At 30.4% G+C, this 144,179-nt stretch overlaps 4 protein-coding genes across 7 annotated transcripts; all 4 read right to left on the bottom strand.

Moving 5' to 3' along the window:
• Nucleotides 1-1,683: 1,683 nt before the first annotated feature.
• LOC123303010 lies at nt 1,684-14,762 on the bottom strand. Its single transcript, XM_044886104.1, has 5 exons — nt 14,367-14,762; nt 11,772-12,212; nt 5,280-5,693; nt 2,960-3,152; nt 1,684-2,277 (listed from the first exon to the last, which is right to left on the bottom strand). Exons 1-5 carry the CDS (start codon nt 14,760-14,762, stop codon nt 1,904-1,906), a joined length of 1,818 nt encoding a protein of 605 aa, XP_044742039.1. The 3' UTR covers nt 1,684-1,903.
• Nucleotides 14,763-32,897: 18,135 nt separating this feature from the next.
• On the bottom strand, nt 32,898-40,314 carry LOC123302707 (RING finger protein 11-like). Its single transcript, XM_044885753.1, has 3 exons — nt 40,112-40,314; nt 37,160-37,360; nt 32,898-34,922 (listed from the first exon to the last, which is right to left on the bottom strand). Exons 1-3 carry the CDS (start codon nt 40,217-40,219, stop codon nt 34,788-34,790), a joined length of 444 nt encoding a protein of 147 aa, XP_044741688.1. The 5' UTR covers nt 40,220-40,314; the 3' UTR covers nt 32,898-34,787.
• A 4,273-nt stretch (nt 40,315-44,587) lies between these two features.
• On the bottom strand, nt 44,588-70,707 carry LOC123302702 (L-lactate dehydrogenase-like). Of its 4 annotated transcripts, XM_044885745.1 has the most exons (8): nt 70,703-70,707; nt 54,890-54,901; nt 52,332-52,462; nt 50,660-50,780; nt 49,383-49,730; nt 48,134-48,375; nt 46,996-47,146; nt 44,588-44,772 (listed from the first exon to the last, which is right to left on the bottom strand). In XM_044885745.1, exons 3-8 carry the CDS (start codon nt 52,452-52,454, stop codon nt 44,747-44,749), a joined length of 1,011 nt encoding a protein of 336 aa, XP_044741680.1. In that variant the 5' UTR covers nt 52,455-52,462; nt 54,890-54,901; nt 70,703-70,707; the 3' UTR covers nt 44,588-44,746. The 4 variants fall into 4 exon arrangements, with proteins under 4 accessions (XP_044741680.1, XP_044741679.1, XP_044741681.1 ...); XM_044885744.1 differs by lacking the exons at nt 54,890-54,901; nt 70,703-70,707 and adding an exon at nt 62,615-62,720; XM_044885746.1 differs by lacking the exons at nt 54,890-54,901; nt 70,703-70,707 and adding an exon at nt 52,957-52,968.
• Nucleotides 70,141-79,164, bottom strand: LOC123302695 (polypeptide N-acetylgalactosaminyltransferase 1-like). The gene is made up of 9 exons (XM_044885735.1): nt 78,940-79,164; nt 77,960-78,159; nt 76,940-77,109; nt 76,660-76,864; nt 75,257-75,625; nt 73,905-74,028; nt 72,463-72,711; nt 72,050-72,196; nt 70,141-71,495 (listed from the first exon to the last, which is right to left on the bottom strand). The coding sequence occupies exons 1-9, from the start codon at nt 79,147-79,149 to the stop codon at nt 71,355-71,357; spliced, it is 1,815 nt and encodes a 604-aa protein (XP_044741670.1). The 5' UTR covers nt 79,150-79,164; the 3' UTR covers nt 70,141-71,354.
• Between the last annotated feature and the right edge of the window lie 65,015 nt (nt 79,165-144,179).

The following is a 144,179-nucleotide window of genomic DNA, read 5'->3' as shown; positions in this document are numbered from 1 at the left end:
ATTTCAAAATAATACGATTCCTTAACTAAGAAGACCATCACATACAAAACAGGCGCAACTAAATGTATCCATAATTAATAATTAATGTTAATTTTGTTCAATATATAATTTGTTTATCATATCTGTTATAAAATTGCCTATAAAAAAAAAATCATTTATATAATATTTCTCTAGCCAGTTGTTAGCCACGGGTACCGCACTGCGGAATTCCAAACGGGTCGAACTAGTATATATTATTAATATTTAATTATGATATCATTCAAGAACGCGTTATATATAATCTAAGGAATTTATTTCCAGTAAGCTACAGAGGTAGAAACCAGATGATAATATTAAAAATTATTTAAACATTTTTTCTAATGTACGCTTGAGACTGCGCTGTATCTATTATAAAGTTTTTTTGGAAACTCAAGTTTGCCGCTTTTTTATAAACCCTCGACTTTCGGAGTTATTGAACAAGGACACTCATAAGACTTCACATATTTTTGCATAACTTTAATTAATTACATCTCGCGAATCATGCGATAAAAAAAAACGAGTAATATCGGATATTTTCGGATTTGTTTTCTATAGATGCATTCAAGTTTAATCTTACGAATAAATGAATAAAAATGTGGGGTCAAGTTTAAAAGATTTGGGTACCAAACTACCTGAATTCTTATGTTAATGAACCAACCAACTTTATATCGATATAGAATCTACTCATTATATTTCAAAATTATTTTTTACTTTTTAGTTCGGATTGTTATTAAAGCATGTGCTTTTTAATTTTTTTAAATTATAATTTATTTTGATAATTGTATTTTGGTGAAATTCTGTACCGGTGAGTGTATTTTAAGGATCACAGTTAATTCAAAAAACTTAGATCCACGATATTAAGTATTACGAATGCTTAAAATTTGACTTACTGGTTCAAATATTTTGCAAATCAGTGTACAGGATACATGCATACTCAGATTCGTGCTAGCCTTTTTCGGAGCTAAGGAATCGCATTATATAAAAAACTTAAAAATAAATAAAAATTGTGTTTAATGCTTAAAATCAAATCCAGTAGAGGATTTCAGCGGTTGGCGAAGGGACAATTGTTCTCTAGGCTCATTTTAGTCACGGAAATGAAACACCAAAAACAGTCAAAGTCAAGAAAAAATTGAACAGTAAGACAGATTTGAATGCGGTTTTCTGCATTCGATTAGTTAGAGCGTCACGGGGGTTTTTGAGGTCGCTGAACACGAATATCGCAATAACAGAATTGGTCTCCGAGGTACCTGATATCCAGGGTAATCGGTATCTCCGTCTTCTCTTGGAGTTTTCGGGAAATTTGTTCTATAATCGGTCCAAACTCGTTACACGGGGGTTTTTGGGGTCGCTGAATATTGTGACAAAATCGGTTTCCGTCGCAAAAAAACCCCGAGTAATGAGTTTGGACTTATTATAACGAATTTCCCGAAAACTCCAAGAGACTACAGGGATATCTTTACCCTGTTTTTAGCGTTTGGAATCGTTTTCATCACTATTAACCGAATTATGAATTTAGTATATTTACGATCAATTTAAAATGCATATTATTTTTGCAAATTGCATATTTTTAATTTCTTATAAATTTCCTGACGCTACAACCAATCGAATGCAGAAACCGCATTCAAATTCGTCTTACTGTTCAAATTTTCGAACTTGAGTGCTTCGTTTCCGCGACTATCTAGTGGTTTCTTTTTTTTCTACCGTGAGGTAAAATAAAAGGTCAGTCGCCAAAAAATCGGGTTGGGCCGCTGCTATTCAACACATCAGTTTGTCACTCAATTTTTCTATAAAAGTCAATTTTCACTCGAAAAACCGTGAGCGTTATTACTCGAAGTATTGCTTGAGCTTTTTTTCTTAAATCTGCCATCTGATCAATTAATCGATTTTATAATCGTTTTAATCGTTTTTTAGATTTTTTCGAACCAATTATACAATCGTTAACTTTAATACGTGGTGGACTATCCGACGGTGATACTTCACGTGAATTATCTATTGAGTAACGTGATGACTGTTGTTCGATACTATCACTTGTGTTTGATTTAATACTATTGGCGAAAATTAATGTACGTCGTACTTTATTATTATCTTTTCGATAATTTGGAATGTTTGTAGCGGGAATATTCGAGAAAATTGATGAATTCGAGATATCGGATAATGTAGACATTGAGGATGCTTCGTTTTTAAATGAAATTTGTTGTTGATTTGGATATGCTTTGCTACATGGTGGAGGTACAATTGGCGCACGTAACTTTTCCAAATCTATAAAATATAATTCATCTTTAATTATTGCTTTTCAATTAATATTTTCAGAAATTTATCTTGAAAATGAAAACAAACAATTAGAAATAAACTGAGTTAATTGTTGAAATACAATGTATAGACAGTGAGTACGTATTCAAACACACTTTAGAGTTCAAAGTGTGGGCCTCGATAAAACAACTCAAATATAGGATGGTTTCTAACAAAGCCTGTCGTGGCTGCACATCTCCCCCCCCCCCCCTTTTTAGTTGATCTTTACCATTTTATGTTTTTTGCATTATGGGTGTATTCCGTAATATTAACCAGCATACTGGTCAGTGCATATGACGTCATAAGCCGACGCCATACTGGTGAATAATTCCGAAATATACTGGCCAGTGCGTGTATATGTATATTCTTAAATACAATTAATTCTTATTGTATTCGTCAATTACGATTAAGTCTTTTTCAGACGTTCTTATTCCTTCTTAATGAACAATAAATAAATTTTTCTTGTACAAACACCCGGTGAAAACATGTACGCTGTCATGTCCGTTTTACCAGTACAATATGGCGTCGATTTCTGACGTCATGAGCACTGGGCAGTATACTGGTGAATATTACAGAACACACTCTATATGTATTGTTAAAATAAAAAAGGATGAATAATAAAAATTTAAATTGAATTGAATTGCTTGCTTACCTAAGTTTTCATCATTTTTCATATGATATTTATAAAATTGAACTGAATGGCACATTGGATTAAAACATTGATCACAGTAGATAAATAAACAGCCTTTTCGAGTACATCGAACCACATTATTTAGTACAATGGCCGGATTTGAACAGTTTATACAACGCTGTAACGTTTCATTTGGTAGTAAATTTTGTGATAACTGAAATATTCAAAACAAAATTAAATTTTTGTTTCTCTGGAACATTATTTAAGGTAGTATAACATTGGCGAGGTTCAACTACTTATTATACTATGTATATATGAAATATACATAGTATATTAAGTTTAGTCCCAAGTTTGTAACGCTTAAAAATATTGATGCTATGAACAAAATTTTGGTACAGGTTTTCATAAAATCACCTAATTAGTCCATTTCTGGTTGTCTGTCTGTCTGTCTGTCTGTCCGCCTGTAATCACGATTACTCAAAAACGAAAAGAGATATCAATCTGAAATTTTTATAGCGTGCTTAGGACGTAAAAAGGGAGGTCAAATTCGTAAATGAGCAACATAGGTCAATTGGGTCTTGGGTCCGTGGGACCCATCTTCTAAACCGTTAGAGATAGAAAATATTCCTTATCAAAAAATAAACAACTTTTGTTTGAAACATTTTTTTGTAAACGTCACTGTTTACTCACGAGGGCATACATTAGATGCAAATTTTATAGTATGTATTAATATGGGATTATCAGTTATTTATGTTTGACATGTATAGGTATATTTGTAAGGTGATAGAGTAATCAACACTGTCTATACATGGTTTTTGAACAATTAACTCAATTGTTTGATTTACTACTTTTTTTAATTTATTCAAAAAATTATAGATCCCTTAGTTAACCAAGAAAAAACAGATATTTTTCTGATCGTTTTGATGATTTACTCGAAATTTGCAATTTTAATCCTTGGAAACAGTTTTTTGGTGAATTTTTCACAAGGTCACTAGTTGAAGTTACGTGAAAGTTTTCATTTCACTATCTTTAATAGTTTTGGAGAAAATTAACACCAAAATTTTTTCCTAATTTTCGTCCTCACAGGTAAACAGTGATATTTAAGAAAGAATGTTCCAGACAAAAGTTGTAGTAAAATTCTTTATGAGGAATACCTTTTACATTTAAACTTTTATTCTATCTCTAAAGGTTTACAAGATGGATCATTTTTCATTTGATTGCATGAGCAAAAAGTTTCCATTTTAAAATTGGCATATCTCTGTCAACTTCAAAGCTAGAAAAGCAAAAATAACAAAATGCGCACATTTTAATCAGCTTGAACTTTTATTTAAACTTTTTTATTTATTTGATGCATAGTTTTTTTTTTAATTTGTAAAAAACTGATTAAAACCTCCAACTTGACCCCCCCCCCTCGGTCGAGTGGTCGATTTTTTGGTTCAAAGTTTTTACAAAATTATAAACAACTGTGAATACATTTCACAGATGCAACACTTTTTTCCTTTTAGATATCTAGTTTCATTGTACTATTTCTTCTGATCCAATTCCGATTGGTTAACAGATCAGTGTTCATACCATTACCATATGAACAGGTCAATCAACCCTGTTGGAAAAAATATTTGAAGAATGAATAAGTCTTAAAAACTCTGAAAAAGTCTTAGAAACTCTGAATTTCCAAACGTTTTTGGACTGTTTAATTCAGAGTTATTCAGACTTAATCAGTTCAGAGTTATTCACAGTTAGTAAGACTTTTTCAGAGTTTTTAAGACTTATTAAGACTCATTCTTTCTTCAACTATTATTTCCACCAGGGTAATATAGGTAACTACACCGATTTGTTAACCAACCAATCAAAATTGATATCAGAAGAAAGATAATTTGATTACGAAAATAATGGTATAGGTTTGCCTGAAAAAACCGTTCATGGAAATATTGATTAAAATTTATTTAGTTAAAAATAGCCATAAACACTTTTGGATTGAAAAACTTTGATAGGCGTCTTTATAAATCAATAAAATTTCATAAAAATATGTCTCATCTGGTTATCAGATGGGTGAAGATCGACCTTATACCCAGGGGCGTAGCTACCGCCGTATGAGCCTTATCAAAGACTTTATTGCAAAGTGAAATCAAGAGTAAAATTATGATCCTATTGTAAAATAACTTATTTTAAAATCGAAGGGGGTCCAAAGCTTCATTTGGGCTCCCCAACTAATTTTATACAGGGCCCCTCCAATGCGAGCTAATCCACTGCTTATACCGTCTCTTTTAGACTAAATTTACCCATACTATTCTCATTTAATGCGAGGTATAAAAATTGAAAACAATCATTTAAAATGAATTACCTTAAAATATTTCAACCATTTACGTTTATTTGGACTAACTTCTGGAGTACTTTGCGATGATTTACGTGGTAATAATTGATTCAATTCCAACAATGGTATTTCCTTTAAACTTTTCTCAACACTATGTTGTAATAATGGCGCATGTTTATTTAGCTTTGACAAATCGTTTGGTGTTGATGTCTTAAAATTATTATTATTTAATATTTTCACATTTTCCTTATAAATTTTCACATTATACAAATAATTTAATCGTATTTGATTTAAAGAATCGGTTTTACGTATTAGTTGACTCGAACATTTACACACACAATCTAATGCAGATAAATCGATTGGATCCACATAACTTAGAATTTTCTTGCAAAGATGTGAATTTGATGATTTTACGATAAATAATTGAAAGAAATCCGTACGATTCTGGTATAAATTATGTGATACTGGAGTCCCGATACGTGATAATGTCAAATTTTCAAAATATGTATGAAAATCTTTTGAATTTTCTTTTGAGGTTGTATTTGTACTGAAAAATCCACTATCACAAGGTGTATTCATTTTCTTTTTGATAATTAAATTTGTTGATAAAATTTAACATACATTTTTTTTTCAATTTTAAAGATTATAACCAATAATTTAATTTTGAAGTTTGCTTAGCAAAAATTGATTGATCAATATGCATAACCTTGAAAATGATTTAAGAAAAAAATGCAAATAGTAGAGTAAAATTACGCCTTGTGTATGGATTAAAAGTTCGGGCACCGAAACTTTGGGGTTTTTATTTTAGCATCAAAATAAGTATTTTTTCAAAATTTTTTACTTTCCCGGAGTGGTGCAACATGTTTAATTATTTCCATAAAGTGTTAAATTTTCCGTTTTTCGCAAAAATATGGATCAAGGAGTCATTTTACGGGCAAGCCATTTATTATAAAATCGAAAGATAATAAAAAATGCTACAATTTAAAAGAAAATTTAACCTCGTAGGACAAAATGGCATAAAATTTAAACAATTCACTAAATTGGAAATTTTGTCCGAACTATTTAACGGATTTCGCTAAAATTTTAACCGAAAGTTGTAAGTAATAAAATCTACTATTGGTATTAGTTTCATTAAAATCAATCAAATATTTTTCAAGTTACAACCAAATGAACTGTTTTACCATATGTATGTATTCATATGTATATAACTGGAGGGGATGGAACGAAACCCCCCAAAAAAATATGAGGAGTAGTTCTTAACATTGACTACAAACCTACCAAATTTGGATATGCACCGATGTCTCCTTTTGCGAATATAAAATAATAATGATAAAATTTCTGAAAAAAATTTCATTTTTCACGCAATTTTGTTGGTTAAACATGTCGCACCACTCCGGGAAAGTACAAAATTTCAAATAATACTTATTTTGATGCGAAAATAAAAACCCCAAAGTTTCGCTGCCCGAACTTTTAATCCATATAACAGCCTTTTTTTGCTTAGTTTTACTCCAGTAAAATTAAGTAGGGCAAATAGGGGAGATTTACAAAAATACACAGACATTAGAATACTATGGAGTGTAGAGTAAAAGGAGCACTCTCTCATATAGGGCTTCACTTTCAAAAGTGTCCATGATAAGCTGTTAGATTATAGTTCCAAAACCAACTAAAAAGGCGCTGATGACCACTGATGATTCGATGTAAGTTTCTCTATCCTACTCTAATAACTTGTTTAGTAGTCTATCCTACTCTTATTACTTTGAGCACATGTTTTAAAATGTACATTTATTTATTCTTATTTAATGCTTTACGACGGACACTTTTTATATACAGAGATGGTTCTCCTTTTACTCTACACTCCATATGGAATACTTACAATTTTAAAAAAAATTACTGAACTACCGAAAAAAATAAACTGAAAAGTATGAAATAAAAAAACTTGAGAAGTAAAGCTCAGACGTTTTTTCATTTTCGGTTTTTGAACGTATCAAATATTTATAAAAGTGTAAAATGCGAGCTATAAAAGGCACTTCCTTAACATTAAATAGGCTTTAAAAATCGTGAAAGCATATTATTTTTAGACAAATGTATATTTATAAAATATACATCAAGGTAAATTTAATTTAGTCCTAAGTTTGTAACGCTTAGAAACAGGGCCGGATTAACAAGTAGGCAGAATAGGCAGTTGCCTGGGGCCCCCGATTTTAGGGGGCCCCCAAAAAATGAAAAAGCCTTCTAAAATTTTCTTACAAACATAAAATTCTAGAGAGTGAAAGGAAATATAATCAGAACTGAAAATAAATTTTACTCAAATAAATAAAACTCAATTGGCCGCATTCAAAAGGCGACGACCGACGAACTAGACAAAGTTCCTAAAAAGGACATTTCCGACTACTTTGACACAACTTATAGTCATTTGTATAAGATTCTAATGGAAGATCAATTAGCCGATGTATTTCTTAACACAGAAATAGCTCTTCGGATTTTTTTAACATTAATGATCACAAATTGTTCTGCCGAACGATCCTTCTCGCAATTAAAAAAAAAATCGAAGCTGCTGAAAGAGCTACAACGCGGCAAGATCGATTCGAGATGTTAGGTATACTTTGCATTGAGCCAGATTAAGTTTGTATTTTTTAATCGAAAAAAGAAGGGAACGGACGTGAAAAAAGGGCCCCCAAGTTGATGGTTGCCTAGGGCCCCGTTGAGGATTAATCCGGCCCTGCTTAGAAATATTGATAATACGAACAAAATTTTGGTATAGGTGTTCGTAAAATCATTTAATTAACACTAATTTTGTTTTCAATCACTGAACATCGCTTTCTCTCTATATTCTATACTTGTAATTAGTTTGGTTTGTTTCGATTGTTAAAATATTATATCTTACAATATTTAATTTGTTTGTTTGTTTCGCTTTCACGCAAAAACTAATGAATGGATTTGAATGAAACTTAACAATAATATACCTCATACGTCAGAATAACACATGAGCTATAATTTATAAAGACATATTAAAAATAAAAATTAAAAAGATTTAAATTAAACTTCTCTATCCTTCTCTAATAACTTTGTTTAGTTATCTATCTATATACATGGTATTTCAACAGTTAACTCAGTTAATTGCTTGTTTTCACTTGGTTATATATATATATATATATATATATATATATATATATATATATATATATATATATATATATATATATATATATATCTATGTTGTGACCAAGAACCGTAAGTATTATAATGTGCTTTTTAGAAGTAGATACTGGAAACTATGTCTCTTTGCGTGACTAAATGGGTTCTTTTTCTTCTGTAAGGGATTATATGTGTCATCATTCAGTACAAAATTATCAATTTGAACTATTATATTGACAGAATAGCGATAAAAAAAGGAAATCGAAACTAATCACGAGTAACAAAAGCAAACAGTGGAACATTTTTGTTTTGATTGACATTCTACCAGGCCCGTGTGCAGGAATGGTCCAATGAAGGGGATCAAACTTTTGTTCGCCATTGATGTCATACAGTCAATAAAACAAGAAATTATTTTTTCGAGTAAGAGAACATTTAATTAAGTCAAATATTCGGTCACTGGTTTTCAAGTTAATTCGAGGTACAGAAAAAAAAACTTTTCCAAAACTCGGTGGGCATCAACTTCTACATCGCGATGTATATTGATCGAGGACTTAACCGTTTAGCTGATCTTCAAACATTGCCGATCTAGTGCTTCGAGTGAATTTTTGGCCACATTTTCGCTAAAGTTGAATTACGTCAGCCTAGATCATACGGAAATCATCGTACAAAATTTAATATTCTAGTTCAAAAAGTCGAGCAAGAGTTTTCATCAAAATTTTTCATTTTATTTAGAAAGAGACAAGCAAAATTTGATAAAATATTGCTATGATTCGAAATTCGATCTCTAGTCTTCAACTGAATCAGTCTGTATATTCAAGCGTTGAGTCTGGTTTAGTTTTCTTTAAATCAAAATGTGTTTCGAAGCATCAGCTAGTTCGATAGCCTCGCCAAGATCTAGAATTTCTGTTTGAAGTACTCGACTCAAAGACAAAGTCAAAGAATGTATCGAGCTCAAAATATGCATGGATATCTGATTCGTCAGTGGAAATGCGGCTTATAAATGGGTGCATTCACAGGACTATGGGTGCATCTGTTAGTTCAAAATTTATGTGGACAGATTCTTAATGGGAGGGGGTTTGACACCCAATACTCCTCCCTTGCGCACAGGCATCGTATAACCTCACCCTATTATTAATGCGGCTCTGTGCTGAAAGAAGGATAGGACTATAAATATTTTTTACTGTTATATTAATTAAACCATGGAAATTAATTTTAATCATAACTAAATTTTAACATAAAATGTTTCATAAATATTATTTTCAAATTTAACAGGCCTTTTTAGGTCTGTAATTATTTTCTGTAAAAAATTCGATTATTCAAGTGATACTAGAAAATTGAACTTCTATGGACTGTCATCCTTGATAAAAAAATCCAATTCATGAATCGCAAATTTCCAATTCAACCAATCGACATGAATAGCATTCAATTGGGAAAAATTTTCAATTCATTCCAACTGAAACCAATTCAAAATTTCAAACGGAAATTTAACTGAAATGAATCGGATTAATTTAAAAAAAATTTCCAATTCATTTCAATTGAACTCCGATTCAATCCGATAGAACTTATAATAACTTTTTTATTGGTCTCAATTCATGAATGGGATCGAATTGGAAATTTTATATTGGGTTGAATAGGAATTAATTGGAAATTTGACTTTTTTACCATGGAAATTAATTTTAATCATAACTAAATTTTAACATAAAATGTTTCATAAATATTATTTTCAAATTTAACGGGCCTTTATAGGCATGTAATTATTCTCTGTAAAAAAATCGATTATTCAAGTGATACTAGAGAAATTGAACTGAAATTTTTTCTACGTATAAATCAATAAAACTTCATGAATTATAATAAATTTCGATTTTTGGCCCAATTTCCTAGATCAGTTTTTTGTATTTTTAAAATAGGTATTTTCGACTTCCAAGTAGTCATCATCCGTAAGAATTAGCTAGTGATTACTCTTATTATGAATGTTACTCTTTGTTAATTTGGTGGCGGATTGCACAATGATATTTTCGTGTACCTACAATTTATACTGTTCACAGTATCTGTCAAATTGTAGTATCAGTGGCGCTAGCCAATCAACTTCCATCAGTTGATGGAAGAAATTTCCTAGCGCCACTAATACTATAATTTGACAGATACTGTGAACTGTATAAATTGTAGACATACGAAAGTATCATTGTGCAGTCCGCCACCAAATTAGCCATGAAGGTTATAAAGAAGGAGAACGATCGCTACTTGCTAAAGCATTAGCGCATCTGTCCCTGAAAATTTTTAGAATTTATAGTTCATTTTCAGCCACCAGCCGCGCTGTCGTCGGTAAGTAGTATATTAGCGCACAACAGCCCGCATTTAATGAGACAACTTAGCGATCCCAGCGCCTCACTTATTTTGTCCATATTTTAGGGACAATATTTTCTATTGCGATCGTTCTCCTTCTTTATAATCTTCATGAAATTAGCAAAGAGTAACATTCATAATAAGAGTAATCACTAGCTAATTCTTACTGATGATGACTACTTGGAAGTCGAAAATACCTATTTTAAAAATACAAAAAACTGATCTAGGAAATTGGGCCAAAAATCGAAATTTATTTCGATATATCCTAGAGTTCTCATTTATAATCTTCGATAATATTTATATTCATGAATTATGTAAATGGTTAATTACAACCCTGGTGGAAAAAATATTTGAAGAAAGAATAAGAAATTCTGAAAAAGTCTTAGGAACTTTGAATTTCTCAACGTTTTCGGACTAATCTAATTAGGAGTTATTCAGAGTTCTTAATACTTTTTTAAAGTTTCTAAGACTTTTTTAGAGTTTCCTAAGACTTATTCTTTTTTCAAATATTTTTTCCACCAGGGAAATATTACATGAGAATTATTTATTTTTACCATGGGTTAGTTTATGTCTCTTCATCATAGTAAGTTGTCTAAACTTTCTATCACAAATATCACAGACGAAGGGTTTGTCTCCAGTATGAATTCTTTGATGTTGAACTAAGAGGTGCTTTTCTTCACTATGAATTCGTTGGTGTGCAGTTAAACTTGACTTATGCTGAAAAGCTTTATTACAAAAACCACATAAAAACGGCTTTTCTTGTTGACGACAACGATGACTTTTTAAAGAGCTTTGATGAATGTATGTTTTATGGCATATATCACATGAAAATGGACCTCCTCTGGCATGATATCGTTCATGGCTAGTAAATTGACTCTGCCGATAAAATAACTTATTACAGATATTACATAACATTGGTTTTTGTCCAATATGACTGCGTTTATGTAACACTAAATTGCGTTGAAGTTTATATTTACTTTGACAAATGTCACAGGAAAATGGTTTTTTGCCATGCATCTGTTTATGATTCAATAACTCACTTACTTCATTAAAGCTTTTATTGCAAATAGGACACGAAACTTCCTGTTCATCACTTTCACTTGAAGAGTCATATGAAAATTCGTTTTCTTTATTTTGACCTTGATGTGTTTCTAAATCACTTTCATCCGATGTTTCATTTTCAACTTTGATTTCTGTTTTAGGTTGTTTTTCAAGCATAATATTTCCATAGTTGATTATCGTCAAATTTTCATGAATTTGTTCAGATTCCATATCACTGCTATCTAGTTTTTCATTTTTAATTCGTACATTTTTTAATGTAACACTGTCTTCTAAAACTTCATTTTTAATTGGTCGATGTTCCATTGTAAAGTTATCTTCTTGAACTTCTTCAATTCGTTCATTTTCCATTGTAACACCGCTATTTTCTAATATTTCATCTTTAATAATGAGTTCTGTTGTAGGTTGTTTTTCAAGTTTAATATTCTCCTCATTGATTAAAAAATGATTTACATCATCAAATGAATTACTTGCCATTTTCGTTATATATTCTATTTCTCAAACTGAAATAAATATGAATAATACATCGAAATATGAATTAACATCCTCAATTGAATTATTTTCATTCATTTTCTTTATATAATAAATTTCTTAAACTGCCTCTTACCTATTGTATCAATTTTGTTTAAATTTTTATTTTAATATTAATATTTTTTATTTATATCACTTTTAATTGGAACTCAATGTTAATGCTTTTAATTTCCAAGAATTATTTGACATGTTTTCGAGAGATGTTCGTTAAGTTTGTTTGTTTCTCATATATTCAAATTTTATATTGTTGAAACTTACTTTATGCGCATGCTTTTTTATACCATGTATATATGAAATATACATATTATACCATGTATACAGGGCGTTCTGTTATTGACTGCAGATCGTTGGCCTACAGAATAAGCTCATAAAGACGAAGGAAAAAGTCATTTACCAATTTTGGATCTGAGCCCTAATTTGGGCGCTACAGGTATGACAAAAATTGATAAAATTGTAAATTCACTGGCTATCATTCGATAACCCGTAGCCAATGATAATCAGTAGATATTATGTATATTTTATTTAATAATATTAAACTAAAGAAGGGATATGAACTGATTTCAATTGGATTATATTATTTTGAAAAAAACATTTAAAAAAAACTATTATATTATTTCATTGGTTTGGTCAATTCCCACTTTTTTTTTATTATTATATTTTTGCAAGAAAACATTAGATTCTTAGTAAAAAACAAATAATATCACAGAAGGAGTGTTTTTAATTTAGTCCCAAGTTTGTAACGCTTAAAAATATTGATGCTACGAAAATAATTTTGGTATAGGTGTTCATAGAATCATCTAATTAGTCCATTTTCGATTGTCCGCCCGTCCGTCTGTGAACACAATAACTCAACAACGAAAAAATATATCAAGCTGAAATTTTTACAGCGTAGTCAGGACGTTAAAAGTGAGGTCAAGTTCGTAAATGAGCAACATAGGTCAATTGAGTATGATATTGATAGTATCTTGTAAACCGTTAGAGATAGAACAAAAGTTTAAATGTAAAAAATGTTCCTTATAAAACAGAAACAACTTTTGTACGAAACATTTTTTCGTAAACATCACTGTTTACCTGTGAGAGCGCAAATTGTAAAGAATGTATGTCATGGCTATGTCACATGGTTATACATGTGTTACATGTATGTATGTGTAATGTGTCAGAGTAATCAACACTGTCTTTACATGGTATTTCAACAATTAACTCAGTCATTTGTTTGTTTTCACTTGTTTATTTATATACTTATAATTTTAAAGAAATATTTATCATAGAAAAATTATATTATTCAAAGTTTATTTGATATATAAACTGCGAATAATTATTATTCAAAGTTTATATTTTTACTGTATCTTCCGCGTAGGGCTTGATCTAGCTATATTTAGCCGCCCTGGACAAAAATAATATTTGCCGCCTTTTACACTAATACCAAGTACAGGGTGTCTATTTTTAGTTAGCATATACTTGAAACTCGATAAATAAATTTAATCAAGTAAAATAATTCAAATCAAAAATATTAGTTTCCTCAATTAAAACCTCACTCTGATTCATAACTGACAAACATTATTATTATTATTATTATTATTTATTTTCACCATAAGATACAAACGTACATAGGTATAGTCAACATGAAAATTAAATAAATTAAATTAAACTATATGGGCACGACGTTACAATATGCTTCTTCAGCTCACGTTTAAATTTTGGCATGCTCTCTATGTTTTTTAACTCTACGGGTAGATTATTGTACAATTCACTTCCAATAATTTCCGGAGAGTTTTTGAACTTTTGCAATCTATAGTTTGCAATATGCAAATCATTATTATGACGAGTGTTATAATCATGTATTTCATTTCTAAGTGGTAGGTTTTGATAATTTTTTTTGATAAATATTAATAGCTCGTAGTAATAAATGCCATAGAATGTTAGCAAATTATTCCGCTTAAAATGATTAACGCATGATTCTCGATAATCAAGATTAAACATGAGCCGAATAATTCTTTTTTGGAGTATAAATATTCGTGTGCATTCTGAACATTGTCCCCATAATATTACACAATACTGCATGGCAGCATATACAAACGCATAATACACAGCCAATAAAGCTTCAGTGTTATGAGTTTGTTTTAATTTTTTGATATAAAAATAAGCCGTGCCTAACTTTTTACACACTGTATCAACATGTCGATTCCATTTCATACCTTCATCCAAAATTATACCTAAGGATTTCATTTCGCTTACTTGCGTAATCGGATATTTTATTGATGACGTAATAACTGATGCATCATTAACTTTATTTTTAAAAACTAAAAAGGTTGTTTTAGTCACGTTTATAATTAAATGATTATTTTTGCACCAATCAGCAAATTGTTGTATTACAATATTCATTTCATTCATTAAACTATGTATATTATCTGAAGATAATATCACAGAGGTATCATCTGCATACATTAATAATTTACCATACTGTATAAAGGACGGAAGGTCATTTATGTAAGTCAAGAACAATAATGGTCCAAGATTTGAGCCCTGTGGAACTCCAATGTTGACACAGAGTGGGCTTGATTTTATACCTTCAACATCCGTTATTATTTTTCTATTATCTAAATAGGACATAAGCCAGGAAAGTGGAAGTCCTCTTATCCCAAGACTTTCTAATTTATTTAACAAAAACCTGTGATTTACCATGCCGAAGGCTGAAGTTAAATAAAAAAATAGTGATAAAACATATCTTTTTTTATCAAGTTCTTTTAGAACATGATGCGCAAATTCATTACTTGCAGAGCAAGTAGAGTGTTTGGGTCGGAATCCATGTTGGCATTTAGTCAAGATGTTTTCCGTTTCTAAAAACTCAGAGAGTCTATTGTACATGATTTTTTTAAATTTTAGAAAATTGCGGTAGTAAAGATATAGGTCGGTAATTTTCAGGCTTCGACATTTCACCTTTCTTAAAAATTGGTTTTATCATACTGGTTTTTTAAATATCAGGAAATATCCCACATTCAAAAGATAGATTGTAAATATAAACTAGCACTTCCGCTAATTGGGATAGGTAAGTTTTCTTTTATAAGTTTAATAGGTATTTCATCAACTCCACATGAAAATTAACTCTTTAAATTAGAAAGTTGTTCTTTACAAATACGCAAACATTTTTTTTTTTTTTTTAACATTTTTATGTAAACCGAATAGTTTATAGACAATAATTGATAGCAAAAATCTAGATTTTTGTGACTTTGTTAATTCAATTTGAACAAAAATGGTCTTTATAGAAAAACGAACCACTGTTGACCTTATTGGAAAAATTTTTTTGACTCTTGCTTGCGCAAAAACAATTATTATACGAAATAACAATTTTGATACGAAAAAACAATTTTTGATAAAACTATTCAGTCCGTTTTTGCCTAAATTGTACGGTTTGCGGAAAAATAATGTGTTCATATATCGATTACTAGTTAAGGTGTAGAGTGAGCTTGTGAAAATCTATGTCACGTTTAATGTCTGCGTAAGATGTGTTTATTTTCCGAGTTTCAATTTTTCCGCATTTGTCAACTTAAAAAAGCACCCTGTATAGTGTTTTTTCAATATTTTATTTTATTTATTATAATGAATTTTTCCATACAATCCCACTTTTCTGAATAGCCCTGGTCTTGTTGAATCCTCGTTATCGAGATTACGGCATATCATATTTTAAGAATTTGCCGCCCCACGTTTTTGCTGCTCCGGGTATTTTCCCGGAGCGACTCCATCTTGGATCGGGTCATGTGTGCCCGTATAGCCTTACCCTATTACCCTGGTCTACAAAATTAAGTATTGTGAATAAAAGTACGCAGTTATTTTATTTTAATCACTTATCAATTTTATTCGGCGAAAAAAAACGAATTACAAGAAAAACATAAAATAAAAAATAGTTCTGCAGAAATATGCAAATTATGTGGTTTGTAAAAAAAAAGGTCTACGATTTTCCAGAATATTTGACTTCCGATTGCTCCGTTTTGATCGTCCAGCAATAGTCAAGCAACATCCTAGGACTCCATCTACACTGTTAACGCTTCTCCATCTTTGAAATGTCCTGATGAAACCTTTCTCCATGCTCATAACTTACGATCCCTAAATTCTCTGGGAAAAAATCCAGATGTGAGTTTATAGAAAAATGAATATTAAGCGACATATTGCAACCCAAAGCTTCATATGACAATAGGAGCTCTTTAATAAATTTTTTATGGTTTTCACTATTATGGTAACCTAAAAAATTTTTAACTACGTTCTTGAAGCATTGCCAGGCTGATTATTCTAAAACATTTAATTTTTCTTGGAATTTCGGATCTTTTATTTAATTCACTGATAATTGAGGTCCTACGAATTTACATTTATGCCCTTTATTGGAGTAAGACAAAAATAGCAGTCTGAAACATGATCTCTAGGCTCAGTCCATATCATGGATACAGCAAACGGCATAAATTTTTTACCTATATCACGCAAAAAATATGTGGGGCCCAATCCTTTGTCCTGATGAGCCACCGCAAAACTAAAATACTCGTGATAGCACTTCAAATAAATTTAGAAAAATTTCGCCTTTGATTTTTGAGTCAGTTCACCACAAATATTACAGAAAGAGTTAGGATCCTTAATACACTTTCTCGGCATATTCGCAGAAGCACAAAAGTTAATTAAATCCACCACAATCAAATTAATAACGAAAACGGATATATATTCGTTGTGTGCGTAGTCATGGTAGGGACAATAAAATCGATGCCAGCGTTTGGATTGAAAATGTTTGGCGATAAAGGAGGCTGTTATAACTAATTTGAAATTCTTATGTTAATGTTATAGAAAATGGCAAATTAAAATTATTGAAAAACACTAATTAATTAAACTAAATGCATTAAAAATTGTGAAAATAAGAAATCAAATTTCCAAATATTATGTTTCAAATGTAAATTTTCATAATTATTTATTTAAATTTGTGAGACAATAACATTATATTTTCAATGTAAGTCATAAATTCCTCCAATAAAACTCACGCACGGTGCGAATAGCACGCTTTTACAGCCGTACATATGTGTTTATCACTACAATACCGAAAATGAACTTGCCTCATCGCAAGAAAACTAAGGGTGATTGAAACAAAGTAAGTGTGTTTTCGCAATAAGGGTAGATAGTCAAAACACGATCACCCATCAGAGTTCGTGTGGCATGACCACTGATGACCAGTGCTGATAGAAGGATAGGACTACAAAATTGGGTTAAAATAAAACAGTATTTTTATATAGAATTATTAATATATTTTTCGGTCCTACAAACAATGAATTTTTTATAAAAATAATATATATATTTTAATTAAATGAAAAAAGCATTTTCCATTATATTTTTTTATTTAAATTGAAACATAATAAATTGATCAATCCCATAGTTTTATTTTTATGTAAAAAGAATACTTCATACATTTACATTTGTCTCATTGTTTATCAAACAAAATATTTTTTACTGTTATATTAATTAAACCATGGAAATTAATTTTAATCATAACTAAATTTTAACATAAAATATTTCATAAATATTATTTTCAAATTTAACGGGCCTTTTTAGGTCTGTAATTATTTTCTGTAAAAAATTCGATTATTCAAATGATACTAGAAAAATTGAACTTCTATAGACTGTAATCCTGGATAAAAAAAATTAAATTCATGAATCGCAAATTTCCAATTCAATCAATCGGAATGAATAGAATTCAATTGGGAAAAAATTTTCAATTCATTTAAATTGAAACCAATTCAAAATTTCAAACGGAAATTTAACTGAAATGAATCGGATTTAATTGAAAAAAATTTCAAATTCATTTCGATTGAACTCCGATTCAATCCGATAGAACTTATAGTAGATTTATCATTGGTCCCAATTCATGAATGGGATCGAATTGGAAATTTTATATTGGGTTCTATTGGATTGAATCGGAATTACTTGGAAATTTAAATCGAACTTTTTTACCAGGTATGTCCAACATTGGCTACGCTTAGCTATAGCACAGCATAGGAGGTTTCACATCCTGAATGTTCTTGAGTCTCTTATTAAAAAATAATTCAATTTCATACCACACGAATAAATATCGAATTCCAATTGTTTTTTTTGAATATATGAAACAATAAAATTATGTAATTAAAATTTATTTGATTTTTATTTGAAAATAATTATTTGGAAATCCTCTAGTAATTTTATTTTTTAATATGCCTTATAATCACAAAAATGTTTTTTTTTTAGTACAAAATTTATATATATTGTTATTATATACACTGTACAATCAATCTCAAAATAATTTTGAGATTTTTATTAATTTTTTTTTTTAAAATCTTCATTCAAAATCATTTTTCTTTTTTAAATACATCAGTTTTTTTGAGAAAAAATATAACAGCGAAAATTGATAAATTTTATAGTAATGTGAAATTCATGTTTTGAGAAAATTTTCTGAATTTAGATTTGAATAGATCCGAAGAAAACGCATAAGGTCCATCTTCATATTTCAGTGCACGGATGATATCTTCAGTTCAGTGAAATATCTCCAATCTATTATACAGGTCTAACTCCTCAATAGGACTATAGTCCTCAAACACTGCTGTTTTGGGAGCAAATTGTTAAGAGTTGCAATGAAAAACGTTTTGAAATAGATATTTTTAGGTATTCAGTTTGGAAGGTGCAATATTGGTTTTGTATTTTACACGTAGGCGGGATTTTTGTTCTGAATGAGACAAACTCCGAACTATGCTTTTTCTGTTGCGTTGATTGTAGCAACCAACAAGAGTTTAAGCAGTGGACAATAGACAGTCAAACCGAAATAGTTAGACAGTTGAAATTTTGACGAGAGTGTGTTTTACTGATATCGCTATAACAAAAAATAATAAAAATAGTAAATTATTATATAATTAATCGAAAACCGGAAAATTTTTTATTACATGAGTAATTTTTAGTTTATAATAATAGATGACATTATAAAAATAGCATTTGTCTTATAATCATAGAGGGCAATATTATTTTTTGAATAATTAAATTTATAATGATAGTTTTTGTCTAAAATCATAGATGGCTATACGATTATGGTTTATTTATGGTTTTGTCATAAAATAGAAGATCGTTTCATTTCTTATCTAAAGATACATTAAAAAAGTTTATTTTGTTTGTCTATTTAAAGCTATCTAAGTGACTTAAGTGAATGTAAAACTCTAAGAATAACGAAAATAAAAAATTATCAAGTGCGAGTTTAGGGTTCCGTACTATTTTCTTTTAAAAAGTTAGGGCTGCCACCTCAAAGTCGAGAAATAGTGAAATTAATCTAATTATACCACCGAATTAAAAAACTGTTGTGTAGTTTTTCCATAATTTGTATTTTAATAAATATGATTCAAGTAATTTAAAATAAATACTACTCAGAATTGCCGAATTTACCTGAATATGAAACAAATAATATTTTTTACAGAACTCTGGAGAATTTATGTTGATTTCGGCAGTCGGAAAGGACTGACTACACGATTTCGGGAGTCTCCCGAACAAATCTGGAGAGGTGGCAACCCTATATACACATTAAATTAAATAAGAAGTACATAGTGTTATACCTCTATGACTCATTTAGTGTTCGAGTCCGAATCGTACTTGACCAAATTATTGAATACTGAACAGTAAAAATCTTTCTTTGAGTCATATTCTGATAAAAAACTTTCACATTTCAAGATATCGATGTAGAATCACGTCCTCCAAATTCATTTCGAACAACTCGAGAATATTTTTTACCCATTTCCTGATCTATACCAAAATTCCCTGACATTTTTTGTTGTCCAAGTTTCTCGGATCAATCGCCACCCTACAAATTACTCACAAATTCAATTTTTAAATTTTTTTAAGCATACAATAGAATAAATAAATAAGCTTTTATGGTGCGCGTGATCACACCATAAAAGAGATAAGAAGTTGTCGCTTTGCTTTGTTCGAATCCCCGAAAATATATCAAATACCTACCAATGCAATAAAGGCAAGAATATTAGTATGAGTCTCTTTTTCCTCCAATCGTATCGTTATCACTACATTGCTCAAAATATCAGAGTTGTGTTAGATATATATCACTAAAATTATCTAATTGACATCAACTTGACGCCACACATGGAACGTAGCTCAGTAATTTCCAGTCAGCATGACGTATCAATGGGGCTGAGCCTTTTCTTTAACATACTTATAGACTACAACGTCATTGCACTGAACTATGTTACATTAGCACCCCAAATATTGAAAATCTACTAGATTGAGGTATTGGGGTACTATGCCATGGTCATTTATAAACCGTCATAATCGGTCATTTATAAATAAATTTGAACTATCATTCTAAATTCATATTATATATTCCCGAAAACTTGAATTACAGAAAAAAATAAGTAAGTATAATTGGAAATATGTCAAAATTCATGTCATATATAAAACTCATGTCATATACTCCGCAAAAATAAAAATACAACACTTTTTGTTTCGTTATAAATACACAATACTATCTCGATCAGTGCGGAATTCCACTCCTGTAGTTACCGTAACCCGAGACTACCCTGTACCCGTGGGTAAAAACAACAAATTTCATAGAAAAGTGGGGAAAAAAGTCAAAACTCCTTAAATTAATATTAGTAGAACATGTAAACAGCAATTATATGTCTAGAGTATTAAGAGAGCATCTGTAAAAGCTAACATGTTCGCCAAATAAACTTATTATTTAAATTTATAATATTTTTCCGTTCAAATTATTTGTCTAGTGTGTTTTTTCCTAAGCGGTACATTTTTAGACTGTGAGTATATTTTTCGTCAAACCTAGACATAATAAGCTTGAAAATGAGGGGTGAATCATGGAATTTGATAAAGGAATAAGGAAGATAAGGGTAGGATAGAAAAAACCTTGCTAGAATAATAATATATAAGATGTAACGCCGTTATCTTTGATCTTTTTGGGCTCTACTAAGACTGATTTTAAGACCAAGTGAACTGAAGAAGTCCTACTTCAATTTACCCTCAGACTCAAAATATTGTCATGACAAACGGAAATTCAGGGTCATTTGTAAAAGGTAAAAAAGTTTAATATTTGTCTTTAAGCACGGCACGAGTCTGCTCCTTTTATGAAAACTGTTATGATCTTTACACTTTAGAGCATTTATTCCCAGAGTGGTCTACGGTATCGTAGGGGGTCTATTCGTTGTGTGTGTAGTCATGATAGGGACAATAAAACGGACGCCAATACTTCCAGTGGATTTTGTCGAGGTATTGAGAAAAAAACTTACAAAGGATGGTGTTTTTAGGTTAAACTAACCTAAATCTACAAAACCTATTTTGATTTTTTTTAAATAACTGCATTTTTTGGCCTAAAAACTCAATTAAACTTCCGGAAATGGGTGCTTTTGGCGCCAGAAGTGGCGCTATTCAAAAAAATCAAAAAGCAGGCGCAACAGCATAAAAAACCACTATCTTTTCAACCTCTTACTCGCAAAAAATTATTTACCTCGGGGAGCAAAATGACCCAAAAGTTTGTGATCAGCGCACAAAATTACCCCTTCGAAACGGGATCTATTTTGACTATCAGGTGACTGGCTTAAAAACGTACTCTGTAACGATCATAAAGAGGCATGAGACGTGCCGTGCGATATAGTAACACTAACAACACTTCAAGTCTAAGAATAAATTGAATACCGTATTTTCAAGTTCACTTCTTTGCCTTTAAAATTAGCTTTGGTAGAACTCACAAGAACATGTCTGTAAATATTGTGTATTTTAAACGACACAGAAAAGGTCACGTTTTTATTTTTACGGAGAGTAAATTTGTCAGGACCAAAAAATTTGCTTAAATCCTTTTATTTTTGATTGTCAAAATATATATATACTTTTTATTAAACAGAATAATACACATGTTACAATGTAAAAAAATATTTTTTTTTTATTTTTAGTTTTTTCATTTTTACCCAATTACAATACTGAATTTGACTATAATTCCAATTTTTTTTTTTAATAGAACGGCACGCAATAACCATGCTCAGCAAAAAACAAAGCGCCGTCACGCTTTCTTTAAATTTAGCACCCCCTATATATTTTTAGCTGTGGTAAGAATAAAAAATTTATGGGTATGCTAAAATTAAATACAGGCGGGTAGCTTAAAAAAGCTATCTCTATTTTTAGACAGCGCGTTTTCTGCTGAACACAGCTAATTATAATATGCGGCTGCCAAAATATTTCCAAGAATTTTATATAATATTTATATTGGAAACTTAAAGAGAGAGATAGAAAAAAAATGAAAACGAAAATTACAATTTATAATTCTACATTTAGACTTTTTTTTGTTTTAATACAAGGTTTGTTTTTTGTTTTATTGCTTTTTTGAAATTTTGTTAGTAGTACGCACGCGTATACACATTATTTAGCGCGGTTGTGACATTTACTACGTATAATCATATACGTTCTCAAACACATGAGTATAAGCTGTAGCCGTAATTAAATTATATGACAAATTTTGCCTTGTACTCAAAAAACTGATTGACCAAACACATTGCTTGAAACGTTAAAGGTCAACCAATAAGAAATGCCGTACCTTAAATCATCGTCACGAATTTCTTATTGGTTGATTCTTTAAGTTCCTGTGAACTATACAGTTTCAGAGAAATCTCTCAGATATACGTGTTAAATTTCTTCTAATAAAGCTCATTTTTTAGCCGTTACATAAATTGCATGAGCAGGGTCGGATTAATCATTAAACAGAGATAAATGACCGGGACCCGCATTGGATATCGATCCAGTGCACGGACAAAAGAAATTGAAAATGTTTCAAAGAGGCAAAAATTAATTGAATTTTGTATCCAAAAAAGATTCAATTTGGAAAAAGCTGATGATTTTCAAACGGCTGAAAAGGGGATAAATAAATATTCCAACCGTTAACACGAGACACGCCGCCATCTTAAATAAATGTGTATAACGTAGCGCAGTTCAAGTGGATCATACAAAATGTACGCCATTTTCGTTTAGAATTTATTTTTAGTTTTTTTTTTATAGACAATTCGAACAAAAGTTGTTTTGTCAATAAAAAATTTAATATATCTTTTTTTTTTTACTTAAGATTAATATTTTATTTTTTTTTTAGAATTTGTATGCCATCTGTTAGCCAAATACAAAAGTTATCGAGTATATTTATAATTATATATTTATCCATGCACCTCTTCCACTAAAATGGGCTGATAATTATTAGATATTAACCGAAAAAATGTTGCCTTTAATTTTACTCTATCAAGGGGTCTTATAAACGAGAGATTCTCCTTAAAATACTTAAAATTCTTTTAGCCGTAGGCTTACACCAGCTTACCCAGCTCAATGGTCGTGCGAATTAAAACGTTTTTTTAAACGTTCGGCTACTGATTGGGAAGGTTGCGGGTTCGAATCCAGGCAGCGGCAATGTGAGCAATTATAATTAATGGGGCGGTAAGATTTATCACACTATTGTCGCTTGGATAAGAACGAAGTAACCGACTCCACTCACATCATGAAAATTTAATTATATATTGGGTGTAGTTTAAAATAAAAACGGAGGTTAAACCACATTATGATTATTATTGATTTACACAATGGTCAGAACTTCGATACCAGTGATTTTTTGTCATCATTTCATTGCTATTACTTAACAACGATATTTCTCAAACAATATAGATATATCGTTGCCGCCGCTACGACAGTAAGCATGTATTATTACCAACGTTTCAATTTTGACCCCAAATATATCCAAAGGTTCAATTTTATTAAAATAATATAAATTATTCTACTTGAATCTAGAAAGAAGATTCTCCCCTTAAAAATATTTCGTAACCACTAGAAACATTAGAGACGTTTCTATCGAAAAATATCAAGGGTCCGATGGTGGACATCCCTTGCATGTTTTTCAAGATAATTATTATCAAACCATGAATGTCATCGAGGTGCATGAAACTCATCACAATAAAGATTTTATTTTTCCATTATTTATTTTTTTTTTTTTTTGAAAAATGTATAGTAAAGTCAATAACAGCCCAGATATTTACATTAAAAAAAATTACAATAAAATAAAAAAATTCATATTAATTGACTTTAACCTCTCACATATTTAACGAATAATATAGATAATTAGATTTCTCAATATACTGACTAGTTTTTTTTTTTTTTTTTTTTTTAAATATTACATTCACTGCGCATACTCATACACGTTCTAAAAAACACATGCGTATAAGTTGTACCCATAACGAAATTATGTGACAAGGTGTGCCTTGTGTATGCATTAAATCCACCAATCATATTGTGGATAAAAAGCAACCTGCCATTTTTTTTTTTTTTTTTCAATCAAAGATTGTTTTCCGCTTTTAATTCAAGCGTGATTTTTAATGATCACATTACGAGCACACCTTTATTATTTATTACGCTATGAGTTGTACCAAGTTCGGTATGATTAAATATGAATTCATTTATTTTCACAAAGTTCAGATTAAATTAAAAAATATACAAGCACCAATTTTTTTTTACGCACGTTTGACATTACAAAGATTTATTTTTGTTTTGTTTTTTATTAGTCGAGTTAATGAAGTTTAAAAATTATTAAAAACACTTTTTAATTTTGAACCGATTTTGTTGAGTTGTTTTTTTGTGTCATTGATTTTTTTCGAAATTTAGAAAATTAAAACTGATGCAAACAATTTTGGGAAAGAATTTTACAGTAAAAGTTAAGTTCGTTCAGAAGACAAATATCTAAAATGTAAGTTCGATCTTGTTCTTAAGGTAATTAGGTCAAGCAAAATCTTAAGAAATCTTCAAAACTTTGAATATAAGTAATTAAAAGTTTAATGCACACACTGGCTCTTACTAGAGCTTACACTCACCCTTCCCCCCACTCTCTTAAATAGCTTGAATTTTTATAAAAGGCAAAATATAGTATAACACGTTAGACAGCGAGCTGAATAAGTTAAAATATTACCCACAAAATACGCCACACTTAATTCTGGCTGTTAATTTGGAATATTTTTTAAGGACTAAAATAAATTGAGTGCTTTGATGTAATATGAAAGCCCAATAATTTTTTATTTGCACCAATTGATTTGGAATAAAAAACTATTAAACAAAACTCATCAAAATCGGTTCAAATAGAACTAAAAAGCAGGAAAATAAACCATCACTGATTCGACCATTTGGCTAGCATAAATTTTTTCTTAATACAATTTTTTTAAATTTTCTTTTATATATATCACTTCCTTAATTTCTAACTTAAATTATAATTTTATAACCTAAACAAAATTTCTAACAGATCACAACTTTAACCACACCAAATATTTTTAAATATTTATTTTTTACAATTCAGGCCAACTAATTTTTAGTATTGTGCGCATTTGTTACTCTGATAAAAGCAACATGGAAATATTTAATACAAGGGATCTGCTAGTGTTTTTATTTATTTTTTTTATTTTACACAAATAAGGCCTTAAAATTTTGTTTTAAAACATTTTTAGGATGTTTCATAAAACAGGGAAAATGCATTTTAAGAGGAAAGAATAGGTTCGACTACAATGGGGAGTTTTTTAAGCTTTAACCAGAGAAATAAAATGCGCAGATGCGTATTTTCAATTGTTTCTTTTTTACAATGACGCACCTGGCATATCTGTTATGATTTAAAATTTAGCTCTAAACAGAAGATTAAGTTCCTTAAAATATTAAAACGAAAGAATCGTTCCGTTAACAGAATTTTTTCAAAAAAAATTGATATAATTCCAGATATTCCCCGCGAAAAATCATTCGATCTTGGCAGAATGAAGCTCATTCGAAAACATAAACTATAAAATATTTGAAAATGTAGCTAAAAAGTTATTTTCACCCACTATTTGCTTGATTTTAAAAAGTGAACGCCGAGTGAAAAGAAGATGAAGAGGTAACTGTTGAAACTGAAGCCTATTTTGAGGCCAGACATATCGTACTCATAATCGCCGTATCGCCCTCGAGGGCAACTATGTTAATCAATCAAATCGAATTTTACCAAGAAAAAATGTGTTTTACTATGTTAGCCTACGAACTTTTCAGCCCAACTGTTAACTCGTGCCTCGCGTCAGGACAAACATTTTTTTTTACAACTAATCTTGAATTTTAGATTTCCATAATCTTCAAGTTCACTTCCTCATTCATAAACTGAGCTGTGGTAGAGCCCAAGTAAATGGTGAACCACAGAATGAATATGAAGTTGTCTTTTTTTTAATTCTATATCTACCTTGTTTTCAAAATAGCGAAAGCAAAATAATTAAACAAAATTTTCAATTTTCGATATTTTGGAAATTACTCCAGACATCGAAAAATTTTATTCTTAATTTTCGTCTTATATTGTCAAGTTATAACATAATTCACCATCAAAATTGAAAAAATCTATTTTATTAAATTTGTGTCCCCAATACCGTGCTCATACATCCTTAATTAGTCGGGTACAACGGGTTTTTTTGTTTTCAATAGTTTATTAAAGTTTTTACTTTAATTTAAATAGTTTTTTTAATCTTCCTTTATTAATTAGCTAATAGAATATCCTTTAATTCTCTCCCTTCGCCTCAATTACCAAAAAAGTCCTATTTGTTTTCATAGATTGGATTTTTAATACCTTTCTCGAAAATAATTACTCATTAAAGCATGGTCAGATGTGCCATCATGTACGTCATTGTATTCAATTAAATTATATTAAAAAAGAAAAGTTTTTTCATCAATATCTTCTTTTGTTTCTGAATCTTTTGATTTATCAAATATATATATGTTTAGAAAATTTGAAAAAGAAAATATTTTGATTAGTCAATAAATAAAAATCAAGATCATATATTATAGTCCGAAAAACTCTTTGAAATAAAATGAAAAATCAATTTTGATTCGTCAAAGTAGTATCTGGGATCGCCGTTTGATTTGGGTAGACGATCATGGTAAAAATTAAACATAAGAATTCCATTCCTTACGACTAACAATTCTAATAAATTTCCAATTAAAAAATGATAAAATAAAATAAATATTTTAGTCAAAATAGTCGAGTAAATGAAACTAAAAAAACTTTAAACCTGAAGGATAGAACCGAATTTGAGGAGACTTTAAAAATATTCTTTAGATTTGAAATAATAAGATTAATGTAACAAAATTTAATTCGTAACAAATAAACGTGAAAAATAAACAATTGACTGAATTAATTGTTGAAGTACCATATATAGACAGTGTAGATTATTCTGTCACATTACAAATACATACATGTCACACAAATATAACTGATATTAACATATAATACATACTATACAATTTGCGCATAATTTTCCCTCTTGCGGGTAAACAGTGATGTTTACGAAAAAAATGTTTCTAACAAAAGTTATTTCTTTTTTTATAAGGAACATTTTTTACATTCAAACTTTTGTTCTATCTCAAACGGTTTACAAGATGGGGCCTACGGACCCAAAATTCAATTGACCTATACTGCTCATTTACGAACTCGACCTCGCTTTTTACTTCCTAAGCACGCTATAAAAATTTCAGCTCGATATCTCTTTTCGTTTTTGAGTAATCGTTATGGCAGACGGACAGACAGATAGACAACCGGAAATGGACCAATTAGGTGATGTTATGAACACCTATATCCAAATTTTGTTCATAGTATCAATATTTTTAAGCGTTACAAACTTAGGACTAAACTTATTATACCTTGGTTTATTTCATATACATGGTATAATAAGTTTTGGAAAACATTTTTTTTTTTAAATCTTATCAAAATCGGTATTATTTTTTGAAGTTAAAGAAAAAAAATTAAAAGACGGTTCATTTGACTCGAAAATACTTAGAAAAAAATAACTTTATTCATTTTAATTTTTAAAGATTTCATTTTTTTCTTTTTTTTTTAGATTGTTAGTCCATTTTTTTCAATTCTTTAAAGAAAAAAAAAACAATGCATGTACCCCATTTTTTTTTAAATAAAAATTATTTAATTCCACATTTTAAGACTTTGAATATCACAATTGAAAGTTTTGTTTTTTCTGAATGACAATTATTTTAAAACAAATTCCATATTTTCAAACTTCATTTTGATAAATTGCGATCGATTTAAATGAGATCTAAACAATAATCAAAATTAAAATTGGAAATCATAGATCCTTTAGATGTTTCAATTATCTGTCAAATTTTACTGGGTGTTCCATTTAAAAAAAAAAAAGAAAACTTTTGAGTTTTCTTCAGGTATAACCTTGAATTTAATTTTAAATGATTCAGGTCAAATTCAAGGTAAGGACGTTTATCTCTAAACAAAACAATTTCAGGGTCATTTTTTTCCAAAAAATGCTTCGTTGAAGATATATTTTACTAAGCTATGCGATTTTAACGCTAAGAAGTCAACGCCACGAGTAAAAAAAGGAAGCCATACTTTTTAGACTCAGCTGATGTTTTCATTGAATGAAATGATAAAAGAGAGTAATTTTTAATCAATTATGAGTTCAATCCCCTCGTTTGACCTTTTATCATAGGGTAATCATTTTAACATACAGCCCAAGCTTATAAAAGCGTGTTAAAAAGGGGAATACATCATCTAGATATAAGATCTATGATTGTAGCTATGAATTATAATATACAAGGTGGGACTGAAGAAATAAAATTTCCAATTTTCTTTGCTTAGTCCACTTTTATTTATTTAATATAATTTAAAAATATTAAATAAATAAAAGTGGACTAAGCAAAGAAAATTGGAAATTTTATTTCTTCAATCCTAATTATGGAGTTCCACAAATTAAAGCTCTCTACAATTAATTATCATATACAAGGTGTTTAATTTTGAACGAACTACTAAGTATTTTTCTCGGTTTACTGGAGTTTCAAAGGGAAATGATTTTCTATTTCAGAGCAGGTTTATTTTCTTTGATGAAAACATAAGAAAGTTTTGGTTGAAATGTGTCTAGTGCCTATCTAACGATGAAAATTTAGTACTTGAAAGTAATTCGAAGTGTATAAAAAAAGTACTTAGAGTCCAACCTCAAAATTAGGAGCTTTTCGGTAAATATTTCTTACCATTTGAAAAATTTGATAAAAATATTTTTTCCATTTTGAAAAAATTGTGTTTGGGCTTCCTGCAAACCCTCTTTGAATATTTTAACGAACTTTCGTCTTTCAAATACCAAAATCATATCCGATATTAACTTTCTTACAAAACTTGGCTGGTTCAAAATTGATTTTACCTTAATAGCTACATTCTCTTTAAAAAAGAATTGACATGAAGTTGATCTTCATTTTTCATCGAAGTTCTTCATGAATAAGAAATCATAAATAATTCCCCATACACATTGCTCAACTTGTGCAAGAAATAAAAAAAAAAGAAGTAACCATGACAAAATAAACGTCTAATTCGTTTAAAATGGAGCACCCGTAGAGTTTTGTCTCTCGTGTTCCTATTGACTCTTAGCTAAATCTTGCTCTAAAGAAGAATATAATATGAGAAGGAACTTATGAATTAGCTTTTTTTTTGTTTAAGTACATGTAGTTATTATAATTTTTTTTTTTTTTTGGAGTGGTACGCTTTTAAAATTATCAAAATGATTAACGTAAAATTATTATAATCAGAAAATTTGTAAATGAAATCGAAAAAATGTCATGATTTAGCGAACTGTAATCACTGAATGTATTCCAATCGGCATTATAATTGGATGTAGCTTTTTAAAGCTGTTATGGAGGGTAGAGAACCATATTGTATGGAGGGTAGAGGACCATCTTGTATGGAGGTCAAATTGAAAAGGTTTCCAGCAGTAAGCAGCAAATTATAACTCAATATTCCACAAAATAGCGCTAGCATAGCAAAAGATGTTTGATGCGAACTTCTCTACCCTTCTCTAACAACTTGTTTAGATCTTTATCATACTATTATTACTTTGTGTTTGATGTGAGATGTGACTCTGATAAAAAAATTCTTTTAAATTCCGACTCAAATTTTCAATTCATTCCGATTGAATTCCAATAGAACCCAATATGAAATTTCCAATTCGATCTCATTTATGAATTGCAACCAATTGGAAATTTCCGATTAGTACTATTGGATTGAATCGGAATTCAATCGTAATGAATTGGAAACTTTTTTCCAATTAAACCCGATTCATTTCAATTAAATTTAGATTCAAAATTTTAATTGGCTTCAATTGGAATGAATCGAAACTTATTTACAATTGAATCCTATTCATGAATCGGATTTTTTATCAGGGCCAACTTCTTTACCCTTCACTAACAAATTATTTACATCTTTATCTTACTCTTATTACTTTCTTTTAAACTTACACTTTAACTACAGTAACGCTATCAGATGGCCCTCCTTATCTTTATCCTCCATGGCTGGTTCCTGTTTTCTCCACTATGACTGTTTAACGTACGATTTGAAAATACTGTCGTAGCAAGACCGTTTAATTTGTGGGAATTTAAAAATATAGTTTACCAATTTACAATACCCTACTTCTACTAGAAACTAATTTTAAAGGTTTGTTTTCCACATTAAGAATTATCGAAACACGTGGAAATGATTAACATATCACAATTTATAAACAAAAATTTAATTGAACGAAAGTTTCGCATACGTTCTGTATACATTTTCCCCTAAAATTTTGTAATCATTCGACCTCATGAAAACATAATCTAAATTTGACGAAACGTTGGATCATTTACGGCTCGATAATCGATCCATTAATGATTCGTAGACGTCTCGTAAAGTGTAAATAATCCTTTAAAATTATGGTGTTTCATTACAATATGATCAATTTCACGTACAAATTTTCTAAAAATCTGTGAATTTAATCCACCCCAATTCAATTACTTCTAGGCAGCTAAAAGTCTTTAATTGAGTCACTAAAATAAATATTTTTTTAACTGCCGAGGTGGCTTTCTAGTACGAAATCCCTCGTAATTTCCACTATTTTAAATGAGGAGAAAAAATCCTTAAGCGATATTCAGCATGCTTTATTCTAGTTCCAAATGATTCCCAAATTGCTCATTGCACGTTTTGTTTATCTACAGAGGGTTTTTTGCTACGCTGTAGCCAAAATTCACAGGCCGTTCTTTTTGTGTGTGTTGTCCACAAAATTGCACAGAGGAGGGATTAAATTCACACACTTACGGATTTTTGTCAAAATATAAAAGTCTGAATCCACTAGCTAATAATTTAAGTTTAGAGACAGATGAAAAATTGTCTTTTCATAAACACTTGAAAATAATTTTCTCTGAAAACTCCATAAAAAATTGTATAAAAATTTCCCCTATGAAAGTCAATTTTCGATTAAAACGCTTACAAACGTGGAAAATCTTTATAAAATAAACTAAAAAAACTTTTTGAAATATTTTTTCGTAAACTCGAATAAATTGGATGCAAAATCTATCTGTACTAGTTTTTGCATTCGATTTCTACAATATTTTAAACTTTAGAAAAAATGTTTCGAACAAAAGTTGTTTAATATTTTATAAAGAACAACTTTCTAATTTGAAATCTTAATCGATCTCTTATTAATTTTAAATATGATTTAATTTTTTAATAAAAGAGTACGTGAACCTTTCTTGGAGCAGGCACTGTAATTACTCTTCCACCCTCACCGTTGATTTAATCGACGCTCATATGATGTTTTTTTTTTTAACATAAAACTGGTAAAATACCGGAAATCGCTATTTATCTATTAAAAAAATTTTTGCAAAAAAAGCAAGGCTACAAATTACATTTTCAGGTTTTAATTTTTCATCTCTGATAAGATTATGCTCTTTGAGACCTTGTTAAACTAGTTCGGCCATCACGAAACTAGTCAACCAGGCAATTTGAATGACGCGTCAAAAACTAAAGTTTTTTTTATGTTTTCTTTTTGGAAAGCGCCGCAAGGTAAAAATTTTTTTTTTTTGCATAAACAGAATCTGTGATAAATTTTCTTCATGAAACTTTTCTTGATTAACATTATTGTGAGTTCTTTTGACAATTTTAAAATGAAATATTTCAAAATTTTACCCCGGCAAGAGGCCCTAAAACTGTGTTTATTGTGATCAAAGGACTTTGAACTATCATTTACCCCAAAAAATGGTTCACCGTACATGCTCAAACAGCCGGACTACTTTAATATTTATAAAATTTTTGTAATTGACAAAACTCGATTCCCGGCCATTCACAAAATTTATCAACCGTTAGGATGGAATTTAACGCATAATCAAATTCAACGTCTTCGTAGGATTTTACACTTTTGAAGAAATATTCAGCTTTTTTTATGAAATTCTCAGACTCGCAAATAAATTCCAGAAAACAAATATTTTACATAACCAAATAAGTGAATAACGCATATTATATAACTAGTGAACACACAAACCTTCCAAAAATTTCGCCACATTACTTTGTTTTGAAATATATTCCTTAGAAATGATTGCTAAATATAAATTATATATGTTCGTAGACTATTTTTTTAATTAATTTTAATATAATATTATTAATTTATTACCTAATTAATTAATTTTGTTAAGCTGGGATGTATTTTTTTTTTTTTTTTTTGTTATTTTCATTTTTTAATAAAGTGTGAAAGATTTTTTTATTATTTTTATAAGTTCAAAATTGCGGCTGAAATAAATTGCACTTATTTTTTTATTTTTTAAATTCAGTCAAAATCTGGTTATAACGCCATCGGTTGTAAACGGGGATAATTATGATTTAGTTGAAAGAGCAACGGCGGATTTGAATGAACAGGCGCCCTAGGCATCCTAAACCACTTTTTTTGTGTAACGACATAGATATATAATACATGTTAGACAAAAAAGAAGTTTTAATTTTACCACCCTAAGCCCAGGACTCACGGCTCTAACTCTGAATCCGGCACTGGGTATTATATTGATAACAGGGACCATAAAAGATTTTCAAAAAGTACGGCTGTAAGAAGAAATTTTTCTTTTCCTGTATCTCCTTCTTTCCAATACTTTTTCAAAACTCTGTATAATATTTTGAACTTTATACATTTTGAATAGTGATTATGCAATAAGGGAGTCATTTGGTTGCTAGGACACTAAAATAATCTTTTTCGGAGGAAAATTGAAAGGATGCTCCTCAAAGGCAAGCTGGAATATTTAAGGATAGTATTGAGAACCTTTCTCTACAGTTTGGCAACCATCTCGTTAGCCATTTAAAATATATGATGTACGAAAAGTTTTTATGCAAGTTCTTATGTACAAAACAAAGAGGGAATGTACTGTATGAGATGCGTATATGCACATATCACTCTGTCTTATACATAAGAACGGCCATAAAATCTATTGTTACTTCATATATTCTAAATGGCTAACGAGATGGTTGCCAAACTGTATATTTATCTGCTTCGTCGCAATGAAACACAGAAATTTTATCACTAGACCAATCTTGATTATAAATATCAAAATTCAAGTTGCGTCTCCTTTCTACGTCTATTAAAAAAACTAATTTATTTCTCGCTATAAACAAGTGGCGAAACCGCGGGTAAATACTAGTTTATAATGGTTGAAGTTAAAGACGAAACGGATCATGGTTTGGCCGGATAACAGATATCCGGCAAGATACGAGGTCGGATATTCGGCCCGGTAGTTCTACTTTATTTCACTTGGCGTCGTAGTTCAAGTCAGACTATTTAGGTGAAAAAGAAAAAGCCCGGCAGAAAATCATGATAGAATATATAAAAAACTCTAACGAAAAATCTTCTTCTTTTTGGGGACTATTTCCTATTTGGGACGAGATTGTTCCAATTGCTAACGAGATTGACTTTTTCTTAAAGACATTCTGAACCGATCGCAATCAGCGAAAGGCAATTTATAGAATCTTGTCTGGTATACGAAGCCAAGCGGAGTCAGTCGCCTCTTACCAACAAATGTGGAAAATTTACTATTCATTCACCACAATTTGTCACTTGTTAATTTTGAGTACTAAAATAATTCATAAAACAAACATTAGGACGTGCGATTATTAAAATAAATTTCTGTAAACTAATGAGAATTTTTTGAATTTTACTATCCGGAATTCGGCTGGATACTGAATTACTATCCGGTATCCGTCCGTACAGTGAAAACAGGCTGGATAGGTCGAATATCGGATAGTTACCAGATATCCGTTTCATCTCATCAGTTGAAATTACATATTGGGGCCCCAATCCGATCTTTTAGCATTCCAGCATATCTTTTGATGATTATGCTTTTATTCTCGACGAACGATGATTTTTTTAGTGAGTCATCTGTTATCATTTATAAGAGATGAAATGTACATATATAATGACGTTATAACAGGGTTTGACTGTATTTATAAATTATTGTTTTACTTATTTTTTGTAAGCAAATGGTTGTTTTGTAGACATTTTTTTTGATTTTGATGTTTTGATTACGAGTTAGTAAAAAGATTGTGGTGGTAAGATGTTGGATGTGAATGTTGAATGTTGGAGGTTGATTGATGATTGGAAGCAGTTATCAATTGTTTGTCTCGTAACTGTTTAATAATGCAGCATCCACTGGTTCCATACAAGTTGGACATGTTAAACTACGCATTAACCAATCGTCGATACATGCTCGATGATACATATGCAAACATGGTAAATAACGTACCTGGATATTGAAAAATTTATATTAGTTTTAACTTTTATTTTTAAACCAAACGATTTGGGTTGTTTTACAAATTAAGGTAGTACGTATGGAAGCCTGAATGGATCAATCAGGCTTATTATGACGTTTAATTAGAAATCAGTACATGACAAAATACCGACACCTTCAAAAAGGTTCGTTTCCATAATGTCACAAGTCACAAGTGCACTTGTTAAAAGTGAACTAGTGACTTTTTTAAAAGTTGGTTTTATACTTGTGGGTAGCACACATTTAAAAAATAAGCTAGTGCAGCGTCACTTTCTCATAAATTGACAGTGATCTATTCAAGCTTCCATAAGTACGAGCACCAAGGCAATTTTAGATTTAGGGTTGAAATAATTTGTACATTATTTTCAACTTTGATGATGAATTTTGTTATAACTTCATGAATGTAGACGAAAACTAAGAATACAATTTTTCTATACGTGCCTTGGTTTTTGAAATATCGACATCTAAATAATGAAACAAAATTTTAAATTTTCGATTTTTTGAAAATTACTCCAGATATCGAAAAATTGTATTCTTATTTTTTCTTGAAATTACATTTTTTGAGGTGGTTGACATAATATATCAAGTTCTATTTGACCGATTCTTTTGAAATTTGGTGGGAATCTTCTCTACAAATCTCTCTATCGTCTGACGCTTGAATTTTAAAAAATTCAATTTTTATCGTTCTATTATTAGATCCAGTATTTTTTAGCATTTTCCCAGCCCTATACCAAAATTATCCGAATTTTCAAAATTTTCAAAATTTCCTGACATTTTCTCGTCAATTGCCACCCTTTTCCTACACTGTCATTCGCGCCCGGTTGAAATATTTCAAGTTTTAATAGAGATATTTGAAGAAAATAAAAAATATTCTTCAACTAGAACAAATTTTCTCATATATAATTATGTGGGGTTTTCTTTCGCTAAGGGCTCGCTTTCGACCAATAAACTAATAGCGGGCCGGAAAAATGAAAAACTTAATACTTATAATCAAGCTACCTTCGTTTTTGCATAAAACGTATTTTTATGTGTATAACATTAAAATATAGAGTCATACCTTTAAAACGAGTACCTTAAAGCAGGCCTGGGCAAACGGGACTTACAGAAATCCCTCGGATTTCTAACCTAACATACGAATAAGACAGTGACAACCTAACCAACGACAATCTAAAATACGAGTAAGACAGAGAGACAACATTTTTTTCCTACCTATCTCATTACTATTAGAGAAACTGAGATAGATAGAAGATTCGTATACCCGTCTCGTTTCGTCCTCTATGAACAATGTGGACTTGGATAAAGAGACACAATAAAGTTTATGACACACAATAAAATAATAAAAATGGTGATTTTGACTTAAAATAACTCGCCTATGCCAGCCTTAAAGTATAAAAATATTATTTATTGGCCAATCTACGGATATTTCGAACCAAGCGCTGCGCGACGATCTTATACAATATCATTTTTGTTTATAACCATTATTTATTAACCATATCTCCGATTCTATTGGTCGTATCAAGACGAATAAAAAAAAAAAATATTTGTTTTTTCATGAAGAATGAAAAGGTATAAAATTGTTTTTAAAATTATTCAATAATTTAGGAGCTATGGCCGTATAAAGAATTAATTTGTTTATAACAAATTTTCTCCCACTCTGAGCGGTGTGCAAGTTGAAAATTCGAATTCAGTGGGTCAAAATACGTTGAAATACACTCTTTGTTCGGTAGGATCTGTAAATGCATACGAAACCCACTCAGCGCACTATTAAATCACTTACCAAGTTTCTTCTTAATCTGACTTAATGTTACAAGACATCATACAGACGGGAAAGTTTTGAATTTTACGACCTTTGAAACGCAAAACTCAAAATTTTGAAGAAAATATTAAGCTATTATTAATTGGCCCGATCATGGTTAGATTAGTTTAGGTTATATTGGCTGTCCACGAAGGACACACTTAGACTATAGAGCCCATTGTGATACCATAAATGTGTTTTACCACCTTTCCGCTGATAATTGATCGGCTTCTCAATTTCAGAGGCTGAGTGCACCTCCTTCATGCATATACCATGCACTACACCAACCCATCACAAATATTAATCGAACCCGCTACTCTAAGCATACCGCGGACGAAATTGGTTACGCATTAATCAACTGAGCGTTAGGGCGACTGGCCCGATCATAATTTAATTAAAAAAAAAAAAATTAACTTACCGGATCGGATACTTGAAAATTAATCATACAAATAACACATTCACGTGATTTTTTCGAACCATCGTGAAGATCTGTCGGTAAATGTTGAATTAAACCAATTCGTTTAGCTATTTTTACTTGTTCTTCTTCAGTTAGTTGAGACGCCGGGCGACTCACATTTGGTGCAGGATAGTAAACAGGTACAATTACTTGTGGTGGATCCTAAATTTTTAAAAGATCGAAAATAATCGAATTAGTTTTTGATAACAATGTTTTGTAATAAATATAACTAGCTCAATCCGTGCGAAATTCTGCTCTCGTAGTTATCGTAAAACCTGTGGCTACCCTGTACCCGTGGCTAAAAACAACAAACAAATTTCATGTGAAAAAAATCAAAAGAAAAGTTCTTAAATTAATATTAGGAGAACATGTATTAAAAATAGTTATAATATGTCTAGAGTATTAGGGCATCTGTAAAATAGGACGATGGAATAGGAGTTTAAAAACAGCTATCAAATGCCACTTGAATGGAAACTGGTATTCAATTCTACCAACCGTTCTACTCGGATTACGCACAACTACAATAAAATTAACTTTTGGAACCGCTCTCCGTATTCCGGGACAATTCATAGTCGACTCCCGAAATGACAACGATTCACCAATCGAATTCATACGGCAATTACAAGAGTACATGCGCAAGATAAAAATTAAACCAACTCTACACGACAATAAAAGAAATATTTACATGTATCCTGACTTAAAAACGTGCAGCCACGTCTTTGTCCGAATCGATCGTACTAAAAAACCACTCGAACCTCAATATTCAGGTCCACACGCAGTAATTGAGCGAAACGGCAAGTATTTCAAAATTTCATTCAACGGACAAGACAAAATGATTGCAATCGACATCATCAAACCAGCATAACTAAACCGGCAAATTTTACGAATCGCGCAGTGAGCGAAAGCGTTTTTCACTTCATCGACACCCATGGCACACCTGTTACGACTAGACCCAGACGTCTTGCCCCTGACAAGTTAAAAATGGCACAAAAAGAATTCCAAACGATGATGGAACTGGGGATATGTCGCCCTTCAAAAAGTAATTAAAAAAGATATGAATACAAAGTGTATTCATAGTCGAAGGTTGTTGCTGTTACCACAGTTGCCCTACACTAACATGTTTGCCAGTAAACTTATTTAAGTTTCTGATATTTTTTTCGTTCTAATTAGTTGCCTAGCGTGTTTTTTCCTAAGCGATCCATTTTTTAGACCGTGGGTATATTTTTCGTCAAACCTAGATATAATAAGCTTGAAAATGAGTGATGAATCATTTGATAAATAATTCAAACAATTGACTGAGTTAATTGTTGAAATACCATGTATAGAAAGTATTGATTACATCACATTACACATATAATACATGTCAAACATACATAACTGATATACGAAACATTTTATAAGAAAGATTTTTACATTTAAACTTCTGTTCTATCTCTAACGGTTTACAAGATGGGTCCTACGGACCCAAGTCACCTATGTTGCTCATTTACAAACTCGGACTCACTTTTTACGTCCTGAGTATGCTGTAAAAAATTCAGCTTGATATCTTTTTTCGTTTTTGAGTTATCGTGCTGACAGACAGACGGACAGTCGGGTGGACAACCGAAAACGGACTTATTAGGTGATTTTATGAACACCTGTACCAAAATTTTGTTGGTAGCATCAATATTTTTAAGCGTTTATTACAAACTTGGAACTAAACTTAGTATACCTTGCATATAACATATATACATGATATAAAAACTGTACGTAGGTTGAAAAAATCTGAAAAATTCATAATTCGAAAATTGATACAATTATATGAAGATAGAAAAAGTTTCATGTATCATTTGAAACATAAAAGTTATTTATGTTTAAAATCGAGCGTGAACAAAATACTAATAACGCGACCAAGGTTTCTACCTCAAAATAACAAGAAGTAGCGAGATAAACCAGAAAGTTGGGAGATAGTGAAATTAATCTAATTATACCACCAAAATATAAAATTGTTCGAAATTTTTGATGTTTTGTGCCCGCAGCTTTTCCATGAATAAATATTATTCTAGTAATTTAAAATAAAAGCTGCTCAGAATTGTCGAATTTACCTGAATATGAAACAAATAATCAAAAAATATCTTTTATGGAGAATTTATGTTGATATCGGGAGTCAGGAGAAATTACACGATATCGGAAGTCTCCCGATCTAATCTGGAGATGTGGAAACCCTAGACGTGAGTGTTTACGGGTTAACTGATGAAACTATGATTTTTTTAAATAAATTTTAAAAAGATAGTAATTAATTATGAACCTTGCCAATGATATAAATACCGTCCTTAAATTATCACAGACTTTTCCCTCTTTCAAAAATTTATTTATTAAGACTACAACCGTTTCAAATTGAAACAAAACTGAAAATAAATCAATTTCTGACATTTAATTTGGCAAAAATTGTCTCTTCTCAAAAAAATATTATCTCATATAAAAACCGTATCCGTTAAATTTGGAAAAAGTTGCCATAAGATTTACCAAAGTGTTTTGAAATCACCTTGGAAAATAAAAACAGGCTATGGTCTTCGAACATTTTGCTTAAAACTTTCAGTTTTTAAGGCAGTTTCATATTAAAATGACACTATTAGATTTAGAAAAGTTTGGAAAAATCACAGATTTTTCTTCTAGTTTCATATTACAAACGATTTATCGATTTGGAAAAGATTTCCATTATATTCATAAAACTCTTGAAAACAAATCGTTTCTGCTCTTAATTACAAATTTTCGCGAAGTATTTCATGTTTCGATTTGAACTGCCACAAAAAATAATAGAATAGTTTTTATTGTGTCCGTTTTGAAACTACTTTAAAACTCAATAAATAATAACAAATAATTTTGACGTTTAACCGAGACCCTTAGAAACATTTAAAAAAAAACAATATTTACCTGTAAACTAGGAGGCGAACCAAGTGGATCTGTTGATTCTCGTGTACTATCTGCGCCCCGTAATAAAGACATATCGTCCGACGTATTTTTTTTAAGACAATTACCCATATTGTCTCCGAACGAACGATTTTTTATTTGTCAAAACAAATGAATAATGTTTGTTTTGAATTTGTTAAAATAATAATAATATTATTATTATTAAATAATATACAATCAAAATATTTCAAATGAATAATAACAAATTTAAAAAAATCAAAATAAGTTTTTTTTAAATTATTTTTTTACAATGCTATCTACTGTTTACCATATCTATAAGTCTTGTGTTTGACATAAACTGCCAGACAAAAAAAATAATAATAAAAATCGACGACTTTAATTGTAGTATTTTTAATTACGATTTCAAAATATCACACATAGCGATTAATTGAACAATATATTTTTTTCTTTTTGTTTTTGGTACACTCAATAAAAAACAAAACAAAAACACACAAATTATTATTTTCACATCATAATTGATTTTTGGAAAAACGTTTTTTGTTTTTGTATAGCTGGTGGAAAAAAATGAGACGTTTTTGTTGTTGTTGTTTTTTTTTTTTTTTGTATTTCTAAACAAAATTAACTTTTGACATATTTGCTCTACGACTTGATTAAGTCGTGTGCTCGGAATCTCGATGATTTTTGTTCTAATAACAAACCAACATGTAACACCATCTAGAGCACGGATTTAAAAAAATGTTCATATTTAAATTATTTTTTAAGGATTATTCTTTCATTCTATCTTCGACGAAACTTTAAATAAATTATCTTAAATATACAAATTATCATTTAAAAGTTTTTCTTGATTCTTCATTCGGTAAGTTTTTAATAATAATCGATTTAACAAGTTTAAATTTGAAATTGGTGGTCGTATATTTTATCTATGTTGGTGGCACGAAAGTACGATGATTTTTTAAAATAGTAAATAATCATAACTAAAGACCGGATTATATGATTATATGCTTACGTGATTTGTTTGACGCTACCATGAAGAATAGATTGCGAAGTTATGGTATTTTGAGAAGATAGGGATGTTCAGCAGAAGTAGGTGGTTTAATGTGCATTAGTCCTATGCGGCCGCAAAAAAATATCTTATATCTAGCAGCAAAAGCTAGTCGCCCTATTATGGGCTGGTGTAGTGCATGGTATATGCATGAAGGAGGTGCACTCAGCTTCTGAAATTGAGGAGCTGATAAATAAAATTATCAGCGGAAAGGTGGTAAAACATATATATGGTATCACAATGGGCTCTATAGCCTAAGTGTGTCCTTCGTGGACAGCCAATATAACTTAACCTAGCAGAAAATCTAGAAAGCAAAAACGTATTTGTTCGTTTGTGTCTAAAAGCATATTCGCTTCTCTATGTTTTATAAAAGAGCGAACGCGCTAATTTTCTGTTAGACAATAATATTTTAATCCGCATAAAAGAAAATATACATTAAACCGCCTATTTATGCTGAACAAGCCCATTTTACGGTGTATGTATTCTTTGCGTGGCATTAAACTGTTGAAACTTGACGTCAAGTTGAAAATTGTGATAATTCGGTGCCATACAAACACAACTAGTAAGTATTTTCTTCAAAATACGAAAATAAAATTTAAAAAACGAAAGAATTTCTCGGTATTTATTTATGTAACAAAGTTTTTATAAAATAGTTGCCAAATCGTCAAAAAAACTTTTATTTTGAAATCATACTTCTTAATCCTTAGGTGTGTTATGGGATATTTTTTTGGTATGCTTTCGAAAAAAAAAATTAAAAATATTACGCTAGATATATGCTTCCGAGAGCTTGTGTTGCAATGTATATTTGAACTTTGACACTTCATACCTAAAAATTCAGTGTTTTTAATACTTCGTAGAATAGAAATATTACGAGTAATTATACGGGGGTGTAAACCGAAATTTGTATAATGAATTAATAAACAATAGTGATAAACATGTATCCATAATTTACTCACAGATTGTATAGTTCTTTTCTACTCGGGAAATATTTCAACAGGTCTTTTATAAGCGATTTCAATGTTTTTTTTTTTTTTTTTTTTTTTTTGTTTTTGGCAGAGCTTTGTCTATCCAAAAGCGGAACTTGAGTACGAGCTCTCGAGGGACCTAATATATAAAATAAAATAAAAATACGTTCTATTTTAAAGACAATTGGAAGCCAATTATCAGATACCAGAATTTACCATCTGGACGAAATTCGAGTCTATTGTGCTGTTCTGAGTGTATTGGCCTTAGTAACCGTACTTCTTCTTTGTGAGAATATATAGAACGCAACCTATTTTGTTTCCTACAACCAATATTTTTGATAGAACTAAACCTAATCTATGAAATAAACCATCAAGAAAAAAAAGTATGGTTTAATGTTTAAAATAGAAGTTATAAATTGTAATAAATTAAGAATATTAAAGTGTTCATATTTAATTAATAATTATAAATAATAATATTTGTGGATTTAAATCATAAACTTAAAAAAAATCTGTTTACAATTTCTCTCGAATTAAATAATTCTCGTGGATCTACATGGAATCAAAAACCAGATGTTTGCACATTTTGGTTAGAAAATAATTTTGTGTAATAATTTTTCATTTGATGAATTAGTTTCAGTTACTTATTTAAAATTGGATCACAACATTAGTTACAGAATCGGTAGTTCAAAATAAAATTTTTGATAATTAACGGACAATTATACATGAAAATTTCAAGTAGGTACCCTTGTCCACGCTTTGTGGAATTTGGAATTTTCAACCTGTGTATTTAAATGTAAAATTTCTATTTGTATGAAATTTGATTGGAAATAAATTTAATTGAAATTTAAATTAATTTTAAATGCGATGATATCAAAGTGAACACGGGGTTGTCAAAGCTAAATTGATAATTCAATATTAATGTCTACGGAAAATTACAGACAAAGACATTAACATACAACGAAGAAAAAACTGTGTTCATGTGCTGTTTGTGGTCGAAATTTAATATGAACGAATTCATACCGGGAAAAACTATTTTCATGGGATAATTGTGATGAATCTTTTACACAATCAAACAGATTAGTTTCACATAAACGAACTCTTGTTAGAGAAACAAGTGCTATTTGTGATGAAATATTTTCCCAATGCAACTTTAATTTTAGGCAAATGGATATGGATTCATACTGGAAAAAACCATTGTCATGTGAAGTTTGTAATAAAATATTTTGCCTTTATGTATCTAAATGTTTTATTACAAACTTCACGAGAAAGTGGAAGTCTCTACAGCATAATTTACATTGGAGAAAAAACATTTTTATAAAACATTAATTTATTTAAATAAAACCGAATTTTAGGCGGAATAAGTGATAATAACAGGTAACAGAGTTAATTGTTTTAACATCTTACATATACTTGGTTATTAATAATTTAACTGACTTTATTACGGTTTCTTTGATAAAATTTGATGATTGATTGTTGTCAACCTGACGATGGTAGACTGAAATTGAAATCAATAATAAATTTTTTCCACATCTAACTTTATTTTCGAAATAAGTATCAATTTTTGTTTATTTTAAACAAACTAGCCATTTATCTTTTTTGTGAAGTGAATGTTTAAAAGTTCGCTTGAGACATTTGCTAGAGCGAATTTACTGTCCCGTTCGTCTGCGTCAATTTTCCTGTCTCTTTACGCCCCGTTCCTCTTTACAACTTTGTATTTCAGTGGATATAGAGTATCTTTCTTCTCATTTCCTCAGTGGATATAGTATAAAACAAGATTTTAAAAATAATGATGTGGGTGGCCACTGTTATAGATAGATATCTGAAAAACGGAGGTTAAACCCGATTATTATTATACTATATAATATTTCTAATCTAATTTGCGCCCTTACGAGTAAACAGTGATGTTTACGAAAAAATATTTCAAACAAAAGTTGTTAATTTTTTTTATAAGGAACACTTATACAATTAGACTTTTGTTCTATCTGAAGATGGGTGGGGTAACGGTTTATAAGATGGGTCATTTCAGTTTGATATATCTTTTTGTTTTTTAGTTATCGTGTTCACAGACAGGCAGGTGGACGGACAACCGGAAATGGACTAAATAGGTGATTTTATGAACATCTATACCAAAATTTTGTTCGTAGCGTCAATATTTTTAATATATACAAGGTATAAATTTTATAAGTTTCTCAAATTCTGAGAATGAGAAACTTGTATAGGTTGCAACAAGGGCTTAAGAAACCTTGTTGAGGGATTTACTGTCATTTTATGGTTAAAATAATACTTTAACTACATATTTGTATCTTTTTCTGCCCTAAAATCCGGATCTTAAAAATAAATTAATAATAAATAACTAATTTGTTCTGTTTAGGGGATGAAAAAAAAATATAAACACAAAACGTTAAAGGAATTTTTTTTATTGTATACACACTTTTAAACAAATAAATAAAATTTAATCAAAATCAAACCCTTATTGTTGCCATTATTTCTTAATTGCCAATTTTTTATTCATCTTTCAAGTACAACCATGTCCAAAATAGCTTGCAATACCTTGATTTTGATGAATACTTACAATTTGAGACTTAAAAATCAAAATCTTAATAAATTAGGCAAACCTCATGATTGTTTTTTTTATTGTTTTAAATCGAAATTTAGACCTAAAAATGATATTCAAATTCATAATTTAAAGCTCTCAATTATTTAAATATCAGATTCTAATTATGTCTACATTTCAAACACAGACATTTCTGCGTCACAAAATTTGCACAGGTTTTACCATTCTAAGTGATAATTGTAATATCAATTAGAATGGTAAAAACCGTGCAAATTTTGTGACGATGAGATACATATAGTGTACCTCACTTTGAGTGTAGCCGCTTTCATATTTAAGAAAAGAAAGATTAAAATTTTTTTTTTGTTACAATATTAACTACTCGAGGAGACGTATCACCTATTAATGATACAAATCTGAGATTTGAGTTGGAGATATCATTCGAAAAACGTCGCAAAAATCAAGGAAGTATATAAGGCTCCGTTTTCTTTCGAAAAATTACGACATCTGTTTGTTTAAGTCTCAAATACGAACTTTCATACAATAATTATGTACCGGGTGTTCTTAAAAGTATACAGGACATTTAAAAAGTAGGACAACAGCAAAAAAACTCAAATATATTTTTTAAAAAATTGTGTACTTTTTAAAAATCTATCTATCTAATGAACGGAAAATCGAAACAAGGCTATAAGCTATATAACATCATGCACTAGCAGTTATCCGTCAGCTTCAATGGACGATTTCGATTTTAAAAGCAAAGTAATTTGGTTTCATAATTTTTCAACATATATTTCGAGTGTTATGTAGGGGGGATAACTGACGACAAGAAAGGTCAAAACAGGGAACTGCTAGTGTCTAATATACGTTTTTTATTTTGCAATGCAATTTGAATCACAGAAGGTCATGAAATGAATCTTGCTAGACCATATGATACGTGCTCTCAAGTAGTAAATATTGAGATAAGAAATTATTTATTTCGCCCTTTTTACTTCAAAATACCTTAGCAGTTTCACTTAGAGTAAACAGAATGGAGACAAAATTTATGCTTAACAACTTTTATCAGTCGTTTTTCCCTAAAATGCAAAGTTTTAAAAAAAAAACCTCCAAAAACAAGGAAAGTTGTAAATTCATGTAGATTTTTCAGAAGATATGAAAGGTAAGAAAAAGCTATATACAAATCGATTAGAACTTTTACGCCCGATAACTTTGGACTAGCCTATTTTTTCTCTAAAATGCACAGTTTCCGATTAACATGCAAAAAATTACGGAAGCTCGTTTCTTTTAGTGAAACCACTTTTATTTTTCTGCGCATATGAAAATTTTTATTATACAGTGTGTCCTCGGATAGAAGTTACTATACTTGTAAATTTTATTATTTTGCATTTTAAGAAAAAAAGTCATTCTTCATAAAAATTTTGCTTATTCTCCAAAGTATGTAGGAATATTTAAAAATTTGGTATCACTTTCTTTTTTTTTTTTTGGTTAACTACCCATACTTTTTAAGTTGACAAAATGTTACTAAAGAAAGGTTGCTCGAAATTAACAATTATGACTCAAGATACAAATTCATGAGTGAATTTCAGGAAGTTCTTTCCAACTTTGACAATTCCATTCTTAGTGAATGTTTATCCGAGAAAATTAATTTTCTAGCCTAGTCCACAAAAAAATACACTCTCGAATAGTACATCTTAATTGATTTATTATTATTTCTTTGTTATGTTTTTTTGTAATTACAACTTTTGTTCAAATAAAATGATGATATAATTAAAGTAAACGGATCTTCTTGATATTTTGTAAAGAGTCATAATTGTTAATTGCGAGCAACTTTTCTGAATAACATTTTGTCAACTTATAAAAAGGAAGGGTAGTTAACCAAAAAAAAAAATAGTGATTTCTATTTTTTGTCTACCCTGTACATTATTTAGAAGTTTTAAATATGCCTACATTTCAGAATAAGCAAATTTTTGTCTTAAAATGAAAAATAAGAAAATTTACAAGTATAGTTACCTCTATCCGAGGACACACTATATAAGTAAAAAGCTAAAACTTGGTATAGCTGCCTCCAAGACTACAGTAAATCATATTAAAATACTTTTTGAAACTCTTTGTCCATTTGACACTAGAACAAAAATGGCGAACAATCTTACCCACATGCATACAGCTCTAGGATTTTCATAAATAAACAAAAGCTTAAGCATCAATAATTTAAATATTTATAAAATGTTGATCACAAGCAAAATAAAAACAATAAATACATTTAAATTGACAATACACAACACAATAAGTTTACATGCAATAGTTTCAAACAAATCAAGTTAAAATCGTATACCACTTTGAACTTCAGCTATAACCCTTGCAGATTCCTGTAATTGTTGTACTTCACTAGGTGTTAATTTTTGATTTACCACTTGTGTGATACCATTACAACCCAAAGCGGCTGGCAGTGATAAGAATACTTCTTCTTTAATATTATGGAATCCCTAAAAGAATTTAAAAAAAATGTCTTTGTTAATATTAGACGTACAAAAAAAAAAACTTTCGTGAGCAGCAAACTATTATTAAGGTGGTAGTATATCCTCATTAGGTGCTTGAAATAGGATTTTTACCTTTCCGTGTTATATGTTTGCTCAAAAGGGTTTGAGAAGTTGTCACTATCAAAAGGAATTTTCTTAACACAAACTCAATTTACGTTAAGAATGTTTGAATCTGAAACTTTGAAGTCAAATGAATCCATCGATCTTGGGAGCAAAGTCGTCACAGAAGTTGTGGAATTAGAAGTTTTCAGGAAAATATTATAAAAATAAGGCATTATCACTTAAACCCTTTTAGGTGATTTTGCCAATATATTTTAAAGAAAATTATCATGCGATTACCAGATTTGAAAATGCGTCATAAAGTAAGTAGTAAATTTATTTTACTTGTATAAATTTAATAAGAATCTGGAACGAAGCTTTGCTCGGAATAAGAAGCTTTGCTCGGTATTTTGTGGGTTAAAAAGACACAAATTTTATCACTAATACAAGAACCGTTTAAAATATCTCGACACAAATACCAATTTGAATGTCCCGCTAATGTACTTTATTTCGTTAACTACGATACACACCAATAGATGTCAGGAAGAGTCGTATTTTACAGTTTGTTTCAGTTTTTTCCTGAAAACACGGATAAGACGAAATTTTCTAAGAATAGAACCTAGCTAGATCGATTTTTCGCCCCCATAAAACCCCTGCATATTCATTTTCATGAAAATCGTTGAAGCCGTTTCCAAGATTGCTTATATATATATACAATAATTGCTCGTTTAAATATATAAGACAAATTTCCACATCATATTCCAACAAGAACGTTCCGTTCGGCATTGGCACTTACAAGCATCTCACATCTGATACATATCGCATATGATATATGTCTACAAAACATCGAACTCGGAGAGTTTTAACGAATAGAATGCAGAAAATGTATACTACCTTGACTAGCGTAGAAACAGCATACAGATTATTATTATTTCTTATAAGACCGCGACAAATGTCAGCAACGCTAAGACCAATAGCCCATGATGTATAACCTTTCAATTTGATTATTGTATAAGCACTGTTAACCACTTCTTTATGAAGCTGTAACCAATTTTCTTCATCCTCAGCTGTTCCAATTTTTGGATTTATTTCGGTCAATCTTACACCTGATACATTTACGCTGGACCATACTGGAACTATAAATTGAAGCCAATATGTTAAATTTATATAATTTTACAGGGGATAATATTTAAGTAAATTATTCGAAAAATTAGCCCAGAAAAGAGACCTAGGGAAAAATACATTTAGGAAACAGACCGATATCGGAAGTTTTTTTACAATCATGTATGTAATACTCTTATATGGCTAGTAGGTATGGGACGGAATATCCTACATTACGGTGCCGAGAGACATTGGTCACGATGCATACGCTTGTCAACTTGATAATTCTCTGAATAACAGTAACAGATGCGCAGAACAAGCTTAGTCACTCAGAGGATAGGGAACAGAAGACACTATCTGTCTCACTTTTCCGGAACAGATTCCACTTAAAGAAACTGACCATATAAGAGAAGTACATATATGTTTACAATAGTAAATTTGTTGTTAAATGTTACCTCCATTTTTGTTTTTATAGCCTCCTATTTGAAATAAAGAAGGCTGTAGGGAAACCTCCAAACGCTCGGGGAGAAAATATTAATCAGCCACCCATTATGTCCTATAAAAGGACCCTTATGGAAATAAATTTGTTCTGGAACTCAGAATATTTTGTTTGAAATTCAGAAAAAGAATATGTGAAGTAAAACTATCTCTGAAAGAGTCAGAAAAAGTCTGAAAATATCAAATAAATTATTAATCAGTAGAAAACGATCTCTCTGCGGTAGCTACGCTGGCCGGAAGAGTCACGCTACAAATCTTGATCGCATGCTTCAATGAGATGAGCTACCGACTCTGGTATGGCGGAATTATTTTCACATTTTGTTTTCCATTTTTCCATCCAGAGTCGGTATTCATTTATAATAGTTCTGAAATGATTCTAATTTTGTTCAGAAATACAGGTGCTGTAAAATTTAGTAAATATTTTAATTTTTTTAAAGTGTATTTCTGAATTTACCTGAAAAGGGAAAAATATTCAACAAAATATTCTTGTTTCTAGGCTAATAATTTCGGGAAAAATTCTATATTTAAAACAAAAAATCCATACCGCTATTATCACCATGTTCCCCAATAATCCATCCATGGCAGCTAGACGGTGCAATATTTAATTTTTCCGAAATTAAAAACTTAAAACGTGATGTATCTAAATTTGTTCCAGAGCCAATAACTTTATGTATAGGCAATCCACTCAACTTCCATGCAACATATGTGAGTATATCAACAGGGTTACTGACCACCAGTAATATAGTGTCTGAATTGTATTTCATGATTTGTGGTATGATTGATTTAAAAATATCTGTGTTACGTTGAACCAAAGCAAGCCGAGATTCACCTTCGCGTTGACGGGCTCCAGCCGTTATTATAACGATACGTGAATTCTTTGTAAGTGAATAATCTAAAAATAAATTATACATTAATTGTTTTTTGTTTACTTTATAGAGAGTGGAATTTTTATAATAGTATACAGGTTGGTCCACAAAAAATTGTAAGTGCTCCATTATCATAAATTTTATTTAAAATGTTAGAAGAACGGTTTTGACCATTGTCTATTAAAAAGTTCGAGTACTATGGGAGTTCCTGTGGTTGTATTTGTACCTCCTGAATGCGAATTTCGATCTTTTTTTAGCCTAAAATTATTCGAAAGGACCTCGCACAAATTATATGTAATGTGAATTTTTTTGGGTCAAAAATTTTTCAAATTTTGGAGAATGATAGTTTAAGTCATTGTGAATAAAAGTTCCCATGGTCACAAATCATGAAAATGACAGGATTTCAAGTTATCGCTAAATTTAAGTTGGAAAATGTACTCATTTATATAAAAAAAATTATTGTAATTTAATTGTAAAAAATCATGTACGTATATATGTAGCTTAAAATATTGATCTTAACACTTCATATTATTGATCCACTGGACATTTAACACTGCTTGTTTTTTGAATTTCGTAACATATTCTTCAAAAAAACAAGAATTAAAAAACAACACCCTTACATTAAAAAACACACGTATGCATGTAGTTATACATATCTGTATGTGTATTTGCCTATACACACATGGGCATATATTATACAAATAAGTACATTTTCCAACTTACATTTAGCTATAACATGAAATCCTGTAATTTTCATAATATCCGGTTTGTTTGTGTACCCAGTTTTTCACTACTTAACCCTATCTGGCATCCAAGTTTTTTTACAGAATCCCCATGCCCGACTTTTAGAAAAAATTGAATAGAATCCTATTTAATCAATTTTTCATAAGGTTTAATCTAAACTATTTTTGAATCACCAGTTTCTAGTCTATACTTGGTTTAAATATTTACTTACCATCAGTGCTACTTTTAACTGAAACATTTCTTAAAAATGCTGCACCATGTTGTAAATCTAACATTTCACCTTGCAATTTATCTTTAACCATATCCATCAGGACTAACTCGTTTGTCAATCTCTGCAATCAAATTTATATATTTAATAGTAACTTAAGGCTGTTGTCTCGTTTTGGGTATATCGACAGAAAATTCTAAATTTGTGTATACTTATTAAGAATATAATAATACATTTGCCATAAAAATTTGAAGTCGATTGACCGTCTCACAGTGAATTATTTATACCTTTCCGGACAAAAGTCAGAAAACTCAACTCTATTGTTTTGCACTTAAAGTTGTTTTTTGGTGTAGTTAGATAACCACTCAATCACAAACGGGTCATTTGAGTTACATTAACCTCGCCTCGCCTATTTAGTAAGCCGCAATCTATCTGCTCTTACGGATTTATAATTTGACATTATATTTGATCGCCACTTGTTTTAGTTTGCGAAAATTTTTTCTAAGCTTTTTCAAAAAAAATTTTTTACCTACCATTTTCAATTCTCTATCTTTTAAGCACGATATAAAAATTTCAGCTCGATATCTCTTTTCAGTTTTGAGTTATCGTGATGACCGACAGACGAAAACGGAGTAATTAAGTGATTTTATGAACACCTATACTAAAATTTAGTTCGTATTATTAATATTTCTATGCAGGGTATAAAAACTTTCAACGCGTCTTCCTCGAATTTATTTTAGAATAATACTTTTAGAATTTTTAATAAACAAGATTTACCAAATAAGTTTAAAAAAATAAATATTTTGTATTGGTAATTAGATTCTAGAAAAATCTGGGGACCTAGCGGCCTCCCATTGTTACGTGGCCGGTGCTTATATAAACATTTTAGTCTCAAGCTGTTTTCGATCGTATAATACTTCTCGAATTTATTTTAGAATAATACTTTTAGAATTTTTAATAAACAAGATTTACCAAATAAGTTTAAAAAAATAAATATTTTGTATTGGTAATTAGATTCTAGAAAAATCTGGGGACCTAGCGGCCTCCCATTGTTACGTGGCCGGTGCTTATATAAACATTTTAGTCTCAAGCTGTTTTCGATCGTATAATACTTCTCGAATTTATTTTAGAATAATACTTTTAGAATTTTTAATAAACAAGATTTACCAAATAAGTTTAAAAAAATAAATATTTTGTATTGGTAATTAGATTCTAGAAAAATCTGGGGACCTAGCGGCCTCCCATTGTTACGTGGCCGGTGCTTATATAAACATTTTAGTCTCAAGCTGTTTTCGATCGTATAACAGTGTCGAGGTACATAGTTAAAGTAGGCCTGTGGCTGCTGTGTAGTTAACTGTATAGTCAACTAGGCAATTTGTATGACGTAAATGTAATAAAATACACTAAAAATTTCATAAAAGCGTCAAAAACCATAGTTTTTGTATGTTTTCTTTTTGGAGAGCGCCGTTAGGTAATGTTTTTTTTTTTGCATAAACAGAATCTGAGATAAAATTTTTTATATTATCATAATTTTTTGTATTTCTCTATTTATAATGTTAGACACATGAACATCCTTAATACCAATACATCCTTAAGTAATTAATATAGATTTAATACAATTTGATTTAAGATTTTCAAAATCAAAAACACAAAGATGCTTTCAACTAAAACTTACCTCAGTGAGAAGAGCATATGCACAAACCATTCCAACAGCTCCAACTCCAACAATAGTGACTTTGTTGCCTCCAGTTGCAACAGGCTGGGAGACCTCTGTGAATAATTTCTGCATTGTTGTCATGATTTTTACTATAAATAAAAATAATATAAAATTGAGTTAAAAAAGCATCACAAATCAAGGCACAGTTTAGTACTGTTAATGAAATTGAAAGGGATTTTTTCCGAAAAATGTTTTGGCTACTTTTGGTATTCATCAAAAGCACTACTGAGTTCAAACTTTTCTTTAACGTACAGTTTTACACAAATTGTACAGTTCTATTTCTGATTTGTGGGGTTCTAAATTCCTTTTTGTGTTCTAGAAATTGCTTTACGTGTCCCATGTTCGATGTCCGATGTCCAAATTCGATGTAGAAAAAAAGCCATATTCGCGTAACGTTATTTACCTGCGTGATATTCGAACCGGTATTCTATACAAAGGGGCATTAATAAAAAAATATTAAATTCATTCTTCTCGAAACTACGTTTTTGAAACTGGCACGACTTTTACCAAGCAAAAGGTTTTTGATTCGATATAATAAAAACTAGACAATAACAGGAAAAAAAACTTAGAAAACTGGCCTTACGCTTTTAGTATAGGAGACGAGTACGACACTAGCTTAAATGAACTTTGTGGAAGACGCATTATGTAGAGGCCAAAATTGACCAAAAGTGTTATAAAAAATTTTGCACTTAATGTTCAAACACTGCTATTGACGACTGTTTCTGAGATAGAGATCCTCTCACCCCATTGATATCTTGTAGCTTTATTTAACCTGTACAATATAACTTGTCTCAAAGAAAATTCTTTGTCTTCAGTTAACATTCTATATCCTACGAACTCTAAAAGTTAGAGAAACTTCAAGATTTCTAGACCTTTCAATCTGAAACTATAAAACATAGTAGCTTGCAATTGTAGATTGTTTTTTTTATCTTAACAGCACTGCATTCCAAAAAGAGGGCAATTGAAAAAGTCAAAATTATTTTTAAAAATATCTCAAGAAAAAATACCAGTTTTGGAATCTATACATAAAAAATTTTTGCCGATTTTAAATTTAAAAAATCCTAATTCAAAAAATATTTTTTTGAAATAAAGGTCATTTTTGGAGACGATTTTTCGAATCTAGATACATGATTTGAAACGAACATTTACATATGGAATTTGGAATGAAAAAATTATTTTAAGAATTTTCCTAGAAACATTTAGGTAACCATTAACAGGTAGAAGAGAACCTTAATTAAAACCGTAATATTTTAATTTTTAACCCCCGAACTAAAAAAAGAGGTGTTAAAAGTTTGACCAATATGTGTGTGTGTGTGTGTGTCTATGTGTCTGCCTGTCTGTGGCATCGTAGCTCCTAAACGCAAGAACCGATTTTAATTTTTTGGTGGTGTTTGAAAGGTAATTTAATGGAGAGTGTTCTTAGTTATGTTTCAAATTCGAACTTAGGGTTTCGTACCTGAAAAAACTAAAAATTGGCGATGATCTTCCAAATCGGCTCAGTTTGGAAAAGGCAATTTAATGGCGAGTGCCTTAGATATGTTTCAAATGCGACTTCAGGGTTCCATACCCGAAAATTTGTAGAGGGTTTTTAAAGTTTTGTAAATTTCACTTCATTTCACGTATTTGTCAAAATTTCAAAGTAAAAGAAATACATGTATCTAATAAAATCTTTCCTAAGCTAGTTTTAAAATTAATTTTATTAAAATTTACTAAATCTAAAACTTGCTGGTCTGTTCTCTAAGGATCATATCCGAAAGATTTTTAAATAAATTAAGTATAAGAAATTAAATCTATTTTTTATTCTCAATTAATAAGTCATAAAATATTAAGTTAATAAGTAATGGAATGCTCAACCCGTACAGAAAAGTATGTATTATAAATTTAGTCCCAAATTGTAATATTGAACGCAGAAAAAAATTTTTGAGAATGTTCAATATTTTTCGGAAAAAAAATTCGACCGAAAAATTTGATTAAATACATTTTGAAAATTATGAACTAAATAAACTTTTTTAAGAATTTTTTTAAATGGATTTTTACATATAAATTTTTTATCAAAAATAACAAAAAATCATTGATCCAAAAATTTTTCAACTAAATCCAAAAATAGATTAAGGAAAAAAAATGAAAGTCGAAATAAAAAGCTCTTGTAGAATCACTTCCTGTGTTTTTAAAAACAAATTTTTTTTGAAACAAACAAGTTTTGTTTTCATAAACTTCGTAAACATCGAGAGTCTCTTGCGAAAAGGGCGTATTCGCCAATTTTCCAATATTGAAATATTTTCCCACTGAATTAAATTATTTAAGAAGTAATTTCGTGCGGCAAAAGGACGTAATTACGTCGTTTTAGAACTAAATAAAATTTCGTGCAGAAAAATTAGCAAAACAGAAGAATGTCTCTGCATACAATCAAGGAGCAAAAACGTATATACATAGTATTTACACAATTAACTGTGTTAGTATTTCCATTGATAAAACTTGTATTTTACTACTGATAAAATTAAAAAAAATAATCATACCGTTATTCGACACTATTTACACCCTTCAACACCTGTACAATTCACAGATACTTTACTTTTAAGATAAAAAATTCAATCACACATTAATTTATAGAAATTTTTTAAAATAATCAATTTTTTTAACAATAATGTTTTCAATTAAAAACAAATTCAATTATGCATAAAAAATAATCGATGAAAAATTTGCGTACGTGCTGGTCGAGCTATGAATATTATTATTTATGCTGATTTATATTAAAAAATATAATTTATTATACAGGTAATTTCAACAAGAATTAAATCTGAGTATAAACGGGTGATTTAAAAAAAAAATGTTTTAATGAATTTTTAGTGATGAATCAGTTTCAATAACTCTCACTGTAAACGGACGAAATGCTTATTACACTCGCTTAAAATGATTTCTGTTTTAAATTGAAGACAAATAGCCGATCAACCAATAGTACTGACGAAATGCATCGACAAATAACTCTATAGTAAATAACTAATTAAAAGAGAATTCTTATAATCGGAAGTTTATTCAATAACATTTCGGTTTTAATTGTCTTAAAGTAGTCCGGCTGTTGTGTATTCAGCTAGGCAATTTGTATGACGTAAATGTTCTATAAATATCGTAAACTAGGCAATTTGTATGATGTAAATGTAATAAAATGCTTTAAGAATATCGTAAAAACGTCAAAAACCAAAATTTTTTTTATGTTTTTTTTTGCAAGATAATGCTTTTTACTTTTTACTACTATAAATATAATAAAGTATTGCGATCGAAAAAAAATCGATATCGGGGTTTCAACGGAAATACACGTTTTGAGAGTCCCTGATTCCAAAAAAGTGGTTTTTAAAAAATGTTGCGTCCGTTGGTATGTCAGTATGTCCGTTACCAAGCTGGAGCCATCAATTTTCAACCGATTTTTCTCAAACTCGGTACATAGGTTCAGTTTGGTCATAATTCCAGACAATTTTTTCCCTAGGCCTTTTTTCAAGGGTACTTCCCTCTAGGCCAAAACAGGATTTTTGGTGTTTTCTCTAAAACGGTTCTAACGATTTCGATTAAACTTGGCACAAGGCTAGAAATTAAGGTGTTTCTAGGATTGGTATAAGCCACATATTGGTATAGCCGGGAAAATTCGAGAAGGCCCACACCCTAGGGAAAACCTTTTCAAATACAGGAAAATAGGATTTTCTAGGGAGAGACTGTATCAAAATTAGTTGGGGGCCCCAATGCGCAATGCAAAATAAGTAATTTTACTATTGATTTCACTTTGCAATAAAGTATCGATGGTATTTTCTTGTAACCAATTATTATAAGATAGGGATGCATTAATATGCTACTGTGAGTTTACATGGTCAAATATACATTGCGTATGCCCGGAGCCTCTGTAGCCCGGGGACTCCGTATCATTGATACGGCGGTACCCCCTGTTGAAATCTTTTCAATCTTCATATAATTTTATTTATTTCCGAATTATGAATTTTTCAGATTTTTTCAACCTATCTACCTGTCTCAAACTATTTTTAATTACCTAATGCATTAAAAAAAAATTTATATAAAATTATGTAGAGGTAATGATTTACAAAGTCAAAGAAATATTTGACGCATGTGTAGAACGCGTGAGTAAATCTTTCATGATGCGACTAAAGATTATCAAACGGTTGATATGAGTGCTGACTAGTTAAAATTAGCAGATTTAAAACATGCTGTTCTAAACATGCTCATAATGGTTTTATAAGGTGAGCGGCTTGCAATTCCTAGGTCCTTGCGCCCCTTGCATCGCCGGATAATACGGCTTTGTATCTGGCTCTACCTGCCTAGAACTGCCTTTTGGCTCAGACATCAAAAATTAACTTTCATACTCTTTTGAGCAAAATAATGATATATAGATAGGTAATATATTTAGTTTAGACAAATAGTACGGTTTCTTAAACTTGAAATGCGCAGCTTTGATGTAAATTCTGAAAGAATACATAAAAGGCTTTCCAAAAAGAATACATAAAAAACTTTGGTTTCGGATGCTTTTTCGATATTTTTATCTTCCTAATAATGAGCTCCGGCAGTTAAATGCGCTATGTAAACTACTGGACTTGTTTTTTTATTTTGAGTTTTTTTAGCTAAGTAACCGTACTATAAAGTATGTCACCCGTGAATATACACAAATTCACTCATATGGTGTCTACACCCAAAAATTTATTTTATGATTTTTTATATGTTTATATAAAGTTTCTAGCTATTTTAACCTTGTGGAATGTCATTGCTTGAATTCATATTTTCAATTATTGACTTGTATAGTTACAGTCAATAAAACTGAACCAAACACAATTTCAATCAGGGTTCCGTAGCAGCCCTAATAAACAAATGCAAAAATGCCTATTTTTATTTCATCATCATTTTAACCGGGTGGATCTCGGTATAGAGTTGCTAAAGCAATTTTCAAATTTTCGTCCCAATAAACCTATAGGGTCGCATCATGTGGGATGGAGATATGGAGGGGATAAAAAATAATAATTTTTACACTTGTAAACCGAACTGAATTGCGGTTAACAGATATAGTATACAGGATGTCCTGTTATTGACTGCAGAACGTGGACCTCCAGTATAAGCTCATAAAGACGAAGGAAAAAGTTATTTACTAATTTTGGATCTGAGGCCTACTTTGCGAGATAATTAATTCAGTTACCGATAAATTAAGTTTTTTAACAAATTTTTGCAAATCGAGGTAAACATTGCTTAAAACGGATGGCAATGTAAATATACCTTAGGAGTGGTTTCAAAAGTAATGTGTTTCAATATCATCCGATTTCGACTAAATTGAACCCCAACCCGAAATCTGTTGTACGTTTCGGCTGGCAAAAACTTTGTTTGTTGTGACATTCATTACTTGCTGCCGTGTTGTGAATACTATTTTTCTGCGGCGGTGGCGGAAAGCGTCAAATTCCTTAAGCACAGCGGGGCAAAAGTTAACACTTTCCGCCCGGAGGAGAGAAAATATTTTTTTAAACTAATATTTTAAATAAAAATTCCGTCATAACTTATGATATTTATAAAAATGCATGAAATGTATTTTTTCAAATCAATTTTTATGGTCATTGTAGCTTGAAGCGGTATTGAATAATAAATATTGATACACCTTTATTATCACAAAATAATTAAAGAGCTTGACAATATTATGAATCATCTGGCAATCCATGATAAAACGATGCGATTTTGTATTGTTAGTTCAAGAAAATTAGACTTTTGGGTACTTAAATTCTGAAACAAGCAGTTTCTTAATGTAAAGTTGTAGGTTTTTTAGACCTGGCAATCGTCCTCTATAATCAGACTTTTGCACCACAATTAATATAATTCGATAATTTATTGGTTTTAAGGGTTCAATCTAGTTATTCAGCCGCTCCGGGCAAAAATAATGTTTGCCGTCCTTTACACTCATATCATATACAGGGTGGCTTTTTTTAGTTGACATATGCTTGAAACTCGATGAATAAATTTAATCGAAGAAAATGCTTCAAATGAAAAATATTAGTTTTAAAGGAACACATCTTATACCGGCATCGAATTCGATTTAAGTTTACAGGTTCAACTAAAACTTCACTCTGATTCATAACGGACAAATTTCATACATGGATTATGTCATTTATTTGATTTTTTTATCTTACTAAGTATTCATTTAAAATGTTTTTGTAGGATTATTTTTTATCATATAGACAGGTATTATCATAGTTCAAAATTCTTTTGAAGTATTTTTTTCACTTCTATTCCTATTTTTGTAAAATACGATTAATAGAAGTTGTTGTAATCGAGTCATGAAAAAAATTTTAATCTCCACTCCTCAAATATTTACGTTTCATAGTACAATCATTGTAAAAAAGAAAAAATCAATGCATCTTTGAAATTTTCCATAGTTGGTTATTAGGTTGTAAAAACTTCGAAAAAAAACCTCTCCTGAGCGAACTTAGCCCCCATTTCCGGGGAGTAGTGGGGGGGGGGGCTTAAATCAGTTTTTTACAAATTACAAAAAAACTATGCATTAATAAAAGTTCTAGCTGAAGTATTTGTGCACATTTACATTCACTTTTTGTCTTCCGACTTACTAGCTTCAAAAATTGACAGAAATATGAAAATTTTAAAATGAAATTTTTTGCTGATTTAATCAAATGAAAAAGAATCCATCTTGTAAACCGTTCAAGATAGAACAAAAGTTTAAATGTAAAAGTTATTCCTTATAAAAAAATTAACAACTTTTGTTTGAATCATTCTTTCGAAAACACCACTGTCTACCAGTGAGGGCGCAATAATTACACCTAAGTATACCAAATTTTTTTTTTGTAGCATTGATATTTCTAAGCGTAACAAACATTGGATTAAACTTAATATACTCTGATATATTTCATTTACTTAGGGTATAACAAGTGAAAATAAACAATTGGCTATACTCTATGTAAAAAAAAAACGCTCGTTTTAAAACATTCTAAGTGTTACTATTATAACATAACATATGATGAGTACGCCTAGAATGTTTTTACTGTGGCGATTTTTATGGAATCAAGTATACATGTCACACATACATGACTGATATCCCCATATAATACATACTATAAAATTTACGCCTAATTCACACCCTCACAGGTAAACAGTGATGTTTACGAAAAAATGTTTCAAACAAAAGTTGGTTATTATTTTATAAGAAATATTTTTTACATTCAAACTTTTGTTCTATCTCTAACGGTTTACAAGATGGGTCCTACGGAACCAATTGACCTATGTGGCTCATTTACGAACTTAACTCACCTCACTTTACAGACGGGCAGACAACCGAAAATGGACTAATTAGGCGATTTTATAAACACATATACCAATATTTTGTTCATAGCATCAATATTTGTAAGCGTTACAAACTTGGGACTAAACTTAGTATACCTTGCATATTACATATATCCATAGTATAAAAATTGGTAAATACATAGGGTTGGTTATTTTATCAATTGGTTTTATCATTGGGTTATTTATTGCATCATTATATTTTATTTTTTATTAATTATTAGTAAAATACTCTAGCTTACTTATTACTCAATGTACTCAAAAATAATTGTTTTATAAAACACGACTAGACACAACTTTTAAATTCAAACACACTTAAAAAGTTTTTATTTTAAGTAAAAGCCGTTTTACTTATTCAAACAATAATTAATAATAATTATTATTATTGATAATAACTTTTAAGTTTTAATAAAATCTAGATTCTATATATTTAAAGTGCAATAATGAATAATCAAGGTTCGCATATATAAAAATAATTTTAAAAGAACTGCAATTTTAATCCAGTGTGGTGAAATAAATAATTGTACTATGTGATACATTTTTAAATAAATTCCAAGAAAGAAGGTTACAGTGAAATCCCGGTAATCCGACCCTTAGCTAATTTAGCGCCCCTTGTAATTGAACATAACTAACTATAACGATAATTACAATGCAGATTTATTATAAACTAGAGTGATACCCACCCGCTTCGCTAGGTTTAAAAGTAAAGATTGATAAAGATTGCTCTCGCTTTTCCCCTTTTTATAACACTCGAAATAATGGTAAAGATTGTTTTACACTGGTAAAATATATGTATGGTTTTCTATTTTTTTAATAGTATAAAAGTCGTAATTATTCATTGAGTTTATCAGCAAAGATGGCCGTGAAATATTTCATATTGACTATTTTTACAGAAATCTGTAATTTATGGTAATGTCAAATTAAATTAATTTTTAATTTTTTATTAATATATCCTTATAAATTATATCTCATGTGTTATTCTGAAGCATTAGCTATATTGCTGTACAATTTCATTAAAAACCATTCGCTAGTTTTAGCGTGAAAGCGTAACAAACAAACAAACCAACAAACATGCTTACTTTCGCATTTATAATATATAGAGATAAATGAATTTTTCGCGGTTAAAATTAGAAAATAATTGAAATCTTATCACTTTGATACATTTTTATATAAATTCTAAGAAAACGTATTACAGTGGAACTCCGGTAATCCAGTCCCTGGCTATTCTTTTTTACAAAGTTCCGGACTACAGGGTGTTTGTGGCAGTAGTGCAATACTCTATAGTTCGACAAATTCGATAATTCGCCACTGCCTTGCAAAAAGTTTGTCGGATTACCGCGATTTCACTGTATTTTCAAACAATTTAACATCAAACAACCAACGATGTACACTTTAAATTGCACGATTACATCACTTTATTTTATTTATATAACAAAAAAAAACTTGTGAGCAGCAAAGTATGACTCCATCATCAAAGTCATATTTCCCCTTCATTTAATGATTCTTAAAATCAGGGTTAACTTTCTAATTTTTTTTGATAAGGAACCGATTTTTATCCAATGCGGTTCATTTTGTTCATAGTTCAATTTAGAAAAAGGTCAGTTTTTGGTCTCCCCCTCCCTCGTTTCGGAAATTCGACTTTTAAGAGATTCAGATCATTTCCTACGTGTTTTGATCCGTATAATCGATTTTGGCGCAACTCTTGTTAACACCTCCATGTCCTAGCTAGCAACTGGAGTAACTACACGTTAAGAAAAGTCTGTTTAAAATATCTCGATGTGCTTAATTTATAAGATGATGTATTATAGGAAAAGTTTAGGCTAGGAACTATAGTTTAAAGATGTTTGCACAAACGTTCAATTAAAGTTAAGATTTTCTTTACGAGTAAATTCATCACATCATCCTCATGGGCGCCGCCAGGATTACCTACATTCAGGGAGGTGCATCTGCATCTACACTAGAGTGGGTCAAAACAATCGACTTTCGTTTTTACTTCCGATACCGAAAAATTGGTTCCTATGCACCTCTAGAATGCTCATACATCCTTAAAAATTAAAATATAGCAAGAAAATATTGTCTTAAATCAACGTATTTAATTGCTGCCTTAAGATATATTTCCCGCTAATACTGTTTTTTCAGTTTATTATTTATTTCTCAACTTTCACGGTAAATAATATATTTTAGTACAAAAACAGAAACCTGTATATTACGAAAAACTAATTATCAGTTTTTTTCACTCCATCTAATCGATAACTGGTAGTATAATTCAAGAAAAATTGGTAGACTTACTTTCTTGTAAGATTGCCCCAAATGTTAACATTTTTTTACACGGTAAAGTATGATCGATACTTCACTATACGATAGATACGGACTTTAACTATTATAAAACAAGTGAAAACAAACAATTGACTGAGTTAATTGTTGAAATACCATGTATGGACAGTGTTGATTACACAATCGTTTGTTTTTTGATGTGACGCTAAGCGCGCTATAAAAATTTCAGCTTGATATCTCTTTTCGTTTTTGAATTATCGTACTTACGAATAGACAGACGGACAGACAACCGGAAATGGACTAATTAAGTGATTTTATGAACACCTATACCAAAATTTTGTTCATAGCGTTAATATTTTTAAGCGTTACAAACTTGGGACTAAACTTAGTATACCTTGCATATTACATATATGAATGGTATAAAAATTATTTTTCATTGTAATCTTATATTTTTTAATTAACACAGGCGGCAAAAGAACCTCCTTAATTAAAATGATTTCGAGTCTGTTGTTTAAATTATATTAATTGCTCTAAAAATATTTCTTGAAGTTTTAAAAATACATTTACTAACTTTGGAGGCTTTTGATAATTTAAAAATGGAGCCTGATAGTAATTAACTAATTTATTAAAATATATTCACTTACTTTTTAATAGACTTAATCAATAACTGGTTATTATTAAGACCAAACTTTTAAATCCAAACACACTTAAAATTTATTTTTAACTATAAAAAATAATAATTAATTATAATAGTTATTATAACAATTACTTTTAATACAATCTAAAATTTATAATACAATGACGAATAATCAAGGTTCGCAGATATTTATATAAAAATAATTTTAAAAGAAGTGCAATTTCAATTCAGTGTGGTGAAATAAATAAAGTAATTGTACCTACTATGTGATATATTTTTATATGAATTCTAAGAAAGTATATTATTTTCAAAGAATTTAACATCAAACAACCAACGATGTACGCTTTGAATTGCACGATTACATTACTTTATTTTATTTATATAACAAAAACAAGTGAAAACAAACAATTGACTGAGTTAATTGTTCAAATACCATGCATAGACAGTGTTGATTACTCTATCACATTTCACATACATACATGTAACACATATATAACTGATATACCCATATAATAGGTACATACTATACAATTTACGCATAATTTGCGCCTTCACAGGTAATCAGTCACGTTTACGAAAAACGTTTCAAACAAAAGTATTTTACTTTTTGATAAGGAACATTTTTTATATTTAAACTTTTGTTCTATCTCTAACAGTTTACAAGATGGGTCCTACGGATCCAAGATCCAATTGACCTATGTTGCTCATTTAGGAACTGACCTCACTTTTTACGTCCTGAGTACGCTGTAAAAATTTTAGCTTGATGTATTTTTTCGTTATTGAGTGATCGTGTTCACAGACGGGCGGATGGACGGACAACCGAAAATGGACTAATTAGGTGATTTTATGAACACCTATACCAAAATTTTGTGGGTAGCATCAATATTTTTAAGCGTTACAAACTTGGGACTAAACTTAGTATACCATGCATATTACATATATGCATGGTATAAAAATACATTCGTGGTTATAAACACTGGAGTTTTCATTTGGTGTTAAAGTTTAAGATATTTTTTATATCGCATTTCCCTTAAAAATTTTTTTTTAATGGAAACTTCCAGGAAATAATTTATAATTTATCATTCAATAACATAAATGGATTCATGCGAGTTAATTTTGACCATATGGTCCGGGAGCAAACTGCAAAATCCATAAAATCCTTTGACCCATCGACAATCGGCTCAAACTTTATAATAAAGCGACAATCAAACCCGTAAAAACAATGAGCTATGGCAGCATTACCAGACCGGGGGAGGAGGGAAGAGATTTGTAACGTCATTTTGGGATACCAACTTTACCCATAAGGTAACCGGATAACCTTTGAAAAAAGGTTGCCATACTTTAACTACAAAGTTGATCTGGCAACCTATAATCTCTTTAAAAAGATAATTGCACGTGAAAATTATCCGGCTACTTATGGGTAAAGTTGGTATCTCAATATGGCGTTGAAAATTTCTTTTCTCCTACCCCGGTATGGTAGGGTAAATGTTTAATGCTGGGGCAATTTGTAATGTTTGACATTTTATAGATTTTATAACATTTTTAAGAGTAATTGCTGGGTAACAATTTTACTAAAAAACAAGTGAAAACAAACATTTGCCTGATTTAATTGTTAAAATACCCGGTATAGAAATTTTTGAATGACAGCGCTTGGATTATTATACCATGTATATGTGAAATATATCAACGTATACAAAGTTTATTCCCAAGTTTGTAACTCTTACAAATATTGATGCTACGAACAAAATTTTTTTATTTTGTTCATAAAATCACCTAATAAGTCCATTTCCGATTGACTGTCTGTCGTGTGTCCATATTACTCAAAAACGAAAAGATATATCAAGCTGAAATTTTTATAACGTGCTTAGGGCGTTAAAAGGGAGATCAAGTTCGTAAATGAGTAACAGAAGTCAATTGAGTGCACCTCCTTCATGCATATACCATGCACTACACTAACCCATCACAACTATTAATTAAATTAATTTTGTTGAAAGTTCACATTAAACATAAAGAAATAAGAGTAAGATAAAAATCTAAACAAGTTGTTATAAAAGGATAAAGAAATTCACATCAAACACCTGTTGCTACACCAGCGCCATTCTGGTCAATTTTAGAATTGTTATTTTCAGTTTTCAGCTGAACACTTTTTTACTTTGACCCCTATTTAAGATTTTTTTCCTTATCTCTACCTTCTATAATGCACAATCGACACTTCTAAATAAAAAAGTACCGTGAATAAATGTAAAACTTGATCTAAATGAAAGATGATCTAAGTATAAAACCAAGATTTATGGTTACACCGCAATAAAATACATGTTACAAAATTTATCAAAAGAGAAGTTCCCATTTTCACAGTTCATGAAAATGACAAGATTTCATGTTATAGCTAAATTAAAGTTGTAAAATGTACTTATTTGTATAATATATGCCTATGTGTGTATAGGCAAATACATATACAGATATGTAAAACTACATGCATACGTATGTTATTTAATGTAAGGGTTTTGTTTTTTAATTCTTGTTTTTTGAAGAATTTGTTACGAAATTAAAAGAAGAAGCAGAAATGTTCAGTGGATCAATGATATGAATTGTTAAGATCAATTTTTTCAGTTACATATATACGCACATAATTTTTGACAATTAAATTACAATAATTTTTTTTTTATATAAATGAGCACATTATCCAATTTTAATTTAGCGATAACTTGAAATACTGTCATTTTCATGACTTGTGACCATGGGAACTTTTATTCAGAATGACTTAAACTCTTACTTCCGAAAATTTGAAAATGTTTGACCGAAATGCAGATTAAATATAATTTGTGCGAGGTCCTTTGTACTAAAGTAAGAAGAATACATAAAGAAAATGTCAGATAATTCATATGATGATGTACACAATCAGTTGCAATAACAATATTAACTTTGTTACTTGTGTATCCTGAAAAAAAATTGCCCTGATCCCCAAATAATAAGCTCAGAAATATTCGATTTAAAATAAAATTGTTTATTTATTCGTTATTCGCTACAAAATTAAAACAGTAGTTTACAATATTTCTTTAAATGTGGCTTAAATGCTCAAATTGCCAATTGATGATACAAAGTGGTTTTATGAAACGTACCAAACAAAAAAAATAAGTTCATCAACTTCCAACTCAGTGGTAATCTGAATATCTAAGCTTCCACAGAAATTTCACCAAACGTTATAATTATATAAATGATATCGATTGTCTTTCACTTCATTCTACAGAATTAAATGACATCGACCGTAGCATTAAGGTTTAATCATATATAAAAGAATTGTCCAGAAAATGAAAAATTATGATTTTTAGCGGCAATTTTCTTTGTTTTGAGATTTTTCGACTTTTTAAGCAAAAAGGTAAGGATCCAAAAAATTAAAATTAAAAAAAATACATCATTTAAGACTAGTTGCGATCTTTTATCTTTGGCCGTTCAATTGTTATAAAAAAATTAGGGGTTAAATTTTTCTGATTTTTTTTCTGCTCAACAAAAATTCGTATGGATACTTTATTTCGATCGAAATGTTGAGTTTGCTTCATGGAATACACAGTTTTGTTCTGTTATAATAATTCACATATTTTGCAATTGTTTAAATAAATTAACCAATTTGTTTATAAGAAATTTGTTGAAAAGTTGATCTCAATCTGAAGATGTCAACCACTTTGCGTTTCTCCGCCTAAATTGTTAGTTAATTTTTTTTTGAATCTTCCAGAAGCATACAGTTAATATTAATTGTTGTAACTTGTTTTATTTTTTTACAAAATTAATGAAGTTTTTCATATTTTTTTTGTTTTACAAAATTTACTTACGAACGCTGCCAAAGGATTTTTAGTTGTTTTTGTGTATACAACATCCTAACCACTTGCCAGTTAGTCATTACTAACTTTTTATATACACCGTGTTCTGTTATTGACTGCAGAAAACCGGCTTACCAAAATAATCTCATCAAGAGCAACAAAAAAATTATTTCACAAATTTGGATCTAAGTCCTATTTTAGTAGCCAATAATAATCAGTAGATATTAGTAAATTTCATTAAAATTAATAATGGAAGGGATTTTAAAAAAACTATAAAATTATTTAATTGGATCTGGTCAAATTCCACTTTTTATATTTTTATTATATTTTTGCGAGAAAAAATTAGATTATTAGTAAACAAATTACGCCACAATGGACGTAGTTTGTTTGTTTACGTCCAATGATATAATGTTAAATCAGAATTGTTATTTTTTTCTCACAAAAATATAAAAAGTGGGATATTTTGACCAGATCCAATTAAATAATTTTATAGTTTTTTTTAAAATCTCTTCTATTATTAAGTGAAATTTACTAATATCTACTGATTATCATTGGCTACTGGTTATCGAATAATAGTCAGTGAATGTACAAATTTATCAATTTTTGCCATACCCGTATCTCCCAAAATAGGACTCAGATACAAATTTTGAAAAAAATTTTTTTGTTACTCTTGAACCACCTGTAGAACTAGGTCCAATCTGATATCAGAACATGATGTACCCCATGAAACTCTTCAACTTTTATTTAATTAATTTTTTGATTGGTTAACTAAAAAACGAAATAGCCCACCCTGTATAAGTCTATATAATCGTGATGAGCGACATCGAAAACTCCCCGAGGAAAGATTTTACTCCACTTTCGTTAAAAGCAACAATATTAACAATCGGCTTTATTGGATCTCCCATGTTGAATTTTGGTGCCGATCCATCAATTTCCAACAAAATCGGTTCAGAAGACCATTAAATTTTTCCGGTATGAGTTCGTTGATGGTAAATTAAACTGCTTTGATGAGTAAATTTTCGATCACAAACTTCACAGGAAAAAGGTTTTTCTCTAGCATGAGTTCGCCTATGGTAAACTAAAGCGTTTTGTTGGGTAAATTTTCGATCACAAATTTCACAGAAAAAAGGTTTTTCGCCACTATGAATTCGTTTATGCTTATGTAAATTCCATTGATGAGTAAATCTCTTATCACAAACTTCACAAGAAAAAGGTTTTTCTGGACTATGTATTCGTTTATGTTGAATTAATTGCTGTTTGTGCGTATATGCTTTATTACAAATTTCACATGAAAATGGTTTTTCTCCAGTATGAAATCGTTTGTGGTAAATTAAAGCACTTTGTTGAGAAAATTTTTTATCACAAACTTCACAGAAAAAAGGTTTTTCACCACTATGAAGTCGTTTATGTTGAGTTAATTGCTGTTTTTGAGTAAATGTTTCATCACAAATTTTACAAGAAAAATGTTTTTCTCTAAAATGAGTTCGGTTAATATGTCTATACAAACTGCTTCGCCGAGTAAATGTTTTACAACAAACTTCACATGAAAAAGGTTTTTCTTCAGTATAAATTCGTTTTTGCTTAAGTAAACCGCTTTGCTGAATAAATTTTTTATCACAAACGTCACTTGAAATGTTTTTGGCTTCATTTTGAAATGATTCTTGTTCTAAAACATTTTCATCCTTAATTGTCAATTCTATATTTAAGTGTTGTTCAAATTTAAATTTTTCGTATTTATCCATGGAAAACTCTTCATTTAAATCAATTCCTTCGTTTTTTGTTGTAACATTTTCTTCAAGAATTTCCTTTTTAATTGCTTCATGATCCTCCGTTGTATTATTTTCTTTTTTAATTGATTCATGTCCTATTGAATCACTTTCATCAAATATTTCTTTTTTAATGATAAGTTGATTATTTTCCATTTTTTATTCGGTTTACTCAAATTTAAGATCTCATTACAGTAAATCAATGACATTGATGCCTTTAGCCATATTTCTTTTTACTAATGGTTCGTTCCAATAAGCACTCACAACGATCAAGTTCACATCTGCTACTGTTTTTGTTCCACTGGCATTCTTATTCGCAAGAAACGATGCGAAAGTTTTTGACAAAAAAATGAAATTATATACGGATATGTAATGAAAAAACATCTAATAAGTTTTATATTTTTTATTTACTTATATTTTGATAAAAAAATGATTAATTTTTAACAATTATTTATTAAAAAAAAAAATCTTCCAATATTCAGAATCTTCAGTTTTCGGGTGTGCTCCGTAATATTCACCAGTATACTGGTCAGTGCTTATGACGGCGGAAATCGACGCCATTTTTTAATGATATTCTACGTCATATTGTACTGGTAAAACGGGCATGACAATGTACATGTGGTCACCGGGTGTTTTGGACTGTTCATTAAGAAGGAATAATGGCGTCTGAAAAAACTTACTCGTAGAAGAAAAAACTTACTTGAAGAGTATCATAGATCAAATACAGGTTATTTTGTTGACTAACCTAAAATATGATGCCACGTACTGGCCAGTATATTTCGGAACGATTCACCAGTATGGCGTTGATTTATGACGTCATTAGCACTGGAAAGTATTCTGGTGAATATTACGGAACAAACCAATAATTTTCTTCTTCAATTACATATTTTTCCATTCGAATAATGTTTTAAAAGTACTTTCGGAAATCAATTTACATTCCCCTATTAGATTCCGTTATCAATGCTTTGGGACAAAGATTGTCTCCGGAGAAACTCAACCAATTTCAGTTGAGAGTTTTGCTACCTGAACCAAATGTTGGTATCAAGTACTTGGATATCGATATCCAGGCAGTGAAAAAAGTGGTTCAGATGTACCTGCGATTTATTAATGATATACCTGAATCAACTGTTATAAATTAATACCGACTCTGGATGGCCAAATAGAAAACTGAATGTGAAAAAAATTCAAAATAACAGAGTCGGTAGCTCATCTCATCGAAGAATGCGACCAAGATTTGTGCCCTAATATAAAAATGTTCTTACAAATACTGACAACTCTTCCGACCAGCGTAGCTACCGCCGAGAGATCGTTTTGTACACTTCTCGGGGTAAAGTCTTGGTTGCATGCCTCAATGGGACAGGAAAGATTATTCCGGTTAGGTCTCCTAAACATCTGTATATTGATGACATTATCAACGGTTTTACCCACGTGGGAAAATACACTGTACAAAATCTTGCCCAGAACTCCCATTGGGAGAATTTTCGGGTGGCCGCGCCGTACCCATTTCCTTTTTTGTGGGCTAAATCCGCGTCTGATTTGAATTAGTGTACATCCAGCCACAACGGGTATTTTCTATTTGGTCACGAATTATAATGTCGGATTAACCATTCATCCTTTATTTGACTATCGTCTTTGGGAAGATATCTATCCTCAACCCAAATTTCAGACTGGTCTGATTTAGATTTTCGAAGCTAAATAAAGAAAATAAAAAGAATTTTCTGGAGATAAATAAATAAAAAAACAGTTTTAATTCAACATGATTTAAATTTTTTTTATTTATTGTTTTTAAGTATAAATTTATAAAAATATAAAAAGTAATAACAATTTAAAAAATTAATATAAAATGTTACTAATCATAAAATTGGTCAAAAATTTGAGCATTTTTATTCAAAGCGTAATTCAATATTAAACATTTATTATAATGTATGAGAAAATGAATGAATATTTTAAAATGCTTTTATAACTTCACAATTAACATTTTTATGAGACAGCCTGAGTAATTTCGATACTTTAAAGTAAAAAAAAATTATTGGGGGGAGGGGAGGATTATTCTCAGAAAAACAACTTTTTCGGCATTTTTAAGGAAGTTGTTATCGACATATTTCATTGTTTATAGTTGGTAGTCGGTTTTTGAAAATAAGTTCCTTTTGTTTTCAGCTTATCACATTCCCGTCTTCCTTTTTTATGCCGCAATATTTCAATATTGTTATGCCTTTTTTATGCGGCAATCGCGTTTTTCGCGGTTTTAGGCACTTTTATAGCCCCTCCAAATTGAGTTAGAAGGTCCCAAATTTGTATGTGATTGAGTTAATATTCAGGGAATCATATTTTTTAAAATCACTTATAGAGGAAATAACACTTATGTCATTCATTTTATCACTTTAAATGTATTTTATGGACGTACGAGTGCCGCATGTTGAAATTTTCTTTATAGGAAAATATTTTGAATGCTTTAAATTAATGAGTATTAGTTTTCTAAATTAATCTTTTTAAAATTAGCCTTGTTAAGCATACCTTTACAAACACTTCTGTAGGTACCTGCTTTAATAATGATAGTAAGAAAACGTGATTTTTTGGGAACGTTCTTAAAAGCACTTTCAAATAACACATTTTCGGATGCCACTTATGACACTGCCTGCATGTAATACAATATTCAACCATTTTCTCATACATACTATTTACGTTCATTGAGGTTGGCGAGAATAATTGTCGTGAATAATTTTACCCTGTTTTAAGAAAAAAACTTATTTTTTAAATTATATCCAATTAATATACATTTATACTTTAATTAATAATTCAGTGGCAACGCTGAGAAATACAAAATATTTATAAAAGCTTTTTTAAAATTTTAAATAAAAGATCTTCAATGTTTATAAAAAATAAACTTCACGGGTACAAAGTCCTCAGAAGTTCAAACATACCCAGTAAATACACGCCTTCAAAAGCTTTTAAACAGTTATCAAAAATTGACAATTTTTAAACTTACCACTAACAGATTGACCCCCCTTAAATAATTCTGCTGCGATAGCACATGTAGTCGAGAAAAATTAAATTTTAATAAAATAAATTTCATAAGGTTAGAAAAACGAGTTTAAAAAATATTTGTTTATGTACAATTCATGAAAGAAAACAATTATTATTATTATTATTATTATTTTAAATAAAATTATTCAATTCTTTGAAAATCAAAAACCAATTTTTGATCCCTAGCATATTTATCACACTTTGTAACATAGATTTGTGAACGAGGTAACAATCCTTTCACCGATAAGCACATATTTGATTGAGTATTCTTGATTTGTGAATGCTGCAAAAAGGATTTACAATTAATTATTTATAAAAGTTTTATTTCAACTTTAGAATTTTGGATATACAGACACATTCACTTTCTGGCAAACAAAACCAGACGTATGTTCGCCAAATAGTTTTTTAGCATACCAAGAATATTTGATATTCTCGCATTGTCTGGGTTTTTTAATACACTTATTACTACAGATAATAGAGAATTTTCTTTTGCACTAAATTACAGGAGTTTTTTATACCATGTATATGAAATATATCAAGGTATACTTAATTTATTCTCAACGCTTAAAAATATTGATACTATGAACAAAATTTTGGTATAGGTGTTCATAAAATCCCCTAATTAGTCCATTTTCGATTGTCTGTTTGTCTGTCATCACGATAACTCAAAAACTCATAATTTGTATTCAGTGCATAATACTGAATCTATTTAGAAAAAAAACCTCCTGTAATTTAGTGCATTATGGCCAAGAGTGATTCGAAAGTCCGATGTTCGCCAAATTGTGGATATGTGAAGCGGCTTTAAAAGAAAATAATATTTATAATTTTGGCTCATACCTCAGTAAGTATCCAATGTTGAGAACCAAGTCGTCCATGGCATTTCGTCATTTCAACAAGCTTCTCTCGATGATTATTTCCACGACCGACTACTTCGGCGCAAGCAGATTCCTTTCGTAACTCTCCAGTAAGACTTAACGAAAAATACTAAAACACCAAAAATTATTTTAGCATTTATTTTTAGGCAGAGTCAAATGCGGAAAATTAGACATTCTTTACTTTTACTCCCTAGGTGTGTAATTTAGAAAATTTTATCCTCTTTTTTTAGATTTCTAAAATCTTTATTACTTTTTGGGATATTTGCAAAAAGCAAATTCACTAAATTGTTTATAACAATTGCAATAAATAATTCAATAATTATTAGGCTGAATTGTATTGCTAGGGTGATTGTAAATAATTAAGTCAATTTTTACCTGAGTTGCAATAGGTGAATCCAAATCGCATGTAAACACACCCAAAGAATAAATTAATTGATCAGAATTTTGTAAATCATCCAAACATAATTCAGAATCGTGATTGATAACACGACCATAAGCAGTTACATTTTCATCGGGTATAAATTTTTCTGGATACACATTCTTTAAATACCAATGGAAATCCTTACAATGTAATTTTGATCGAAACATTTTACGATGCGTTATATCTCCAAGAACAGCTTCATTCTAATTTCATACACAAAAAAAAAAAAAAAAAGAAAATTTAGATTTAGACACTCCACAAATATGCTAGACATCGGTCATATTTTCCTCGAAAAAATAGACTTATGCACTGTATCGAAGATCTACAAGAAGGAATAAGGGTGTAATATAAATTCTTCTTTCGATACTCTTTAGTTCGAGCGAAAATTTGGGTTGCAAAAGTTTTTTTTTTTAATTCACATTTTTTGATAACCGTTCTGACAGAATACAGTTCCTTTGTGTTTAGTTTGGTTTACCATTTTATAATGACTAGACTCACATCAGAGTAATGGGCCAGTTAATTGACTTCCAAAGTCATTGCGATATAGCCTCATCAGATTATTTTCTTTGGGGATATGCAAAGTCACTTCTCTACGTCGATAAATCAGAGACATTCAGATTTAAACATTCGACCTGTTATTGGCAAGATACGACCGTAATTGCTGCGAAAAGTGGGCATCCAGATAGCGCCATCTATACGCCAGCCGCATCGGGAACATTGATCGAAATCATATTCAAACATTAATAGCACAAAATATATTCCTAATACAGCCGATTTCATTGACATTGACAATTGTCTTTCTTTTATTTTAAAGTTTTGCACCTCTAAAAATCACCGTTATATCCGGCAAAACGATGTTATAAAAGCAGGGGTTGATTTCAGCAATTACCAAGAGAAAATTTGAACTAGAGGGCTGGAAATTTATATGAAGGTTGAATTAGTATCAAAGAAGTCCCTAGGGGGTGTCAACTTCTCAGTCTCCCTTTCTCCGTTTTTTTTTTTTTTTTTTTTTTTTTTATAAATACAAGTTGTGTTAGAGTCAAGGAAGTATCTTCTGGGGGTTATCAACATCCTAAATTCTCTTATTTTTTAGGCCTTCCGCACCTCAATAGCTATTTCAAGTAGATATTTATTGCGTTCAAAAACAAGACATAAAACAAAAAAATCATTTAAATGAGAAGAAGCATCTAATGAAGCAGGACCTTAGGCGATCCTGAGTTTCTCTGATAACAAAGAGGAAGTGGTCATATAACAGGGACGAAGTAACGCCAATAAGTTTGGAATTTTCCGAGATCTTTCTAAAAGAGTTTCAGAGATGAAAAGCGCTCACTAAACACTGCCTCAGCTATGTAAAAACAGAAATTACTCATGTAATATACTCTTTAAATTAACTTACATCAAAAGCTTTTCGATGTAGAAAAAATAATCGTTGATAATCGTCCATCCACACTTTTGCCATACGAGCGGTATTTATGCCATGTGTATCTTTGTTATTCGGGAAATCATATGGATGAAAATCTCTGAAAAGAAAATAAGTGATTGTATAATCGTAAATTTGAACATTTCATGAATAGGCTCATTATTTGAATACTATGATTGATTCAAGTACCGTCAAAATCAGTTATAACGACAAATTCTTTAATACGACGAATTGGGTCTTGACTGGATCAAAATACATGTAGCTACGAAGCGCCAGTATGCATAATGTAACTACAACATTTTCATTAAGAGGCCCATGGTCTTGATAGAAGTTAAATGACTTGTATATATTATATGACTGTGATTTGAGGACATTTTGTGTATTTGACATTATCATAAAAATGGCGAACGGTCTTACTCACATATATAGAGCCCTACTTTTAATAGTTGACAACAAAAAATTTTCTGTAAAAAATAATTACTATGTTACTAGTAGCTCATTTGATAATTCTCTCAATAAAAGCATCCTTCTCGAAGGAAAATAAAAACCCGGTTGTAAAAAAAACAAGCTGAAACGCCAAAGGATCGGGTGTCACAACTCGACAATTTGATGTTTCAGCTTGTCGTAGCTACTAATGACATTTCTCTATGAAAGATAGTTATTCCACTTAACGATAAAATGTTCATGTCGTTTACAACGACTATCGGATGTAACGACCATAAATGAACGGCCCCTTTATTGTTGTCATAATCAGTTTTGACTGTATTTGAATTAAGGCATTAAATACAATTGTGAGCACAAAAAACACGTTTTCTTATGAGTTTTTTTTTTTTGGGAAGACAATTTATTTTACATAAATATAAAAAACGTATACATAAAGTACATTTCTTTAATTTTAAGTTCTCGTTGACCGATTTCAAAAATTTTATATGGTACTGCTTATTAGAAAATTTCTTTATTCCATAGATGAATACAGGTATTAATCGAAATCAAGATTATGATTTTTGAAAAGTGGTCCAAAATATCGAAATAATTTTCAGAAACCTTATTCGAAACCGATCAGTCGAGCTGCTTTGGAGTAATCCTGCACACCGACTTTGAAAATGCTGTTTCCAGAAAAACGCGTTTAAAGTTTCAAAAGACGTTTAAACTCAGTGAATTTTTTTGATGCGTTTATCTTTGTGAATATTTATTGAATCAAATTAAAATTTTCAGAGAATGTGCGTAAATATGTAAAGTCCGGAAATGCAAAAAAAAAAAAAACTTTTCTTTGAAAATTCTAACTGGATATAACCCTTCATTTAATCAATGAAATATGAAATACATACCGGAACACATGACCAACTCTGGAACAAGGCACAGTCTCCAAAGAACCACCACATTGCCAAATACGAAATGATATTTCTAAATTTTCTCCACCCCAACCATCCATTTGTTCATCATACGATCCAATTTCCCAAAAATAGTTTTTATCAATGGCAAATAATCCACCAGCCATTGTGGGTGTTCGTACTGGATCAATAGGTGTTTTTTGGCGATCCAATTCACTCTTTTGTATATCGATCCAATCGAATGTACCATCCCATGTAAATCCACCAACATGATACTTATATTCCTTGGCTACGGTATACTCAAATGTTGATTCCGAAATTAAATCAATTATTGGTATCGCTACAATTGTTCGGTTATATTCTATCCTGAAAATATTTAATACAAAATTTGTCATATTTTTCCTGTATTCTTCTGTATTGCATCGAACGTTAATAATAATAATAAATCAAAAGAGGGGTACCGCAAGTGGGTTCCTAGCACCTAGACCAAGAGTCCTTTGTGCTCTCGTTGAGAACAACCTGTCACCCGAAGATGAGACGTCTTCGGGTAGGAGGCGCTATTAAAATCGGATGAAGCTAAAGGATTTTGTCGAGACCAGAGGCCACGCAGAAAGTCGACAGCTTCTTCGCCGGAATCTCTCCCAGGATTGATGCATCCAAGGTATCGGACCCGAACATTCTGAATCCCTGAAAATTTCCCTGCAATTTTCTGTGGGTGCAAATAACATGTATGGAGGTTTCGTCATCCTCCATACAGGCTCTACTCCATACAGGGAGTTGGATCATTAGAGATCTCCATGTTATGAAGGTGATAGTTCAATCGAGAGTGTCCTGTCAAGAATCCCACCACCCTTCTCAACTGTGCTCTAGTAAGTTTCAGACGAGCACAGTCGAATGGCCTAGCAGTGGTTATACACAGTTTAGCCTGTCATATGCCCTACGCAAAATCCCAGTAATCAAGATGGGCTTGCCATAGACATTCTTTGATGCGGTAAATTACAGAGCATCTTGCTATGGGAATGACAGGCTCAGATGAAAGGGGCTTTTTAGATGGCCTCTCTCGTGCCAACGAGTCTGCCGCGTCATTCCCTTTAACGCCAGAGGATCCGGAATCCAGCTAAACCAGACTGTGTTTTCAGTGCCAGTGCATCGAACGTTAACAGAGAAAGGTGCGAGGTTCCGTTTTATTGGTAAGGAGCATAGCAAGTGAAGGGAGCAGCTAAATCGACAGCAGCGCTGTTATCTTATAAACTGTCTACTCGCAAGGGCAATTTGAATATCCGGCATTATTTGCTAATTACTTAAAATAATTGACTTCCTTTCGAAGGGATCAAGTGTTATTTTCTGCAACCTCGCTTGTTAGATGTGTACTAAAAATACTGAAACTCAAACAAACTTACCGATCTAAAAGAGGTTCAATCCAACGTTTCGTAACTTCACAATGTGCATCTAAAAAAATGATAACATTCGCTGTTTGTCGAACCAATCGTGCACCATGTAATCGAGCCCGAATCAATCCTAAACGTTGTGGTAATCGTTCCAATACTACCGGATAATTTTTAAACCTTGTTTTTACATAATATGATAATTTACCATGTAATTCCTCTGTAAAATTAAAAGAAAATCATTTTAGAATGAAAATTTGATTAAAATTGGTACAGTGCCTTGATAGATACGCACCTGATGTACTTGCATCATCAACCATAATAATCTGATCAATGTATTGTTTAGGGGTAACATCTAGCACACTCCATACTGTTCGCGCTAATACTGATAAGATTTCATTGTGAAATATAATCACAATAGTAGCTCGCCGATTTTTTATTTTTGGGTATATTTTACGGGAACATCTTTAAGAAAAATGAAGCAATATATAAAAATATATCCTAGAAAGTTTCCTAGAAATTTATTTATTTGATGGTTTATACTTACATTGCAAAAACAAATATAGGATCTGTTATGTAAAGATATAAAATTTAAGGGAAAAATTTTAAAAAGTGTTACACTCAGTAACGTATTTAGGAAAGAGCGATTGGGAGACACATCTACCATAGTAAATAAAAAATGACAATAGGATTCAGCCATGGAAGTAGTAAGGTTTTATATTACTTTATTGAGTTCAACCTTAACTTAACCTGCTTGTGAAAGGACCTCGCACAAAATACATTGATTTTTGGTTTCAGTTAAAATTTTTTGAAAACTATGGATTAAGGTAGTTTTGATCATGCTGACCAAAATTTCTTATGAACTCAATCCTCAAAAACCGCCATCCTTCGCAGTCATACGATCGTCGTCAATTTTGTTGATGATAAAATTTTAGCTTAAAAATTCGAATTTTTTTTATAACGCCTGTATCTCAAAAACAGTGAGTTTTACGCAAAAATTTCACGAGACTAAAAATGCTTAGAATACACCAAAATGGAGGTCCAATGAATGTTTTCTCAAATTTCCTGATTTTTCAGCAGAATTAGCTTGGCCGAACTTCTAAGCGCGTGCGCATAGTAAAAGCACACTTTCTAATCAATATGACTTTTTGTTCTGCACACTCACACGAACATTTGGAGCTGAGTGCCATTAAAAGTGATATTATTTCATAGAATTGCAACCTTTTAACTATTTTCCGACTTTATTTCTTACAATATTAATAAGTTAAGTTCATAGATCACTCTATATTTATGAAATCACCCTATTTATACTTACAATGGATGTGTAAATACTGCTAATTTTCGATGTAATGATATTCGATCACTTAATACTGCATTCAATGCAAATTTCTTGATTGAATTTTCACCGGATTCATGCAAATTTTTTGGTAACTCTGCAGGTGCACCCATATCGCCTAAATTTTCAATTACTTGCATTTCAAAATTTCTTATACTTATTTCATACATTTGCTCACTCTAAAATTCAAATCAATTAATTATTTGATCTACTGAAATTATTTGATGTATGAGTTGCTAATTCTATAGAGAACGCCCAGTTTGTTTACTAAACGCTCTTTCGACCAAAAACTACCATTTACCCTGAAAGTTTGCAGGGGCGATCCTAACATATTTTATGAGTTGGACGAAAGTTTTTTGTAGCGTTATAAAATGTACAACGACTTATTCGTAATAAAGATTATTCGCAGAGCCGGATATTGACAATTGTACAGTTATTTAAATGTATGACAGTCTAATTCATATAATTTCTGCGGAAGGGAAAAATTTTATTAAAAATGAACAGCAAGCTTTGGAACTGTCAATAGTTCTCACAGCAGATGAAACTGCCGAAGATGTTACTTTTTCATTATCTGGTGATATATGGTTCCATAGGCATGTATTATTGCCTATGTTTCAACTTTCACCTCAAATATGCAAGGCTTATCCTTTAAACTACAATTTTATATTTAAATATGGCATCTAGCAAACTTCACACTAAGTTCATTTTTTAGTATATTTATTCAAGAATTAAAACTGTATTTTACACGGTAAAAAAGGCACCGGAAAGGAAATACAACGTAAAATATTAAAATAACTTAGTTTTTTCGTCATAAATTTTTTAATAAAAAACTTCGACTTTAATTTACTATAGGTCCCCGAAATTTTTAATCAGTGTATTTTTTTATCAAGAATAAAAGTTTGTAATTATGATTTTTTTGAATATAGCGGCTGGGTTAATAAATTCTAGGTTATACTTACACTTGTTAAATTTTTTAAAAATAATGTGCCATTTTTACTATTTGTATGCGTTAAGTGCATACTTTTGGCAACAAATTTCCTATCTAATATATTGATTTGACCAGCATAATCATATAAACCCCATATTATAATTAATAATAGTATGATACAAACGATTATAGCACGAAATATTAGTGAATTTGGTGTTGCATAAATATATCGTAATATCATATTGGCAATTGTTTTATTTTATTTTATTCACTATATATTTATTTAACACTATCTACGATTATTTCTATCATTTGTTTTGTGTTTAATCATATATGACATCTCTTGACACCACATGGTTTGTGTTACCATTTTTTTAAATCAACAAAACACTACTTTGTTTATTATGTACATATTTGTCTTTGTACCGGTCTCACTTGACGTTACTAACTTCATGATGGCCAATTTTGATTTTAAGGGTTGGATAAAAAATTATTTATGGTTTTCAAGAAACTGTTAATATTACAGTTTCAAAATTTTAATTCGTTTTTGTTATTGTTAAAAACATTAACATTTATCTTTTTCATTTGAAAATTATTTCGAGTTTTACGCCAATGGATAATTTAGGGTGCATTCGGTTACAGGCCGTGAAGGAATAGTTACAATATTTCGTATTCTGTCAGTCTATCACACTGGTATCTATATTGATGGATATCTGATACTGTAGTTCGATATTTTGTGAAAAATCATATAAAATTCTCAGTATTGATTTAAATTTTGTTCAACTTCATATAAAAAAAATCAATCCTTTATCCTAAATTTCTCTCCCTGGCGCTCGTACATCCTTAACCTAGACTGAGTTTAAAAATAATCAGTCTGATGAACTTATTGGAGTATTGCTGGCTTACGACTTCAGAGTTGAATATCCAGCCTTGACTACTCAACTCAAAAAACTTTTCAAGCAAATTTCGAATATGTGAATTTTTTTAAGCAGATTTACACGCAGCTTTCTAGTCATTCAATAATTATGTTTTAATAATATTTTTTAATGAAATTTCCCAGTATATTTCAGCTATCTTCATTTACTTCAAGTATTTTTATCAGTGTTAATAATTATGACTGTTTTTTTTTATGCATTTAAAGTAGTAAAAATTTTTAATTGAATTTGTTTGAACGCCAAAGAACGGTTTACTCAAATTCAACTTCACACATTTTAAAGAGAACTTATTTTGAAATGACTAAACGCGCTTTCATATCAAATTAACTCAATATACTTTGTTTATTAACAGATTTCAATAGATTCAATGAAGAAATTAAAAAACTCAATTTAAAATAAAATAAAAAAAATTTATACTTAAAAATTTTATTATCAATAAATAATCGCATTAATTAAACAAAATTGATAACAGTGACTTCCCAATAGAATTTTTTTTAATAACTAGCTAATCAAAGTAAAACATTTTCGGAGCGTTCCTACTCTTATACAATCATATATTTCGAAGTTTTCCTACTGAAGATACGACACAGAGAGTTAGCCAGTTGTTGTTGTCTTAGATTATATTTATACATTGACAATAAAGAAAAAAATTCAAATTTAAACTGTCTGTTTTTCTGAACGTAACCACTTAAAAAATATTAGTGTGTGTTGTAAAATATAGATGACACTAATATTATTAATATTTAATTTTAAAATATATTGTGCAACCTTGCTTGATTCTCATAATAATTGAATGTTATGATGATATTTATGCCATCTAGTGGCTATAATTTCAACTATTTTATAGAATTTCTTTGTTTCAATTTAAACAATAGAGGTCGATTATATCACATTTAACCATAGAATATATAACCTAACGCATTTAACAAAAGATTCTGTTCAGAGACATTACCTTACTTATTTCCTGAAAATTTTTGTAATACCTTATATCATTTTAATAATTTTTATGCTTTAATCTTGTATTGCGAAAAATGTGTCGAAATATTTTTTAGAATCAGTTTTAAAGTAGATTTTTTTCAACTATTTGTTTCTTTAAAAAAAATCTTTTATGATTAAACAAACAATAATAAAAGCGTGGGATACTTGGAATATAAAATGCTGTATAACAAAAATCTGTGTATATCAAATCTGATTTAATAAACGCTTCACGTTTTCAATTTGATCGTGGCTGAGTAAATTCGTGATAATTTAGAAGTCATTATTTCTTATGCATTCATTTATTTTGAATGCATTCTTTTTATAAAAATATTGATTATTTCATTTCGATTCACTAATTTATATTTTAAATGGGATACTTTTGCAATCATAATAAAAAAAATAAAATTTTTATTCCTTGATTAATCCAATTTATCATTTTCACATCGAATATAGCGACGTTGAAGGTAACCCATAGTCGCAATAAGCGGTATGTAAATTTTTACATTGAATGCGCGTATGTTATTGCTGACTAAACTATATATTATAAATGTGAAAGTAAGAATGTTTATTTGTTTGTCACGCTTTCACGCAAAAACTATCAAATGGATTTGAATGAACAGATGGACTGACGGACAGCCGGAAATGGACTAATTAGGTGATTTTATGAACACCTTTACCAAAATTTTGTTCGTGGCATCAATATTTAAACGTTACAAACTTGGAACTAAATTTAGTATACCTTAATATATATTACATATATACAAGGTATAAAAAGCCAAAATTAATTTCATTTAGTGGCGGATCCACCCATATGGGCATGATGGGCATGACCATCACCCAAATAGACTAATGATTTAATAAAATTTAAAAAAAACAAGTGAAAACAAACAATTGACTGAGTTAATTGTTGAAATACCATGTATAGTCAGTGTTGATTTCTTTACCACATTAAACATACAAACATGTGACACATACATACTGATAATCAAGTATAGTACATATTATAAAATTTCCGCCTAATTGGCGCCCTCACGGGTAAACAGTGATGTTTACGAAAAAATGTTTCAAACAAAAGTTGTTTAATTTTTGATAAGGAACATTTTTTCCATTTAAACTTTTGTTCTATCTCTAACGGTTTACAAGATGGGTCCTACGGACCCAAGACCCAATTGACCTATGATGCTCATTTACGAACTTGACCTCACTTTTTATGTCCTGTGTACGCTGTAAAAATTTCAGCTCGATATCTTTTTTCGTTTTTGAGTTATCGTGTCCACAGACGGACGGACGGACGGATGGACAACCGGAAATGGACTAATTAGGTGATTTTATGAACACCTATGACAAAATTTTTTTCCTAGCATCATTATTTTTAAGCGTTACAAACTTGGGACTAAACTTAATATACTATGTATATTTCATATATACATGGTATAAAAAATGAATCGCTTCAAATAGTTAGTCTTCTGTTCCTAATTTTATGCTAGACCCCCATCTGATTATTTTTAGAAGGACCATTTATTTTGCTTAAAAATTCGTTTCAAAGCACGTAGATATCAAAAATCGAAAAAAATGTAAGCGAAATCGGTAGAAGAGTACTTTTGGAAATAAATTTACATACCCCTATTAGATTCCATTATCAAGGATTTAGGACAAAGATTGTTTCCGGAGGTACTCAACCAATTTCAGTTGGGAGTTTTACTATCTGAACCAAACGTTGGTGTCAAGGACTTGAATATCGATGGTTTTAGTCACAAAAACATTCAGAGTTCATGAGTCAATTTTTTATGTGAGTACTTTTATTTTTTCTGAAATTATTTGAAATTGGTTGTCCCTTTTCATTTGTTATCGAATAACCTTAATAGTTAGAATAAATAAAATAAAAAAACACATATGATTTTTATTAGAACGTTTTTTATTTAAAATAATAAAATTGATTAAATGTACAGAAAGAAATTACTTAATTAAGTTTAATTTATTTTCATTGTTGAGTCATATTATGACGTAACCACACCTGAATCTTTGCTCACCCAGTTTAAATAGAATCACAGGTCCAGCAAAAGGTCAGGCGTAATCACAGAATAATGTTTTGTTCATGTACCTAGATCAATTTTAATTGAAATTTTTATTACAGTCAAAACCGCTTACCGCGACCAATCGACTACTATGACGAATTGGTCCAATTTGGTTATAAATGTAAATTCATATGTGAGCATACCGGGGTCTATGAAAAGATCAGATAAAACGACATATTGGTTATAGCGACTACCATCATTAGTCCGAATAAATTAGTTATTATTAGTTAATTTTCGTTAAATTCAGAAACGAACAGTTTCTTAACGTAAAGTACAGGGTAAGAATTGCATGGCGCTTACTACAATACTGGTATGGTATAGAGACAGATTTCGATTTTAACGCTTAGATATCAGCGCCACGAGTAGAAAAAATGTAAAACATACTAAAACATACAAATGTGTAACACTCAGCTGATTCTTTCATAGAATAAAAAGATTAAAGATGTCTATTTCTTATTTTCTATTAAAGATGCCTATAAACTGTGCCATATTTGCTCCCCGAGTCCCATATTTGCTACACCCTCTGTTCTATACATGCTAAAAAATGGAATTGACTCGAAATAAAGCCAAATTAACAGAAAAAGTCGAAAAACGAAAACTGGGAGGCTTAGAGAAAAATGTCTAAGAAGTTTATTATTTAAAAAAAAAAATTAATTTAAATAATATCCTACTATAGCAGACAATTTGTAAGAGATAAAATTTACATATCGCTTATAACGACCGTAATTGTATACGATTCATTCAATGTCATTATAACCGGTTTTGACTGTATTTGAAATGCATTTCAATTATTTCAAAAATCAAAATCTCCATCCATTTTCTTTTGAAGTTGGTGATGATATTTGTAGCTAAATACATTTGCTTACACACCTGAAACTTTGCTCACCTCATTTAAAATATGCGTAGGTTTTAAGCAAAGTTCAGGCGCGAAAGCTCAGTATTAAGGTGTCTTTCCATTTGAAATGTTGATCGCATTTATTATGATTAATGTTGAATATAAGCCCCGTTATAATATCCATTGTGTGCTGAAACAAAATAAATGAATTAATTAATTTTAGTTTGATTAATATATTCAATTCAGGTACACTCAAGTTCAACAAAATTGTATTGGGGGCTGCAGTGGCGTGCACAGAGTTTTTATTTTTAGACAGGGTAGGAAAAAATTTTTAAAAGCTACTATATAATCAAAAATACTGCATGTTGATTTTGGTTCATCGTCATGGTCATGAAGTAAATAATGATGTAAGATATTTGTAACCACAAATCCTGTCAGCCAATAATATGAATCAGATCGTTTTGTATTGAATTTACGATTGACTTTATCTTTAATTTGTATTAATTGCAAATTCAGTGTACAACGACCTTTCACAATCACTTGTTTTTTGTCATCGAAAAATAGTTTTGAAAACGAATAATTTTGTTTTTCTAAACACACAATATCTGAACAAGTTCGGCAGTGAGTATTATCCATTTTTCTCTATTATCAACGCTAAAATCTTAAACACTTGATAAAATAACCATAGACAAACCAAAATAATCAATATTCGACTCGGTATAAAAACAATAAGACAAAAAAGTAATGGTGATTTATGTGCATAGATCATTAATCGTTATAAATTATGGAGATCAACTCACAACTAATCACATGACAAATCCTTGTAGTGTAGGTGTATTTAAATGAATAAGAAACGAAGCTACTTCGGTAAATGTCGTAGTTTGTCGTGTTGCAAAAGACACTGTCTTAAGTCTGTCTTTCTATGCGTTCTTATGTATGTGTGACTTTTGTTGTATTTATACGAACGAACGTATGACTATCAGTGTACACATATAAACATTTAGGCAAGAATAGTTCGTCTTTGTCTGGAGGCACTCAGCAGCGCTAGTGTAGCGATATCAGACTAAAATTATACATATTTGTCTGAATTATGCAGGGTAGGCAGTGTCTTTCTGTCTCTATATAATAATGCAGGCCACTAAACGGCCCTGGTTATTAATCAGAGAGACCAATCAACTACATATTTGCTTTTTCCAATTTTCTTAAGACAACATTACGCAATAATGCCAACGAAAAGTAAAGAATGTAAACAAAATAACAATTTGACAAAATTATGACAAGATTATGCATTGTAAACAACTGACAAACCACCTCCCTCTGTCCCAGCTTATCAATTATTCCAATGATCCATATCAATCATTATTATATAATTTTATTTAAATATACATTTAATGGTTTTGTAATGACGTGTTTAAAGTGTTTCTATACCTGGCGGCCAAAATGACAATTAATTCAAATGTTTGATAATATTTTTCTTAATCATAAATAAACAAAATAACATTTATTGCGAAGATCGTCATACAACCTCTATACACAGAATATAATTAATTAATTGTAAATATCTGGTGGACCGAGCTTTGCTTGGTATATTTTGAGTTAAAAAGACACCAATTTTATCACTAATATAAGACCGTTTAAAATGTCTCCACATAAATACCAATTTGAATGTCCCGGTAATGTCATTTATTTCGTTAACTACGATATACACCAATAGATGACAGGAAGAGTCATATTTTGCAGTGTATGTTTCAGTTTTTCATGAAAAGACGGATAAAATGACGTTTTTTAAAAATGAAACCTTGCTAGACCTACTTTTCGTCCCAAAAAACCCTTACATACTCCTTATCATAAAAATAGTTGGAGCCATTTCCAAGATCGTTGATATATATAAATATATATACAAGAATTGCTCGTTTATAAGTAATATATATAAGATAAATAAGGTTTTAAACAATTTTTGTTTAAAACTTTTTTTCGTAAAGTATCAGTTTTCGGAGGAATGCAACTTAAAAATATTTCAAAAGAAAACACGCTAACTACGGAAAAATGCTTTAGCCTAAAGTTATCAACATGAATAGGATCATTCGCCTGTGTCCATGATTTTGACTTACAATTATCGATAAACTTTAAGCGTAATTCCGCGATAAGGGTAAAATTTAATTATTTTTATATATTAAAAATCGGTGTGATAGACTTTTCTGCCAAGAGCTGTTACACTAAATTTTCCTGAAAATAGATGAAAGTTGCAATAAAATGGTCTCTTAAAAATTAATCTCCATGAAAGTGCAAAATACTTGTGATTATTAAAAAAATAAAATTTATAAAAAATATTTGTGCCAGAGTAAAAACCGGCATACCGAGCCCATATTGTGTCTATGATTAAATAGTATTGATTCATATGCGAAATTTCGAAATCTCTGTGCAGTTTTACTGTAACCGACTACCGAGCTATTATGCATGATATCGTTGGAAAGGTCTGAGCTAAAGGCATGATATCTTCGAAAATTTGTTTCGGCGATCCAAAAAAAAAAAAAAAAAAAATACCCAAAATTATCTCGCGCATCTAGAATTTATAAACTCTGTTGCTTCTAGCTACCAAAGTAACAGGCTAATGTTAACTGTATAATGGATTTTTACCCTCGATATTTCGATATACATCTTCCATATACAGTGAACCCTATTAGCTCAGTTGGTAAAGGCGTAACCAATTCCGTCCGGGATATACATGAGGTAGCGGGTTCGATTCCCGCCGTCGCAACAAAATTAATTTAATTAATAGCTATGATGGGCTGGTGTAGTGCATGGTATGTGTATGAAGACGATGCTTCCGTCTTCAAATACTATGATTTTTATATGGAGGTTAAAACCAATCCATCATTATTCGACTGACTAAAAGTAGATTATATCTGTCTCATTTTAATTCCTAAATTTTAATCAATTGTAAACAGATGGTATTATATAAACATAATTAACTTGTCGAAAAAAATGTACAGTCAAAATTGGTTATAGCGACAGTAATAAAACTATCTTTCCTCACACTTCCTCAGTGCAAATAATAATAAACAAACACATACATAATATATGTAACGTACAAGTTTAAAATATATACAATACTTGTCACGGATAAACAGTGATATTTACGACAACATATTTCAAAATTTTTTACATTTAAAGTTTTGTTATATCTCTAATAGTTTACAAAAGATTACACTTTTTACGTTCTGAGCACGCTATAATTATTTCAACTTTAAATCTCTTTTCGTTTTTGAATTATCGTGGCGATAGACGTACAGACGAACGGACAACAGGAAATATATTTTATGAACACCTATACCAACATCTTCTTCGTAGTGTCAATATTTTTAAGCGTTACAAACTTGGGACTAAACTTAGTATACCTTGATATATTTCATATATACATAGTATAATTAGTCCCCTTCCATCGGGGGGGGGTGTAAGTTTATTAAAGGCTACGGTAGACTATATGCAAGAAGAGAGGGGTTCCAAAGAGGCTGGAATTGAGCTACGTGGTTTATGGACGCTCCGTCATTTAACTGTTTTAACAACTAATAGTGTTTGAGATCATAATATACAGTTTAAATACCCTGCGCTTCCATTTTATATAAACATATTTAAAGTTGTTTTAAAGCTAAGCCCATGATAATCAATTTGTGTGGAACAAAATGTGTTGTTTTTATTAACTACAAGATTGATACTCGCCCGATTCACTTTCACCTTCCATAACACTTGAAGGGATTGTTTTACACAGCTAAAAGATATGCAAAGTTTTCAATTTTTTAATTTGTAAAATAGTCATAATTCATTAGATATATCAGAGCTGCCATGAATTGTTTGACTTTTACTGTTTTAAATTTTTACAGAATTCTTTAATTTTTTCAAAATCATCATTCTTCTCCATCTGTAATCATTATTTTGAACCATAAATTAAAGATTTCTGTAAAAATTCAAAATAGTAAATGTCAGATTAAATTTAATATTTTTTTTAAATATCTATATCTTTATAATTTATAGCTCATGTGTTATTCTGATGTATGAACTATATTAGTGTAAGGTTTCATTAAAAACTATTCGCTAATTTTGGCGTGAAAGCGTAACAAACAGCCAAACAAACAAATATCCTTACTTTCACATTTATAATATATAGGGATAGCGATAGCACCAAATTAAAAGAAATTTTTATTTTCATCTTACCAAAATTAGAGTAGGTACTATTTTTGATTGACATTCGGTAGAAACTTGTGTGGCGTTTAATAATAAGATTTTTAAAATTTAAATAAAAAATTTTCATAAGAACTATATAATAATTGTAACAATAATTGAATTGTATTGTACGAACGTATTATAAAGATTTGAAGAGGATAAGTAGGTATATGTTTATATTGTAACCATATACCTCATCAAGAAATATACTGCTAGTTGAATATCATATAGCAGAAAAAGATTAAACAAGTGAAAACAAACAATTGACTTAGTTAATTGTTGAAATACCATGTATAGACAGTGTTGATTACTCTGTCACATTACACATACATACATGTCACACATATATTTCTGATATTCCCATATAATACATACTATACAATTTGCGCATAATTTGTGCTCTCACGGGTAAAGAGTGATGTTTACGAAAAAATGTTTCAAACAAAAGTTGTTAATTTTTTTATAAGAAACATTTTTTACATTTAAACTTTTATTCTATGTCTAACGGTTTACAAGATCCAAGACCCAATTTACCTATGTTACTCATTTACGAACTCGGCCTCTCTTTTTACGTCCTAAGCACGCTATAAAAAACTGCAGCTTGGATATCTCTTTTCGTTTTTGAGTTATCGTGATGACAGACGGACGACAAACAGACGGACATACGATAAACAGACAGACAACCGGAAATGGACTAATTAGGTGATTTTATGAACACCTATACCAAAATTTTGTTCAAAGTATCAATATTTTTAAGAGTTAAAAACTTGGGACCAAACTTAGTATACCTTGGTATATTTCATATACATGGTATACAAATTTTGCGCTCGTAGGTATTTTCAAAAATTAGCGCCCCTAAGAATAAAAAATTCAATAAATAACTTTTTTTTAGTTCTTTAGTTTCAAGTTCTTTATTTTTTAGAGTCTGTAAAATCGCGTTGGTTGTTCGTGGCAGTTTTCGGCTCGCGTTATGGTTGTTTTATTTAAATTATTTATTTTTTTATCTTAGAAAGAACAATTACTACGCCATGATATATGAAATATATCAAGGTATACTAAGTTTAATCCCAATTTTGGGCCACTTAAAAATAATTATACTACCAACAAAATTTTTGTATAGGTGTTTGGTTATGAAATCACCGTTCGATTGTCAGTCTGTCTGTTTGTCAAGACGATAACTCAAAAAATAAGAGATATCAAGCTGAAATTTTTATAGCATGCTACAGGACGTAAAAGTGAGGTTGTGCAAATTACGTTAGAAACATTATATAGTATGTATAAAGGTATTGTATAAATTTTAAATTTATACGTTACATATATTATGTATGTGTTTGTTTTAGTATATACTATATACACTCGGGACGTGAGAAGATCTTATTACTTTGTGTGTGAGAGTGACTATCTTTCGTTACTCACATGACGTAAACAAACAAACGATTGCGTTACCAACACTGCCTATACGTGGTATTTGCAAAGTTAACTGAGTTTGATTTCACTTGTTTTTCGTTTAAATTTAGATAATTTAAACCTTTGTCAGGATACATTAAACACAACTCGAAAACCGTAGAGATGACAACCCTAATACCAGGCGATTTTTTTTAACTAGCAGCATATTCTTTGTAGTTATATGGTTGGTTTATAACGCAAAGGTAAATAATATACATTATACAGTAAACTACAGACTTTAGTACACACTATTACAGTATATAAACTAGGGGAGTTTAAGTTACGCCAGTGTATATTTAAGAAAGGCTAGTTTATAGTAAATCTAGTAATATTGTAAACCGTCCATAGATTGTGAACAAACTATAAAAATTTACAATCTAATGCTTTATTTTCGTAAGATTACCAATGGCTAACTAGTCCCGGCAAAATTGCTCAAAAAACATGCTCCTGAACCTAAAAGTGCAAGTTGTCGGTGGATTACCCGATTCCGATACGATATTGTTTAAACAAATTTTTTTTAAATAAAAAAGTAATATAGACCGAATTGATTCATAAAACAATTTATCATATAATTGGGGTAAAAATTAACAAAAAACATCCTCAATTTTCGAGTAAAAAATTCGTAAAATTTGAAAAAAACGCAAAAAAAAGTCTATGGTTCTCCTAGATCCACGCTTGTTTCCAGGTAAAATAAAAATTAATTTTCGCGTTTTATTTCCTATATTTTTACTTGAATTTATCTACAATTCATACGTCCCGATTCTCCATAAAGCAACTGGGCTCCGTCTTTGCCATCGGCTGACGACGTCCTTGCAACTTATTCAACCAATCAACATGCTTTTTGCATTTTGTCATGCAAGAAATTACGATTTGACTGGTAAACATTTTTAGTTTATAATCTAACGAAAATAAAAACGTAATTACAAATTTTATTGTTTGTTCACATCTATCGTTAGATTACAATCTAGCTAGATTTATTATAAACTAACGATTCTTAAAAACCTGATGACATATATACATACACATACAAAGAAAATACATAGCGTATTAAATCAACAGGTGCTGTTACTGGTACAGTGGTACTGGTGCTGTTTTGAATGTTTAGTAACCCATTTTATATACATTATTATTATTATTATTTGAAACGAAAACAAAACGTAACGCACTACACCACCATACCATCACCATTTACACCCAACTACACCACACGTTATATTTCAAACATCCCTAATAGTGATGTGACGAATATTCGCTTTTGCATTCGAAAATATTCGCATATTTTTCAAAGTAGTTTGACCGTCACGTGATTAGTTAAGTTATCAATTAATTTATATTCATTGATTTGAAGGTAGTATGGGTCGTCAACAGATCATCTTTTTTTTCAAAATTTGAAACAGCGTACAAAATTTAATACACACATTACCATAATTTATCATAATAATTAAACTGATTTTATGACAATTAATAATACATAAAATTCTATTACAAAAATGGTATTTTGACCATTCAGGTAATTAATTATTGCAGTTATAATTTCTATAATATCGACATATTATATGATTATATGCTAGAAATCTTCTGTATCATAATGAAAATAATAGATTTGGCAACGTTACAATGGTTTAAAGCGCCGAGTTATGGTTCTGTAAAATTTTCGGAGTCGATTATCTATTTTATAAAAACGATTTTTTGTGACATACTAATTAAACTTGTCAACCGATATCAACTACATCTGTTAATGATTTTTAAAGTTATCATACTCATAATGAAACATACGGAAATTACAAAGTGAATTATGATTAATCGTTAATATTTTTTGATAATGATCGATAACATGTATTATATATATATATATATATATATATATATATATATATATATATATATATATATATATATTTTTTTTTTTTTTTTTTTTTTTTTTTTCGGGAGAGGAGGAAATGCATTATGCACTGAGTGTCGGACCCTCCCCGACTAAAACCTCCTCTCTAAAAACTTCTCCACTCTTGGAACCGCGTGAGCTTTACTTCAGGAGTGGAGTGCCTTTTGACTTCTCAGGTCATTCAATCTCCTTTCTTCTCTCTTGCACGATATTACGCGCCAGCGTAGCAATTATCGACCAATTTTAGTCACTTCCAAGCATAAAATCTACACAGTCGTCAGGGGTTAGAATTTTGCCTGCTTTTGAGTTTGCCAGTTCAATTAGCAGACTCCACTTTTTGCAGTGAAAGAAGACATGATGCGCATCTTCCACAACATTACAAGTACCACAAAGATCACTGTCCTTCAGGTGGAACCGTATATATATATATATATATATATATATATATATATATATATATATATATATATATATATATATATATATATATATATATATATATATATATATCAATATTTCATTAAAAAAGTCGATAAGGCATCCTCAAACTTGACTAAAACATTATTTAGATGCTTCTATCTTTAATATAATAAAAGGCTAACTGTTCGTAGTTTATTTTTATATTTTACCCATACTACCTTAACATTTGCATTTGCGAATTTACAAGATAAAACAGATTCGTCCCACCACTAATCCCTTTATACCCATGTATAAATATTTTAATATATTTATGTATATTATATTAATATTATTGACCTATTAAATTTATTCGTTGTACAAGAGTTTATATAACTGCTTTAATACAATTCAATAAAATTGTTTAACAAACAAGATATAATACAATTAAATGTAGTTAATTGTATTAATACCTTGTATTTACTGACAATTATTGAATTACAAAGCATAACTTTTAATTAAGAACGAATTTGCATAGCCACTGAAGTCATTGAATTCCCAAATTTAGTTTTCTAAATATAGTGGAACTTAGTTAAGTGGGACCTGGATAAGTGAGAAACCTCCATGACTGAAACTCATACTGAGCTGAGTGTGAACCCAACACTTTAGCACTGAATTACCTCAGTGGGACGAAGTGAACCTCTATATCTGGGATTCGTTCTTTCGATTTTATCGTCATAGTTACCTCTACAACTGTTATAGCGAGTGAATTTTATATGCATTAACTCCTGTAACTGAGAAAACATCGTTTTGTTTGTTTACTTATTTATTCTAATTCCACAAGCAAATTCTGTACTTATCTAATTTTGAGCCTCAATGACTTTCATTTTTAGTTTTGATTTACTATTCAGTTATCAGTACGTGAAAAACTAAAGTTAATATCCGTTTATGAAAGTGTAAAGACACGTGATGAAACCTGTGCCGTATTTAATGTGCCAAAATGTTTGTAGAATAATCTAGAATAAAGATAAAATTCAATCACAATGTTCTGAAGGACAAGGAAAACTAAAACGTGCACGTTTATCAGAATATCCTGAACTTGAACAGTGTTTGCTAACATGTGTCAAGCAACTTCGTAACAAAAACGTTCCGGTAAGTGGACCGATGATTAAAGAAAAGGTATAAGATTTTTCGCGTAGGCGCGGTATTCATAATTTTTGTAGCAGCAATGATAGTGCTAATACTTTATTTTATTTAATAATCGCACCTCTGTAACTGAAATAATCTGGATCCTGACCTCGATTAATGGAATCCTCTGTAAATGGGACAGATATTTATTTATACCTGGATATTTGAGACACTGAGTAAGTGGAATACTTCTATAAGTGAGACAAATACAGATACCTTGATGTTTCACTTAACCAGGTTCCACTGCAATATATGAGTAAATTAATGGCATGTTTCTAAATTAAAAATGAATTTAGATTTGTCTTTTTTAAATAAATAATAATTGTCCACGTAAAAAAAGTTAAAAGGTTTACAATAGGTAGTATCGACATCTCTGATTAGTTTACGAAAACTGCAATTTACTTGGATCTGAGTTTTACACAATGAATGTCGAAGAAAATTCTGAAAAAACCTTGGAGAAGTTTAAAGTTAAAGTGAAATACATTGATTGTAAATTAAGACCATGCATCCACGTCTGACGCCATCTCTGAATGGTCTAAAGTAAGTTGGTTTGGTTTGTTTCTATGAATTGACTATCGGTTTCCATAATTGAACGTAGCTAATATAACGGTAATTTACATTTAAATGTATTCCATTTTTTTCAGGAGATTATAATATATAAGAAAACGTAATTCATATCCCATGACGCGACTTCATCTTAACATAAACTAAAAGAATTTTTATTCTTGAAAATCTCGTGCAAAAGAACTGGGGCCTTTACTGTTTAGGTTTTATCAAATAACTGCAATAACTATCAAATCTTCTCCAGTAGTTCTATTAAGATCAACAGAAATATTTGAGCCAAAACTACTCGTACAAGATATGCTAAAGAATTTGATAATTTTGGTTAATTTTTGTTTACAATCGTAAATTTCCTGGCGTTGTTTGCGCTTAAACGTTAATTATAATATATTTTTGCTGTACTAAGGTTTGAAGAGCCTCGCAAGATTAGATAGAAAAATGGCTTTCTCTTAACCTTTTTCTAACCAACTCTAAAATATTCTTTGGAACATTCTGATCAAAAGTTCTTACGGTCACAAAAAGGAGTAGTTTTCGAGTTACTGGCGTTCAAAGCTACATATATATTATATTAATAGTACCTACATGACTAGGAAAATGGTCTTCTATGACCTTTTTCAAACCACCTCCAAATGTTTTTCATATCATACTGATAAAAAGCTTTCACGGCCACATAATTTTTTAACGGATAGTTTTCGAATTACAGGCGATCAAAGCTACACATATATTACAGTTATATAGCCCGAACCTCGAAAACTACCCGTTTAAAAATTTTGTGGCCGTGAGAAATATATTTAACGGATTATTTTTATTGTCGGTTTGCTTATTAGTTTAGTTTAAAGTGACGGCGAATCTTTCAAGTTGACAATATAACACTGCACAAACAACAGAGGAATTACCCGAAAGAACCCTGATATTCGAACAGAAGTCGAAACTTGTTGCAAATTCTCCTGTATTCTTTCAATTGAGTATCTATGATTAAAGCGGTTACAACAGGAGCGTAGCTTCCGCCGTAACAGCCGTATCAATGATACGGGGCTACAGAGGTCTCTAACGTGTGCAAGCAAAAATTAGTAAAACGTTATGAACAATTAATTGCTCTTAAACATGCTTAAAATCTGAAATTAAAAAAATGCATTCCATTAAGGAAGTCATGGAATTATTGCTGATAAAATTCAATAACAGCATGCTTTCTATTCTTGACCCTTCCAGATACAACCGCAACAGCTGAAAGAAGTTTTTCAAAATTAAAACTGATAAAAAATAACCTAAGGACTTGAAACAGGAAAGGCTATAAGACTTGTCACTATTGTCTATAGAGGCAGAAACTTTAGAAAAACTGAAATCATCTTCAGCTATGATTTATTAAATCAATTTGCAGAAAAAAAGTATATATTTAATGTGAATTTGTTTGGCTAGCTCAATTTCTAGCAGAAAATGATAACTTATAATCAATAAATATTTAATTTAATTTAATGCAAGCATTTTTGTTTCATTTTTGAGAAATCTCTATCCTTATTTTGGGTCCCACAACTAATTCTGATGCCGGACCTCTCCAAGGCGAGCTACACCACTGATTGCAGCCTATTTTATTTACAATCCGAATGTGGAGGAAATTTTTAGCTAGTTCAACACGAAATTTGCTGGTCAGAGACCCCCTGAGCTTGGAGGTCCAGATGTACGGCACCGTCTAGCCCTCTGTTAGCTACGCCACTGCGTATACTAAATAATAAATATCAAATGACTTACACTCTTGAATATAAGTAAACATAATAAAAAATAAAACTGTTTAGGTAACAATTCAATTGAATGCGTTTCTGTGTATAAAAAGTCGTTCACCAAAGAGACGAACTCACGTTCGCTGACACAAAGCCATACTATTATATGTTAGTGTTAGTGCTGTGTAAGTCTCTTGCTGTATAAACAACAGTGAACAGACACACTCACATAGTCTATACTCTATGCATAACAGTTCAGATCAGTGCGGGTGTATTATACAAAAAAATCTTCTGATGAAAAACTCACACCACTTCTATGTTCAGTATGACATATGCGAGAATATTATAGTGGTCGTGGATTCTGTCTTGGACACCGGTAATTTGTCTTTTACTGCGTAGGCTAGTCAACATGTGTTTTGCGGTAAGGCCAGGAATATATGGATCTATTATACAAAAAATTTTTGTTATAAAAACTCACACCACTTCTATTTTAAGGTGATTGTTTCCCTACAGTATTGTAAAAAAGTTTTGGTTTATTGCGCGGTACATACATATAAACCAAATACATGCTTTGTAGTCATGTAATGAGTTATTTTTAGCTTTACAATACCAGGCAACTACAAAAATATATAATATATTGTGTGCTTATAAATTTGATTGTATAAATATCGCTCTTCAATCATCAATACTCTAACTATAGTCTCTATAGCCTCTGTCCTTCAAATGATGGATCTTCGAATTTTAACATTTAAATTAAAATTTTGTTTTTATATCATCGACAACCTTTCTATGGTATTATTATAAACTACAAGATTGTCTAAATATTTTAGATAGTTTTTATCACACTCTCTAGATTTTTTGATATAGAAATATCCAATTGAAAAGGATAACCTATATGATTCATCATTTTTTCAACCAACTTTGAACGATAAAACAAAATAAAATGCCCGATGACTTAGGAAATTGATTTTTGGAAATTTTGTTAATTAAAAAATGAATTTATAAAATTTTATTGAAATCCCTAGTATTATTCAATCCTTGCATATCTCCCGAATAGAGTACTTTCGGTAGTACCTTGTTAAAATTTATGGAAAAAGTTAAAATTTATGTAAAAATATACTTAAATATTCTGATTTCGAGTCATAAAAACACATTTTTCTTTTATAATATTGAAATTAAAAATTGTAATTTTTAAACTGTATATCACGTGACCTAAAACGCGGGCAAGCCCTGATGTTATGTCATATCGGTATGAACCATAGACCATCAGTTAGTTTAGTGTAGACAGCTGGGTATAATATATCCATAGATAATAAATATTTATATTTATTATAATTAGTCGTCTATGAATATATCTGTCAAACTTATCTGTGTTTTTTCGTATAATGAAATCGATATTACGTCACCAAATTGGATGCCCACGTTTTTGACAGTTTAAAAAAGATTTAAAATTTAAGTTTTTCTTAAGAAATCGTGTGTATTTTTCTAAAATAAATTTTTGGTGGCTTTTTATTAGCAAAATCAACATTTTGAAGTACTTTTTCAAATATAGTAGAATACCCTATTGTATAAAGATTAAGTGTTGTTCCCCAAAAGAGTGTAATACTGAATTTATGTATAGAGGTCTGTGTGAATTACGTTGTTTGTTAACTTTGTAGTATATTCCCATAAGTTATTAGAAAACTGGGTCGAAATTGTTATAACACACATTAACTTCTTTTTTTTTTTCGTTATATGAATCATTTAAAACTCCCCCACCAAAACAAAACAAAACAAAAAATGGTATTATTTAAACAGTGACAGAAAATTGTTGGTTTGGTAAGCGCGGATAGATGTTCCGCAAATGACCTATGCTTTGAAGCAGGTCGGTCAATCACCTTTCTTTGTCCCAGAGAATTCACTCAAATGTTTGAAAGATCTTTCTTTCTACAATAATAACAAATACACAAAAGTCAGTAACATATATTTTGTGATTCGTTTACAAAAGGAAAATAATCATTTTTATTGTCGAAGATGTTTATTTTGTTCAAAATACTCTATCGGGAATCTTAGAATTTATCATGCAAATTAGTGACGGAACGACTGTAGAATTTTGTACATTCACGACAAAATCTAATATTCGCGAATGCGAATGCTAACTTTCAAATGAAGCGCTCACACATTCTAATTTTTTTAAAACTTTTTCCGGAGGGGGTCACAAGATAAAAAAAAAAAAACAAAAATAACCAAATAAACAAAGCAAACCGAATTTTTTGAATGAATTAAAAACAAAGCCGTTCCTCTTTTAGACAACGTTGTGACGGCCCTCAAAAAAAGGCTCTCTCCAGACGTAATGAAGCTTTTTGGGTTGAGAGTTTTTCTGCCTCGGACGTCTTATACAGAGGACATTGAAGAAGTTCATCTTGTATCAGTAACGTACCAGAAGCTTCTGAACGTTTCCCCTCCAAGCGTTATTGCAGAATTTGAGTTGTGGGTAGCTAAATGGAACCGAATTGTTGAAAACGGAGGTGAACTCCCCGATTCGGTTCCTGTTGCCCGTGATGCGTGTAATAAAGTAATGTATTCGGCTATTAATACCCTGCTTCGGATTTTGGAGACGCTTCCTGTTACTGCAGCCACTGCTGAAAGGAGATTTTCAATTTTCCGTCGCCTCAAAACTTGGTTGAGATCAACTATGGCAGAAGACAGACTTACCGGACTTGCATTGCTATACATCCATTGCGACATCGAATTAGACATCGATGCGATCATTAACAGATTTGCGAAAAAAATAGAAGATTGGATTTATTTTCCAATTTATGATATAAAATGATGATGATTTTTGGTCAAAAACATTTTCAAAAGATTCGTATCTTTTTTTGCGAAAGCGAATGCTAAAAAACGCGAATATTCGTCCCATCTCTAGATGCAAACAAAGTAAGCATGCATTTTTATGAACTTATCTTCTAACTTGATTCTTCAAATAATATGAATATAATTCATTGAAATTAGATGAAAGATGTTTTATCTACACCAGGGGTCGGCAACTTTTTGAGTCAGAAGAGCCAAAAATTACAATTAAGAAAATTCCAGACTACAAAAAGTTTTCTTGCCAACAATTTAGTTATGTTATTACTAAATTTTATATAAAAGAAGCGTACCAATCTTTTAAAATTTATTTTCCAACAAATTTGTGAATACAACTGAAAAGCTTGTTTATTTTTCTTGAATATGATCTATAAAAATTTCCCGTATGAACATTTTTTTTGAGCCAAGATTTACCGAGCGATGAGAGGAAGGTGAAAAATAACAATTTTTGGGAAAGAAAAAGTTTACTCGACTAGCCTAATAGGAGTGTTAAAATAATGTATATGATAACTACTTACGGGAAGATAGCGATAAAAGTTGAAAACTGATGTAATGTCTGGAGCCAGTTGTTTTGATCTGTAACAGAAGAAAATTTCTACGTTATTATTATTGTTTATAATTTGAAATTAAGGTGATTGTAAACCTACACTATTGTAAAAAAGTTTTGGTTTATTGCACGGTACATACGTATAAATGCTTTGAAGTGAAAAGTTATTTTTAGGTTTACAATACCACGCAACTACAAAAATATATAATATATTGTGTGCAAGTGATGCTTATAAATTTGATTATATAAATATTGCTTTTCAATCGTCAATACTCTAACTATAGTCGTCTCTGTTCATCAAATGATGGATCTTCGATGAACTCGTAATTAAATTAAAATTTTGATTTTATATCATCGACAACCTTATATTTCTATGGTATTATTATAAACTACAAGATTGTCTAAATATTTTAGATGGTTTTTTATCACACTCTCTAGATTTTTTGATATAGAAATATCCATTTGAAAAGGATAAAGTACATGATTCATCATCTTTTCAGCTAAAAATAAAAAACCCGTTGACCTAGGAATTATTTGTGATTTTTGGAAACTTTGTTATCACAAAATGTCTTTATTAAGTTTTATTGAAATCCCTAGTATGTATGATTCAATAGTATGATTCTTGCATATCTCCTTAAACCTAAAAAAATGAAAAAAAGTAGTTTATATTTTTGATCGGAGTTTTCAAGAGAAATCGTCTCAAATTTATAGAAAAAATCCAATAACATTCTGAAGGACTGTGCATCAAGTATGATATAGATTGAATTTAATATTATTTGAACTTTAAGCTTTTTATTGTTAGTAAAAGGATTGTTTTACAGTACAATTGACATATTTTCTATTATATATTATTCCGGGCAAATTCGAAATTCGGTTCGTTAAAATTATAAACTAACAGTTTCCCAACAGTAAGATATAAGATTTTATTTTTTAAGAAGGAATTTTCGGGACACGTACTTTCACAGCACCTGGAAAATTACTTCTATGCTTCATATACAATTAAGGGATAAGATTCCTCATTCTTTCAACCCTCCGTGTAAAGCGGCAAGAGGTGGTAAAAATTTTTTGAGGAATTCATTCCAAAACTAGAAAATAAAAGTTTTCAATTGAACTATTGCGGATCCAAATTTGGTGACTTTTCGCATAGGTGGAGCTGTTTGAAATTAAGTACAAATTTTGGGTTAAAATTTCAATCCTTTAATACTTTCGTAGAGTATAGTTGCCTATGTCTATTTGCTTCTGTGTTTGATATATATGGTAATAACAAATTAAGGTAGTATGGGTAAAATAAACTTAGAACAGTTAGCTTTTTATTATGTTAAAGATAAGCATCTAAATAATGTTTTATTCAAGTTTGAGGATGCCTTATCGACTTTTTTTAATGAAATATTGAAAATTAAAAATCGTAGTTTTTACATTGACTCAATGGGATCCCGTGCGTTATTCTTTATACAAGACCAAAATTCTCATATTTCCAAAAAAACTGTGTTCACATAATAATGCACCAAGAAAAAGCTTAAAGTTTAAATAATTCATTATATTATTATTTATATTAAAAATGGTCTGTTGACGACTCATACTACCTTAAATAAAAACATTGTAAAAACTTATATAAAATATTTATAAATCTCTTTTATAAATCATAAATGCGTTTACAATGTGCACTTCTTCAACACTCAAGGGAGGAATAAAATGCTTATTAATAACAATAACTTTATTCAAGGAGTTGACATTTATTTTTAAGGGAAGCTGGTCCCATTATAATTCAATCAAATTAAATTTTGGACCTTGCATCAAATCAGGTATTTTGGTGTGTAAAGGCAATGTTAAATCAAAGTTTCCGACCTCGGAAAACGACCGGATCATGCCGAAAAATATGAAAAACATCGAAAATTTTGACCTTATTTCAGTTTTCGCCGATTTTGACCTGGAAGGGCTAGTTTTTCATCAAAAACTGTCGAATTTATTTTAGAAGATGGTTAAATTTGCAACAATTTGAGATCAAACCGGTTTTTATTATACCGATAGTTTTGGAGATACAGTTTTTCAAAGTTTGCCTATTTTTTCAAGTTATACGATTTTTCGCAAAATTTCATCTAGTAAACCGTTAGAGATAGAACAAAAGTTTAAAAATAAAAAATATTTCTTATAAAAAAATAAACAACTTTTGTTTGAAACATTTTTTTCGTAAACACTGTTTACCCGCGAAGGCGCAAATTAGGACACAATTAGAACTATCAGACGGCTAGGATTTTACTTAAAAATACATGTCAATTCCTTACTATGTAACTTATAAATCGATGATGTTCTTTTATTTACAAAATATTAAGTATTCACTAAATGATTTCTATTTATGTCATATATTACATACTATCTTGAAACCCGCCCGTTGCACTGGTCTTAAAAGTAAAAACCATCGCTTTATAACCTCAACCTCTTTTGATCTCCCTTATTCCCCATCCATAACACTTGAAGGGATTGTTTTACGCTGCTAAAATATATGCACTGTTTTCAATTTTTTCAATTGTAAAGTAGTCATAATTCATTGAGTATATCAGAAAATGTGGCCATGAATTGTGACATTTACTATTTTAAATTTTTACAGAAATCTTAAATTTATGGTTCAAAATGATGATTATAACTCTGCTCCACCTGTGATAATCATTTTGAACCATTAATTACAGATTTCTGTAAAAATTTGAAATAGTAAATGTCTTTATCTTTTTAATTTAGGTATAGCTCATGTGTTATTCTGATGTGTGAGCTATATGTTATTGCGTGAAAGGGTAACAAACAAACATCCTTACTTTCACATTTATAATATATATCTTTACTAATTAATATTTTTCAATTTTTTTTGTTTCTGGTCACTTCCAAGGACCTCTATTAGCAAAATTGTTGCGGGTATTACAGGACACTGGTTAGGCGGCAGGCATGCTGAATGCCTGGGCCTGGCAGTGTATCACGACTACTGCAGGAGCTGTCACAGTGGTGAGGAGGAGGAGACAATGTTTCATCTTCTCTGTCATTGCCCAGCTCTTGTCATGAGAAGATGCACTTACTTGAGCCAGCCTCTCTTTGACGATCTCTCCGGCCAAAAGCCTGACGACGTCAAAGCACTCCTGCTGTTCTTAAACACCTTCAAATGGTTCATGGAGTAGTGGCCGGGGATAGGCCAATCATTTTTTGGTATCAAAACGGACCCTATGGTCTAAGTGTATCCTACCCCAGCACAGCCACTATAACCTTACCTAACCTTCGGATCACTATAAGGGCTGAATCGTGCTAAGCAAAGTGCCGTGTCTTTTCGTAGCCCCCACTACACCGGCCTGTAATAGTAAGTTTCCAGGCTTACTGACTATCGAGACAGTTGGTTATCAATTTAACAAGGTTATATTCGCATTTAAAAAAGTATTATCCCATAAGGTTTGCAGCGGGTCTTTTTGAAATTTTTCGAAAAATTTTTTTAGATCAGTATATTAATCGTTGTTAAACTTCTGTACCTTATTTCATTTTGGCCTCATCTGAACGTGTTTCTATGTTTTGCATACTTTGATCTATTTATTTCCTGCGATAATCTTTGTTACTATGAACTTTAAAATTTAATTAAAACCTGAAATTTTTATCTTCGCATAAATAATCTTGAATAAAAATTATATAATTCAGTCAATTTTTATTGAATGCTCTTAGAAATTTTTTAAATTCATTTATTCGCTTAGATATTTTTATATGAAAACTCCATCACAGTTAATATCATGGACGTCGCCAAGAGGGGCAAGTAAGGACAGTTCCTCCTTCCCCCTCCATAGGTTCACAAAAATGATTCAAAGCACCCATTATCCACAAAAAAAATGTCCAGTATTTTTAGCTAAATTAATTGTAAAATAGGTCTAATCCCTATATATAATAAATGTAAAAGTTAGGATGTTTGTTTGTTTGTTACGCTTTCACGAAAAAACTAATGAATGGATTTGAATGAAATTGAACAATAATATAGGTCATTTATCAGAATAACGCATGAGCTATAATTTAAAAATATACATAAAAAAAAATTAACAAAATTTAATTTAATCTTACATTTACTGCTCCATCTATGATCATCACATTGAACCATAAATTAAAGATTTCTGTAAAAATTTAAAATAGTAAATGTCAAACAAGTCAAGGCCATCTTTTCTGATATACTCAATGAATTATGACTATTTTGCACTTTAAAAAATTGAAAACTGCATATATTTTAGTTGTGTAAAATAATGCCTTCGAGTGTTATGGAACGTTGATAAGTGAGATCAAGAGAAGTGGAGGCTATAAAGCCGTGGTTTTTACTTTTAGGCCAAGTGATGCGGGCGGGTATCGAGCTAGTTTTGAAATAAAAAAATATTTTCGCGTTTTATCTCCTATATTTTTTCTTGAATGTATCTACAATTCATACTTATTCCATTTCATATAAAGCAATTTGCCACCCTCTTGCCATCGGCTGGCGACGCCCTTGGTTGATATATTTATTAAAAAGAAATCTAAGAAATTTCTTGGAAGTCTTTTTCAATATTCATCTTATAAATATAGATACCATGGAGACTTTTATATCTTGTATGTAATAATGATTGCATATATGTATTATTATAATACATACATATATTACGATTTGTATGCAATCGATGTAAAGGATGGGGATTTTCATCATAATACTCGATTATATATACTTCGATTTTTTTAAGAAAAACATTTTTCTAAATTTCCTAACATACAACCAAAAAAAAGTCATTGTAACGCTTGATTTTGACAAAATCGAAAATTTTTTGTGTTTTTTGATTTTTGAACAAATATCTAGGTTAGATAAGTTAGAGTGGCTGTCCTGGGGTGGGACACACTTAGACCATAGGGTCCGTTGTGATATCGAAAAAAGGTTGGCCCATCCCCGGCCACTACTCCATGAACCATTTGGAGCTGTTTAAAAACAGCAGGAGAGCTTTGACGTCGACGGACTACAGGTCGGAGAGGTCGTCAAAGAGAGGCTGGCTCAAGTAAGTTCATCTCCTCGCGACAAGAACTGGACAGTGCCAGAGAAGATGAGACATTGTCTCCTTCTTCTCACCACTGTGACAGCTCCTGCAGTGATACACTCCTGTAATAGCCGCAACAACTTTGCGAACAGAGACCCTTGGAAATGATATAAGATCTTCGGAACGTCTGCGATTGTACTCAGACCATATCTGTCTTGTAGTACCACAAGTACGATCCTCCCTCCATCTAAGATTGGCCTTTTTTACGATATTCTCTTTGAGGAGCAACTTGCAGTTCGCAAATGGAACTCCCGGATATTTATTGATGCTTGTGTCCGGTAACATTTCTAGCAAGCTCGTCGGTTTCGCAATTTCCTGGAATGTCCCTAACAAATACATATCTAAGGCATATTTGTTTAAAATCGAATTCTTAAGAATATTTTGTTTGGCCGAAAAATCGAATTCCTCAAGAGATTTCGAATATCAAATTTTTTTTCACTATTTGTCGTGTTTCTATCGTTCAAATTTAGATTGAGAAGATAAAAATGCATGTCGAAGTTAAAACTGAAGCAGTAGGTTTTAATCACAGGAACTTATCTGACATCGTAATGGTAATGTATCAAGTATAAGTCAAAACAAACCTAAAACTTAAACCAGTCTAAGTGTTATTACTCTAACATTACATGTGAGTCACTTACAATGTTAAAGTTATTGACCGTGTGAGGTTGGTCTAAAATAATGCATTTAATTTTTTTTTTTGTGATTTTAGAGGCCTAAATTTTATTTTTTGTTCTGTTATTAACTTCCCAGAGGAAGTTAATGTAATGGGGCCGATTTTGAAAATCTCCAGTTTTACAAATTTTCGCGGTTTCAAGTCCGCAATATCCGAATCAAATCTTTTCAATGTAATGCCTGTGAGTATGTTCGTTCGGATTCTTTCTCCTCGATTATCTCGCGAACCAGTTATGATATTAACACGAATCTGAGCTTTTTCGATGCGTGATCGGGTATTTAAGAACTGAAAGTTTTCAGCAAAATCAGTTGAAAAAAACTGAATAAATAGAATCTGAAAAGTGGATAAAACACATCATTTTTCTATGAAGATAATGATCGTTCTAGCATAAGATGCAGTACATGTTCGAAGAATAATGTATGAAGGCTAACAAGACCTTTTTCTAAATGTTTTTCCCCCCTCTGGGAAGTTAGTCGTGTGGACTATAGTGGTCGCACTCACACGACTTCAGTACCACACCGACTATGTACTGCCAATTTATTTAAATATATTGCTTTTAACTGTGGACTAATATTAAAATTATCTTTTTTCATTTTAATATTATTTAAGAGGTGTGTTTTCAGTCAAAAATATATCAAATTGCTAAAAATTTTATAAATTTAATTATAAAGCACGCCTAAAAAAATAAATAAATATTTTGAAACACTAAAAAATTTTATTATTAATTTTTGTAAAAACAATGTATCACTCATTACAGAGTGATTACAAAGTAATTCCGAGATAAAATAAATTGGCTGACGGCAAAAGTTGGGCCGTCAGTAGATTTCTACTATTGGATTTTAATGCTAAGAAAGACTCTATCTAGCGATAGAAAAAAGAACTACTGTCAAAAGTAGCAGCATATCAAAATGTATAATAAAGCATATGAAATAATCACCTGATTGTAACGAGATTGGTTTACATTTTTTTACTCGTGGCGCTGACATTTTAGCGTTAAAATCCAATAACTGCCAGAGTAGTATTCTACTCTAACAACGCTTAAAATTTGGCCAGTCTAAAATAATTGTAGTCTCGAAAACTTCTAGGTTACAATTCGAAAAATCACTTTTTCGAAGTCCGAATTTTCTAAGTTAGCACAGAAGTCGGGATATTGACCAAACTTACAATGGATGGTATTTTTAGGTTATACTGACCTAAATCTACAAGAACTATTTAAAAAAATTTTTTAATTACTGCATTTTTGGGCCTTAAAACTCAATTTTACGATTTAACGAAAATGTTTGATTATGGCGCTGGAAGTGGCAATATTCAAAAAAATCAAAAGAGACGTGAAACAACATAAAAACCACTATCTTTCCCGGCATACATTTTATTTTTAGTCTACCTCCAACTACAAAAAAAAAAAAAAAAAAAAAAAAAAAAAGTTAAAATGGTCAGAAGGGGCCATATCTGGGGCCCATGACCTTTAGTGGGCGGAAATTTGTGCGTATGCACTCTAGGTGCACAACTTTTGTTTGAAAGTTGTTTTTGATCTAATCCCTCTAAATTTCGCGCTTAAAAATCACCATATCCTTTTTTGCTCACCTCGGGGAGCAATTCGCAATTTCTTTTGAAATGGACTCGATCTCGACTACCAGAAGACTGGCTGACGCGAGGAATAAAATATGCAAAAACAATGCTCTAACAAATACAACTCAAAATAATCGAAATCTGTTGAAACAAATTTTTGTCCTTTCACAGGCGACGTTTTTATTAATTGCATATGAATGGATATGCTGTTGCATATTTCTGGTTGACCTATTAATGAGCATCAAGCGTTTAAAATCTCTCTTTATTTACAAACACAAGCTGGTTTCTGTCTGTTTAAAAAGTTTACGCAGAGCGAACGAATCAAATGATTGTTACCTAACCTAGCATGGATTCAAATTGTGTAATATCATTGTGTGTGTTGTTGTTGAAGTTAATATAGATAGGTATTCTAGGTACGTTTTTGCTATTCTCGAAAAGATTTTATTTAAATAGAAATTAGTAAAATTGTACTTAATAATAATCTAAAGCGATGGCTATGATCTTCGGTTGTTTCTTCGTTTAATACTACTAGTAGTCTAAGAGCTGAGTGGCTTTTATGAGTACATATTTGAGGCACATAAATAAGGCCAAAATTTTCGAGGTTTTTTTTATTTTTCGACATGATTCGGTCGTTTGCCGAGGTCGAAAACTTGGATTTAACATTTCCTTTACATTGCAAACAACATATCAAAGAAACAAACATACCTGATTTGATGCAAGGTTCATCACCTTTTCATGTTTAATTTGATTGAATCAGTGGCAGAATCACTGACTTTCGGAAGTGAAAAATAAATTATGAAATTTGAAAAAAGTTTAAATTTATTCTAAAATATTCTGATTTCGAGTCATAAAAGCACATTCGTAAATCGTAAATCGTAATTTTTTAACTGTATATCACGTGATCTAAAACGCGGACAGGCTCTGATGTGATGTCATATCGGTATGAACCATAGACCATCAGTTAGTTCAGTGTAGACAGCTGGGTATAATATATCCATAGATAATAAATATTTATATTTATTATAATTAGTTGTCTATGAATATATCTGTCAAACTTATCTGTGTTATTTCGTATAATGATACCGATATTACGTCATCAAATTGGATGCCCGCGTTTTTGACAGTTTAAAAAAAGTTTAAAATTTAATTTAAGTTTTTGGCAAGAAAGCGTGTGTATTTTTCCGAAATAAATTTTTGGTGGGTTTTTATTAGCAAAATAAACATTTTGAAGCACTGTTTCAAACATAGTAGAATACCCTATTCTACAAAAAGATGTGAATACAAAACAGACCTAATGTCGACTATGATAGTTGTATGTCAATATGAATCGGTGTAGCTGTAGGTAAATATGTGTGCGGCTAAATACGAACGTGCGTATGTGTGTGTATAATGTTTGTGAGAGGTTATTTTTTTTCATTGTCTGACAGTTTCCTGCTATTGACAGCAGTTACTCTTTTTTATAACAAAAGCGACGTATTTTTTTCCCAATGTTTATATAATTTGTTGTTTATTTATTTTTTTTTTCAAATAAGGTACTACTCCCCTCCCATCGTTGATTTCAGTGTATCATAGTTACTTGTCAAAGAAGAGTTCTAATCCACACTAGCACATGGTTTTCAGATAAGAAATTTTCATTCAAGTCACCCCATCTATACGCAAAAGTAGTGAAATATTCGAAAAATTTCGCGCATCATCAATTGAATGAACATTTTCATACCATGTATCTATGAAATATATCAAGGTATACTAAGTTTAGACACAAGATTGTTATGCTTAAAAATATTGATGCTCAGAACACAAATTTGGTATAGGTGTTCATAAAGTCCATTTCCGGTTACCTGTCTGTCTATCAATATGATAACTCAAAAAAATTTTAGTAAAAATACTTTTTAAGGGAAAAGCTTTTATTGTACTAAAAAGTAGAAAATAATTTTATCTATAAGTCACTCATACCTGCAGGGCCGGATTAATCCTCAACGGGGCCCTAGGCAACCATCAATTTGGGGGCCCTTTTTTCACGCCCGTTCCCTTCTTTTTTCGATTAAAAAATACAAACTTAATCTGACTCAATGCAAAGTATACCTAACATCTCGAATCGCTCTTGTCGCGTTGTAGCTCTTTCAGCAGCTTTGATTTTTTTTTAATTGCGAGAAGGATCGTTCGGCAGAACAATTTGTGATCATTAATGTTAAAAAAATCCGAAGAGCTATTTCTGTGTTAGGAAATACATCGGCTAATTGATCTTCCATTAGAATCTTATACAAATGACTATAAGTTTTGTCAAAGTAGTCGGAAATGTCCTTTTTAGGAACTTTGTCTAGTTCGTCGGTCGTCGCCTTTTGAATGCGGCCAATTGAGTTTTATTTATTTGAGTAAAATTTATTTTCAGTTCTGATTATATTTCCTTTCACTCTCTAGAATTTTATGTTTGTAAGAAAATTTTAGAAGTCTTTTTCATTTTTTGGGGGCCCCCTAAAATCGGGGGCCCCAGGCAACTGCCTTTTCTGCCTACTTGTTAATCCGGCCCTGCATACCTGACTATTTGTAAAAGCTTGAGGCGGTTAATTTCAATGAATCGGAACGCCTCATCTACTCCACATGCCTAATTACTTTTCGATTCATCCTTGATATTAAGCGCCTCAAACTTTTACAAATAGTAGGGTATGAGTGACTTATAGATAAAATTATTTTCTACTTTTTAGTACAATAAAAGCTTTTCAAAATTTCAGCTGAATCAGTTGAAGGTATCTACTTCAAAATTGAGTTCAAAGAGTCCACCGTAACAGCCTTACATACATTGCAAGTTAAATAAAAGCTTTTAAAAACGAAAAAAGACATCAAGCTGAAATTTTACAGCGTTCCCAGGACGTAAAAAGTGAGGTCGAGTTCGTAAATGAGCAACAAAGGTCAATTGGGTCTCGTAAACGGCTACAGATAGAACAAAAGTTTAAGTGTAAAAAATGTTCCTTATAAAAAAATAAACAACTTTTGTTTGAGACATTTTTTCGTAAACATAACTGTTTACCCGTGAGAGCGAAAATTATGCGGAAATTGTATAGTATGCTTTATATGGGAATATCAGTAACATATGTGTCACATGTATGAATGTGTAATGTGACAGAGTAATCAATACTGTCTATACATGGTATTTCAACAGTTAACTCAGTCAATTGTTTGTTTTCACTTGATTTACGAAATTTTTACAACCTAATAAACAACTATGGAAAATTTCAAAGATGCATGAATTTTTTCCTTTGAGATATTTAGTTTATGGTGCTAATATTATAGCATATTAGCATGCGCATTCAACTGAAATAGACACACCAACAAAACACATATGGTTTTATCGAAATCATATAAAATATATGTTAGAAAATTATCTGCTATGCAATTCATACAAGTTGAACTTTAATTTTAACCCTTCGTCGATTATGTGATAAGTACGGCATCACATTTAAAAGTTTTTTTAAAATTATGAAATAACTAGAGAGATACCCAACCGCTTCGCTGGGTTTAAAAGTTGATAAAGATTGCTCTCGCTTATCCCCTTTCTATAACACTCGAAATAACGGTAAGCATTGTTTTATACAGGTAAAATATATGTATGATTTTCTATTTTTTTAAATGTATAATAGTCGTAATTCTTCATTGAGTATATCAGAAAAGATGGCCGTGAAATATTTTATATTGACTATTTTTACAGAAATCTGTAATTTATGGTAATGTCAAATGACTACTTTTACAGAAATCTGTAATTTATGGAAATGTCAAATTAAATTATTTTTATTTTTTTAATTAATATATGTTTATAAATTATATCTCATGTGTTATTCTGAAGTATGAGCTATATTGCTGTACAGTTTCATTAAAAACCATTCGCTAATTTTAACGTGAAAGCGTAACAAACATGCTTACTTTCGCATTTATAATATATAGTGATAGAGACTATAGGCGAAGAACCATAAAAAATAATTTTGTGTTTTGTTAGCTACATATCATGATTGATCATTAGAAATCCATCCGATTTATTCTTAGTGGACAAAAGCCTATTCTTGATTTGATCACGCGTCAGTCATCTTACATGAAATAGACCATAATAAATGTAAACAAATACACTTTATAATTTTAAAATAGAAACACACGATTTTTCGTGTATCAAAAAATTATTTATAAAAAAGTTCGTAGCGTATGAGCTGCGTTAGCTAAGCGAATTCAGTTAGTGATTGAAAAATAACACATTTTTCTTAAAATCGAATATTGGATTTTTAATTTTTCAAGAATTTTTATTTCGAAAATTAAGCGTCTAGAAAAAAAATCCCAAGAGTACTTTTTTGCTTAAAACTGGTCAAAAAATACGAAAATATTTTTTATTTTGAAAAACTTTTTACTTTGTTCATCTCTTGTTTATCGGTCGATTTTTCTCATAAACTAACTTGACTTTTTAAATATCAAAACCCTTCTTTACACCAAATTTATTCAAATCGGACTTAAATTGCAAGCGCTAGAGATTCTTTTGACATCTATTAGGTAGGATCGATGAACATTTGAAGAAATTTTTTCAAAAATCCGTCATCAGTACAAAAGCAATAGCTCAATTTCCTTCGGTAAAAAATTCGCTAAAAAAAGAAGTTATTAATCGTTTTTTTTTTAGGAAAAAGATTGTTGTAATAAAAACTGAAAATAGTTACAAAAATGTTATAAAATCATTCACATAGAGCACAGACACAGATGGCATAAAATAAACACAACAAAGATTAAAATGTAACAAAAAATTGATCTTTAAATAAATTGCTTCTCACGTTTTTCTTGTACCAGTAACCTCTTTTATTTAAAAACAAGTGAGAAAAAAAACAGTTGACTGAGTTAACAGTTGAAATACCCTGTTGATTGTCAGTGCTTGCATGATTTTTAATAAATTACAAAAGTTTAAAAATCTAACACAATTATGGCAGCCTGTCGGCCACCATTTGTTTTGGTTTTCGAAAATATTCAAAAGTATTTTCTAGAAATTTTTGTTTGTTTTACGAGAATCGACTTTTGGACAAACCTAGTCAAATAAACACTCATACCGATCTCAAAAACTGAGCGATCAGTTAACATCTAGCTTTATTAAAAATTATTACTCGTATGTTGCCTGTTTACGTAAGGTGATAGTGCTACATTGTTAAGGTTTTCTTAGTTTACTGCTAAGGTTATCATATTTAAATATGTAAAAATATTGATTGTAATAAATAAATAAATCGTTTTAAAGCTTTTTCAAATTATTTTAATTAATTTTTTTTAATCATTTTCGCTAGTATGTTCCTAAATCAGTGATAGTGAACCATAACGGGAGTCTACCGTAATTAGGGAAAATAAGAAGTTATTATTTTTAACTGTCATTTTAAATTGGTGTTATAATTATTAAAATATTTTATACCAATAGAAGCAGTAGATACCGTAGATTTTTGTGAGGTAATTATGGGATATGCTTTATTAATTCTAAAATACTTGCTTTTTATGATAAGTATCTAATGTGTTTTTAACTACCGAAATAATGAGAAGAGTTTTTACTTATGTATGCAATTCCGGGAGTATCACATTGTAAAGGAGAAAAATGAAACTTGACTTATACTTTGTTATTTAAATTTCAATGATAAAAGTTTTCAATGATTATATTAAAATTCCTTTTACTATTATTAAAAGAATCAGAAAATAATAGTTTTTATTAACTAATTAATTTAATAACGATAATATTTATAATATCTGTGATTTATTACCATTAGTATTCAAAAATATATAATATGTAAGAATTTTTCTTTTTAAATTTAATAAAAATTTAAATTTTTTGTTTTTAATTTAAATTTTATGTAAAAATACTCAACAAACTTAATTACGTTAAACAAAACAATTATTTTTAATTTACCTACGTAAGTATGTATCCCGGAATTATATACTTCTATTCCCGGATTCAGGTTCAAAGCCAAATTTTATTACGAGATTAGAGACAAATGCAACGTTCAGAAAATTAACGTTTAATACTATAAATTAAAGAATTAGGCGTGAAAAAATTATTAAAACTAATTCGCAATAAATCAATTTGTACGACACAATAATTTTTATAGTGGAAATTTTTATATTTATTTCAACAATCAGTTTCAAAGTGCATTATGCCTAAACATCCCGTAATATGGTGCATTTTCCTTATTTAAACTTTTAATATAATTTTTAAATAAATTCAATTTTCTATTCATTTTAAATTATTTAAAATTTACAAAATTTACTGTTTCCCTATAAACGCACATAGAAAAACAGTTTAGTGAATGAACCTCCTTAAATGTATTTAAACTACAGTCAAAGATGGGTAAGTGAGAACTGGATAAATGAGAAAACTCTATAAGTGAGAGTAATAGCCAGGACCCGTCATTTTAAGCTCCCAAAACCTCTATTAGCGAGAAACAGACACCTCTGTAAAAGAGAGTCGTTTTTCCCTCATGGACCTCCGTAAGTGAGACTGTTATTTATCTATACCTCTATAAGGATAAGCGACAGTCGAGTTTTATTTATTTATATTATTTAGGAGGAACTATAGCTACAATTTTCTACATTCATACTTGCTGTGACTTGTTATTTCTGCATACATCTATAAGAGAGAAACACTAGCCATGTATACTCAATGTCTCAAAAAATGCTCGTTTTAAAACATTCTAAGTGTTACTATTATAACATAACATATGATGAGTACGCTTAGAATGTTTTAACTGTGGCACTTTTTTTGACAGTGAGTGTACCTGCATTAGCGAGAAACTCGAGTTATCGAGAAACCTCTATAGGCGAGAATGAGATTGTGCTCCCTTGAACTCTCGCTTATCCAGGTTTGACTGTATATATAAAAAAAAAGTTAACCCTTTAACTGAAAATTGCTTTTTTGCTCTAACTACAAAAACTACTGATCACAAGCGCCTGTTTTTAATGCATTAAAAAGTCATGTAGTTTTTTAGTCTTTTATTGCACAATGTTTACGATATATCTTATATATTACAAAATACTAACTCGACCCGTCAAACAATATTTATTAGCTAACTTTAAACCTTTCTTTCACTACTTGAAGTCAAAGCGTCTTATTAAGTTATATCTTTAAAAGTTAAAATCAGGGGTAAATCATGGAATTTGATAAAGAAATAATTAAGATATCGCATATCCAGGAAAAAAAAAAGCTAGAGAAACTATAGAAAATATCAGCTAACTTTAAACCTTTCTTTCAATACTTGAAGTCAAAGCGTCTTATTAAGTTACTTTTAAAGTTAAAAGTTTAGGTGGCAAAGTTACCATATTATATACACACTACCATCTGATGATAAATAATAAATAGAATCTTCACTATGAATAATTTAAATATATGGCATAATGTTTCATTCTATATTGGTATACAATATTTTTACTCCCATATACAAGACTGCACTAATAGTAGTATAGAGGTGTTATGTTCTATATCGAAAAATGTTGTCTTATATCCAGGCCTGTGCGCCAGTGGCGTAGCGAGTTTAACTCGCATCCGGGTCACAATACCTTTTTAGCACTCAACCACCCCCCCCCCAATTCGAAAACCATACCATATTATATGTAAAATATACTCGCAAATTGATAATGCACCAAAAACTATGTTCACATAATAATGCACCAAAAAAACTTTAAGTTTAAAGGATTTATATATATATAAAAAATACATGTTATCGATCATTATCAAAAAATATTAACGATTAATCATAATTCACTTTGTAATTTCGGTATGTTTCATTATGAGTATGATAACTTTAAAAATCATTAACTGATGTCGTTGATATCGGTTGACAAGTTTAATTAATATGTCACAAAAACTTGTTTGTATAACAGACAATCGAGTCTGAAAATTTTAAAGAACCATAACTCGGTCATCATCAGTTTAATTATTATGATAAATTATGGTAATGTGTGTATTAAATTTGAAAAAAAAAAATGGTCTGTTGACGAACCATACTACCTTAAAATTATTATCTAATAGACTGCTAATTTAATAAAGGATTTTTATTTTCGAACAAAAAAATGGAAATGCAAGAGGAGGTGATATTATTAAGTTACCGATTAAAAACAACGTAGATGCAGGGCTGTTTGCAAGACACTTCATGAATGACTTTAGTTTGTACACAGAGGTCAAATGATCTGCATCTTAGATCTTTTAACAATATTACTATGTATAAAGTAGAAATAAATATATTATTCTTTGAAAACTGAGAACTTTTTTTTTTCAAAACGTGGGTGTTATAATCCTGTTTTATCTTATATATGTTGTCTTAGTCATCACGTATTGTGTTATAATATCATGAGCGTAGAAGTAGGTTTCATGTTACGGTAGGCCCGTGCGGAGGAATTACCCAAGGGAGGGGTTCAAATTTTTTTTTACCACGTTAGTTCATAAGTCAATAAAAACTAGAAACTCTTTTTTCGAATAAAGGAACATTTTATTAGGTCAAAATATGATATTCAATCACAATTCAATAAGTTAATTTTCTGCGAGGTACAGAAAAAAACTTTTCCAAAACTCTGTGCGCATCGACCACAACATCGCGATGTATTTTGAGCAAGGCTATATCTCTAAGCCGCTCTTCAGACATTGTCGATCTAAGTAGATATACATTTTACCAACAAAGAAACGCAGGCCTTTATACACACAGTATATATTCTATAATGTGCGTTTTTATAACACAGAGCTGAAAAGAAGCGTTCATTTGTCACTGTTGTCACAGGCAAATTTATCAGAACGCAAAGCATTTGGTAGACATTTGAAACGCATCTCTAATCCTTATTGCAAATATCAAATGCTTCGAGTGAATTTTTTTCCGGGTGGCAATCCGTTTTCGTCTAAATTGAACTTCGTCGACCCAAATGTCACGGGAATCATCGTGCAAAATAAAATAGTCTAGTTTAAAAACTTGGGCGTTAGAGTCTTCATCAAAATTTTTCATTTTGTTGAGAACGAGACAAGCATAGATAAAATATTGCGATGATTCAGAAATCGATCTAAAATCTTCAACTAAATTAACCTGTACATTCGAGCGTTGAGTCTATTATGACGCGAACATTGGCTTTCGCAATTATATGTCGAGTTCATCGTAGATATCGCCCACGGTTTAAAAAAATTCTCTAAACTCTTCTCCAGCGTTTCTTCTTCTTTCAATCGAAATATGTTTCGCAGTATCAACCTATTCGACAGCCTCGCCAAGATACACGTTTTCTATTTGAAGTACTCGACTCAAAGACAAAGTCAAAGAATATACCGAACTCAAAATATATAAATATATCTGCCTAGTCAGTAGATATCTGGGTGCTCTGAAAACATATCATACATCTAACGTTTTCCTATAAGACCAATGTTAAATATGCCTATTTTTTATTTAAATAATCGGGCAACCCCCCTTAAAATTGTCAGAATGGATTTAGATTTTTTAAGTCTGTGTTATTCCGTTTAATTTTTCATCTTTGCAAATTCGTCGAATTTTAAAAAAATTTTTTTACTATACATTTTACAACAATCAAAATTTTCTCTTCTAACTCTGATCCCCCCCTTCCCTCTTTGCCCAACTAGCTAGCTATATCAACCATAATGAACAAATTAATAATATATACATATGCCTTACCTTATGAGAAACGTGCCACGTTTGTGTTAGGGATGATTAAATTGTAGTACAAAAGTAAATTGGACATAATCTTTAAATGATTAGAACAACATCCCACAAATTCCTGGAAAAAAGAAGAAGAAATCATTATTTAATAGTTCATTAAACAATACGAAATAATTTACAATGATATAATAATATTTCGTGTCCGATCGAAACTGGAATTTCTACCGAAACCGAAACTTTTTTAGACATGTTAAAAATTGATTGTTTACTGAAATTTGGCTTATTTTTTACACTTCTACAAACAGTTAACACGTATTAAATCAAATAAAAAACAATAATTGAGTTAAATGAATCAAATAAAAAACGATAATTGCAGTTTGAATTATATGAATATTGTTTAAACACTGTTTTTTCTCACAGTTAAAATCAACATAAAAAAAAAAAAACCTGAATCACATACAATTAAATCATAGCGATAGCAGGCAGTTGTTTCGATGTTTGGGTGGCTAAAATTAATAAAACCAAATCCAAGAACGCATAGACAACCCAACACATAAAGTCACTACAAAATTACACCGGACTGGCCAGCAAACTCAGCAGACACGAACCCACTCAAAGATACCCGAACGACGCGCAATAATTCACGTACGCAGAGTTTCAGTGTGGCCGAAAGTTCGGTAAGTTTTCTGGTGAAATCGAAACTGATGCCGAAACTAAATTTTTTGGCCGAAACCGAACTGAACCTTCGGTCTGACACTAATAATAGTTGCCATCGAAATGTGAAAAAAAATTTTAATGAGTTTTTTCGACTTCAAACCCAAAACACATTTTAGACAAAGAAATAAAGCACTAAGTACGGTACAACTGTCGATTATGTAAGCAGCAAGACGGATAGGGATGAGGCCTATTGTATTCGATTCGTGAGGGGGTCTACAAATTTTGCGAACAAAAGTAATGAAGGAAAAATGAAAATCTGCAAATAAAATATATAGAAATGAATCTAATTTTGTTACGCGGTACCACACAAATACCAATTTGAATATCCCGGTAATGTACGTTATTTAGTCGCCAATAGATGTCAGATAGAGTCATATTTTGCAGTCAATGTTTCAGTTTTTACTGAAAACACGGATAAAACAACGTTTTGTAAAAATGAAACCTAGCTATCGATTTATCGCCCTTAAAATCCCCTGCATACTAATGTCTATGAAAATCGTTGGAGCCATTTCCGAGATTGCTGATATATATACAAGAATTGCTCGTTTAATTACATAATATTATACGTAATAAATATACATTTCAAGGTCCTACATATCTTGTTCCTGACGGTAGCTACTTCGGGAACTTCAAATCGTAAAAATAATATGTAACGTCAAAATAAAATAATATTAGGACGTTTATCTATCCTTTTAATAACTTATGCTAAAAATTTCTTTTAGTTATCCGGCGTGAAAGAGCCAGAACCACATAACCACCACATTTACAATATTTACTTAAAACAATAAAACATGAAATAAAAATTAGAGAGAATTACGCAATAAAAATATTTGACTTGACATCAAAAACAAAATTACGTCTATTTTGTATATATAGTTGTTAAAAGTCGATTTACTTCTTTTGAACTGTTACTGTTACTCAGGGCCGGATTATAGTTGGTGGAGTCCCTCAGTCTGTTGATGTTGGGAACTCGTTACCAATAAACGAATCCCAGATATAGAGGTTTGCTTCGTCTCATTGACAGAGGCAATTCAGTGCCAAAGTGTTGGTACCTCAGCATGAGTTCTAGTTATGGAGGTTTCTCACTTATTCAGGTCCTACTTAATCAAACTTCACTCTATTATATCTAACATAATGCAATTTCTAAAGACAATGTTGTTTTAAGATCGTCAACCAACAGAAACATGCGTATGTTTAGGATACAGAAAATTTACGGGATTTCAATGAAGCAAACACATCGATAACATTTTCGAAAAATGAGGTTGTTAAGACGGTCCTGTCCCATACTTGTATGTAATCTATTTTTTGATCAGTTTCATTTTGGAAAATGATCTTTCTCTACTGCAATTGGACACCTTCATTAGTAAATATATGCGATTCTACATTTATATTAGAAATTATGCGAAAAAAAATTTTTCCTTCAGGTTGATTTTGCCATTGATGAAGCTTTGCCAATTTAGCGAGTTGAACCAATTCATTGCAAAGTGTCCATCCTCAGCCACCATTCCATGAACAAAGAAAGGCTGGCTCAAGTAAGACCACTTCTTCGCAGCAAGAGCCGGGCAGTGACAGAGAAGATGAGACATAGTTTCTTTCTCCTTCTTACTGTTACAGCTGCTGCAATAATTATGATACACTGTCAGGCTCAGGCGATCAGCGTCCTTGCCACCTAGCCAGTGTCCTGTAGAAGCCGCAACTATTTTGCTAATAGAGGCCCTTAGAAGTCTTGTAGTATTAAAAGTATGTTCCTCCCTCCTTATAAGATTGAGGAGCAACTTGAAGTTCGCAAATGGAACTCCCGGATATTGATTGATATCCGGGAGTTCCATTTCCATATCGATTGATTGTGGCTTCACAATTTCCCGAAATGTCCCTTTGATGACAGTTAGATACAACATGATTTTTGTACCCGATTTTTTCGTATGCTCATTTTTGGAATCCTCGAATTCATATCGTAGTTCTTATTTTTAACTAATTGCTTTATTTCGTATGCAAACGTTTCAATCGCTTAATCCAAAATATAGTACAATTGGAATGTTCGGATTACTGGATACTAAAGAAAAATTCATAAAAAGTTGCCACGAAATTAATATTATTTCATAATTGTTTTATGAAATTCTATTGTCGGAGGGTGCAGGATTACTAGACGTGGATAAGTGAGATTGTACTGTATAAACGATTTTCAAAACAGAATCGATCAGTATTGAACATTGAGATATTACAGTGTTATTTTAACGCGGTTTCTGGAGGTCCCAAAGTAGTGGGAGTCTAAGACCTGTGGCCTCATTGTTAATGCGGTCCTACTGTTATTGATGTGAATGCGAGACTGTGACTATGGACTGTATGTTTTGTTTGTTATGTTTGGTTTGAATGTCATAATTTAACATTTGAATGACGATTGACCTAATTTCCATAATTCAAAATACAAACTCAGAGTCAGAATGAATGCCATGCCACTCAGCCAGTGAGAAGTATTAGTCACACTAATAAATATTTTGATAATTTTTTTATTTCTTGTTTAGTTCAAATAATTTATATTTGCTTACTCGTATTTCTACAGAAATTTGTAGTAAGCTATGTAAACAATCAAAAAAAGTCGTGAGAAGTAGAGCGGCACCACTGAAGTCATATTTCCCCTTAATAAGTTGCTTCTTATATATCATTTATCTAGTGTGTTGTTCCTGTACACGCGATATCTTCCTTAGTCCTTTTAGTATAGTATAAATCGTCGCATGAGTACAAACAAGTATTGATACCATGAGTACAACCTCAAGTTTTTTATACGATTCTCTTCAAATTGTCCTAATGGTCATTTTCCTTAATAAAATTGCAAAAACACATCAAATTTTTTACCAAAACCACAAAATAATCTCTATTTCGTCAATAACAAATTTTCGACAAAAATGTGTACTTTATTTTTTTTAAACGCTTATATATCGAAAACAGTGAGGTTTCATGAAAAATACGAAAATTCGTATTTTATTTTTTCAAATTCTTATATTTCGATAACGGTGAGGCTAGACAAAAAAGGACTCAAAAATGTTGGAAATTGTTCATAATATAAAATGCAATGGTTTCTTTAAATGTAAAGTGAAGAGAATGAGGTGTCCGGAAGTAGAATACTTCTATCCCACCCTATGGGGGTAAATCGAAAAAACACAAGTTCGCATGTATATGAATTTCACATGTACACTCAGAAGGAGTCAATTCCTCAATAAGACTGTTTTTCGGGTTTTATTATCTCGATTATTTGAGACAATTCCAAAGAAAAGTGCTTAGTTAAAAATACGGATTTTCCATTCAATTTTTAAAGATTTTTATACTTATTATTATCTTGTTATTATTGATTTTGTTCTGAATTCGCGGTATTTATCACAGGGTTTTTACATTATGTTACAATAGGAAATTTTATGAACAAAAAACAAGTCTTAATTTCATCAGAATTCATGTTTTTATAGTTTTGGAGATGATGTTTTTCAATTTTATGGTTTTGGAACAAATGGACACCAATATTTTGTCCCAATTTACAGGTAACCAATGATGTTTACGAAAAAATGTTTCAAACAAAAGTTATTTATTTATTTATAAGAAATACATATTTTTTTGGAGCCTAATATGTTTTTTCGTTTAATTGTGATGACGGAAGGACAGACAAACGGAAAGGAAATAATTAATTTTATGAACACCTATGCCAATTTGTTCGTGGCATCAATTTTTCTAAGCGTTACAAAGTTGGGACTAAAATTAGTATACCTTGATATGTATTCCATAGATATCCATATCCCTATCCCTATATATTATAAATGTGAAAGTAGACATGTTTGTTTGTTACGCTTTCACGATTAAACTAGCGAATTGTTTTTAATGAAATTGTGCATCAATATAGCTAATAAATCAGAATAACACATGAGCTATAATTTATAAAGCTATATTTAAAAAAAGTAAAAAAATTAAATTAAATTTGACATTTACCATTTTTTAAATTTTTACAGAAATCTTTTTAAATTTTATGGTTCAAAATGATGATTATAGATGGACTGGATCTATGATCATCATTTTGAACCGTAAATTAAATAATTCTGTAAAAAATATAAAATAGTAAATGTCAAACAAATCATGGCCAACTATTCTGATATATTCTATGAATTCTGACTATTTTACATTTAACAAAGTTGAAAACTGTGTATATCAAGAGAAGGTGTAGGCTCTAAAGCGGTGGTTTTTACTTTTAAACACAGTGAAGCGGGCGTGTATCAATCTAGTATGGTATAAAAATAAAGTTAAACATACCTAGTTATTCAATGCACGTAGGTCACAATCACTTATTATCCAGTTAAAACTTAATTAAAGAGAATAGCAGACCATCGTTTTTTCTTCAAAATTTTAAATAGCGTACAAAATTTAATATACACATTACCATAATTTATCATAATAATTAAAGTGATTTTATAACAATTAATAATACATTAAATGATATTACAAAAAAAAATAAATAGTATTTTGACCATTCATTTGATTAGTTATTATAGTTATAATTTCTATATTTTCGATATATTATATTTAGAAACCTTCTGTATCATAATGAAAATAATATATTTGGCAACGTTACAACGGTTTAAAGCGCCGAGTTATGGTTCTATAAAATTTTCGGAGTCCATTGTCTATTTTATGAAAACAATTTTTTGTGACATATTAATTAAACTTATCAACTGATGTCAACGACATCTGTTAATAATTTTTAAAGTTATCATACTCATAATGAAACATATGAAAATTACAAAGTGAATTATAATTAATCGTTAAAATTTTTTTATAATCGATAACATGTATTTTTTTTTATATATATAAATTCTTTAAACTTAAAGCTTTTTTTTTGGTGCATTATTATGTGAACACAGTTTTTTGGAAATATGAGAATTTTGGTCTTGTATAAAGAATAACGCACGGGATCCCATTGAGTCAATTTAAAAACTACGATTTTTAATTTTCAATATTTCATTAAAAAAGTCGATAAGGCATCCTCCTCAAACTTGAATAAAACATTATTTAGATGCTTATCTTTAATATAATAAAAGGCTAACTGTTCTAAGTTTATTTCTATATTTTACCCATACTACCTTAAAATAACCTCATGTCGTTTGATATTAAGAATTTTTTTTTCAGTGTACTAACTTCACATATACTTTATTACAGTTTAAATAATGAATACCACATTACTAATTTATTTCACTAAATAACAAAGAAGTGTTAATTGTCTTTATACTACACTAATTCTAAATGCAACAATAATTAAACATTAATAAATAGAATAGTTTCAACAATTGTTGTAATAATTTCACAAGAACCGTCAGAACACACAACATCATTTAATCATCGTTACTTGTAAACTGAATCTGAATACATAATTATGAAATGATGTAAGAATTTTGATGCCTTCTACAATATTTAAATGTTTTTAAGTAAATTTACGTTTTAAATTCTTTAATCTAAATTTCTTTAATCGAATTGACGATTCCCTGTCTTGAAGTTGTGCGTATGATTAAAAAAACTAAAATCAATGCAATGCAAGATATATATCTGATTTTCCGATATTCCCGCGCTGGGTGTAACGTTTCTTAAGCAATGACCAGGGCCCGATTTAGCTATTTAGCCGCCCTGGGCAAAAATAATATCTGCCACCCTTTACAATAATACCAAATACAGGGTGTTTATTTTAAGTTGGCATATACTTGAAAACTCGATAAATAAATTAAATCGAAGAAAATAATTCAAATCAAAAATATTAGTTTCAGAGGCACGCATCTTACACCGGCATCCAATTCGATCTATGTTTTCAGGTTCAATTAAAACCTCACTCACTCTGATTCATAACTGACAAATATTAGATGAACTCTTTAAATTAGAAAGTTGTCATTAAATTTGTACAAAAATGGTCTTTATAGAAAAACGAACCACTGTTATTGGATTTATTGGAAAATTTTTTTCGAAGAGTGTCTAGCTTGCGCAGAAACAATTATTATAAGAAATAACAATTTTGATACGAAAAAACAATTTTGGATAAAACTATTCAGTCTGTTTTTGCCTAAACTGTACGGTTTGCGGAAAAATAATTTAAGTATTCATATATCACGTTTAATGCCTGCGTAAGAATACATTCAAATAAGTCGTACATTCCACCAGCAATGGCTGCATCGAAAACACAGGACAAATTATCCACTATGTTTGGCTTTCATGAAAAAGTAACTTTGTGCAGTTATGTACCAAAAAAATAAGGTAGTGATCATCGCCGTAAACAACTCCGCCGCGCAGTTCAGACGGCAGAAAATCATTTGACTCAAAAAATATTTTTTCTCAGTGTACTCAAAATATTCATTTTAGTTAATTTTAAACGACATGAATAATGGTCTTATGATCTAATAATGGTAATGACTAATAATAATCAAGTTGACCTGTCTCATTCTGTATTCTTGGACAACAACTCATTGAATTAACCTCCTAGTTGATCCGCACTTGATTTAATTACATAAACGTACATACATGTACTAGTCGAGGAAATAAGGCATTTGACCCAGACATCGACTCTTCGCCAGTAAATTGTATTTATGCAAACTTGTGCTTTATTTATTTACGCCCATAAAGTAGGACAGAAGTACCCAGAAGTAGTAGTAAATCGAAAAATAAGTCAGTCACTTGGAAGTCAAAATCGAGATTTTGCTCCCCGAAGTGAGGAAAAAATTATATGGCTATTTTTAAGCGCGAAATTTGAATTGAACATGGAAATTTCCTTTTTCTTCAGACTATTTTTGAACAGAGGGGTCAAATCAAAAAAGTTTTCAGACAAAAGTTGAACCTGGAGCACATTCGCACAATCTTCCTCACTTCCGATCGCTAAAGGTCATTTAAAGGACATGGGCGTCGGGTATGGCCCCTTATGCCCATTTTTTTTCACTCCCAAAAATGCAGTTATGTAATAAAATAATAAAATAGTTCTTGTAGATTTAAGTCAGTATAACCTAGAAATACCATTCACTGTAAGTTTGATCAATACTCCTACTTCTGAGCTAACTTTTCGAGGTAAGAATTATTTTAGATTGGCCCAATTTTTCACGTTGTTAAAATAGACAACGGCCCTTTTGCCGTCAGCCGATTTATTTTATCTCATCTATAACGGACGCTATTGATCAAGATGCATTTGGGGCTACCCTGGGTCCAATTTAAACCTAGAATTAAAATTCAAAATATAGGCGATAGAATTGGGCAACCTTAATTTAAATCAATTTGTGACTTCCTAGCTTTCTATATATACAGCATCTTGACTGTAAAATTTGTTGCTCTGTTAGATTTTTTTTGTCACGAAATTGCTATTTGTATGATTTTTTGTAGTGAATGTATAGTTATATACAAATATATCTAAAAAGTGTTCCAAACAAAATTTACTGCCGGGGAGTCGATTTCTAGGTTACGGGGAATCGATTCCTAGGTTAGACTGTTTTTCGATTTTATTTCCTCGATTATACATGTTATATTAAATGAGGTATACTATGATAAAGAAAATACCGGTTTGCTGTTAATGTTCGTACTATACAAAGCAGTATACTCATACAACAATGATATACCTTTGTTTAGAGTGATCATATGGTATTAAGCACCAGTGCACTACTACAACAGCCCTACTACTACTATTGAGTGAGATATATTTGAAATCTGAAATATACATCGAGGGCTTCATGCTATACAATGTCCAAATACTACAGTAAATGGAAAAAAAGACCCGAAAATAATTTTTAATTAAAAAAAATACATAATGGCTGAAATTTTTGAGGGGGATCAACTACGAAGAATATTTCGAGGGCGGTTTAAAAGTTTCAAGTCATTTTCCTAGTCATATAGGTACTATATACAGGGTGTTCTGTTATTGACTGCAGATCGTTGGCCTACAGAATAAGCTCATAAAGACAAAGGAAAAAGTCATTTACCAATTTTGGATTTGAGCCCTAGTTTGGGCGCTACAGGTATGGCAAAAATTGATAAATTTGTTCATTCACTGACTATGATTCGATAACCAACAGCCAATGATAATCAGTAGATATTAGTATATTTCATTCAAGAATATTAAACTAAAGAAGGGATATGAACTGATTTCAATTGGATTATATCATTTTGAAAAAACATTTTAAAAAAGTATTTGATTGGTTTGGTCAAATCCTACTTATTTTTATTATATTTTTCCAAGAAAACATTAGATTCTTAGTAAAAAAACAAATTAAGTCATAAAAGGCGTGGCGCCCAAACTAGGGCTCAAATCCAAAATTGGTAAATGACTTTTTCCTTCGTCTTTATGAGCCTATTCTGTAGGCCGACGATCTGCAGTCAAGAACAGAACACCCTGTATATAATATATGAAAGTTCGAAAACAACTCGTTAAAAAGTTTTGTGGCTGTGAGAGTTTCTGATCAGAACTATCTGAAGAACATTTTGGGGGCGATTGGAAAAAGTTTCACAGAAAGCCATTTTCAAATCTAATATTACGTAGTCCTTTCAATAAACTGACCTCTTCAATTTTTTGACGAAAATCGATGATTTTGACTTGCCTAATATAGTGTTTGAACAAGTAAAAATTCAATTAACTGTCCTTAAAAGTTGTGTTTTGTCAGATATACCCTTATGGCACGAAACTCTCGATATGAATGCACATGTTATGCGCATATTATTATGAATATTACATTTAAGCATTTAATAATTAATTCATTGTAATACATAAGTATTATTAGTATATAGTCTAGTGTAGGGTATCAATATGTTTCTTATCGTAAGAGCCAAATAAGGGATCTCCCTTATTTTTATACCCTGTATTATACAGGGTGTAAAATGAGGTAATCGAAGTCTTGGCGCCAGTTTAATTATCAGCACTTTGTCGTTCTGACGCCAATTTGTGCACGGCTGATTTGACATTCAACTTTCTTTTTCAACAATTACGTGGCAATGACAAAATTTTGGCTTTTAGATTGAAGAAACATTTGTTGAACCGCATAAACAGGCGCGAATCCAGCTATAAAAAAGTGATGGGCACGGCACAGTTATTCGAAAATTAGCCAAATATATTGAGTGCATTCCTACAAAGGAGATGTATACAGGATTTTGTACAGTGTATAGTTCCACGTGGGAAGCCGCGGGGCCCGTGTTCCATGACACACGGTGAACACTGGTAGTTCAGTCACTGGCTATATATAACTAGTCAAAAAATTAACAATTAATCTAATATATATATAAAATGCTAGTGTTAGTACGTGAAGGCAGGGTTTTCTCTATGACCACCAACTCCAATCAACTTCTCGTTGGGGTGGTAAATACCCCTTGGTCTCCTGGAGAAAGTAAGGGAGTTTGTTTGCTGTGGGTGGAAGTGGCTGGCAAAAATGTGAACAAATATATATCTGTCCTTTTCTTATTCATGTGAACTTTCGGAAATTATCAGAACAAATTTCTGGAATGATCTAGAAAGTTCCAAAATGTGTGTAACGGTCAAAATCGATTCGAAATTTTCTAGAAAATTCTATAAATTTCATCTCTCGACGACCAGTAGAACTATCAAGCCAGAACTGGCCACGAACTTTCCGGACCTTCTTCCAAAATTTAAATCTTTTAATTTCAACCAAGTTTAGTATTTTTTCAAGGTTTTTATTGTTAAAAGTAAGTAATTTATATTAAAATATTCTGTCTGGATATAAATTTTATTAAATTAAACGATTTTCTAACAAGAAAAAGGACAATAAAAGTTAATAGAATAGAATATAATCCTTCTGTTGAACATTCTGTTAATCAGAAGCCTCTAGAACAACTTCAGGGTATAAAAGGAGGCTTTCTGGGTGAGTTGAGTCAGCGAGATCTAAAAAGAAACCAAATCGAGAATAAATGGAAAGCATATTAATCAAATTAAATTTTTGGAAATGTTTAACTTTGAAAGTGATATACACCTAAATATTCTAGAGTGTTCTGATACTAGAAATTTTGATATTCGACGATATATAAACCAAAATCCAGTGGGTCCAAGTCTCTCAATATCTAAGATAGAAATCTATAATATTTACGTTAAAAAATGGATCCTTAAATATTATTTTTACCATTAAACATGCGATGTATTTTAACCCGTGGAACGCCGGGTTTGGCTGCTAGTATAATATAAATATTATTAAAGATAATAAAGGAGATCTCTTGGACATTTCAAAATAAATTCCGATTTTTGCTCCAATTCCTTGGATTATCCGATCAATATCGATAACTGAATAATACTGGCCGTAAGGTGTGTCTTCTCTTCCTGATTTCAAACTTTTTATTATCATTCTTGTGCTATTCACTTTAAATTTTGTACCCAGTTTCCTCTAAAAATATATTTCGACATATTTTGTTCACAATTAGCGAATATTCAGATTTCTTATCTAGTATTTCTATGGCTAAGTGATAATTTCTTGATAAAGTGTTAAAACACTTTTTTTTTTTATTTAAGCATGGAATTTTAATGAAAAAGGTGCTAACTTTGAAATTTCACATAAATATATTAAAAATGCAATTGTTACGTTAAAATATGTATATTTTTGCAAATGAATTGTGATTTTTTATTTAACACGAAAAAATTTCTATAAATACCTATTCGTTGTGTGCGTAGTCATGGTAGAGAAATAAAATCGATGCCAGCGCTTCCAGTGAAAAATTTTAGCGATAAAAGTGGCTGTTATGACTAATTTGCAATTCTTTACATGTTAATGTTATAGAAAATGTCAAATTAAAATTATTGAAAAACACTAATTAATTAAACTTGATGCATTAAAATTGTGAAAATAAGAAATCAAATTGCACAAATATTATTTTTCAATTGTAAATTATCATAATTATTTATTTAAATTTGTGAGACAATATTAAATTTTCAATGTAAGTCATAAATTCAATGCATAAAATTATATATGCATCCATTCAATTCTATAATTAATGTAGTGTATCGTTACCATGGAAATGCCTCCAATAAAACTCACGCACGGTGCGAATTACTTCCTTTCATTGCAATTTTTGTGTGCATAAAACAAAGATTATTTATTAAGAGAAAGGTGTGCCTTTTTGTTGAATCAATAAGTGTAAAGATAAACGATACGCCGCTAGAGATCAAACAAGCCGTCAGTTTGAGTGCGATCTTTATGGACCTAATAAACATATTTCTTGTTTATTATAATAATTTGGCTGTAAATTGACGATATAAGACGAAAAGTATGAATAAAATTTTTCGATATCTGCATGGAGTAATTTTTTAAATATCAAAAATTGAAAATTTTTGTAAATTATTCAGTTTTCGATATTTCGAAAACCAAGGCAGATATCAAAAAATTGTATTCTTATTTTTCATCAACATTATTCCTTGTAAACCGATTTTTGGAAACTTAGCTATAAAATGTTCTCAATTAAGGCGGTTCGACCGTTTAGGGGCACATAGCCGCACAGATAAACACTTTAAGCGTATAACACTCCTTAAATCATTATCATAGTGATGGTCAAGGACATCAGATGAGCTGAAAAGGATATTTAGAGAACCAACCTTTATGTGTGACAAATTTTTGGAAATATTTTAATTGAAATTGAAATATTTGAGTTGAGTTCGTTCTTTTGAATTATTGTTTTAAATTACCTAATTATTATACCATTTCACGTTTATTTGACCAATTAATTTCGATAGTAATTTTTTATATGTTAAAATTATATATGTCATGCCTTTTCCAAATTGAATCGATTTTGAAAATCATCGCCAATTTATTATAAGTTTTTTCAAGAACGGAACTCTAAGCTCGCACTTGAAACATAGCTAAGAACACTCTCTGTTAAATTACCTTTCATATGAACTCAAAAAAAATTAAAATCGGTTCATCCGTTTAGGCGCTACGACGCCACAGACACACACACACACATAGCGGTCAAACTTATAACGTCCCTTTTTTTAATTCGGGGGCTAAAAAAAGACGTAATGAAAATTTTTTGAGAACCACTTTGTGTAAATTTAATGTGATTGCGACATATTTAAAAGTATTTCTGTGTGTTTATTTATGTTTCATTTGATTAAGAAGCAAAAATTTAATAAATAGATTTATTAATTATAAATATTCTTTATTCAATTTACAGTAAAACGTCTTTTTATTCTAAAAATAAACAAATAACATTCATTATAACATTGTGGATATGTTTTTATGATTTAGTACTAAAGAGGAAAAGAAGAAAACCTCAATTGATAGTTTTTTTTCCTATGATTGTAATTTCCGCTAAAAGAATTTAAAATTACATTAATGACGTTCGATCGAGTTATTTCCATTGTAGGCGGCTTAATTCAATAATTCAACATAGAAGGATGATAAATCTTAAATGTTATCTTTAAATAATGGGGTTTAACCTCCGTTTCTCAGACCACGTCTATAACAGTGGCCATCCACATTTTTTTTAATCTTTATTTATTTTTAAACTACATCGAATATATACGATTTAATTTATGATGTGGGTGGAGCCGTTTACTTTGTTCTTATCCAAGCGGCGACAATATGATCAATTTACCGCCCCTTTAACTATTTTGTTCACACTGCCGCTGCCGTTCGAACCGGCAACCGCCCAGCTAGTATAAAATTCATTTTCGAGTAAGAAATATCGTAAAATTTGAAGAAAAGAAACGATTTTTATGATTTTTATCCCTCAAAAAAATTAGATTTTTAATATGTACATAATTTTTATTTGTAGTGTAGAGCTAACTCAACAAAATCGCGCAAAAAATTTTGTCATAATTAAATTTTTGGCAGCTGAATGCGAATCCAATGTCAGATTACACGAATTCTGCAACGTATTCCGAAAATTGTGCAATTTTTTCCAAAAATTTTACTTTTTTGGCACAAAAACGGAACACACAATATATTTTTTTCACAAAAAAAGATTAAGGTGTTTGTTTCCCTACAGTATAGTAAAAAAGTTTTGGTGTATTGCGCGGTTCATACATATAAACCAAATCCATGCTTTGTAGTCCAATAATGTGTTTTATAAGCTTTACAATACCACGCAGATACAAAAATATATAATATATTGTGTACAAGTGCTGCTTATAAATTTGATAATATAGATATCGCTCTGTTCATCAAATGATGGATTTTCGATGAACTCATTATTAAATTAAAATTTTGTTGTTATATCATCGACAACCTTATATTTTATGGTATAATTATAAACTACAAAATTGTCTAAATATTTTAGATAGTTTTTTTTATCACATTCTCTAGTTTTTTTGATATAGAAATATTCAATTGAAAAAGATAATCTATATGATTCATTATTTTTTCAGCCAACTTTGAACGATAAAATAATAATAAAAAGTCCGATGCCCTTAGAATTTTTTGTGATTTTTAACTTTTATTGAAATCCCTAGTATTGTTCAATCCATATATATCCTTCCATCACTGCCATCAGCGATGAATATCATTTCTTGTGCTATCTAAACAGTAACATTAAATTCTAGTTTCATTTGACTTGTCAGGTGTTCACAAAAGCTACTAATAAATTGCCAGATGTTTAGTCTATTTTAAAAACATGTATATATAAGCTAATTTCGATTGAACAGTCAACTGAAGAATTGTAACTGATTGATTGGATTGTTAAATATTGACTTATCTTATAGTAGACGAACCTTTTTCTTATAAAAAATTATTTTAAATCAAAATATATTTTCATTTATTGATAATATGTTTCAAACAATCACTCGTAAAAATTTGCAAAAAATCCTTCAATATTTTAAATAAATTTTAAGACAAATTGATTGAAATGTAAAAAGTTCCAGGTCAATTATTGAAGATTTATTCATTGTACTATTTATTTTGTTTTATCAAAATTAAATCCATTTATCCAATTCAAAAGTGGGCCACCTAAAACTTAACTTCAATTCGCGCGATTGGTTTAAAAAAAACTACATATTGTTACTTTGATTTGGACAGACATGTGTTAATCGTAACTCTACTAACTCAACTTCGAATTTGCCAACTACGCGCGGAATTGTCAAGATTACATAAATTTAGCGTTTCGATATAATCGATATAACATTAAGGAAAGCAAAGTTTAGAAAAATTATGTTATAGTACGTGGGGTGTATATAAAGTTGCCAACTTTGACAGTGATGTTTACGAAAAAATGTTTCAAACAAAAGTTGTTTATTTTTTGATAAGGAACATATTTCACATTTAAACTTTTGTTCTATCTCTAACGGTTTACAAAATGGGTCTTACGGACCCATAGGTCAAGACCCAATTGACCTATGTTGCTCATTTACGAACTCGACCTCACTTTTTACGTCCTGAGTACGCTGTAAAAATTTCAGCATGATATCTTTTTTCGTTTTTGAGTTATCGTGTCCACAGACGGACGGACGGACAACCGGAAATGAACTAATTAGGTGATTTTATGTAAAAAAATGTTGCTTGCTACATTTTTACGAACCTTATATATTTGAGCCTCAATGACTTTCAGTTTTAGTTTTGCTATGCTTTTTCGAACAAATGTTTATTTGAAAAGAGCCGAAACGAAGGCTCAAATCGTTATCAGTACGTTTCAGTACGCGATGAAGTCTGTGTCGAATTTAATGTGTCAAAATCTTCTCTTTGTAGAATGATTCAGAATGAAGATAAAATTCAATCCCAATGTTCTGAACGACAAGGAAAACTAAAGCGTGTACGTTTATCAGAATATCCTGAACTTGAACAGTGTTTCCTAACATGAGTCAAACAACTTCTTAACAAAAACGATCCGGTAAGTAGACCAATGATTGAAGAAAAGGCACAAAATTTCGCGCGAAGACTTGATATTCATAATTTTTGCAGTAGTAATGGATGGTTGGAAGGGTTTAAAAAAAACGGTATTTTCAAAGAAATTTGTGGAGAAAGTAACGCTAACGATAATGCGTTATTTTATTTAATAATCGCATCTATATGACAGAAATTAGCGTGTATTATGACCTCTATTAATGTAACCCTCTGTAAATGAGACAGATATTTATACCTGAATATCTGTACGAGTGACACAAATTTGCAGGTCCCTTGATGTCTCACTTAACCAGATTTCATTGTAGCATGGAATCCTATCCATAACATGTTAAATATCGATAACTTTGAAAATTTATAGTAGCTAACCTTCTGTCAACGGTCAACAATCCTACAAATTTTTCTGTAGCTTCATGTCCTTAAAAACTATATCATTGGAATTTCTTGTGCAAAATTACTATTAAACCGGCTCAGTGGCCGAGCAGTCTAAGGCGTTAGTCTTTGACCCACTGGCTACTGGTTGCGAGGTTGCAGATTCGAATCCAGGTAGCGGCAGTGTGAACAAGTATAAAATTAATGCGGGCGGTAGAATTGATCACATTTTCGTCGTCGGAAAACGGAGGTTAAACCCCATTATTATATTATTATTATTATACTATTAGTCTCATGTCGATAGAAATATCCTAATATCGACGGGAAGTGATTTTTTTATTGAACGCCCACAAACTTAATATATACTGGAGAGAGGAAATGTTTTTATAATACATAGTAAAAAGTGAAGGAAAACCTTTTGTGCATCTTGTCTGATAGTTTTTTTCTTTTGATTTTAATATCCTTCCTATAATGTTGTAGCAGTGCCTTAACTTCAATTAAATAATGTGTAAATTTTTTATAATATAAATATTATGTAGTTATTATTTTTAATATGGAAAACTTATTTTATATTTTCATATGCTGGGCGATTCATTTTAATCGATAAAGACATTTTAGATAGGTATTGTGGGTTCTGAGATTGTCTCACAAACTTAACAATTCGTCTTCATAAATACCATTTATAATAAAAACATGTGAAAACAAACAATTGACTAAGTTAATTGTTGAAATACCAAGTATAGACAGGGTTGATTACGTAATCGTTTGTTTTTTACGTCATGCATAAGTAAAGAAAGATAAACACCTCACAGGTAAACGAAAAAATGTTTCAAACAAAAGTTCTTTATTTTTTTATAAGGAACATTTTTTGTATTCAAACTTTTGTTCTATATCTAACGGTTTACAAGATGGGTCCAACGGACCCAAGACCTTGACCTATATTGCTTATTTACGAACTCGACCTCACTTTTTATATCCTGAACACGGTATAAGAAATTCAGCTTGATATCTCTTTTCGTTTTTGAGTTATCGTGTCTACAGACAGACAACCGAAAATGGACTAATTAGGTGATTTTAGGACTACCTATTTTGTAAAAAAAAACGATTACTTACATGTATGGAACGCGAAGGAGGATGCGTTGAGGCAAAAACGAATCTCTTAGTAAAAAAGTTGTCCATATGTAGCCAACTTCGCCCTATTAGCTCAGTTGGTTAAGGTGTAACCAATTCCGTCCGCGGTATGCTTAGGGTAGCAGGTTCGATTCCCGCTGTCGCAACAAAATTAATTTAATTAATAGTTGTGATGGGCTGGTGTAGTGCATGGTATATGCATGAAGGAGGTGCACTCAGCTTCTTAAATTCAGGAGCTGATAAATGCAATTATCAGCGGAAAAGTTGGTAAAACACATATTTGGTATCACTATGAGCTCTATAGCCTAAGTGTGTCCTTCGTAGACAACCAATATAACCCAACCTAACCTAACCTAACCAACTAAGCTAGACACCCTGTATACATGGTTTAATAACAAATACTAAATTTAGTCTCAATATTTATACTTTATTGATAAAACCTTATGAAAATTATGCGGTCTAGTGAGTTTGTCATTAAAGCGTAGCTAACCAATATAAAAATAATGAATCCATTCATAGGTAAAAGCTATTTGATTTTTTAAAAATTATTTTTACCGTAATTGTTACCATTTTGATTTTATTTATAAAAAAAATTACATAGTCCAATAGGTTTTCAATCTTATTTTATTTCTCTTAAATCGTTTTAAATCAAATTCGGTCTAATTACCAGACTAATTAATATAAATATGCATTCATTAATCATTTTTTATATATTTATTGTCAAGTATCACTAAAAATAAAAATTATAGATTTTAATGATAACAACTGTCTGAGTTAATTGTTTAAATACTCTGCACATAATATATGGGTTGTTCTATAAATTAAAGAAGATAAATAGTCTGATTACGCCTCGAAGTTTTTTGTACATTTTACTGGAATTTGGTCTATTAATGAGAATACAATTCCTTTAGTCTATGTAAAGTGGAAGGGTCAAAATATTTTACATTTTTAGACTTATAGCCATTTAAGGTAGTATGGGTCGTCATGAGACCATCTTTTTTTTAAGTTTTAAATAGCGTACAAAATTTAATACACACATTTCCATAATTTATCATAATAATTAAACTGATTTTATAACAATTAATAATACATAAAATTATATTACAAAAATAATAAATAGTATTTTGACCATTCATTTGATTAGTTATTGTCGTTATAATTCCTATATTATTGACATATTATACTCTAGAAATCTTCTGTATCACAATAAAAATAATAAATTTGGCAACGTTACAACGGTTTAAAGCGCCGAGTTATGGTTTTTTGAATTTTCGGAGTCGATTGTTTATTTTATAAAAACAAATTTTTGTGACATATTAATTAAACTTGTCAACCGATGTCAACGACATCTGTTAATAATTTTTAAAGTTATCATACTCATAATGAAACATACGGAAATTACAGTGTGAACTATGATTAATCGTTAATATTTTATGATAATGATCGATAATATGTATTTTTTTTAATATATATAAATTCTTTAAACTTAAAGCTTTGTTTTTTTGTGCATTATTATGTGAATACAGTTTTTTGGAATTATGAGAATTTTGGTCTTGTATAAAGAATAACGCACGGGATCCCATTGAGTCAATTTAAAAACTACGATTTTAAATTTTCAATATTTCATTAAAAAAAGTCGATAAGGCATCCTCAAACTTGAATAAAACATTATTTAGATGCTTATGTTTAATATAATAAATGGCTAACTGTTCTAAGTTTATTTTTATATTTTACCCATACTACCTTAAATTTGTCTTTCTTAAAGATTTACTACCTTAAATTAATCTTGTCGCTTTTTTGAGATTTCTTTATGAGATCAAAGTATTTTATATCCATTTTCAATAATTTTTTTCTTAAGAATTTTCATTTATACCTTAACTGAAATTTTAACCATCGTATTCTTTGAGTAAAAGTTTATCTAGAAAAAATTTTGAGCCTTTAAATCAAACATTGTTGTCATGTTGATACATTTTTAATAGTTTATTTGATTTACTAAAACAGCTACATCAAATAGAACCAATGGAATAGGTATTCTGCATTTGTCAAAGTGATATCCATGCGTATAGTTCTCTGCAAATTTTAAAACATATTTGAATCTTTTTTTTTTGATAACAGCAGAATAAAAAATTCGTGAGCAGGAGAGCTGCATTACTAAAGTCATATTTCCCCTTCGTAGTTTGCGGAAATCACGTTGTAGTCAGTTGAGTTCTCAGAATCCTGGGAAACTTGCTTATAAATAATATAAGTAATTTTATTTTATTCTATATATATTTGACTTCTTAGATGAATTATTAATACAGTGAAACCTCGTTAAGTAAGACCTGCAAATTTGTCTCACTTATAGAGGTATTCCACTTACCCAGTGTCTCAGATATCCAGGTATAAATATCTGTCTCATTTACAGAGGGTTACATTAATAGAGGTCAGAATACAGATTATTTAAGTTATACGATTCTTTAATTCATGTATATAAAATTCATCTTTCAGAACATTGTGATTAAATTTTATCTTTATTCTGAATTATTCTACAAAGAGTAGATTTTGACACATTAAATTGGCATAGACCACGCGTGTCTTCCCACTTTTATAAACGGATATTAACTTCAGTTTTTCACGTATTGAAAACGATTCGAGTCCTCGTTTCGGCATTTTTCAAATAAACATGCGTATGATAGTAAAGCAAAACTAAAACTGAAGGTCATTGAGGCTCAAAATTAGGTAAGTGCGGAATTTTCGGATAGAATCAGGATAAGTAAATAAACTAACAAAACGATGTTATCTCAGTTCTCAGTTACAGAGGTTAATGCATGTACAATTCACTCGTGGTCTCAGTTATAGAGGTAGCTATGACGATAAAATCGAAAGAACGAATCGCAGATGTAGAGGTTTGCTTCGTCTCACTAATAGAGGTAATTCAGTGCCAAAGTGTTGGAATCTCAGCATGAGTTCCAGTTATGGAGATTTCTCACTTATCCAGGTCCCACTTAATCAAGTTCCTCTGTAAATAGTACATTGAAATTTAAAATATATTGGTTAAATTTTTATACGTAATATACCTTAATATATTTTTATACGGTATATCAAGATATAGTAAGTTTACAACGCTTAAAAATATTGATACTACGAACAAAATTTTTATATAGGTGTTCATAAAACCCCCTAATTATTCCATTTCCGGTTATCTGTCCGTCCATCATCACGATAACTCAAAAACGAAAAGAAATATGAAGCTGAAATTTTGATAGCGTGCCCAGGACGTAAAAAGTGAGATTGAGTTCGTAAATTAGCATTTAGGTCAATTAAGTCTTATAAATCGTTAGAGATAGAACAATTCTTTAAAAGTAAAAAATGTTCCTTATAAAAAAATGAACAACTTTTGTTTGAAAAATTTTTTTGGAAATCTCACTGTTTACCCGTGAGGGCGCAAATTAGGACAAAACAAGGAAGTCCATTTTCTCCGAAAGTAAGATACTTGGATGAGAACGAAGTAACCGAGTCCACCCACATCATAATTGTATGTATTCGGATGTAGTTTAAATAAATAAATATTAAAAATAATGATCTGGGTGGCCTCTGTTATAGACGTGTATTTCTGAGGAAAAGAAGTTAAACCCCATTATTATTATTATTATACCGATTTTATAACATCGATCTGCCTATAGTAAAGAGCCCTACATGTCGAATTTCAACTCTCTAAGATTCACCACTGGAGATGCCTTAAAGAACCGGGAAACAAATATATAGCGGCTGTAGTGTTCTGGAGGTCATTTATAACACACCCATACCCGTTCCCGTTGACTTTCGATATAGTATATTAGTTTATATTTTTAAGAATGACTAAAAAGTTATTGACTTCCCTTTTTATGAATGACACTGTATAAAGATAAACATATACAATAGCATTTAATTATTTGTCTGTCCGGTTAGGAACCACCCTTAATGCATTTCCTAACACTTTTTTTTCCAATTTCCTGAACATAAATAAAAATACAAAAACCTTTTACCTTAATTAATGAATCAATTTTGAAAGCATAAAAACACAATTTTTTGTCATTCTCAAAAAAATTATTAGGGCAAAAAATAAGTTAGAAAGTTATCAACGAAAAAAATCATTGTTAACTATATATTTTGTTAAATATTCTAAAGGCATGTTAACACCATAATTGACACAGTATTTTAAACACAGAACAAATGATATTTCACATAAAAATTTTGTATATACACACAAAATCATTTCACGGTAAAATAATTTTTAACTTCATTTTAATTCTTAAACATGATTCATAAATTATTTATGAAATTTATCATATAGATGGCTCGTTTGTCGCAACATCACGATGACTAATAAATTATCATTTTTCTTCAACGTAAAAATTAGTTTATTTACACACAAAAAAAACTGACTCATTTATTAAGCTTAATTAACTCTCACTCTCTTTGCCTCCCGCACCCATTTAATTAAAACTATTTGTTACTAAATACAAAGTGGCTCACATTAAATGTGTATTTGGATTGTTCTATAAACCATGGGAAAAAATGAGTCTGCTTTCTAATTAGTTTTAACCTATCTTAGCGGTAGAAAGTGTCTGTATGCATGAATTAATTCAGAATTGGTTTTAAACAAGTGAAATTAACAAAATTTAAAAAACCCCCTACAAATGTGATTTATTTCTTGTAAACCGATTTTTGGAAACTTATCTATAAAAAGTGTTCCCAATCAAGGCGGTTCGACCGTTTAAGGGCTACGATGTCACTGAGAAACACATAGGCGCACAGATAAACACTTTAAACTTGTAACACTCCTTCTTTAATCAATATGAAAGTGATGATCAAGGACATCAGATGAGATGAAAAGGATACTTAGAGAGCTATCATTTTTTGTTACCAATTTTTGGAAATATTTTAATTGAAATTGAAATATTTGAGTTGACTTTGTTCTTTTGAATTATTGTTTTGAATTATCTAATTATTTTACCATTTCACTTTTCAAAATAAATTGAGTCAGGTTTATTTGACCATTCATTTCCATAGTAATTATTTATATTTTAAAATTATACGCCATTCCTTTTCCAAACTGAATCGATTTTGAAGATCATCGCCAATTTTTTAGTTTTTTTATACATAGCTAAGAACACCGAAATTACCTTTCAAATGAAACCAAAAAAATTAAAATCGGTTCATTTGTTTAGGCGCTACGATGCCACAGACAGACAAACACACAGACACACACATTGCGATCAAACTTATAACACCTCTTTTTTTAATTCGGGGGTTAATAAAGTATTTTATGACTTAATTCCTCTCCTAATATTCTAGACATATATATTTGTATCGATAAAATGTATGGTTCCCGTGGGATATATTTGTTTTAATTTTTCATAGAGCATAGGATCGACATGATTTTTGCGTAGTAGCTGTAGTTTAGGGATCAGGGTAGTTTATCCGGTTCCTATGGGATAGCATAGAAGAACCGTGTTTTTAAAGGGTTATATTATTTAAGGGGATAAAAGTTGAAATCGATTTTTAGCGCATTTTTCTCAAGTAACCTTGACTAATTTCCACAGTAACGATAAAAACTCTCAAAATGGCGAGTAACATCACTCTTAAGTTTAGTCCTAATTTCGTAACGCTTAAAAATATTAATGCTACCAACAAAATTTTAGGAGTTCATAAAATCACCTAAACAATCCATTTCCAGTTATCCGTCGGTCAACACGATAAAAAGGAAAAATCAAGCTCAAAGTTTAAATGTAACAAATGTTCAATATAAAAAAATAAACAGCTTTTGTATGGCAAGCCATTTATATACACTGAGGAAGTGAGAAGAAAGGTTCTCTTATAACTTTGTGTGGAAGGTTGGCTATCTTTCTTTACTTACACGCCGTAAAAGAACAAACGATTTTGTTAACAACACTGGTTATACATGGTATTTAAACAATTAACTCAGTCAATTGTATGTTTTCACTTATTACATTTATAATATTAGTTAGGACAGCATGTTTAGTTCAACAGAATCAATTCTCTCTATTATTTTACAATAAAGACTGGGAGACTAAGATCGTACCCACATCGATTAGTTTAAAAATATTTGGTTAACTAATAGCAGGCATAGGAAAGTTATTTTAAGTCGAAGTCACTATTGTTATAGCTTTATTGTGTGCCCAAAACTTTATTGTGTGTCTCTTTATCCAAGTCCGCATTGTTCATAGAGGAGGAAGCGAGACGGGTATACGACTCTTCTACCTATCTCTGTTTCTCTAATAGTAATGAGATAGAAGAAAAAAAAAGAATGTTGTCTCTCTATCTTACTCGTATTTTTAGTTGTCACTGTCTTACTCGTATTTTAGGTACAGAAGTCCGAAGGACTGCTATAAGTCCCGTTTGCCCATGCCTGATTTATAGATATCCTCTAAAAAATCGTGCCGTTCCAACCAGAAAACAATTTTTTATAGTACCTGTTAAACAGATACATGGGATTCACATATTTGAATGTGGTTTATTTATCATAGGCCTTGGATAAGTTGATGATAATATATTGTGTTCCGTTTACGTGAAATACACAACAATTTTTACATTTTTTTAATTATGATAATAGAACCATATTTTACCACAGCTGCTACGGTTGTATATATATTTTTTAAACTTGGTTTTACTATATTTGCTTACATTTATCGAATATTAAGGATATATACTTTGTCAAAATATAAATGGCTGTTACAACAAAAGATGAAAAGATCGTATAATCTTGAATGAAATTGGTATTTCTGACAACCCAGGATGATAACCGATGTTTTCAATATGGTAGAGGGTTTAGGGCAAACCTTCTGGAAGTATGAATGTCACTAGCCTTTGACGAGTTAAAAAGCGTTTTTAATCTTAGAAGTCTATTCAGAGATTTAAAGTTTAGAGGGTCGAAGTTTAATCATAATTCTTACAAAAAAAACTCGTCGGGTTAGGAAAGTATGAAACTCAAACCCACAAAAATTTACTTCGAAAAAACTATAAAAACCGGAATTTCTTACCTCTGTTTTGGTACAACGATATCAATTTTAGTTTTTCCAAAATGTAGCTCATAAGGAAATTTTTGAAGATTTTCCTCTGTGAGAACTAGATAAATAATCGAAATTTTTCAGTTACTCATTTTCACTTTGACATACAATGTAAGTTTTTATACTTAGAATGAAGTCTGGAGCCAAAAATAGGCACTTGAAGCAATTTTTGAAGGTCGAAATTTGTAACTTGTTTAGTATCGGTCATGTATGTGAGAATATATGAAAATAATTTTGTCGCGATACTTTAAAATCGTGACGTGATAGAAAAATTTGGTACGGCGCTTTTCAAAAAGAAAGCGTAAAAAAACTTTGGTTTTTGCCTTTTAAACGTCAAAAACTAATCAAATTGACGAATAAACTTTATCTATTACGATATTTTTAAAGCACAAAAAAACGTTTACGTGATACAAATATTATTTTTATTTAGAATTTTATTCATAACTTAGATTTAAATTCAATGAATATAATTAAGTTGCTAACTTGACTAGTCATTTGACGGCCGAACTACTTGAAATAAGAAGAATGTATTTTTTGGTTCTTACTGTATACATTAAATCGCAACAGATGTTTCTAAAAAAAAAATGTTGTCTATGCGTAAAGTCGTTAATTATTTAATAAAGACTCTAATAAATAACATTTTCTTATATGTGATGAAAAATAGGTTTAAATATAGGTTGAAGTTTTTTCAAGGACGTTAAGTCGTGATTGAAGGAAATCTCACCTCACATCGTGCTGGTTGAAAGTATATTGCGCATTTTTTTTATGTAAATGGCTGTTGATGATTTTGCAATAATAACTTGTATAATAAATAAAATTGTAAAGTTGTTCTTTATAAATACGCAAATATTTATTTGTAAGCCGAATGGTTTAGACAGAAACTAATAGCAAAAATCTAGCTTTTGCGTGTTTCTTGACAGAGAAATAACTTTTATTGGATTTATTGGAAAATTTTTTTCGAAGAGGGTCTAGAGTCCGCAGAAACAATTGAACGAAATAATAATTTTGATACGAACAAGTATTTTGGGAAAATTTTTTCAGTCCGTTTTTACTTAAACAATACGGTTTTCGGAAAAATGTTTCAAACAAAAAAAGCTTACCTTTTTAATGAACAAGAACTTTCTATTTGAAAATGTTAATCTATGTATTACCAGTTATGGAGTAGAGTGAGCTTTTCATTGAGCCTGAAAGCCTAGGTCAAGTTTAATGACTGCGTAAGATGTAAGCCTATACATCCAACATTTTTCGCTGGAAGCTTTTTTATCGATAAAACTTATTTTTCGAGTTTCAAGCATACGCCAACTTGAAACAGCCACCATGTATAATAAAAATAATAGACTTTAACCTCCGTTTCTCTGTCATATACGCCTTATAACAGAGGCCACCCATATCATTATTTGTTAATCTTTATTTGTTTAACTACATACATGTTTACAATTACATTTTGATGTGGGTGGACTCGATTACTTCGTTCCAAGCGAAGCAATGTGATCAATTCTGCACCCCGATTAATTATAATTGTTCACACTGTTTCTGCCTAGACTCGAACCCGCAACCTCCCAGTCAGTAGTCAAACGATCAAAGACTAACGCCTCAGACCGATCTACCACTGAGGCACCCTGTATATAGTAATCAAACGGTGATAAATAGGCCGATAAGGTTTGTTCATAAATATGTTAACTGAATCAGGATATTTCGATTGATAAATTAAGATTTCCATTGTTTTTTATGCAATTAAAATATGATTAAATCTATCATCAATTTCCGTATTGTAGCCATTTTGAATCTCTGGTAATCTTTTTTAGAATTAAAATTAATTGTTTTATAATTATTTTCAATACTAATATTAGAAATAATTCAAATTTTATCTGTTTTTGATCAACAAGAAAATCTCTTAAATAAAACACTATTAGAGAAGAGTGGGAAAAACGAACAGTATAGTTTTGGGGTTTATATCATGAAATTTGTTCACAAAAAGGGTTTTGATTGTAATTTTTTGTTAATGCAAAACGATTTTTGATTTTTTTATACGAAAATATAATTTATTTTTTAATATCCCAATTTTTACAATTATCCGTCGATGTATTGAATTGGTGACAACTTTAATAATTCCGAGATTTCTTTTAACATTTTCGTAAACAAATTGGGTAATTTCGTAAAACTCGAAAATTTTTACTTTATTTCAGTTTTTGCCGATTTTGACCTGGAAAAACGGGTTTTTCATTAAAAACTGTTGTATTTATTTTTAAAGAAGGTTAAATTTGCAACAGTTTGAGATCAAGCCGGTTTTTATAGGACCGATAGTTTCGGAGGTACAGCTTTTCAAAGTTTGTCTATTTTTTCAAGTTATACGGTTTTTCGCAAAATTTCATATTGAAAATGTAAGAGATAGAACAAAAGTTTAAATGTAAAAAATGCTTCGTTTTAAAAAAATCAACAACTTTCCACCGAAAATTAACCCATTTTTCCTTGTAATATGTATGAGTTTAGAATGAAAATTGTATCAATAGAACATACTTTTCTGAAGTTATGTACAAATTTTAAACTCTATCTTTTATAGTTTTTGAAAAAAAATAGAAAAGAACGATTTACTCTAATTTTGACCCTCACGGAAAAACAAGGATATTTACGACAAAATGTTTCCAAAAAAAAGTTGTTAATTTTTAGATGAGAAACCTTTTTTGATTTATACTTCTTTTCTATCTGTTACAGTTTAAAAGATGGGTCCTACGGCATCATGGTCCAATTCAGCTATATTTCCTGAAAGAGTACTATTTTCGTATTTGAGTTATCATGCTCGCGGATGGATAGACTGGCAGACGGATGGAGTGGCGGGCAAACGGAAATGTATTAATTAGTTGATTTTATGAACACTTGTACCAAAATTTTGTTTGTAGCATGAATATTTATAGGTGAATTTGAATTAATAAATGAGCAAAATAGGTCAATTGGGTCTCGGGTCCGTAAGACCAATCGGGCAAACCGTAAGAGATAGAAGCAAAGTTTAAATAAAAAAGTTGTAAAAAAAATAATCAGCTTTTGTTTGAAACATTGTTTTGGAAATATTAATTTTTCCCGTGAAGTTACAAATTATGGTAACACTTTGGTATCCATTTTCTCCAAAAGTAAAAAATATAGACAGTTGATTTGTACGTAGATACAACTAGTGAGTCTTTTAAAATTTTAATAAAAAAAATTCATCGAAAAATTTTCAAAGATTAAATCAAATGTCGTTCGAAAGCCCGCCATAAATGTGTTGGTTTCTTAAACTTTTACTCATTTATAAAACAACAAGTGAAAACAAACAATTGACTGAGTTAATTGTTGAAATACCATGTATAGACAGTGTTGATTACTCTGTCACATTACACCTTAAATCATATATTTTAAATAGATGTGCCCAGCGTATACTGAGTATGTATATTTTGGCGTCACAGAGTAGATTAACAAAGATGAAAATTCAATATTCAAACAGCTGACAGAGAAAACACCATTTTGGAGGCCTGGTATTCAATGCGCATGATCGTATGACCGGAATCAGCAGCTTCAATGACGTGTTTATATTTCACATTCACATGTGCTTAAAATAAATAAATAAAAATTTTATTTCGTTTTAACGTTCAAACGAGTAATATTGTTATATAATTTGCGTTAATTCTATGATAAAATGGTAATTTGTACAAAATATACTGTTTTAACTTTTTTTAAAGTGGTATAATCTTATTTTAAATACGCGAAAGGATATTATGTTGTATATTAAGACATGCGTGTTATGACCATGCTTCGGCATTTATTATCCTTGTCAATCTACTTTGAGACGTGGTTCTCCCTCTGTTGACAATTCCAGTAGTGAATTTTCAAAGCATTACACATACGTATATAACACACACATATAACTGATATTCTCATATAATACATAAAATACAATTTGGGAATAATTTGCGCTCTCACGGGTAACCAGTGATGTTTACGAAAAATTGTTTCAAACAAAAGTTGTTTATTTTTTAAAAGGAACATTTTTTACATTTAAACTTTTGTTCTATCTCTAACGGTTTACAATATGGGTCCTACGGACTCAAGACCCAATTGACCTATGTTGCTCATTTACGAACTCAACCTCACTTTTTACGTCTTGAGTACGCTATAAAAATTTCAACTTGATATCTCTTTTCGTTTTTGTGTTATGGTGTTGACAGGCAGAGAGACGGGTAGAAAACCGAAAGTGGACTAATTACGTGATTTTATGAACACCTGTACCAAAATTTTGTTGGTAGCATCAATATTTTCAAGCGTTACAAACTTGGGACTAAACTTAATATACTCTGTATATATTTCATATACATGGTATAAAAATACAATATATCTTTATAAATTTAATCATATGTGTTATTCTGATATATCAACTATATTCCTGTACAGTTTCATTAAAAGCCATTCGGTAAGCGTGAAAGCGTAACAAACAAACAAACATGCTTACTTTCGCATTTATAATATTTAGAGATAATACAAACACTGATATTTAAAACTGTATGTACTGCAGGGTATTAATTAACTCAGTTACAATAGTTTATTTTCACTTATTTTATTATAAAATATCCCACTGTTTCTGTTATATAA

This window comes from Chrysoperla carnea, chromosome X, assembly GCF_905475395.1.
Source record: "Chrysoperla carnea chromosome X, inChrCarn1.1, whole genome shotgun sequence".
In the NCBI taxonomy this organism is placed as follows: domain Eukaryota; kingdom Metazoa; phylum Arthropoda; class Insecta; order Neuroptera; family Chrysopidae; genus Chrysoperla; species Chrysoperla carnea.
The sequence above is the reverse complement of the archived record's forward strand: the minus strand, read 5'-3'. Positions and strand labels throughout refer to the sequence as shown.

Bases quoted from the DNA above. Each gene is read 5' to 3' on its own strand.
- LOC123303010 (XM_044886104.1), bottom strand. From the start codon at position 14,762: ATGTATGCAGATGATACCTCTGTGATATTATCTTCAGATAATATACAT. The intron at 5,694-11,771 runs GTAAGTGAGTTA...AATTTATACCAG, and splicing joins GCAATAAAAGCTTTAATGAA to AATCGTACGGATTTCTTTCA. The intron at 2,278-2,959 runs GTAAGCAAGCAA...TATATTTTATAG, and splicing joins GAAAAATGATGAAAACTTAG to ATTTGGAAAAGTTACGTGCG.
- LOC123302707 (XM_044885753.1), bottom strand. From the start codon at position 40,219: ATGGGTAATTGTCTTAAAAAAAATACGTCGGACGATATGTCTTTATTA. The intron at 37,361-40,111 runs GTAAATATTGTT...TTAAAAATTTAG, and splicing joins GTTCGCCTCCTAGTTTACAG to GATCCACCACAAGTAATTGT. The intron at 34,923-37,159 runs GTAAGTTAATTT...TTCAATATCCAG, and splicing joins ATTTTCAAGTATCCGATCCG to GTACGTTATTTACCATGTTT.
- LOC123302702 (XM_044885745.1), bottom strand. From the start codon at position 52,454: ATGACAACAATGCAGAAATTATTCACAGAGGTCTCCCAGCCTGTTGCA. The intron at 48,376-49,382 runs GTATGGATTTTT...TTCAATTTATAG, and splicing joins GGAACATGGTGATAATAGCG to TTCCAGTATGGTCCAGCGTA. The intron at 47,147-48,133 runs GTAGTATACATT...AAATTCTTTTAG, and splicing joins CTGTTTCTACGCTAGTCAAG to GGATTCCATAATATTAAAGA.
- LOC123302695 (XM_044885735.1), bottom strand. From the start codon at position 79,149: ATGATATTACGATATATTTATGCAACACCAAATTCACTAATATTTCGT. The intron at 78,160-78,939 runs GTAAGTATAACC...TTTGAATTTTAG, and splicing joins TTTTAAAAAATTTAACAAGT to AGTGAGCAAATGTATGAAAT. The intron at 75,626-76,659 runs GTAAGTTTGTTT...AAATATTTTCAG, and splicing joins ATTGAACCTCTTTTAGATCG to GATAGAATATAACCGAACAA.